At 41.4% G+C, this 129,119-nt stretch overlaps 4 protein-coding genes across 5 annotated transcripts; 1 reads left to right on the top strand and 3 right to left on the bottom strand.

The window, feature by feature from the left end:
- Nucleotides 1-12,561: 12,561 nt before the first annotated feature.
- Nucleotides 12,562-15,873, bottom strand: dusp1 (dual specificity phosphatase 1). The gene is made up of 4 exons (XM_033633565.2): nt 15,238-15,873; nt 14,858-14,997; nt 14,524-14,743; nt 12,562-13,823 (listed from the first exon to the last, which is right to left on the bottom strand). Exons 1-4 carry the CDS (start codon nt 15,644-15,646, stop codon nt 13,468-13,470), a joined length of 1,125 nt encoding a protein of 374 aa, XP_033489456.1. The 5' UTR covers nt 15,647-15,873; the 3' UTR covers nt 12,562-13,467.
- Nucleotides 15,874-20,182: 4,309 nt separating this feature from the next.
- ergic1 (endoplasmic reticulum-golgi intermediate compartment 1) lies at nt 20,183-46,234 on the top strand. The gene is made up of 10 exons (XM_033632419.2): nt 20,183-20,326; nt 31,065-31,126; nt 35,360-35,432; nt 35,936-36,030; nt 37,838-37,962; nt 40,990-41,094; nt 41,197-41,257; nt 41,494-41,594; nt 42,344-42,466; nt 45,734-46,234. The coding sequence occupies exons 1-10, from the start codon at nt 20,307-20,309 to the stop codon at nt 45,839-45,841; spliced, it is 873 nt and encodes a 290-aa protein (XP_033488310.1). The 5' UTR covers nt 20,183-20,306; the 3' UTR covers nt 45,842-46,234.
- Nucleotides 46,235-49,204: 2,970 nt separating this feature from the next.
- flt4 (fms related receptor tyrosine kinase 4) lies at nt 49,205-112,713 on the bottom strand. Its single transcript, XM_033633458.2, has 30 exons — nt 112,520-112,713; nt 89,921-90,017; nt 84,670-84,944; nt 80,974-81,101; nt 80,696-80,861; nt 79,512-79,651; nt 79,262-79,433; nt 77,996-78,113; nt 76,821-77,005; nt 75,819-75,984; nt 71,546-71,681; nt 70,806-70,914; nt 69,181-69,540; nt 68,530-68,676; nt 65,267-65,398; nt 64,577-64,683; nt 61,086-61,221; nt 60,455-60,559; nt 60,159-60,272; nt 58,351-58,439; nt 57,991-58,150; nt 57,788-57,882; nt 56,187-56,309; nt 55,902-56,013; nt 55,552-55,651; nt 55,214-55,319; nt 55,011-55,135; nt 52,662-52,782; nt 52,405-52,490; nt 49,205-49,803 (listed from the first exon to the last, which is right to left on the bottom strand). The coding sequence occupies exons 1-30, from the start codon at nt 112,575-112,577 to the stop codon at nt 49,584-49,586; spliced, it is 4,188 nt and encodes a 1,395-aa protein (XP_033489349.2). The 5' UTR covers nt 112,578-112,713; the 3' UTR covers nt 49,205-49,583.
- Nucleotides 112,714-120,611: 7,898 nt separating this feature from the next.
- On the bottom strand, nt 120,612-126,951 carry trim105 (tripartite motif containing 105). Of its 2 annotated transcripts, none has more exons than XM_078169262.1 (7): nt 126,797-126,951; nt 125,928-126,270; nt 124,505-124,600; nt 123,589-123,822; nt 123,371-123,384; nt 123,105-123,220; nt 120,612-122,130 (listed from the first exon to the last, which is right to left on the bottom strand). In XM_078169262.1, exons 1-7 carry the CDS (start codon nt 126,904-126,906, stop codon nt 121,571-121,573), a joined length of 1,473 nt encoding a protein of 490 aa, XP_078025388.1. In that variant the 5' UTR covers nt 126,907-126,951; the 3' UTR covers nt 120,612-121,570. The 2 variants fall into 2 exon arrangements, with proteins under 2 accessions (XP_078025388.1, XP_033488288.1); XM_033632397.2 differs by lacking the exon at nt 126,797-126,951 and adding an exon at nt 126,437-126,760.
- Between the last annotated feature and the right edge of the window lie 2,168 nt (nt 126,952-129,119).

Genomic DNA, 129,119 nt, shown 5'->3' with positions numbered 1-129,119 from the left:
TGAACAATTATTTGGATGTAACCTCTTTGTAATCACTAACAATTTGTTAAGTAACTGCAATTTAATCACATTTTTTTCTCAGTAACTGTTCTCAATAGTGATATAACTCTGTTACATGTAGATAGTCACCAACATTTTCTTTTTCTTTCTTTTTTTTTATTAAGACAAATGGCATACAAAACATATAGCAACACAGCACGGTACATGTATACATATCTGGGGGTCAGGTAGTCATGGCTAAGCCTCCCTCCCTCTATAGCTCTCTGTTAGATACAGAACACCTTTCCCCCTAAAACAGAGTTGGGCAGAAGTTTAAAGTAGCAGAAAATAGAAATGCTCATCTGAAAGTAAAGCAGGATACTTGAGCAAATATACCTAGTTACATTCCCCCCAATGTTGTGCGTGCTTTCTTTTTAAATAATTCTTTATCACTTAAGCCTCATGTGCTTTCCCTTTATATAGGCAAAGTGTGAGCATGAGTGTGAACGGAAATTCCCACATGGACTACAATGTTTTAATCACACCTGCTTGTCTGCTCTAACATGTCAACATGTCCTCGATAAAAATGGCCCCATAACTTCCTTACGCTGTCATTATCAGCATTTGAAGCTGAATTATTTTCAACCTATTATCTCTTATTTCAAACTTAATACATCAGTGTTGCGGTTAAAATGCAGTTAATGATCAGTAAAGATCACTCATGTAATGACATTTCTTCAAATGGTCCCGATGGCAGCAGTGTTACTGATTAACAACACTGGTTAAAAGTCAACAGTTTGAATCAGAATCACTCAAATGTGACCAATAACATCGCAGCCTGTCTGTGTGCTTATCCCACTCAGCTCAGCATTTTTCAACTATTGGATTCTGGGTATTTGTTGGACTTTAGTTTAAATTTGAATAGCTGATGTGAAAACACACTATTCGCAGAGGGAGCACAAGGTCAGGTTAATCTAACATCCTCCGGTCCCGCTCATGAAAACTTGCTTGTCTGCGTTTGTCTGCAGGCTGTTGATTTTCCTACACCCACACTGATCGTTTCACAACCTCCTAACTGTCAGCAGAGACTTTGAAAATTTGACTACCTCAGCTCTCTGATCACATGGGGCGATGAAGTCAATTTGAAAAACTGATTGGGTAATCAAGCTGCATTACCTTGTGAAACAGCCTGAATGCTACAAAAATATTTGTGTCTACAGGCTGTGCAGTCTATTCATTAACATTATAGATTCTATTTCTTTATTTGTAGCACACATTATCTTCCATAAGATGGCGCTCACACTCAATGGTCATTGAAGAACACATTGCTCAGCTCTCTGGTGATGCATCCATATGTACAATCCTCTACTGAATGTGTGCCACACACATTTGATCCATTCATCTGAGAGTGATGTCACAACTGTAGCAGCCTCCCTGAACACCACTACGAAATTCCAGAATCAGCTCAGTGCATAAAACAACACAGAATTACATTTCATTCAAAAATACATACTTATTTTTTGTGTTTTTTGCACACACCACTACAGCAATTAACAAGTTATTTAAAATCATCTAAGACAAACAGGTTAGTGAATGATTTAGTTTATTTCTCAGAGTCTGTTGTCAGCTATTGTGTGGAGAAAAGATCACTTGTGGAACAGTATGTAGCAGTCCAGAGACTTCAGACTTCAGAGCTGATGTGTGACTTGTTGTACGACTAACCAAAAATCCAAGTCTCCAGTTTTACATCATACCAGTTAAGGAATCACACATACAAAAGTGTCTGGCAGCCTTCAAGAGGGCTCAAGTAAACACAGACCAAGAGTGTCAACCAAAGCACACCCTGGTCCCCTGAGTCACATCTCACTTATGTCTGTTTAACCCAGGACAGCCATTAGGAACAATGAATGGAGGAAAAGAAAATTAAGATAGAGCTTTGCATGCGTCTCCTCCCCACCCAGGCCTCAGGCCGGAGTCATTTGTACCATTTGACCCCTACAGACTGCAGGCCTGGCTCTTCCTATGTCATAACAGTTGAGAATAATAAACAAATCTCATACTAATGTGTCAAAAAACAATGTTATAATTGTGATACTCCCAGCCCGTGTGTTTGGTCTTGCATTTTGGCTGTCATTATCAGCCAGGTTAATGTACTTTAATAATTACTTAAGCACCAAATTAGTGGTACTAGACATGGGTACAGGTTTTGTTTCAACGTTGGGAGACACATAAATGAAACAGGGTGTTTAGGAGTCCTTCACCAGAAAATTTTGAGCATCAAACCCTCAATTTCCTGCACTCTGGTGAGCTTTTATGCACCAATTTTTGTCTTTTCTGCATCAGTGTATGGTGTAAATGCCTAATTTTGTCACAATTAAAGTCCAACAAATGCAAAAACGCACATACTTTAAATATTAAACATAGAATACCCCGTAATCTATGCCTATGGTATTATGTAAAGCAGGAGAACTAGTGCCACTTGTCTGCAGGTGTCTTGTCTGGGCATGATTCAAGGCCGATCAAAGCAAGTTTTCTCTTATACCTTGCCTAGAATCACCAGAAACTGTTTCAAAATAGCTGAATGACATGTTGGCGTCAATATTCTTCAATCAAAATGTAACTCAGGATTGCAAAAGCCCCCCAAAAATATCTCTTTAATAGCTCTATGGTGAAGATTGGTACATTTCACTGTAATAGCATACAAAGGTTAAAAAATTGAACATCAACAGTAAAATTAATCTTCTACATTTTCAAATGTGTCAAATGCTTTAAAGTAAAAGTACAAGATGAAGTCACAAAACACAACTTACAGGTATGATTTAAAGGCGCTGTATGTAAGAATGTGGCCAAAACGGTTACTGCACTCAAATTCAAATTACTGCCGCGAGTCGTGTCCGCCCCCCCCCCCCCCCCTCCCCTACAGATTCGAGGTTGCTGGACAGCGGCACGCTGGAGACTGATTTGTTTGCCCATGGGCAGCTGCCGTGGCAGGGCCGTGTCGCTGCGTCCTTGATCTTCGGTTTTCCAGCGGACCGTTCGAGCAAGTCTGGCTTCTCTGCTGCTAACACTGCTGCCGGGATACAGCTGAGGAGACTGCTAATGTTATGTACCGGGACACTGCTAACGCTGCTGCCGGGATACAACTGAGGAAAAGTCGGCTTCTAATGCTATGTACCGGGACACTGCTAACGCTGCTGCCGGGATACAGCGGAGGAGGAGCCGGCTGCTAATGTTATGTACCGGGACACTGCTAATGCTGCTTGCCGTGCTGCTGTAGCTCAGTCGTAACTGTAACTGATGCTGAGACTCTACTGACTGTGTGACTGGTAGACGGCGGTGGGTGGCACAACAGGCCAAAACACAAATTCAAAACATAAACATGATTTGCGGACTGTAAAATATTTTTTTAAATGCGAATATTCTGGCCGTACTATTGTTGTCAGTGAGGTCAGTATGTTATATGAACATTATTCCTTAGTCTCTGTGACATATTAGGAGGATTTTACGACTATTTGCTTTAGATTTCTTACATATAGCTCCTTTAAAACCCTATAGACATAAATGCAAGCCATCAATGTGCGAGAATGTGTGAAATATATATAGATGTGTAAATGTACAGGAAATATGCAGAACTAATAATACCCACATGTTTTCTGTTGAAGTTTGATCATCACTGCAGTAAGAGAAAGATCATGTTCTATGGCCAAGATGGACAGTTTACTGGACAGCTTATCAGCAAACATCCTTCCTCTTACTTAATCAATCATATAAACCCCCTTCAGTCAAAATGGATCTACAAATACTCCTATGAAAATTAAAATATATCTAATCAATGATAAGCTTTTGGTAGCTTCTCTCGTCTGAGGAAAACACAATGTTCCTCTAGTAAGACCATATGAGTGCTGATCATTTCTCAGTCATGTGGGATCTGCTGCGGCTTATAAGTAAGTCTTTGTATCCATGTGGACTGGAAAAGGGTCAGGATTTGCAGTTAGGGTGTCCCATGCTTGTTTTTTTCCCGGGGCCTCAAATCTGTGATGCAGGGTTTTTGTTTCTAGTATTACTGCATTACTTAAGCACTGAAGAGGACAAGATTACTGATCCTGGACTCAACTTGTTTCCACGTTAGCTTTGACTACTGTGGTATTTTGTGAGAGCAGTTGATGATGCGTATCAGTCCTCTGATAAAAGCCAGACATATAATTACGGTGCATTATATGGATCGGGAAAGACGTCATAAGTGTGATCACAGCCAAACTATTTGGCCATTTGAACCCTTTTTCTTTAATTAACCAAAAATATTCTAATAAATATTAATGGATTTAGCTGCGGAGCACAGCTGTGGCGCCCTAATGGGATTTATGTCTGCTCATCTGTATGTTCTTTGGCTGTGACATCATCTACCCAGAGTGCAGTCAGTGTAGAAGACAGGATGCCAGACATTCCTTGAATACTCCACACAGGATCTCACTGCTGCTTGTGAACACAACCCCGTACCTCCAGTGAGTGGAAAAGTACAGGCTCTCCTCAGACTCGGCGTGGTGAATGAGGCTCTGCAGGGATTGAAGGGTGTCTTACTTCTGGCTATAATTCAAATATCTCGATTATGAGCAAGTTAAAGCTGTTATATCTGCATGTCAGCTTGATTTTTTTTAACTTTACTTTGTTTTATAGTTAGAGAATTAATGCTGCCCTTTCTGCCAGGGTGTAACAGAACTCTTATCTGAACAGGTGGAACAACCACAAACACAATGGAAGATTAATATTGTTCAGCTTCTGTAGAGATGCTCTGAATGATAAACCAGAGCACACCTTTAGGCCCGACATAGTTCCTCTTTCACCGTCGTCTGACATTCCAGATAGGGTTGTTAAAGGAAGGGGAGCCCTGCTGGCAAGGAAAGGCCACTTCACTGCAGCCATACGTAATGTCCTGACAATCCCTGAGCTATGCAAGTCTTTGGTTATCATGTCACAGATCTGGCCTTATCTGGGCTCCTGTCACGCAACAGCAGTGTGTCTGGCTTCTTTTGCAGGGATTCTGGTGGAGCTTTGCTCTGGAATGTCATGAATACAGAAGATTTGATGGAAGTGGGGGTTTTTATCAGCAGTAATGGAAAAGGGTTGAAATGTGAAACACATTTCTCTCTCTCTCTCTTTATTGCTTTTTATATATTTTACCTGCTACATTGCTGGTTTAATTTATCCATTAAAAGTGTCTGAATCAGGTTTTGGTTTTCACCAAAATGTATAACCTCAGTAAACATTTTAGTAATCTCACTAAGCTTTCTTTAATACAGCATGATGCTCATTTGGTAAAGTATGGTCCCATTTAGAGTAAAATGTATGCTTTAGGTCAGGCTGACTGGCCATCAGAAAGGTCGAGAATTTTCCCTTTGGGCTAGCCTTGTGATGGCTAGCCTTTTTTCTCGAACCTACCGTTTGTTAACACCCTCATTTTAGAAACAGGACATAGCCACATACTTACCTTGCTGCTAACTTTGCCAAATCTGTCGCCAGCTCTTCTCTTCAGCTCGATCTGGGCTGTCAAAATGCATATGGGTGCACTACAGTTAGCGTTGGCCGATTTGACCACAGAGATGCGAGTTACGGTTGGCTTGACCCCAGTTATTTTTAGAACGTGCCCTGCAGGCGACTCATTGGCTCCCTGCAGGTGACCAAGCGCTCGCAGCCACTGTGTTGGGTACCCTTGATAAGGCATATAATATTTGATCAAGTTAGCCAGCTCAGCAATAAAAATCATTTGTTAAATACATATATTTACTCAGTCTTAATCTAGTGTACTTCAACTAAATATGTATTGTGAATATAGCGTGCACCTTTAGATAGAGTCTGGTCGTCCTAATCAAGTTTTTGTGTTTTCAGCACTGTTGACTGCGTCGTAATTTTTAAATCATTCTTTAAATATGGCTATTAAGCTAAGTTAAGCTAAATTTAATTAGGTGCTTATAAGGAATAAGCAGAGACGTACCTGAAAAGGATGGATGGCAGCATATGGATGTTCTTGTTGATCCATGTTGTGCCTTAAACTTTGCATGGTAGAGTCTTACTTGCGTTTGAAGATGCAGCGATGAACTGTGTATAACAACACTGGTTTTCCAAAGTGTTCCTGAGTCCAGTTGGTAATATCCTTTTTATAATCATTGTTGGTTTTTAATGCAGCGCCATCTAAGGGGTCGGAGGTCAGGGGGCAGTCAATGTTGGTTTTTAGCTTTGCCCCTTACATACAGAGATTCTCTGGATTCTCTGAATGTTTTGATGGTATGATGGATTACAGATGGATTACATTATTGCAGCTGAGCGTTGAGAAATGTTCTTGGACTACCCTACTTAGTGGTGAACATTGCACCGTCCGCTTGTGAACAGCTTAGCCTCATGTGGATGCCCCTTTAATGCCCAGTCATGTCACACTTGATTAGGCAATGTAAGCATATGTTTACCATGCCAATAAAGCCCCTTTAAACTGAACTGAATGGAATTAAACCCTTCCTTATTAAAATGTTGTGGCCCTATGTAACATAATTGTGTTCGACGCACCACCGTTTTTGTTTAAATAGACTTTTTGCTACGTTTTGTTGGGGCTGGACGCAGAAGCTGAATGTTTCCAACAGATGTTTTTTAAGCATTCCACACATTTCCTGGTCTTTTGTGGCCTCTGCCCCAACTTTTTTGAAATGTGTTGCAGCCAGTAAATTGTTTACATTTACATTTACTTTAAATAAGAATAAACTCAGTTTGAACAATAAATATCTTGTCTTTTTACTGTATTCAGTTAAATATAGGTCAGAAGGATTTGCAGTTCATTGCATTCTGTTTCTGTTTTCATTTAACACAATGTCCAAACTTTTTCGGAACTGTTGTTCTAATTTGGTGTAACAAATAATTCTCGCTTGACAGCAAATTCAAGAGCTGCTTTTTGTTGCCAGTCCGCCCCTGCTCTAGGGTGTGACTTCCTTGTGATTGATGTGTTGCTACCACAGCAACTGGTCTATCAAGATAGTTGTAGAAATACATATCCTCCCCAACTCGTCCAACTATGGTCGCTTTTTGCTGAAAAAAACAAGATGGCAAGGACCATAAACTGTAGTTCGACAAACCAATGGGTTACGTCACAGTGGCTATACAGCTCCACTTCTTTTGTACAGTCTGTGGTTTTGACACATTGACCTCCTTTAGAGGAAACTGTCATGCTGACTCTGTTTACGACAGTGCCACGAGATTTGGCATCTGGCAGGACGTGCCTTCCCTCTGTGTTGGAGTAAAGGTTGGAACAAGCCAGCACAATAGTACAGCCACAGGACGTCACAGAGGCCTCCCCGTCCCAATCTTAATCCTTTTACAGATTTACTCCAGGTGAGTATTCTGCCATGACATCAGTGTGTGGACTAAATCTTCTCACTCAGCGTGCTGTGTGTGTCTGTGAGAGTGCATGTGTGAGTGTGAGAGACTTAATCCAGTTTCAAGGTATGATGAAGTGTGAGAGGTGTAATTACCCAGGATCCTCCAGTAAGCATGCTGGCAATCACATTCACACTTAAGGCCATCTCACACAGGAAGTCGGGTAAGATTTAGGGCGTAAGGTTGTTGTCTTTGTTATTTAGTCTTGTATACTGTGTGTGTGTGAATATTTCAGGCGAGACCATAAAAATGATAAAGCTGCTTTATCTTTATGTGGTAGCGCAGCTGAAAGTGAGTTGAAACAACAGCTGCTGCGTTGCCTTCCTGAACTATGTCGATTGAAGAAAAACAATCCCCTATTCAGACATTTGAGACATTTTCATTGCAAGTTAAATGCAGAAGCTCTCTACAGGACAGACAGTAGACTCCATAAAAACTCACTGCAATGAGTCTTGATGTACTGCAACATTGGATTCTGTGAATAGGAACTGTCCTGCACTGTATCTGGGAATAGAGAGGCAAAGTCCATCTCCTTCCGCTGTCCCCAAAGGGACCTTTGGTGTCTCTCAAAGTCAAGGATCCTTCCTTGGTAGGACTGATCTGTCCAAGGAAGGATCCAACAGAGACTAGGCAAGAGTCCTTCCTAGCATTCGGTGAGCACACATTGGAACAGGCTAGCGAGTGCCCCCAGGTGTACGTCATTAACCCTTAGCAGACTGAGGGGTTTTCAGATCACTGTGATAATTTTGGCATTCTCTAATGCTGTTATACAATTTGAACAAATGTAGCAGTATTTTCAGAGTCACGTGACTTTAAGGGAAAACTTATTTCTGGATTATACTTGAAATGAAGGAGGCTCCGCCTTTAATTCCAGCAAATCGTGTGCAAAGAGTAATGGGTATTTTAAACCAACTGAGGATACGTACAGGCATCCTTGAAGATTCTGTGAAGGAAGGATTCTGTCCTTAGGCCGGATTTGATGATGTAGCCTCCTTGAAATTCAGCCATTTAAGGATCATTCCTTGACTTTGAGAAGCACCTCTTGTCTTGATAAAAAATAAGTTCGGTGGTCAACAGCAAGGGGCAGATCATTTTTTGATCCTGTCTGAATTGTGCCATGCTTTACACGTACCATGTTTGTCCATTTTTCAGATCATTTCTCAAGTCTAAAGAGTCTCAGTTTGTCGTTGGTTTGTCATAGAACTTTTTAGTTTTGTGTGAAACCACTCAGTGAACCATGTGTCTCATCTTAGAGACGTGGTTCAGTGGTGCGTCTCCTCACCCAGTGTGTTTTACCCAGTGACTCCTGATCTCACTATCAGCTATAAAGCGAAAGTAAAAGCATGACCTGTTGCTCGGGTGAGTATGTAACAAAACACACCAGCGTCATAGCCTCAGCGAGAGAGAAACCTATGACATCACCTACACTACTGGTGTAGTCTGTTAAATCAGGTACTTTCACAGTTCTATGCTTCAGCAGTTTTATGACAAACTGTGACTGTCTTGACTTGCAAAATGATGTTCCAAATTGACAAACATCACACGTGTAATTCATGATATGATTCAATTGGAATGAAAAAAATTGTTCCACCCAAGTGACTAACATACATGTTTTTCCAACATAGGATCCCATGGTATTCCACTGGAAGCAGAGAGACTTTGCCTCTTTATGCAGTTTGATTAGACCACTTTGGATCCAGGTATTAGCACTTTTTAAGAAGTTCATTTGGCTCAAAGTTATGTTGGGGACCGGTCTCAAATACCAAACATATTTAAGTGTGTATTTACTGTTATTATTGTGTGAATAGTTACAGTCTGTTCGGTTATTGAAAGACACTTGAATGGGTTAGTGCAGTCAGTGGTGGAAACAGCATCTTACAAATGTATGGTTAGTAGAATTAGTGGCGATCAGGAGGAACGGGTGTCACCCTGGGACCTGTTCTGGGCTCACATTAAAATGGAAGACAGGTCTCAGTAGATATAAGTGTCCCCTGTGATTATGTGATCCTGTAGTGGCCCATGAGATATGTGTATGACATCATTTTCCTTTGGTGTTGTTTTATTTTTTCATTTCCTTCTGGACTTATTCATTTGTTCGATTATGTATTTATTTTTACTGGATGTTTTAATACCGGAGGCTGTCTCCATAATATAAGAAATGTACCATATGTTCCAACACCCTGGAAGGAGTAATATATGTATGTCATGTACACACCTTTAAAAAACTAAATAGAATCAAATTCAAGAAAAAATGCATCGAAAAAGACCCAAATTAGCCAAAATGTTCCCTCTCCCTCTTCAAAATATGGCATAATCACAGCCTAATTTTTGGAATGAATTCACCTCATAACTGGGCTACATGCAAACCACAGGATCTGTGGTTATCCTGTGTTTTTATTATTACATGCTGCAACATGGAGCAGGGTTAAAATAAAAGCCTATTGTTTTCAGTAATGCAACACAACTGTGTGCTTTGTGCTCAAGTGCAGCCATCTGTAGTTCAAACTGTAAACCTGCTGGCCACAATTAATCCCAGTTTCTATTAAAAAAAACTGAATAAGACACAATAACAAATCATTTCTATGCAAATGAATGCACATTATACTGTACATATGAAGACAATGATAAAGTGTGTGACACTGCTTTGCAGTTAACATCTAATATTCTACTATATCTAATATAAATCAAATTTTATAGGCATTTACGATGTAATCATTTTATCACCTCAAACTGGGCAACAGAGCTGAATCTTGAAAGCTGAACTAGAGATAGGGTGTCATATTGTTTTAATATAATGGTGATCTCATGTGTTTTTTTATAGCGACATTGTGAGCAGGCTTGTAGCAAGGCTCTCAAATGGCAGAGACATTTGATTCCACATTACAGTCCAAGTTTGAATCGAACTTTTTGGGCTTGTGAGACAGAATTCAGTTCTCGTCCTTTAAAGACGTGTGTAGGTATGACATATCTGATGTGGAAAAAGTCATGAAATTTAGATCACCTCCCACACATTTTATCCAAACTGGATTATGTAATAAGGGAGTGGTGGGGTTATGTCCCTTCCTGCCATGGCAGCGGTGTCTGACACATTATATAACCATTGTTTTCTCTGGATTGTGTTAATTAAAATGACTTTGAAGTTGAGTCAGAGCTCAGTTGCTAAATGGGACGGCCAAGTGACAACAAGGTGAAACTGGCAAATGACGTTATAGTCAGTTCTGTCTGACTGATACCAAATAAAGATTTGGGGATATGATAAAAGAATATATGACTCAGCATGTCAGAGGCAAACTTTTACTTTCAATTTTAATTTAAACCAGTAAAAATGAAGTCGCTGTCTCAGGATTACTTTGAGGATAGCACCTTGACATTGTCTCACACCACATTCAGACTGTCTCACACACACACACACACACACACACACACACACTTTAAATCCCAGTGCTTTAATGTCCCTGACCTGTCAATTGACTGAGGGCTTTTTCCCCTCCTAAGCTCCTTCATCAGATCATAAAAGATTCCTAACGACTTTCACACACACACACACACACACAAACACACACTCCTGCCAACGTCCCTCCTGACAACAGGAAATCTAAGGACACAAAGGCGGGTGGGCTGGTTGGGGGAGGGGTGTCGCACATATGTCACCAAAACCACAGCTTGTCTTGGGGAGCTGGTGAGGTCATGAATGAGCCTTTCATCCCAGAGGCAGTGACACTCACTGGTGATGTTTTCTCTCAGAGGCAAACATTTGCGTTGCTGTCAGATAAGAAGTGCATGTCAGTTTAGAGGATACATTTTGGGATTTGTTGGACTTTGCGTAAAATTAAAGGGTTATCAAAATGTAAAGTTTTCTCTCCTTAAACCTTAGTTTTAATAAACACATAACTTATTCTGTAGTGGAGGTGTTGGGGTATCATCATCATCACCTCTGGAGGAAGTTTGCTCTCCTTTTTCTCACACCCCCATCAAGGGTCAAAGCCAATGTTTTGGCTAATTTGCAACCCAAACATATTCCTTTCCCTTTCACGGCCATCTTCGTCTCCACCTCCCCATTGGTGCGGGAGGCAGGGGACACAAGGCCAGTGCTTGACTGAGCCCTGAATGCTCTTTAGTTGTCACACTTTTCCCAAACGCCTTGCAGCTGCTCCTATTGTGGCCGCAGAGGGGGGGCTCCTTCGCTGATTCTCTAGGCCTCCTGCTGCTGCCCTGCTCTCAGATGGGTTCATACAGAGGGAGTGTGGCCTGAACAATGGCCGACGCCATGACATCATGCTTCTTATGTGGGCAGAGTCCTTATGCAGATATATGATAGGATTCCATCGCATGGAACAAAACAGGGAAGGATGTGCACAAAGATATTTCTGACATGCCAGAGGGTCAGATTCGCCTAAGCTTTGTTTAGGTGCGGCGCCATTTTTTTGTTGTTGTTGTTTTTCTGGTGCTCCTTTTGGTCTTTGTAAGCATTAAAATAAAACTGAAAAAACTTCATCAATTGTTTCGGTTTCTGCTAATAGAATTATTCAATCAACAAAAAAATTCAAAATTTCTACAATGGATGAATTTTGGTAACACCTTCGATTAAAATGTGAATATTTACTGTTTTTATTAGTCATCTATAATATTAAATTAAATATTTCAGTTTTGATCAGTCAGTCAGACAGCTCCAACTTTGGGAAATTACAATTTTTATTAATTTCTTTGTTTTTATAGTTTCTGATACCCTAGTGACCAAACTATTTATAGGGAAAATATTCAACAAATAAATCAATAATGAAATAATGGCTGGTTGCAGCCCTACAATTTGTGCTACTGGCCATATGTCAAACATTTTATTTCTGAAGACAGAATTCTATTTCATTTTGGGAGACGGTTGGATTATGAACTTAGTTTGTGTTTTGCACCAACTTTTTTATGTTTATCACCTGATAATGCCACTAGGGGAAGATAAATCTGTCCCATCTATCAGTAACCTCAAATTACTTGGCATATGGGCAGATAACTAGATGCTGAAATAGATCCACACTTTAATTTCAGCTCTGCCAGATTATTAATCTGTGTTGCCTAAATTATTTGCAAGTCATTGTCCATTATTAGACACTAGTAAATAAATGTCTTCTGACATAAAGGGAAGGAAAAAAAAGGACAAAATGTTCAACCAAGTACAAAAGTCAGATGAGATTTATTAAACGGTATAAAAACAACATTTAAACAAACATATGCAAAAATAGATATGATAAAGAAATATATTACTTTAGTTCAATAAATATGTCAGAATGCAGCCACTGAGGACAACGTGTCCCCGTTTTTAGTAGTTGTAGGGGTTCTGTCATCACAGCGCTGCAGTACACAGTACACAAACATGAGGTATTTAATGGTCCATTTCCCCAAATGTGTCAGGATCGTCAAGGTTTCATGATGTCTTGAAAGGCAGGTATTTGCATTTTGATTGGCAACCCATTCAACTCTCAAACTAAACATGAAGATTTTCTGTCACATCTACACTGCAAAGAGGGGGATACATTCATTGTTCGTCAAATGAAGGAGTAGCTTCCATTGCCACGCCGGGCAACGTGTTAACGTTGCTTTCCTTAAGAAGTATGGAAAGCAACACGTGAGAGGATAAGTCAACATTCCTGAGACAACTGTTAGCCCTCTCCATTTTGTTTGCTTAAAAATGATTACGATTATCAAAAGCAGTTGCCTTCATGGAAAAAAATCAGTCCTTTGAATAAAGAATATTCAGATACTTCTATACTTCCTCTACAGGAATAATCTCAACTACCTTTTCAGCCATTTCCCAAGCCATCTAGGATGACTTTCACATTTAGGAGGTACAACATGAATACTGGTAGTTATCTAATCTCCCTTTAAAATGAGCAGGCCATCGGAGATATGGCCAGCAGATTAGTCAAAATAAACTGACCCCAAACAAGAGTTCCCATTCTGTCCAGTGATACCAGTATCACCACAAATGGGATACAACCAGACGTGATTTTTGTGCAGTGCTCTTTGCAGAGTCACCTGTGAGTTTAAGTCCAAGCAAAGTCTGTGCTCCCCACACCTTCCTCAGCAGCTGGGAGAGGTGGTGATGGGACTGTGGAGGAATGACAGCTGACCAGCCGATGTGTGTACAGGGATTGAGACTGGGAAATTGAAGACTGTGCTGCTGTTGCCGATGGCTGGACTTCCCGCCTCTGAGGAGCAAGTAGACGATGCCAGGACCTGGGACTCAAACTGAAGGAGCTGACCCATGAAGCTGAAGTTGGGGGAGATGATGCTGCGGCGCTGCTTGACAAACTCAAAGGCCTCGTCCAGCTTCACACGGTTGGTCCGCATGAGGTAGGCAAGGCATATGGTGGCGGAGCGGGAGATGCCTGCTTGACAGTGCACAAAAACACGACCTCCTTTATTCCTAACCGAATCTGTGGGGGAGGAGAGAGGAGAGAGCAACATTAGTTTACAGTAAACACTTATCAGGTGATGACATGCATTTGCAAAGACAGGAGGTTCAAACTCTCTGTCACAGGAAGGCAAAAACACAAAAGTCTTCCCAACACTTGGAGTTGCTATTTAAATTCAACAGCGCTCATTAAGACACAGGAACACAGTTAATAGGGGTGCAGGGTGTGAGCTTGTGGGGGTTATTCCCAAAGGAGGCAGTCTGAATGGACAAAAGAGGGGAACAGACCCCTGCTAGGGGTATTGATCTGGGAGGAAGGCCGACAGTGAGTGAGGAGAAATTGCCTTTTGTTCAGCCAGAACAAAGAGTGGCGCGGAGGGAGCCATTCAAGCCCAGCCAGCCTACCCTCCACACAACTAGTTTGGGGCCGTTGCCTCACAATTCATTAAAAGGGGGCATCCCTTTTTCTACGCCTGAGATGTGGCGATGATGTAACTGCCATTGTGGTGGAGTGGGGAGCCTGTGCCGAGCCAGCTGGTCCGTTTTGGAGGGAACTTTTTAAAATTTAAATCCGGGAGTCAAAGAGTGTTGTGAAGGAAGAAGGGGGTTGGGTGTTTGTATATGCCTGCCACCAATGAGCTCAGGCGGTAACAGCTGTGATAGGCCCTCACATTTCGCAGTTGAGGGGGTCTGAAGGGGATAAACATGGTGGATGTACTCACCGATAAATTCGATTGCCTCGTTGAACCAGGAGCTGATATCGGCCTTGTGGTTGTCCTCGACCGGGATGCTTTTATACTGGAAGGAGTCAACAAAGTGGTTGGGGCAGTTGGCAGAGACGTTGATTAAAGCAGTGATCCCCAGCATGTCTAACATGTCTTTTCTTGAAGCGTGGTAAGCGCTGCCAAGGTACAGGAAAGGCAAGATTTCCACGGGACCACCCTACACAGAAAAATAAACATTCAGTCAACACCAAAATAGTACATCAGGAAGTAAGAAACAAACAAGAGCATGTTTAGACTCATTATCTGTATATTAATAAACAAAAATACTGACCTGATCATATAAAGGAGTGTTGCATGGGCTACAGCTTGGGTCTGCACTCTGGCTGGAGCTCAGGGGCAAACTGAGTCCTTGTGGAGGGGAGGGTTTGGTACACATATCTGGATACTCTGTGGTAAATGTGTCAAAACCACCTGAAAAGGGGAGAAAAAGATGTCTAGGTTAGATCACAGAACAGCTGACAGACATCCACATTTCAATATGGGTCTCAAAAAAGGTAACAACTGCTCTTGGGGCTATTTTAGAACAGTGTTTACTCCAACACCAGCTGGTGTGGTGACAGCTGTAATCCGCATTTGTTGCCCCGTTGTTAGGATACAGTCAAACAATTGTGTGAGGCTCTTTTAAACAGTTAAATAACTTTTTATTCTTACCTTTCAGGATGAAAACCCTGGCTCCACAGGGGTCGCGACACAGGGCCGTAACAGCAAGCATCAACGTCCCGTCTTTCTTCGCCTGGCTCAAGTCAAAGCTCCGGTCGTCGAGAAGTACCACAGACTGGTACTCCCCGGACAGGAGCCGAGTCCTGGTGTCCTCGTTGGGGACAATGTGCTCAAGTCCTAGACCCCCCCTGGCTCTCCTGCGCACTATGGTGCTGAAGCGGACGTTGGTGGAGCCCGATATGTGGGACGAGTTGAAGGAGAGGAAAGAGCGGCAGTCCAGCACCAGGCAGCCCGGGACGTCGCCCTCCAACAAGCCACGGAGGGACGCGCAGTCGATGGTGGGGACCTCCATTATGACCATAGTAGGACAGCGGGATATAAATTTAAAATCCAAATACATAAAGCTTGAACGGCAGGAAAACAGAAGTTTAGGCCGTTGAGACGACGGTTAAGTGATCTTTAAAGCGGCGAGTCCTTTGTTCCGGTTCGTTTAAACAGAAACACAAAAGTCAAAAAAAAGTTTTATGACTGTCAAAGCCGGTCCTCTTCTCGAGTGTATCCGGTAGTTAAAGTTCTTTTTAAAAAAAAGTTCCGTAAATTCAACTTTACAGTGAGTTGGTTCTGCCTGTGGGCGCTTTGAAAGCGTTTATATACGGCTCGTGCTTGTGAATGAGAGGCCACTGACGTCAGGCGGCCGCCCCTCTTGGCTTCCTGCCAGCGCTGCGGACGTCATTGCCCGCTGCCCCCCTCCCCCCTCGCCCTCTGCGGGTGCACTAGGGCAGAACAGCGCTCGCGCACATGAGGGACATTTCTGTACATGCGTGATGCACGTACGCGGGCACATAGTGTCAAGGAAGTTTTCACTGAGGGGGGGAGACCTGCTCATGTTTTCATCTTTTATGACACTTGTATAAATAAGCTGATGTTTCCAAATTATCACTGTTTGCTCAAATTGTGTGTCAGCAAATTAGGAATTTGCCAAATTTTCCATGATGTTTAATTAGATTTCTATTTTGCCTCTTCACCTGAGAGTTGACAAATAACAAGATAATAAGTAAATATCTGGCGTGGGGGGCCATAAAGGTTTATTCTTTGTTTTTATTAGTCAGAGGTACATAGTGTTCAATGCCCCGAGAGCAAAGGCCAACCATAAAAGTTAATCACTGTATAGAAATCTGAAGTCCAGTAAATTTCCACACGCTGAGAAAACAACACGGGTCTACCAGGAAGACAACAGCAGATGGTGATCTCCTAACCTGTCAGTTTTGTTTCATTTGTGACCTAATTAAAACAGATGGATGAGGTGTTTTTTTTTGTTCCCAACCCCCACCAAATATTAAAGTGTGTTTTAAAAAGCAAACATGATTACAATCACTACGGGAAACCCTTTCCATTTGTTGCTGTGGTTTGCTGACTCAGAGTGGGCAACACTGCTGTCTCATAATAAGGAAGCTGGAGGATCATTATTGGTGGACAATAGGCGTCTACTGACAAGAGGGTGTGTTGAAACTGAGACGTGCCGGGGTTGTTTTGTTGTGAAACAAGTGTTTACTAAGCAAACTTGAAAACAGGTAGTGTTGCGACACACCATTTCAAATCCTATATGAGTTTCAGCCCATATCCCATTACTCTAAACATCTAATTTAATTGTAATTAAGCTTGTACTATAACTCAATTTCATGCTGCATGTGCTAATTTTTTAATTATGTATATTGCTTGAAATGATCAGGCTGTCATATGTCATGACATCATTCTCACTTTGATGTAACCTTCAGCCAGGTGAATCCGCATCCGTGATGTTTTGCCTCTCAAGTAAAGGGTAAATAGATGTGTTATGTGAGAAAGGAAGAGGGGGAAGGGAGGGGAAGCTTTAAGGACAGAGGCTTAACCAATCACAACAAAGTGCAAAAACTCTCCAGCCGGTTTAACCTCACACTCCTGTGAGATGAGTCAACTGTGAGGCACATGCCACAAAGCAGGAAAGTTACACTATACAGGGGAGGAGGGTCCAACAGGGCTCTGAAAACAGTCTGTTCTCAGACATTTTGTCCTCAAATGCAACCTCCTCTCAGTCACGAAGTGATGAGCTCCGGAGGGTTAGGAGCTGAGGATTAGGAAAGACCCCAGACACATGATGAAGGGGTGAATGAAGACAACAGTGGGGGGCTCGATGATGCAACTGTGTATTTCCACAAAGTAGACAATGTTCACTTGTTTTCCTCCCTTAGTTAATCTTTTTAATTTATTCCAAGCACATACCAGTGTTATCTGTGACGTTGGTGTTTTCCAAAATGTTCTAAAACCATATTACAAAAAGTTAAACATGTGTCATAATTTTTCTCTAGTTGCTTGATGATAATATCCAGCAAAAAGGCCGAGCATGAAACCAAAACTTGCATTTCATCAACAGAAAAACTCCTCTTCTCTCAGCGACCATTCATCAGTGCAAATGTCCTCCCAGAGTAAAAATACAAACCTGTACGTGTGTTTCTGTACAGTGTGGGAGAGAATATTTAAATTTAGGTCTGAAAATAGAGCCTGAATTATTGCCCTGTTTTGGATTCCCATAATTATGGCCCATAACCAACTGTGGCTCTCATCCAGAAAGGGAAGTGAAACAGAGGACGACAGAAAGGCATTTTCTGTGGTCCGACCTCGCTGTCACTTGCTGTCATCTCTGCCTGTTTACTGTCACCGTCACTATAGGCAACAGCTGAGCCATCAGTGGGAAAACACACGGCCTATCCCGTCTTCTAGTGTCTCAATAACAGCATGGTATTTGAGCTGGGCATTTCATTTCATGTATATATGAAAAAAAAGGGAAAAACCATAACCAGTGGATTTTGTGGATTTTCTTATTTCACAGATGACATGATGTATAGCTCTGTGTTTCTGTGTTGTTACTGTAATATAGCCCAAAATAAGCATTTCTGTCTCATACATGTGATCACAGTGGATTACTGCAATGTGAAAAATGTATTTTTATTTCTGAATGTTGAGTTCATAAAATACTGCAAGTTCTTCCCTGCTTACCTTTTTGTACATAACAAGTATTTATGTTGATGAATCATTTGCAGGTTGTATTTTTGTAAGACTTTTTGTACGTCAGCCAAAAAGTGTAGTTCATGCGTTTGCCCCAAACGGGGTCATCAGACGTCACCACTGGAATTTTAATTAAAAATAATGTCTTTAAGGCAATTTTCTCACAGAGGCAACATAATTTATGGCCTGCTGTCTGAGGTCACATAGTTGCCAGATAAACATGCAGCTATACTGGTTAAAGGTTGAAATATGGGCTGCTTAAAAATAACACGTGTGTATGTGTGTGTGTATATGTATATAATAATACCAAAAAATCATTAAAACTATCTCCTAACTAAGGTAATTTTCTATTTATCCTGTCGTTATTCCACAAATGTAACTAATCTGTTCATTCAGGCTCATCACAAACTTAGAAATGGTCCAGAATACACTGCAGTTACTTAAACTTCAGATCAGTAGGTGACACTTTAAACAGTATATCAAATATTAAAATATTATATATATAATACCACAAAACTTCAATTAAAAGCCTAGTCCCAATTGAACGTCCAGTCTCTTTTACTAGCCAAGTGTGGCTACACATTTTGACAAATAAATGGCTGTCTCAATTAGAGGCCCGGTCTGGTTACCAAGCAGTTCTTTGCATGTATAAAAGTGGGCTCGTGACTACCTCAAATTATGTGTCCATTCCTTGATTACCTGGTAAATTATATGTATTCCTTTAGTCTGTAAGGGTTTTTCATAAAAATTAATCCAAGTTGTGAGTATAACAGGATAAAGTGGTGTTGTGTCCGTATGCCGGGTGCCATAATCCTTGAGGACCGTAACTCGGAGCTAGATCAAATGAATGATTCATAATTGATATATTATGTGAAGCCTAATTTGTATACAAGTAATATTCATGCTGGTTTATATAAACAACTTGATTGTATATTTCCCGATCTTCGCTGAGCAAAAGTCTTGTGAAAGGAATTAAAGGCCTGTCCCAAATATACACCTGTTGATTTCAGTCATTTAGGCAAATAATAGCCTGGGCTATTATTTGAAGTTTTATGGTAATATATATAATATATTTACATAGTATACTGTAGATGTAAGCAGTAAAACTAACAACATTTCATATGATTATAACTATATTATAATGTTAGTCACAAATACACAAAAATGCCTCAGTAGGTGTTTTCAACCAGTGTTATAATCAGTTTTTTAGTATTTATATATAGGAGGGTTAAAATAAAGTTTTACTAATAAGTTTATGAGAATAACGGTCCACCAAATGGGTACACAATCTTAAGAGAAAGACAGTACTTTTCAATTTAATGGATGATTTAAATGTCATGTGTTACACTACTGCTTTAATTATTGGAGGATATGTGCTCTAGGCTACTAGTTTGTGCATACATACATATTATATTTTACATCAGATTTTACAAGATATGTCATTTTCTACTATCTCTAGGATGTCATTTTAACATCTGGTTGGGGAAAACAGATGGATTGTACATGTGTTCTTATGTAGGTTAAGAAATAAGTGGATTTAAAAGTTTATTAGAAGGTTACCCTGAGGCTATATTATTTATCCAGAGACTTGAAAACATTTGTGTGCGTGGTCCCTGACAAATTAATGTATTATAACTGGGGGGAAATCTATTGTTTATGTAAAATAATAATAATAAAAAAATAAATAAATAAAAAAGGATTTTTTTTTAACAAGGCGGGTTATTTAGTAATTAAACCATAGACGAAAGACTAAGTATTCCTGTGCTGTGTGATTATTTTATTTTAATATATATAAAAATTTTCAGCGAACGTAAATTAACATAAAGGATGCAGCGCTCTCGCCGGAAGTAGAATCAGAGCGAACAGGAAGTAGCTCTCAGCCAATCAGCTTTTGCAAAGCGTCCTAAGCTGACGTCAGCCCGGTACCGATGAACAACCGGTAGCGTTGAAGGGAGCTGTATGTTAGCCCGTTGTTTGTAGCTTTGTCCGTTTATCCCCCTGTCAAACGTGCAAACATCATGCCTTTCGATGTTAGGAGGTGAGTACGGAGCTTCCGGTTATTTTGGGTGAGCTGTGGAGGGACGGTGGCGGTGTTTGACAGTCTGTGAGCTGTGGATGAATTAACGGTGGGCAAAGCATCGCCTACTAATGAGCGAGTCAAAGTTGAAACAGTGGTGTTTCACATTGGGAATGAATGGGCTGCATTGTCGCAGGGGTGTAGAGTTTGTGTTGAGTCGGTGGAGTGATGCTCAGGTATGCTCACAGAGTTTTTGTGAGGGCTCCTGCCTGCGCATGTGCAGATTTCCACATCCATCCTGATATTTGCAGTACGTGACACTGATTACAGTGACCCCAGGGCATAGTAAAACTCAACAGTCAATACTGTTTTGTCATAGCTGCATTTTACTAAACAAACGTGATGGCCTGATCTAATCTTATTCACACATCAAAAGTCTATAATTCTTCAAACTCACTAACAGAGGCAGTTTTCAGAATCATTGGGTGCCAATAAACAGTCAGAAACAGGTAAGGAACAGTCGGAAATACACCTGACTAACAGAGCTGTTCAGCTAATCTATAGATGGTCTGGCAACAGGCACGGAGCTGACAGTCACACCCACATGGCAGTTGAAACTGTCAATAGAGCGCACCCTAATCAAAATAGAGGACAGGATGTTTGCACTATGTGGTCACTTCATATGTGACGGATACTGTCAGGCTGTCATGGTCACAGGTAGCCCACTTATTCAGTCCGAAAATATGAGTGGAAAGTATTAACTTTATACAATTTAAATAAAAAAGGAAGTTGTAGAGCTGCAACTAACAATTATATTTCCGATTTAATAATATACAGTTTATATCATTAAATCCCTTGGTCTGTAGAGTGCTGCAGGGATGATTTTTTTGTAGGGCAATGCAGAACTTATGTCACCCTGGTTCCCTTGACAAAAAGCAAATTAAATTTTCCACTGGATTTTGGTTTATTGCAAAAAATAATCTCTATGGCAAACACAGTTTTATGATGCTTACACATGTTGTTCAGCAAGATAATCTTCACAAATAAATATTACTTCTATAATTTTTAAAGCGTAAATGCAATCCCCAGAGGTAAAAAGCTAACGTTAGGCTATAAATGAACTACACTACGGTCGCATGACTTAAACGTTGCCATCACAACAAGGCCGTAAAGCCGTGTTTGGTGTAATGACGACCTGTATTCTTAGGGCGCATTCACACCAGGATAGTCCGGGGGACTCGGTTCGATTGGGCGGGGAATGCCAAAAAATTTCACACCTTCACTTGGTTCGGTTCACTTTCACACTGCATTTTGCTTAGAACGTCACGCAGTTACAACAGCTGCTCGTTTGGGGGCGGTATTGCCCGAAATGACCACTGACCAGGAAGAAAAAAAGCATGAGGAAGAAGAAAAAACGGTTCATCAATTGGCCAGGACCAAAGACGGGAAACCATTGTGGGTAGCCACAACCAATTGCGATATATAGTCCTCTGACCATATATCAATTAGCACCTGCACCTCCTCGCTACTCCACATCTGCCCAGGAGACATTTTCCAACTTTTTCTTTTTTTTCTTCTCCCAGTTTGCGCTGTTGGCTTTGTTTTTTCCACCCAAAATGCACTGTGCTCTACGTCACTTCCTCTATTTGGTTTGCTGGATAGTCCGTTTGCATTTCCCACTGTAAGCGAACCGCACCAGGATTCACTTGCAAGTGAACCGAGACCCCCAGTTTTCAAACGGACCAGGGTTCGCTCATTTGGTCCACACCAGTATTCGAATAAGCGTTCACACCACTCCAAACGAACCGAACTATCCGTGGAAGCAGACCAGGGTTCGTTTAAAGCGGACCAAATAGAGCCAGTGTGAATGCGTCCTTATTTAGCCCCTTAGCAACCGTCTTTTTCAAGACACACAAAGGCTTCAAATGTTAAGAGTGGCCTATTTACTGACATATTTTATGTCATAGAATAAAACATGAACATTTCTCAGCTTGTGTTAACCACAGACCTTATTTCAGGCACCTATCTGAAAACTGATTTTTAAAAAAAAAACAAAAAACAAAAAAACACTGACAAGGGAAGTAGGAATGCTAAAATGCAAAATAATTTCTGGGTTTCAGGACTCATTTCCTGGAGCACTCTGTATGTCAAGATGTAGTTAAAAATGCCCGTCACTTCCCACTTCTCAGAACATAAGGGAACATATTCAAGTGTCTTTTTTTGTTTGACCAAAGCTCAGAGATACTCAGTTTACAATAATATGAAAAAGAAAAGCCCCAAATCCTCTCATCTGAGAAGCTTGATCAAGAGAATGTTTGTTTTACTAGTTTGTTGGAAAAAAATGACAGATAATTGATTGATAATCAAAATGGTTGCTGATTATTTGTTTGTTGAGCGACTGTTTAATTAATTGACTTTTAGCTCTATATGATAGATGTCTCCTTAAACAAGGAGCATGTCACATTATTTTCACTGGTAATATCTAGTACCAGTTAATTTGGACCACAATCAGGTAAAAATATTCACTTTACAAGGTGAGACACACTTGTGCCAAAAAAATGTTCTGATAATCAATATTTGATCATTTAAAACATTTTCTCATTCCAACTTCTCCAGAGTGAGGATTCACTGCTTTTCTGTGTTTTATGTAACTGTAAATTTTTGGGGGGGTTTTGGACTGTTTGTCTGATAAAACAAGCTATTTGTAGTAGTTACCTTGGTAACGGCTGATGAAAGTGATCGTCACTTGCAGCCCTGGATAACACATGAGCTGTCTGTCAGAGTAATCACAGTTGCGCTCGTCCGCCTCACAGACCACAGCTGTGTTGTACAGATAATTTACCAACACACAGGATCTGACGTAACTCTCGTTTGCACTACAACACTATGACCCATGCATGAGGGTTGTGTGAGAGCAGGTGTGTCATAGGGTCATCACATGGTCATGTCCTGTTTGGATGGGTCATTGACTCGATGCCTTGATCACACAACAACTACATTACAACAGGTGGAAGTTGCTCACTTGACCAACTAACTACACGTTTCCAGGTTTCACCCTTTTAGAAATACTGTGGGGTTAGTCACCAGGGTGAGAGTGTGTAACGTCATCGATTACCGTAGGTTTCACCATACGCTAGGGTAGCATGTATTCCCAGAATGCTGGGTTGCTTAAGTACATCAAAATTAAATTTATTGAATGTCAGAGGATTACAGCTGGTCTTCTATTTCGGGTTGTCAACAAGTCCTGGTGAAAGATCGAAACCAGCACTGTGTAACTTTCATAACTGCCTGACCTCTGTCAGTGTCACCCCGAGGTCATTGGTGTACACTAGGGTTGTAATTCTTGAAGAAATAGCTCTCAATTATAGTTTCATTGTTAAAGAAGACATAGTCATTTCCTTGGGGTTGATATTGAGACACAAATCCAATCTTTGCCCGCCGAATTCTGACGACAACTCTGGAGATATAAGAAAAAGTTGTAATCTTAAATTAATATTGTCGATCACATTGCAAGCAAAAAAACAGACATTTTGCTCTGTTGATAACGCATTTGTTCTGGACTATTTTCAGCTGCGGATTAATACACATTTGGTGTTTTAGGACATCTTTACAGCAGCAGAGTTGTTGTGAACATATTTCAGGCTTTAGGTACTTGTCGCAATATTTGTTAGTTTGATTAGTTTGATTCTTAGTTTTTGAGTGTTAATGGGATTTGTTGCCCAAAAAAGGAAATATAGAACATCGCTGACCTTATCCTTTAAAATGTACTTAAAATATTTGAAGTCGTACTGCTACTCAAATGTCTGTCTGTCAAAACAACGTAAAACCTAGGCTATAGGAGGCCCACTTAAATGAACTTTGTATCGGTTTTCTGCCCCCTGTCCTTGTACTATCACAATATATGAGTTTTAAATTGAGAGCCAAGACGTTTATTTAAAATAAAAAAAAAGGTCAGATCATATCCAAGTCAGCACTCTGTCTCAATTTGATTATGAAATATAATCTTTTTTCTTTGTTGATATCTTTAATTTATGTATTATTATTACTATTCTGACACAGTTACTGATTTAAACTGCTCAAATTATCCCCCACTCAGAAAGAGTTTTCTTCACATCCCGTCTTTAAATGCTCATTTATTTTTACTTGTACTAATGTACTAACTCGTATACTAATACAAAACATGTAGGCCTGTTAGACATAGGCTAATTGTTTTGAAAGGCTCCAAATGGTGTTTCAGCAGTAATATAGATCAGCTCCTAAAGATAAGGATAACCTGATTCAGAATGACTCAACAGCAGCCTCTCTGAATGAATGAGTGAATAACTGAAAGGCTTTTATCCTCAAGTTTAATGACCTTAACATTATGTCATATATTGACACAGGCAGGTTCGGTTTGGGCTAACCTGGTGATGTCGTGTGTTTGCTTCTTGGTTGATTAAATCATGGTGACTTAAGCAAGGATGCTCAGTGTCAATAGATGTCATATCTCTTTATCTTGACAGTGATGGGTGACTATGTGCTGTTTGATACTTGACGTACACTTGAGGCAGATGAATGAATAGCGACCTACGTAGAGAAAGGCGTAGGTGCATTTGCTGCTCGCGGCTTGTGATGTGAGATGATCATATGCGAGGAGAGAAATTAATCATAAACATCCGTTGTGCAGGTTTACTTAGCAAAAAGGATGAACCACTAGCTTACCATGACTCATTGCGAGATATGGTTTATTTAGTGAGGGCCCTTCCTTGAAAAGAGGCCCTGTGGTGTCAACAGAGAGATGCTGCTGGTACACCATGTTCTCACTAATAACAAAACATCTGCGCCCCTTTTTTACAGAAGAATGAGCAGTAGGAAGTGACAGAGGGAGATGTGTTGACTGTAATTCAGGAAATTACAAACGTCAGTGGTAGCCCGAGAGGTGAACTCTCAAGAGTCAACATTAGTATTCATGAATACAAAGTGTTCTGAGCAGAGGTAATTAAGTGAAGCTGAGTTCTCATCAAGCTCAAGTGAGTGTATCAGATGTGTAGTTCAAGTATTTAAGTATATTACATTTAAATCAGCACATTTAAAATGATGTACGACAATGCTTTAAAGACAAACACTACTTTGCTTTATGATATATTTTGAATGCTGCCTTATTATCACATGTAAGTTTAATTAAACAAAAGTATATAGATGTTATAAAAAGTATTTTCACCTGCAGCAATATCTTTACTGTACTTTTAGAAATTCAGTCATATGTTATTTTAAATGAGACCGAAGCACAGCGTCTCTGGGTAGTGACCGAAAGAATGAGATCTCCGATACTAGTGGTGGAAATGAGTTTCCTTCATGGGATGGCTGGGCTCAGCCTTAGAGATAGGGTAAGGAGCTCAGACGTCTGGAGGGAGCTCAGAGTGGGGCCGCTGCTCCTTTCCGTCGAAAGAGTTCAGTTGAGGTGGTTCGGCATCAGATCAGGATGCCTCCTGGGTGCCTCCTGTTAGAGGTGTTTGGGCATGTCCCACTGGTACGAGGCCCTGGGGTAGACCAAGAACACACTGGAAGGATTACATATCTTGGGAACGCCTGGGAACACCTTGGGGACCCCCAGGAGCAGCTGGAAAGCGTTGCTGAGGAGAGAGATGTCTGGGGTGCTTTGCTTGGCCTGCTGCCCCAGCAACCCGGCCTCGGATAAGCGGATCAAAATGGTTGGATGGATGAAGTGTAGTGTGTTAAAGCTAAATAAAAAACGAATCATTACATTTTTAAAGTACTTCATATTCTGTCATTTAAATGTTATTTCCAAACAAACAAATAATAATATATGCTTAGAAGTAGTGCAGGTGATTCACATTTTCCCAGATTTGCATAATGTAGGCTATTTGTAATACGGGATGAGAATCACCAGAGGCCCCACTATGCAATATTATCATGATACTTATATATACATATTTATATAGTTATATATACATAAGTATTATTGTGATTTAAAATGTTTTTATGATATGCTGAAATAAGAGTATTGTGATTTATTACTGTTTTTTAATCACAAATTATGTCCTCAAAAGAAAACTTTGTCAACATCCATTTTATCTAATAATTAAACATTCAGTCATTTTTATTGCAGGAAAATCTGTCTAGTGGACTGAAAAAGCATTAATTTTTATCATTCTAGTAGGCTACCAAAAGTTGAATTTGTATACTGATCCCTAACTAACTGATACTTAGCGTCCTTGATGATACAATATTGTCATGCAAAATATGATGTATGGAATTTTTTCCTCCACCCTTATTTGTAATACAACACACAGTTAGCTTTGTCAGATTTCTTACTTATAAACATTGGACCTCATGCAGCAAAATTCTATTAAATTTCTCTTAACTTTTCTCTAAATTTTCTGTTAAGAGAAAAATAAGAGATGTCAACTTTAGACGCAATGGACATTCTTAACCACCCAAATCCACTCTTCCCCTGGTGTGTTCAAGGATGGCTGATTGTTTGTTAGCGCAGGTTACATCCCCTTAACACTCTATAAGGGCAGGTGTTCTGCCGTGTGCGAATACTCAGGCACATGCACCAAGAACTGGAGACGTGCCACCAAAAAAAGGCTGGAGGAAGAAGGACTTCAGCGGCTGTAAAATCGTCGTAACAGTAAATAAACTTAGACAAAGTAAATGTTATTTTCCAGAGCGTCATTAATAGTCTTACAGGAAATTCAAAAACCCTGCGATGACAAAACATCTGTGATGCTGTAAACACTGTGTCGACAGAGGAACAAAGCAGCTAAGAGCAGTATGTCAGCCAGTCAGAAGCTGAATGTACGCAATAACATCCAAGGGTTTTATAGTCTTAATTGGGATCAAGGGACCAATTGTATATCTGTAGCCCATAAATGTAATAAGCCAATCATCATAATTACTCTAAAACATATAATTATCTAAATTTGATCATATGATATTCCTGCAATTTTTGATGTTCGTCAAATTTAAAACATGTTTCCTTGTGTTTGACAAACTATTATTGGACTGTGAAAACAAGATGTTTTTTTTTCTTATCTTGATAAGAGTGCTCTCGCCCACTTATGAAAATTTTATGTTACGTCAGAGGACAGCAAATACAAGAAAACACTGGTGAAATTTGTTTGTATATCACTTCCTGAGGCCCAGTGTATCATATCAATATCAAGATAGCGCTGTGATGTCATTCTGTTATTTTTGTCCTTATCTCCGACCCCCCAACATCGAGCGTAACTCAGACCTTGTGTCCTGTGTCCAGATATGTCCACACTGTCGGTGGACAGATGTAGCCTACAGTAACATCCATTGGAGACTATTTAAAGTAGCATCAGTTTCCATCTCTCGTCTCGAGTGACCAGACAACTGAGATTTTGTTTCCTCGTTCATGTTCAAGTTTAGCGGTGGGAAACTGTGACTGCTAAAAATAAGTGGTTGTGGTCCCACAGCAAGAGGTGAGGATCTCTCTAACTATTAATAACCTGGTCTCGGGTGTAGACTTCGAAACTCTGTTTCAAAGGCAAATCAACTGCCCTCAGCTGTTGGGTAAAAACATTTACGATTTTAAATGTACAAACAACTATTTTAAGATGGCTTGTTTTTGTGTGATATAATATAACCAAGATGTATTTATGTGCTATGAAAACAATATAAAGTCTATTTTAATTTCAGTAGAATTTAAAAAGAGCTCACGTGTACCAGTAACCCAAAATGAATATGCATGTGTAGGCTATCCGTTACATATTTAAAATGTATTAAACACTGTGTCATTAGTAATAATTTGTGACAATATAAAGTATTCTAGCTTGATATCATATATATAATTATTTGTACATATTGTGTATGTAGTCAATTTTGGTGGTCTCTCTAAGATCTGTCTACACACGGTTCTCTATATGGAGGTAGCTAAGCTGGTGGCTAGCAGCTAACGGTGCTAGCAGCTAACGGTGCTAACAGCGTGAACAGTGCTAATAACAGCAACAGTTGACCACGCTAACAGTGTTAACCTCTGGGGAACTGGAGGGTGTTACACTTCCACGACCATGCTGCCCCGATATCAGCAGTAACAAATGTATGAGCACAGTGACAAGCGGCGGTGATTAGCTAGCTAGTGGGATACACTCACAGGGAATCAAATGCATTAATATGCACACACGGCTGGACCATGTACCACAACAAACCACAGAGGACCTTACATTACAAGACACACAGATGTCGCGTGACTTTATTCTCTGCTCATTACGCCATTAATCCACTTTATCTTTACATAGCACATAGTTGTTTGATACTATATCAAAAGCTCATTTAAAGCTTTTTAAACTAACTGAACTGAAAAGGTTTCCTTAATGGAAATCCACCACAATTGAGTATTTTAATGTTATTTCCATGGGCTAGGAAAGTTTAATCAACATTTGTGAACATGAGGTACTCTCTCAAAGCCAGAGACCAGAGAAGTAAAGCCTCTTTCACACTGCACAAAAACCCACTAAACGCGCTAACATCCGGATTTTTAATGCAATGGTAAAGGTTTTAATCGGCATTTACACTCAGCATTGCTGGGAACACAACATCCAGGTGAACATGCTAATTTTAGCTTCTTTACCCGCAAGATGTAATGACAAGTCATCACAAAATACCTCCCGTCTCCACCTAGACAGTGCTCAAACATTGATCCAAATTAGTTTGCACTAAGTTTAAAAGAAAGAAAGAAAGACTGAATAAGTAAGAGATAAATGAAAACAATTAACCACAGTAAAGTTTTCACTGGCCTTCATGCTCCTTTCTGCTGTCTACCTGTTCTCCTGCCTGTCTGTAACATTGAACGTGACTCTCCAAAACACCCCCCCACACACACAGAAAAGCATACTCGTCTACTGCAGAGCCATGAAAGGAGTCTAAAGCCTATTTCTAGCAGGTTTACTGGTGTTTAAAAAAAAACTCACCACACACACTAACTGGTGGAAAAGGGGTATAAGTCTCTAACTTGTGATGTCATCAAGTAAAGTCTGGAGCTGCTCCATAGACGATGAGTGGACCCACAGAATGAGCTTTATTCTGTTGTAGTGTTCTCAGCTCTGAAACAGAAAATGTACCCATATACTCAGAAGGTTCCCCTGGGTGCTCTCAGTGTCATCTGTAACATATTTCCCAAGTCATTGTCTGTGGAGTAGCTCCAGACTTTGTACTTGATGACATCACAAATCTGAGTTTTAGCACTCTAGCTTTTGGATTTGGGTTGTTCATGTTGACCGATTTCTTCGGACTGTCTTAGATCATGGGAATAATATGTACGAATTTTAGAAATGGGTGTAGTTCCCCTTTAACAACACAGGTCATGTACTTTCATCACAGGTGAACCCACAGAGGAGCATGTAATCCTCTGAAAGACGGAATTCCTCAAAACTAGACTTTCAAGGTTTTCACATGACAGTGGCGTATTATATCGCAGAGCTCCACCTGTCTGGTGGCCTCAGAAGGTCAGCGCTGTGGCTGGGTGGAGAGGAACGTGAGGACAGAATCTCTCTGCGCACTAAAGCTTAACATTCAGGAAGTGTGTTACACTAGAAGTTATTCTGATCCTGATACAGAGCGACCCCTCCCTGCCCAGCCCCTCTCTGTGCTGCCTGTCCTATATATCCTGCCAGGCCTGCTATAAACACACAGTGATCTAATACTAATGGGACATGGGCGCAGGAAGTTATAGATGGATGTGGATCAGAGGAAGAGATGGAGGGAAGCTGGCTGAGGCGTTTAGGATCCAGTTTTTTTTTTTTGTTTTTTTTTTTGTGCGGCAGATAAAAACAAAGCTGAGCCAAAACAAGAGAAGCAGCAGGGTCGGGGCTGGACAGGACAGGAAGCCCTCCCTCCTACTTCCTCCTCCGCCCTGCATTGCATCAGCTGTGGTTATTTCACCGACAGCTCTCGGTGCAAGAGATGTGAACAGATGTGTTTTGGAAGGAGATGAGGAAGGGGGAGTAAGTGTGAGAGTGGGGATGAGAAGAGGGAGTGGGTGGGGTTTGTCAGCGATGGAGTTTGGGGTCGAAAATGTTTCACTGCCCAAAAAGGACATGCGCAAGAACTCATGAACCTAAATAGTTTTGGTGTTGAGTAGCAGATTTTTTTTTCCTCACCTTCTCAGCTCCCCAAATAGGCAACAAGAGTATTTCGTAAGAGAGTTGATTGTGTCAGGGTGCGATGGTCCTCCTCCGCCTCTGATTCACTGATTGAAGCATAATCTGAAAATATCTAAGTCGATACGAAAATGTCAAGTTAAAGATTCAGATGAGAATAAATTTACTGCGTGTTTCTGTCAGACTGAATCCTTCACTGCGAGTGGTACTGTATGTAATTGTATGGTAACTTACACTCTCTGCCAAAAGGATCAAACCGTATAATTTGAAGTTATGTTTATGATCCCAGTGTGTGTCTTTTCACTGGTGTGTGTGTTTGTTTGCGTTGGCTTTGTGTTTTCCTGTGTACATGCTGAGTGTCAGAGACCTTTGTTGGGGTCAGGTCAAAATTACAGAGCACACATTCAGAGGAAGAGGTGTAACCCTGTAAAAAGTGTGTGTGTGTGTGTGTGTGTTGCAGCCGGCTGTCTGGACCTGTTGTGTGTAATGGCGTTGGTCCAGAGCTAACATTCCACCTCTCTTCTGTAATATCGCAAAGCCTTATGGGTACAGAATGTGCTTCTTTTCTCAGCAGTGTTTACATTTTCTTTTTTCTCACTCCCCCTTTCCCTTTTCTTCCTCTCTCTCCTCAGATTCGATATTTACAGGAAAGTGCCAAAAGATCTCACCCAGCCCACATACACAGGAGCTTTCAGTGAGTCGTCCTTCACACACACACACAACGGGCCAAAATTTATGAGCTTCTATTTTTGGTTGTTTTTTATTTGGATATTTTGGTCAGTCGAGTTTTAGCTGACTCTTTGTCCTCATATGTATGTGTGTAAAGATGAATATAATTGAGTTTGTTGCAGTAACTTTCCATTTCCCATTCAGTCACAAACTTAAAATATCCTTATTTGCTTTCTTGATGAAAGTTGATAAGATTGATGTCTGTACGTAAAATATGACTGCTGGTTTAGCTTAGCACAAAGACTGAAAACAGCTAGCAGAGTTCTGTTTGAAGGTACCAGAATTCACGTACAGCAATTTATAACAAATTTAAACCAAATCAAATGACAAATTGCACTTGAGTTTATGTGCGTATTAAACAACCAAGATGTAATTTGTTAAATAGGGCATTAGAGGTGCTGGTGGTTGGTTTTTGTTTGGACTGTGCTACGCTTAGCGAAGTGGCTGTTAGCTCTAGCTTCATATTAAAACCACAACTTTTTACACTTCTGTTTTTGTATGGTGAAAACTAACTAACTAACTAACTAACTAAGATAAATATGAGCTTTAGAGGTATTGGTATGCTGATTTTATTACTTTTGGACAGAGCTTTGCCAGCTGTTTCCCTCCTGTTTCTAGTTTTTATGCTAACTGGCTTTAGCTTCATATTTAGCATACAGACATCAGAGTGGGGTCGTCTGGGTCGTCCTGCACTAAAATGATCAACATTACCTCCTTAGTTACCGTATACTGAAATTTACGGAAGAAATAGAAGATGTCTGGTGGCTGTGATTGATTGTTCCTCATCATATCATATGGTCAGGTTACAGCTGTCATGCTTGTGCACCATGATGGCATTGCTCTCCCTTTTTAGTGCGCCTTCTGCTGTTTGAAAAATCTGACATATGTACCGGGCTTTAGTCTTAAATGGTACTCATAGCAACATCCCCCTTAGTATCATGAAGGTAAGGTGATTTATTTTTCTTAAAGTGAAAAATACAGCCAGTAACTTTCATCCAAATAATAGGATTTATTTATGATGTCATATATCACACGTCATGCTGTCTAAACTGCCAGCTCTTAAATAGCAATAACTAATGACATTGTAATCCAAGCTGGGATGAAGAGGTGCTATTAGCATACCTATGGAGTTTAAGGGAGGTGATGTATTGGGGAACAGTTTAGGCAGGGAGAGATGACAGCTGTAAGTCAAGTACCTACCTGCCCGAGCGCAGTACTACGTCCTGATGGAGTCATCCGGCATGGGGGCAGTACTTGTTTTAGCACAAACTACTATGGTAAGAATGTTAATGATCATACTCTGCCATCACCTGAGGCACCTGAGAAGTCATCAGTGGAAATCTGGATGCTTTTCCTGTCAGGTCATGTGCTTTCCTACTTGTCATCAATAAGTCATTGTGTAACCAGGGAAGTGTATTGATTATTCACCACTTGATTAAACGCAAAAGACCTGATGACACATTTTTGGCTCCACTGTCATTTACTAGTATTGGTTATTCATTGGTCAGCTGATGACATAGTAGAACAAAATGTTAAACCAAAACCAAAGTGATGACAGAATGGCTAAGCAGCGCTGTCATCGAGTAGTGAGCCGTTTTTAACAGATTATAAACAACCTTCCTGGATGACAGGGAAGAGAATGGATTTGCTAAACATATACGCACAGTTTCCACCCATGAGGAAGTGGATGGAAGTTCTTCCTGTGCGCAGTGAACACCCTTTCCTGTCTCCATCCACTGTCTAGGGGTGAGGGCATTGGGTTGATTTTTAAATGACTGTTATTGCTTCACCCGCAGCGGGTCAGCTCACATTCTGTATGTGTTGTTCAGAGGCACCCAGAAACAGACTCCCCCTCTTCACAAAAGGCCAAATATTTGACCCCGTCTGCTTTTGTTGTTCTGTTTTAGGGCCACATTCCTTTGAGTTCAATTTTTACGGTATTTACTGTGGAAAATAACTCTGTTTTGGCCTCAGTGGTTTCCGGAGATGTACTAGCTTTAAACATAATATATCAATCTGCTGTTTGACTTATTTTCTGTCATCATATGTCACATGTGTCCCGATATGTTTGTCTTGCCTGTGCTGATAGAAAATTCTCATTTTTATGTGCCGTGTGGGAGAAAACAAGCCTTGGGCAGGACAAAAATACTTGGCACATCTGATTACGGAAATGCAGCGCTAGTTTCAGATGTCACCGACTGATTCATGGTGTTATTGTATCCGATTCTTTGTGTCACAGCTCTGAGAAAAAGAGCTTCCTCTCTGAAAGAATGAACCAACTTTTGAACCCATTTCAAATCATGTGTGAGCACTGGAAAAGGATGAGCTTGAGTTTAAGTGAAAGAGCACTCATATGAGGTCTTTGTAAATCACTTGGTTTGTCAGTATTTCCATTGCGGGGCTGTTAAAATTTAAAACAGTAGCATCCCATTACGCTGATCTTTAGTAATCCACTTCCAGTATTGTGGCCTTTGATGCCTGGCAAGAATTACTGTACAAGCCTTTTAATGAACCTGAATTGATGACCTATGTGTCATAGCGACACTCCCTTTTGTTTGTTGGTTAAACATTACCTTATGTAAAGCCTCCACCAACCACAAGTTCGGCCCTGCTAACCACAAGGTCATGTGACTGTGACATCCTTGGATACTGTTGCCACGTAAACACACCTCACCTGCTGAGTGAGAGCTTTCTGACGAGGATCTCACCATACCAGATAGACCGCAGTTGCGCAGACACAGATCAGTTCCTTCCATATTTATCTTAGTAAACACATGACGACGTTTTATGTGACCCTTTGACTGATTAGTTTGACACATGAAATGAAAGAGAAACCCTGGGTGCTTCACCTTTTTAAGCTCACACTTTATTTAGGCTCAGACTGAACAAAAATACATATTATTAAAGGTTAATATTCCTAATTTGGTTTCTGTCTCGCTTTTAGCGGGACTCTTAAAGGGACAGTTCACCCTAAAATCAAAGATACATATATTTCCTCTTACCTGTAGAGCTGTTTATCAACCTAGATTCTTTGGGTGTAAGTTGTCGAGAATTGGAGATACCGGCTGTAGAGATGTCTGCCTTTTCTTTAATATAATGGAACTAGATGGCACTCAACTTGTGGTGTTTAAAGTGCCAAAAACATACATTTGAAAAATTCAACATGAATGTCTCTTTCCAGAAATCATGACCTGGTTACTCAAGATAATCCACAGACCTCGTTGTGAGCAGTTTCATGTAGGAACTACTTTCTCTCTACTGAACTACACCCACCAACTGTATCACTGCACACCAAAGAAGCGTGCATCTACTGCTAGCTCACCTGGCAGCACTGAGCTAGCTAACGTTACAGCTCAGCTGAGGAGGACGCCATTGATGTTTACATCTCATGCTGTCACAAGATGTCTGATCCATAAATAGGTGCACTTTTTCATCTACATGGTGATTCAGATGGTGGGTGTAGTTAGCTAAACAGAAAATAGTTCCTACATGAAACTGCCCACAACAAGATCTGTGGATTATCTTGAGTAACCTAGTCATGATTTCTGTAAAGAGACATTACTGTTGAGTTTTTTAAATGTATGTTTTTGGCACTTTGAGCACCACAAGCCGGGGGCCAACTAGTCCCATTATATTTGAGAGAAGGCAGACATGTCTTCGTCCAATATCTCCAACACTCTGCAACTCACACTAAAACACTATAGCCTGATAAATAGCACTACAGGTAAGAGGTAAAATATGAATTTTGATTTTGGGGTGAACCGTCCCTTTAAAGCTCCTTTGTAGGAGCCATTTTTGGTCTTAGTGATTTGTGAGTTTGTCTTAAAAAAAAAAACTATAAAGAGCTGTTTGTATGACTTGCATAGCATGAGCTCACCTCTCAAAGCAGATATGCTGTAATCATGGCTGCCTGTTGTGCTGGTATTTAATGTGTAATTAGTGTAGGAGGGTCTTTAAAAACCTGCGTAATGGCAGGCTTAACACCGCCAGTAAAACAGCTATTTAGGGAAAAAAATTTTATGGCTGCTGTGATTTCGTTAATGCCAATACCTTAGGTCAGCTGTCCCTAATGGCTGGAACAGCCCGGCTCATTTGGTTTGCATCATCCCTTGAAATGCCGGCGTAATTTGAGATTAATGTGAAGTAAATGCCATACGTAAAATCAACGGGAACTAACTTTCTTTCTCTCTGCCCACAGTTTCCATTCTCTGCTGTGTCTTCATACTCTTCTTGTTCCTGTCTGAGCTGACGGGATTCATAGCCACAGAAATGTAGGTATCACAGCATCAGATCTCAGAATGAGGGTGTAATATCCTGCGGCGGAGAACACACTAATCCCGAGGACAGCTCCTTTGTTGCCACACGGGCACAGAACCTGCTGTCTGAAATATCAAAGACGGGGAGTTAATCATGAATGTCAGTGCCCTCATTATGATGTTTTCAGCTTGGCCCGTGTTGCAACCAATGAATGGAGTCAGTTTTCTCACAGGAAATTGGCTTTGTGCATGCGTCAGCCGCTTGGTGATGTGATGTGTAATAAGGGAGGGCTCGGCGAGGGGAGGGGGTGTAAAAGGAAGGAAATTACACTAACAGAGATACACAAATGCCTTTTCCTTGCAAATTGGCAGAAGATGAATCCTTGACTGTTAAAGTGGTGTGTGTGTTGGAGGAGAAAGGAGTGTTTTTTAATACTCAAATTGACTTTTTCTTTCCTCTCATTAAAAGTTTGGTTCGAGCTTATATAACCGTTTTTTCTCTTCTCTGTCCATCGCAGTGTAAATGAACTGTATGTGGATGATCCTGATAAAGACAGTGGTGGGAAGATAGAAGTGAGTTTAAACATCAGTTTGCCACACTTACACTGTGATTGTGAGTATTTACATCATATATACACATATGCAACTCTACGCTATTTCTTTGCATTACCCTTGTGTGTTTTCCTTTTCTCTATGGCCTCCTTTTTTACAGTTGTGTTTTTCTTCTTTATCAGACACTATCACACCTACCACACCCTATCATTTAACACAGCACACAGGCGAAAGATAAATGATGCCCTAGATAAAGACGCAGACACATAATGGTTTGTTTATGCGACTGTGTTGTGCTATGCTCCTACATAACACTAGCTTTTAGGCCCGTGTCACCTCTGTTTGATCTCGTGCTGCCACAAAACCGTAATCTGAGTCTGAGTTGCCTCTCTTGGCTCGTCTGCAGTGCTTCGATGTCGGAGCAGTGGGCAGGATGGAGAGCAGTCACTGGTTATTTGCTCCCCATGACTCCCCTCAGAAACTATGCCCAATGACACACACACACACTGGCGAGGCCGGGGCAGCGCAGAAAGCCCACATTCGTTCGATTCAAGCGATATCCAAAAATGGCAACGCTAATAAATGCTTGTGTGAAAAATGAAGTCCAGATTTCTGCGAGAGAGGCTTTGGCATGCAGACACACAGCTGTCGGCCATGTGTTTAGAGGAGCGCACTCATGGCGTGCCTAAACAAAGGCCGTCTCGTGCCATTTCCAATTAAAGCCCTCTGTGATTGTATGTATGGTGGTTCTGTTTATTTGCAGATTTTTTTTCATGCAGAAATGTGGGGCCCTCTTAAATACCAGCTCAAACACGTTGGTGTGACCACACTGCAGCTGCATGTAATGAGTAGAAATGTTCCTCAGCCGTCCTCTCAGTGAGTTAATGTTGTACATCAGTTTATTTTCCAGGCCTCCAAACAGGTTGTCATCCATTACAAACTTACTGTGAGGGATAAATCATTTTCATGGAAAGCTTGCATTTCCATCCTTTTCACTGTTTATCTGCTGTGCTGCGCTGTTCCACATTTAAACACCGTCTGACTCCGCTGACCTTTACAGGTTGCCAGGTCTTGATTTGTGACCTCACGGAAAAGCAGAACCGCGTGTAATGACCTTATAATAATCCCTCCCCATCCACCCCTCGATCCACTTCACATGAACACACTTTCCTAAATGTCTTAAAAAGGAGAAACGACCGGCTCGGACAGACTCACAGCGGCAGACCTAAATTGTGTTTATGCACTGTATTTTGAGATCTGGACGGACGAAGATGTCTTGAATGTCAAAGGTCAGACAGACGGCTTGTGGAGGTTTTTAGCACATGTCCAGCAGACGTCCCTCTCTGCGCTGCTAGCCAACACACGGTGCAGGCAGGCTCTGAAAATAGGCCACTGCCAGTGTGCCAACACACAGCGGCCTGCAGGAGGGGGGTCAGTGAAGTCTAGATGGAAAATCACAGACAGGCAGGAGGATTGGTGGTCTGTTTGGACTTTGTGTGTTTACTCTGTGGGTCACTCTGCAGAATTTCTCTCTTTCTCCTTCTCTTCCACTGTCAATGAAAAAGTGCATGTTGGGTTATTTGACTGTGAAAATGAGTTGTTTATTATCATTATCAACCATTTCTTTGATTAACCATGAAACATTTAGTCTATAAGGAGTCTGAAAAATCTGGAAAAGTGCCTGTGATGTCTTCACATAACTCATTTTGTCTAAAACTAAACTATTTTTTAATTTGTAATGATGTTTATTTTGTCATTAATTTATAATTTGTGTAGTCAGAGTTTGGAACCAGCAGAGAAAACTGTATAATATTCTGTCCTGTTCATTATATATTTTAATTCTCTCCCATGTCTTTTTGTCTCTTCAGTGGTGGGTTTGGACATCCAGGATGAGATGGGCCGCCACGAGGTCGGTCACATAGACAACTCCATGAAGGTTCCTCTCAACCAGGGCGATGGTTGTCGCTTTGAGGGAGAGTTCACCATCAACAAAGTAAGACCTCACCACGGAGTAGAGTTGGGGAAAAGAATAACTCACACACACACTAGCCGCGTTTCCTTAAACTGATTTATGTGCACATTTTGAAATCAGTTAGAAAAGCTGTATTGGAACAGCAAAATTTGTTAGCTCTTCTTCACTTGAGGTAGTTTTTGCATTTGTCAAAAAAGAGTTGATGTAATTAATGGAATATGGAAACGCCTTTGTTGAGGAAGTTATTATGTAGCAAACATTAAACCTGCCTATACAGTACAGGCCAAAAGTTTGGACACACCTTCTCATTCAATGCGTTTTCTTTATTTTCATGACTATTTACATTGTAGATTCTCACTGAAGGCATCAAAACTATGAATGAACACATGTGAAGCTATGTACTTAACAAAAAAAGGTCAAATAACTGAAAACATGTTTTATATTCTAGTTTCTTCAAAATAGCCACCCTTTGCTCTGATTACTGCTTTGCACACTCTTGGCATTCTCTCCATGAGCTTCAAGAGGTAGTCACCTGAAATGGTTTCCACTTCACAGGTGTGCCTTATCAGGGTTAATTAGTGGAATTTCTTGCTTTATCAATGGGGTTGGGACCATCAGTTGTGTTGTGCAGAAGTCAGGTTAATACACAGCCGACAGCCCTAGAACAACTGTTAAGAGGAGACTGCGCCAATCAGGCCTTCATGGTCAAATAGCTGCTAGGAAACCACTGCTAAGGAGAGGCAACAAGCAGAAGAGATTTGTTTGGGCCAAGAAACACAAGGAATGGACATTAGACCAGTGGAAATCTGTGCTTTGGTCTGATGAGTCCAAATTTGAGATCTTTGGTTCCAACCGCTGTGTCTTTGTGAGACGCAGAAAAGGTGAACGGATGGATTCCACATGCCTGGTTCCCACTCTGAAGCATGGAGGAGGAGGTGTGATGGTGTGGGGGTGTTTTGCTGGTGACACTGTTGGGGATTTATTCAAAATTGAAGGCACACTGAACCAGCATGGCTACCACAGCATCCTGCAGCGACATGCCATCCCATCCGGTTTGCGTTTAGTTGGACGATCATTTATTTTTCAACAGGACAATGACCCCAAACACACCTCCAGGCTGTGTAAGGGCTATTTGACCAAGAAGGAGAGTGATGGAGTGCTGCGGCAGATGACCTGGCCTCCACAGTCACCGGACCTGAACCCAATCCAGATGGTTTGGGGTGAGCTGGACCGCAGAGTGAAGGCAAAGGGGCCAGCAAGTGCTAAACACCTCTGGGAACTCCTTCAAGACTGTTGGAAAACCATTTCAGGTGACTACCTCTTGAAGCTCATGGAGAGAATGCCAAGAGTGTGCAAAGCAGTAATCAGAGCAAAGGGTGGCTATTTTGAAGAAACTAGAACATAAAACATGTTTTCAGTTATTTCACCTTTTTTGTTAAGTACATAACTCCACATGTGTTCATTCATAGTTTTGATGCCTTCAGTGAGAATCTACAATGTAAATAGTCATGAAAATAAAGAAAACGCATTGAATGAGAAGGTGTGTCCAAACTTTTGGCCTGTACTGTATATGGGATCAGACAGACGGTAGAGTGGACGCAAGCTGGGTGGTAAAATTAGGTGAGGCCGGCAGAGAGTACTGGCAACAGTAACGGTAGATGGCATTGCTGTTAAAGTTGAAATATTTTAACTCTGTGCCGTCCTCTGCGACAGAATTTACCACCAGATGTTATGTAGCTTCTTCACATAAAGCAAAAACACAGACGAACTAGACAGTTACTGGACATTACAAGAAATATTACATAAAATGATAAACAAAAAATTATTTTATTTAACAGATTTTATTTCCTTCTCCTCATGCATGTTTTGTTTTACCGTCCTGCCATTCTGTTGGAGTTGTTAAAGGTGTTGTCTGTCTGCCGTCTACCGTCTGCTGTTTGCGCGATTCCATGTGAATGTAGCATAAGCATATCTTTCTCCTAGGAGCGTTTCTACTAGTCCCCCCCTCCTGGGCAGAGATTGGGTGGTAGTAATCCTTACTATGACCTCTTTGCCCTAATCACATCCGACCTTGACGCATCAACTTAATGAGTACAAGCCAATCCCAGCACAGTGGGGCAGGACTAGGCGAAACACTTTTTGGGAAAAAGTTGTGCAACACTTCACTCACATCCTGGATATTCCCATAACGGCAAATTTAATCTTCTTCTCCAGACAGCATGAAACATGGCTAATACTAGCTGACATGAAAGCACAATTTTAACTTTTCTCTCGTAGATCTGTTAGATGGCCAAGGAGGTTTGTTTTGATTCCAACTGGCAACCTCTACTTCTGCTCTTTTTACAGGCAGATTGCAGCCATGCATAAAGCATAGCCTACACCACCAACTGTGCAAAGCTAAGCCTAGACTGATAGCAAAAAACTAGTTTATGGAAACCCATCTAATTTGCATTTCTCTTTTGTGACATTTGCTTAAAATTAGTTTGTAATAATTGAATGGAAACACGACTACTATATGAGTTTTATATAGCTGGCCCCCCTCAGAGAAAAGCACAGGTCTGCGTTTTCTGTGCCCAGTAATTAAATTATGATGGATTGGGTAAGAGGCCTGATATTCTTGCGGGTCTATATGTTGTTTATTTGTCTTGGACACGAGGCCCCTGTCTGAGACGGAGGAGGCCGACGTGCTTCCTCCTCCAGTCTAAATTGAGTTATGTTAAATGGAAGAGCTCTGGGACCAGCTTCAGTTACATCTGCAGCCGGGGCCCTGGGAAGCCCCGTTTGTCCCACCACCATCTTGTGCGTCAGTCTTTCCAGTCCATTTAAAAATGATTAACCCAGCAGTTGTACATTTAACACTCTTGCTCGTGGAATATTTGGAAATATGTGAAACGTGTTAAAGTGGATTTTTCTTCCGGAGGCAAGGACCATTTAGTTTCCAACCAAGTGTGGGTGTATTGAGACTTGGTCATTAGTTAACTAAATGTGTTGCAGGTGCTCACACAAACTAATCTAGCTCTTTGTGTGTGTGTGTGTGTGTGTCTTTAGGTACCAGGAAACTTCCACGTGTCCACGCACAGCGCTACAGCGCAGCCCCAAAACCCCGACATGACCCACACCATCCACAAGCTGGCCTTCGGAGAAAAGCTCCAGGTGAGGACACGCACTTAAACACACCCAGCAAAAAATAGATGCAGATGAGATGTACAGTATCAAGGCTGAACACAGATCTCTTTTCTCTCCTTTGTCACGCAGGTACAGAAAGTACAAGGAGCCTTCAATGCGTTAGGAGGGGCTGACAGGCTGTCATCTAATCGTACGTATCCACGCTGCACATGTACTCATCATAGCCACTGTGTGACATTTATGTAAGGTATGGGATGATGCAATGAAATGAGACACCTAGCGGACGTCTATTAAATCCGAAGTGGAAACACAGCTGACACTGCATCTCACGTGGAAAGGCTCCAGCCACTTGCGTCATGATCAAAACTATATCCATTTTTGGACACTTTTTTTTTTTCATTTGAAATAACTTTGTTCCTCTTGCAGCTCTGGCCTCGCACGACTACATACTGAAGATTGTTCCGACAGTGTACGAAGACCTCTCAGGCAGACAGAGGTTCTCCTACCAGTACACAGTAGCAAACAAGGTGCTGACTTCCTCCTGTTGTCCCTCTTTTTTCCCTTTCCCCTCTCACCTGTTAGACCCCCTGTGTCATATGTTTTTTTTGCACATGTCAAGGCAGCAGCGTGACCATCCCAACATATGGTCAGAGCATGTATCGCCGCGTTAACTTGTGCACTCACCCGGAAGTGAAAGCTCACCCCTAGTGACTAGAAACGCTCCCCAGATGTCAACAAACCATAAGCACACTTCCAAGAAGCGTGTTGACTGACAGCTGGGTTTTGGAGTTTGGGGTCATAACAGTGCAGCTCAGCTGTGAATGGAGGAGGATGAGGGCCTGAGCAGAATATTCCGAAATCTCACTGCCAGAGCATAAATAAGTGTCCAGCTGAGGCATGCATCAGCCCTCTGAGTGTGTTGTGGTGAATGAGGATGCTTTTTTGCAGTAAACTCACTGATCGCAAAAACCCACAAAACTTTGTAGCCTCCTCCCGCTTACTTAACCAGTTGTATTCAGCGAAGATTCATTTTCAGTGAATCATTCATGACTTTTGAGTGACTTTATCCGAAACCAATTGTGTAGTGACTCACAGGCACCACTGCCACCACGAGAGATAAGAATGAAAAAACAGATTGCTCTACATTCATCTCTAAACATAATGAGATTAACAGCCTTGGTGTTTATTAAATCGATTTCTCTCGCCAGACACAGCTCCAAAACTCATTAAAGTTTGTTACACATTTCCTTTCTTTCTTCTTTCTTAACCCACACAGGAGTATGTCGCTTACAGCCACACCGGCAGGATCATCCCGGCCATCTGGTTCCGATACGACCTCAGTCCAATCACAGTGAAGTACACAGAGAGGAGACAGCCCTTCTACCGCTTCATCACAACAGTGAGTGAATTTCCCTCGGGGCCTTGCCGGAACAGAAAAATCTCTGGACTAAAGCTCTCGAATAAAATCAATTTAGTTTGATTCAAGGTCTTGTAGAGGTCTGAAATATAGTGAAAACTTTAAACAAGTTACAATAACTGATTTTTTGTCACTTGGGGGCACATTAACAAGCTGTGAACATGACACTGACATTATTTTCACCCTTTAAGTCGATACGGTGAACAGATTCCGTGCAAAGTCGGTGCGCTTGCCGTGTTTACAGTCCATGCAGTCACAAATTTATGGGCTCCACTTAGATGTCCACATAGGGCTCGATGTGGACTGTCACAGACATGGGCAGATGATGCCATTTACGTCACAAGGACCAAAGTGGACCGTCAAGGCCACATGGATGCGAAAGTATAAATTGGCCTTTACATTAGCATTCATTTCAAATTTGCTGTTTCAGTCCACTTGCAGAATCTAAGTCCAATATTTATCCTCTATTAGTTCTGGTTTGGTCTCTTTTAACACTTGAGGGGACATATAGTCACATTAAAGCAGGAGTATCAAACATACGGTCAGGGGCCACAACCGGCCCACTAGATGACTTTTCACACCTTATGTTGGTGCACATGTAAAGGCTTAGAGGTTTCAGGAGCAATTTAAACAGTGAGTAGGTACTTAGGGCGCATTCATACCAGGATAGTCCAGGGGACTTGGTTCAATTGGTCGGGGAATGCTGAAGAAATTTCACACCTTCATTTGGTTTGGTTCACTTTCACACTGCACTTTTTAAAGAGGACCAAACCGCCTGGACAACGTCACGCAGTTACAACAGCTGCTCGTTTGGGGGCGGTATTACCTGAAATGACCACTGACCAGGAAGAAAAAAAGCATGAGGCATGAAGCATTTCGGCCCGGACCGAAAACGGAAATCCATCCCCTTCAGCCAGCTTGGTCACCACAAAAACACCAAACACCAAAGTGCACTGAGCTCTACGTCACTTCCTCTCTTTGGTTCACTTCTCTCTTTGGTTCGCCGGATAGTCCGTTTGCCTTTCCCACTGTAAGCAGAACCGCACCAGGGTTCATTTGCAAGTGAACCGAGACCCCCAGTTTTCAAGCGGACCAGGGTTCGTGTGTTTGGTCCCACCAGTGTTGGAATGAGTGTTCACACCACTCCAAGTGAACTGAACTATCTGTGGAAGTGGACCACGGTTCGTGTAAAGCGGACCAAATAGCACCAGTGTGAATGCGTCCTTAATGTAAAATGCTGCCTCAGAGGCTCTTCCACCCTAACCAGAATACAGCTCTCTGACATAACAATAAATACCTAAAGTGGTCATATTTAAAGATATTAAACATTGCTAAACATATTGTCAACCAGCAGCTTCAGTACAAAAGAACCTGTATCAGAATTCTGTCTTAAAAGTATATGGGTGGAGCCCTGCTGCTGAGGCACTGACAAAACATCAGACTGTAAATGGTTTGTAAGGCAGGGGATGATCTCACCTGCTTCTTCAACACCTTCCACTTGAGTGGAAAATTATGAAGAACATGCACATGTAATGAAAGTGAGTAGTAGACTGACTGAATGTGGAAAAATTGAGACATATTAATGGTAATAAAATAATGAGCATTACATGAAAATCATTACTGATGAACCCAAGGGGAATTATCATCTGACTCTGATGTTCCCCTCAGTTCTAATTAGCTTTTTAGCTGCTGTCAGCTAATTGTTAGCACTAGCTGGTGAACATAGTGCAACATTTAGCAGGGAAAAACAGTTATTTTGCCCTCAGGAGTTGGTGGAGATCAAAATCAAGATAAAAGGAGAGTGACTTGTGTGACCAGAAACACCACTGTAGGTAAATGCTAATTCTTTGACGTGTTTGCTGGATGTGTTAAAAGCAATTGTTACCTAATACATTCGATTTGAAATCTTTGTAAGCTAATGACATGTCAGTGTTGTGTTTACAGTTTGTTGCAGTGTTTCTGAAAAATCTGTTAATACAGGTTAAATGTAAAACCAAACATTTCATAATAAGAAATTAAAATGGACACACAAAATATAAATGCAAGACTTTTGTTTTTGGTCCCTTTTGTCACAAGTTGACATTAAATATCCAAGACTTTTTTATGCACTCAATAGAAACCTTTCTCTCAAATCACAAAATTTGTTTAAATCTGTGTCAGTGAGCATTTTGCCAATGTAATCCATCCTCCTGACAGGTGTCATATCAACATGCTGGTTAAACAGCATGATTGAAACACAGGCCTGCCTTGGGATGGTCAAAATAGAAGGCCACTCTAAAACGTGCAGTTTTCAGCACAATGCCACAGATGTCGCAAGTTCGGAGGCAACGTGCTGTTGACATGCTGACTGCAGGAATTTGCCGCTGCCTGTGAACTAAATGTTCTATTCACAACAGTGAGCCGTGTCCAATGTTGTTTCTGAGAATTTGGCTGTTTAATATTATGTATTTATATTTCTGCTCAGTGTGTGGGACTATGACTGTAGGTTTGCACTTTTTGCGTTTGCTTTCATGATTTTAGGTTTCTTTTTTGTCTCATAAGAAGTCTGAACTTTACAGAAAATGATTGGCATTTTGGAAAATATGCTCCCTTTTTTCTGAGAGTTGGATGAGAATATTAATACTGATATTGATATGGTGAATATGAACAGTCTGCAACCTGCCATCTTAGCTTAGCATACTGGAAACGGGGAAACTATTAGCGTAGCTCTGTACAAAGATAACAAAGTACACCTATGAGCTTTTTAAAAATATATATATTTTTATTTCTTTTTCCTCCTGAATTCCTCATCCTTTTCCCTGCCTCCTCTCCCCACCTGACCTTGTCAGCTGAGGAATTTTGGCTAAGCCCATACCTTCTCATCAGGAAGTTTTCCTCCTGACTGATAATGCAGTCAGGATTAAATTGGCTGCCAGGCTGATGAGTTACACCCTTATTTGTCTTTCAAGTTGTTTAGGTTTATCATGACTTAAGGCATGGGGGTAGGATATGACTGTGTTCATCATGTGATTATGAGTCATGGCTCAAGATTGTGAGTCAAGCTGCAGCACAGCTCTTTGCTCTTTGCTCTTTGCAGCTCTTTTCACACTGACTCTCCAGAATGTGCTGGAATCCAGCAAAGAGCTGGATTCCAGCACATTCTGGAGAGTCAGTGTGATGTATTGTTTTGATAGATTGTGATTAGAAGCAGCTGACATTGGATCATTAATATATAACCATAGAAGACTGACAATGACTTGTTCTCTGCAGATCTGTGCCATCGTCGGCGGGACGTTCACAGTCGCAGGAATCATTGACTCCTGTATATTCACCGCTTCAGAGGCCTGGAAGAAGATCCAGATAGGGAAGATGTCATGAGGACTGCTCCCCGCTCCTCCCTACATCTTATTTATAAGTGCAAAGTTGCTAGCCTGTTAGCTAAATCCAATCCTGCTCGAACCCACTTCCTTTTGTATCAGCGCGACCAATGAAGTGGCTCCAGCACTCGATTTAACTACCAGGCTACATGGCTGCGTCTCAGTTACTTAAGTTCCTCTCAGGCCCCATCTGCTCTGGTGACGTGTGGACGCCGACTATCACATGTCGGCTTTCTCCGTCTTCAGTGTCAGGGGAGGAGAGGAAAGGAGAGGAGAGGGAAGCTCTTTTGTTACTGCGGAGATGAAGTACTGTGTGTCAGGGTTCAACCAGTATGGGTACTTGAAGGCTGCGTCTGATTGTGTTAGAATGAAGTAAAAAAACAAACAAAACAAAGCTGATATTTGTGATGAAAGTCAAATATTTTAAATTTGGTGTAAACACTTTGTGACACTAATCTCCACAAATATTCAATCATAGGGAAGTTTTCAAGTTACGAGACATGATTGTTTAAATGAATTAAAAAAAGGATCATTTTAACCAGTCCAACCAGTATATCGGTCTAACCGTACTGTTTACTCAGTTCCGCAAAATGAAAATGATCATTTGAAGGAAGTGTTTATAAGCCTGTGCTGTTTAAAAGGCTGGACTGATATTTGTAGACGTAATTCACTCTGTCCATAAAACTACAATTTGCATCATGTGATGTTATTTTTACAGCCTGTCTCATTTTATCTTCAGTATTCAAACTGTGTGCCTTTAGTTTGACTCGTCCACCATAACAGGGTTATCATCAGATGTTCCAGTGGCTGCCACTAAAACCAGTTCATTGCAAATTATGACTCAGTGCAGATTCACCTTTTAGAGTTTTCTTTTTCCAACACATTCATCATTGTTTCCCTTGAAATCAGTGTATACCAAATACTTCATCAATGCTGTTAAAGATTCTACTTTTGACTTTTTCCATCCCATTTGATTTGTTGAGAAAAACTATAATGAATGTCTTGTTTTTTTTTCTAAGAGATCAGTTGATTACGGTAGTTTGTTTGTTTTTTACACGGTAAGTGAACATGTTTACTTTTTTAATTTCTATGAAGTTTTAAAATTGTAAAGATTTGCTTTTATAAGGAGAGAACTTGTAGACCAACATGTTTTTCCCTCTTTGGTCATTTCTTTTCTTTCTTTTATACTGTTATCTGACAGACCTCTCTGATCCAGGACGGTGATAATCACAAGCCTTCAGAAACTGGTCTTTCTACTGTTGAGGTCATTCACTTCCTGTTCCGTCTCAAATTACTCTGTAATGCTATGTGTTCCTCCAGTAAAGGTACCATAGAAATCATGTCTTCTGGTCTCTGTACACTCTTGACAAAAACGGTGCTTAACAGTGTTCAAAAACAGTTCTTTGGCTCATAGACATGGGGGAACCTGTCTTTTAAAGGTGCTGTACAGTGCCTTTGTCTAATAGGCTATATAGAACCATTAAAGGTGCCATATAGCTCTGTTGTTTTTAAATTTCTGACCCCAGGGGCCCTTGAATGATGTCAGAAAATGCCATGGACGAGTCAATATGTGTCTAAATTACACTGTTACTTAAAATATGAATGATTTTAAATGATTTCTTTTTAAATGTTGGCTTAAATATATAGAATCCTGTACGAAATGCTCACTGACTTCCGTGCACATGGGAACAAAAAGGCTGAGAGCCACTGATTTAATGTGTTATCCTCTGGAAATACACCTTTCTTAGGCTGTTGTAATGTAGTGTTTTTATTCTGTCCCCAGTAAATAGAATTAAACTAAACTGAAGAGCCAATAGAGAACCTCTAAAGAACCACAAATGGTTCTCTACTGGTTCTTCAGTTTAGTTTACTGGGGACAGAACCAGTAGAGAACCTCCTAAGAACCATACAGGGGCTTAAAAAGTTCTTTGCATGGCAATGGTGTAGTGCTGTGACGTTTGCAAACGAGGCGAGTCTCTGAACCGGCTCTTTAGAGTGAACGAGCCACTTCCTAATTCACGTCGTGTTGATGACCCCCCTCGGTTAGAAACGAACGGTAGCAAGCTAACCCACTATCCGCTAGCACTTGCTTCTGTTGACAGGCTTGTTGTTTATAAAGGGTGTTGCTATGGCTACGCCAAATTTTATATCTGCGTGGTCTATTCTTGGTCCACGTTACAATCTCCAGATCACGTGATGCGATAAATGAGCAATGCGATTCATCGTTGAACCCACTAACACCCCCCCCACACACACACACACACACACACACACACACAGCAACAAAAAAAGAAAAGAAAACAAACGAACGAACCGCATCTTTGAACCGACTATTCAAAGTGAACGAGAGCCAAAGAACCGGCTCTCACAAGTGAACGAGAAATCCCATCACTACAATGGTGCTATAAAGCACCTCAGCTCATGCCAAAGAGCCGCTGAGGAATGACAATTTTCTGTGTGTAAGCCAGCTGCCCTTCATTCTATATGTTATATTTACTTTTATTTTGGTTTCCATTCCTCATTTTTAAACCATTTTGACAGTTAATTTTAGGTTTACAGATCCTAAAAGGATTGCCCAATAAATTAAGGTTAAACAAGGACAGATTTTGGTTTTCTGGCCAAAAATGTGCAAGAGATCAGTTGATTTCATAATAAAACCTAAAGTAGTCAAGTCATGGAGTCTAGGTTGTGTGGGGAAATAGGACAGAAGTGAGCTGCTGGGTTACAAAACAAATATTTCACGTCAGATGTTTCTCCTTGAACCCCTTTTCACCTGAAACTGACAGTGTACCCGAATTCATCTTATCAACAGTTATTCATAGAAACTGGATACAGAACCTTTGCTCCTCTGGTTTTAAAACATTAACTGTGCTCTGCTGGCTGTAATTGTGTCTGTGTGTGTATGAAGTGGACTTTGCACCCAGACACTGCTCATTTCCCTCAGCTGGCAGCCAGAGTCAACACCCTGCAGGTTGTCATTTGTGATGTGAGCATATAAGAGGGTGTTAAGCTGTCACAGCTGTCATCATGCTTACGTCCAGCTCTGATAAGAGGTGCTTAGCATGACTCACTCCTTTTATTCACCCTACATCCCTCTGTTTACCTCCGTCACTTATTCCTTGTTCATGGTGTCGCGTATCCAAGCGCCGCCACCTCCACTAAGTGGCACAGATCCACAAATATCCCCTCATTTTGTTGATTGGTCTGTTATGTGGATCATCACAGAGCTTGTGGCTCTGGCTTGCTTGTGGACCTGTAATTAGCATCAGAGCATGACAAATGCAAATTTGCCCCTAAAAGATGGTACTTCAGCGGAATAATGACAGCTTTAACTTTGGATTAATCACAGAGAGGAGAGCAAGAAGAAGATAAAATTCTTTATTTCTTCCCATATGAGGCATAATTTGTACAAATGAAGGAAGAATACTCTGTATATAAAAGATAAAAAATATAAATGTGTGAATAGAAAATACTTAGGGTTTGTTTTTGTCATAATGCTGCCACCCAGTGGCTGGTTAGAGGAACTTCAGGCACATATAGCTCAGTCTGTTGAGGCAGCAGCCGCAGAGAAGAGGAGATGAGTAGAGGCAAGCTCTGGTCATTAGGATCTATAAATTTATCTTCATTAATAAATGACCAATATATGTTATATGTCACTGCTGAGATGTTATTAAAGCCTCCATTGACCTGAGCCAAGCTGCTCCTTTAACTCTCTGTTCTCTCGAGCTGCATCTTTGGTAAGATTACACATTGGAGGAGGCGAGGCAGGGGGCGTCAGGTGAGGAGAAGAAGTCGCAGAAGCCCTCCTCAGACAGGTGTCCATACTCGTTGTTGTAGAAGGTCTGACCTGAAAGCTGGCTGAAGAAGTTTGGACGGTGCATGGAGGTGCCGACGCCGCTGCTTCGACTCAGGGAACCATGGGAGGCCGTCAGAGGCTCTGTGCTGCTGCTGCTGCCCATACGACTGGGGACAGAACCAAAAAACAATATTACTGTCAAGTACTGACAACTGAGGCACACTGAGGCACAGTTGGCTGTTCAGAAATAAGCAATCAGGATAGAAACTCTACAGATGTGTGCAGATATTCTGGTTGCCAGAGTAAATATTGGCATTGTATGTTTCTACAAACCGTGAATATGTAGCAAATATGTTGAAACTACTTTTCTTTATGTTTCAATTCTCAATCTTATGTTGTGACAACGCTGTGGTTGACATGTGGTTAGGTTTAGGCACAAAACACACTTGTTTATGGTTTGTATGTTGGGGCTTAAAATACCCTGATGTTGTTTCAACAAACACTGCTAGAACTATGTCAGTTTACAAATGCTGATCTATGTAAGAAACGTACAAATGTAACATCTTACTATATAATGACGGAAACTGTGTGTGTGTGTCTGTGTCTCTGTTCCACGTTTTTCTCCTCACTGACTTGGTCAATCCATGTGAAATTTGGCACAGCGGTAGAGGATCATGGGAGGATGCGAATGAAGCAATATTACATCAATTGGCCAAAGGAAAGCGCTATAGCAACCGACTGAAATGGCAAATTTTGAATGGGCATATCTCGTGCCCCGTATGTCGCAGAGACATGAAACTTTGCACAGACATATCTCTCCTCATGAGGAACAAATTTGCCTCAAATCAATCTCTTCCTAGGAAGTTTGACCAATCTGCATGAAACTCTGTGAACATAATCTAGGGACCAATATCTAAAGTTCCCTCTTGGCAAAAGTTGGAAAACTTACTAAAACTGAGCTTCTATAAGGCAATAAATATTGTGGAGGGTGTGGCTCATCACATAAAGGTGTGTAACATCTCAAGGGTTTCACCGATCACCACACAACTTTGTAAGCATATGACCACACATAATCTGAGGGGACCACTCCATTACTGACCCGATCAAACAAAATGGGGGCGCTAGAGAGCTAATTTCTTATCTAGGCCTAACTGCCATATTGATTTTTACTAAACTTGGTAGATATGTAGAACAGACGCCTCAAGGTGACTGGAGAAATTTAACTCTAATTGGCAACTGGGTGGCGCTATAACAACAGAAAAATGCTTAAAAATGACTAAAATGCGACCGATCGCTGTGGCTCCCCCTGTGGCTGAATGTTTGGGGGGTTTTTTTCTAATTTTTGGTATGACTAAGTCATGGTATGGTATGCTGTAGATAATCACGGAAACTGTCAGTGTGTCATTCTGTCAGTCAGTCATTCTGTCTGTTCCACGTTTTTCTACTCACTGACGTGGTCAATCTATGTGAAACTGCACATAGGCATTGAGGATTGGCATAGGTAGAAGGTGACAAAGCTACCAATGGGTATGGACTAGTATCTGTGGTTTTCAGAAATGCACAATGCCAACAATTTCTTCTAGCGACTTTCTCAGGTTAAGGGAAGTTAGCTGAAAACCAAAACCTTTAACTGCTAAAAGTGGAAATTTGGACTTTTGTGTGTTTCTTATGAGTCAACAGACCTCATGAAAAGACCAAAACCAGCAATGAACTCATCCTACTAACAACTTCTCTCTGTGTCAGCTTATTTCTCTGTTACATAAAGTTCCATTGTTGTCCAGAGACTATTAAAAACACAGCAGAGAGCCTCACTGTTGCACTGTGTGACATGTTCCTTCACCTCTATGAACATGTGTATTATAGTTTACATACACTGGTCTGGTACCATAATACCCACTCCTGATTTAGCAATGTTTGACATCAAACTACAGTGCCCAGATACAGGAAGTCATTGAGGCTTTTAAAAAATAAACTTGACTGTCTTTATGTGTCTATGTGTAACATCGCAACTGAGCATACACTTCCATCATCATGTTCTAAGCCTCTATGCACTATAGACTATAGAAGTTCAAATAGGCACCCAAACAAAACACAGTTTTTATCACAGATTTATGACTCGAAGAAGTTGACACACAGAGCCGAACTCATCTTCAGGTTCCGAGCTTTAAATTAATGTATAAACTTTCCTTGTGGCATATCCAGCTGACCTGCTACCGCCCTCTAGAGATCCCCTGTCCCTCCTATACAAAAACACAAATGGGCCTATGGAGTGGAAGAGGTTAATGTGTTGCTATATTTCCCCTGTGGTATTTTGAACAATGGGGGCAGAGGTTGGTAAAATCCTTCCGTCTTTTCCTGCTTTGAGTATACATGTGATTAATCATGTAATCACTTCAGAGCAGCTCTTAAAGGTTCCTCCTCCATCTTTGCTGTACGTGGGCGTGATTTGCTGAGTGTCTCATTCTTTAATTTTAGCAAAAGAACTTTTTGCCGCTCTCTCGAACACTGTTGAGCACTAATTCGCAAAACTTTGATGAAAATGCGGCCTGGGTTCAAATGAGTCAGACTGTTGCTTACACCTACTGCTGATGCTTAGCTCCTTCGCAAGTCTACTGTAGTTTCGCTTTATATAAAGCTGTGAGTGGATTTTGCTGCCATGCAGGAGAGAATGGCTGTTTTCTCATATTGACTCTGTGGTGTGACTACTGCACATCCGTTGTGCGTCACTTTCAGACAGTTATATGGATCCAAGCTTTTGTATGATTAACCTTTTTGAGACGGTGCCCCTGTGCTTGTGTTCAATCCGCTCTAATTCCTCGGAGGCTAGGACCATCCCGCTGTCTGTCTGGTTATCCTGGGGAGAGACACAGTTGGACATCATGTGAATCAAATGTCTTCGGTTGCTTTGTCTGCAACTATTTTTGGTCATTACCTGAGGAAAAGGTTCCCGAAATCAAAACTCGTGCACCAAATGTCACCAGTCTGTTCACGTTGTCAACAGTTGATAAGAAGATAAAGAGCTTACTTGAGGAGCTTTCTGTGGGTGCATCTCCAGGGGCAGTTCTTCAAATGTCTTCACTCTGGGCTGGCATACTTTGGAGGGTCCCACAAACACACAGCCGGCAAAGGGCACGCAGTTATAATACCTGGTCAAGAGGTGTCGACAGGATAATCACATCAAAACATGATAAGACAAACAAGAAACAGTAAAATATGTTGCATTCCCTTGAGTTTCAGATGTTTTTGTTATAAATAGGTTGTCAGCTGCGTGACTTTCTCAGTCAGCGCTCTGATTTGATTATCTGTGAGACTCTTTAGGACTCAAGACAAGGCGAACATCATCTGAAAACACAGACGTGATGATGCATCTCCGTAATAATACTGTTTTTCCCACCACATAAAACATCTTGTCTGAATGTGTGTGAACTCTCGTTTAATAAGAACAGTCAGTTAATTTAAATTTCAAATTACCCGTCTCTTTCCCGCAAGCTAAACGTCCTGACAGATGTACAATGTCTTTTACATCATTAACACAATGTGAGAAAAAAGCTTTACACGCCTATATGTTTCTATAATGGCTTGTAAAATCAGATGGTTACTTTTCAAATCATGTTTTCCATAAATTCTAAACTGTGAAGCAATGGGAGGGAAAACAATGGGAGTAAGACTGCGAGACATGAGTTATGAGAAGACAGTCTTATAAGGTGCATTTGGACTTAATGGTGAGATGCTGTTTCCAGGGTCAAGAACCTGAATTAAAGAGGAAATAGACTGTAAGTGTTTTTGCTTTAAATTATCATTGGGAAGTAAATGTCGATTGCACAATATAATGGCTATAGAATCATGACGCCATCAGCGTTTAGATTGGTTCCCTTTATGCCTCGCTTTCACTATGCAATTCTGTCTGCCACAGGGTAGGATCCTCCATGAAAATGAAGGCTTGTTTTATGGTACAGAGGGATGCGTGTCAACCATTGTGCAACCAAGACAGGGAGAGAACAGTGCTTTTTGTTTCATCACTAGCTATTGGTACCAAAGAGTATGAGTGTAAGTGCAGTTACTATCCCCTAGTGACAGAAATGGTGGACAGTGGAACAACTGAAGTAAGTGTGGAAACTGTGGTCGATGCTAGTGTAAGCTATTTGCCTCTCAGCGAAATGCTCCAGGTTAATTCAAGTTCCCTCTGGTAAGCAGTGATGCACAGTGTACTTCTAAGGCTTTTATTATGAAAGGTACGAATGGAAGGAATGGTGTTGTAATGGGCAGGTGTTGACCATGTGGGAGGTAATAAAGAGTTTGCCTTCTTGGTTCAGAGAGCACGGTCTCACTCCGAAGACGTCGAAATCTGGCGCTTGGGCAGTGACTTGCGATGTCAGAAACCAACGAAAAAAGGCGGCATGATAGACGCAGCGGGACAAGGAAGAAAGTTAAGGTGGTGAAAGTCCGACTGGGGCGGATGGGTCAAACAAACACGGACTTTCACCCGAGAGAGCAGAGTTTGTATTCTGTAAGTTTCTAAAGCCAAATCTGTTCTTTTGTTGTCTAAACCTAACCACATATATTAGTTGTTGAAGGGAAAAAAAACGTCGATTTGCGGTGTTAAACTGACGTAGTGCGTGTATTTTGAAAGAGACTGTATGTAACCGTTAATTTCCTGTGAAAACGGGAGTGTATTTTGAAAGAAGACAATGCATGTAACGGGCAGAACTTGACACGTTGTCCCAGAACGTCAGCAACCAACGCACCCAGGGTACCTGGCACGTCGTATGTGGACGTGGAAAGTCCATGACCAAATGGCGATATGTGACGAGGTCGGAGTGAGAATGTAGTGGTTCAAAATACAGAGCCTTTTGGCTACACTAGGCATGGTTTGGGAAAACTAGAGGAAAAAAGTTGAACACTTGATTAATGTTTATGCCTGCATGTCCAGGTTTTTGTCACCATTAAAGATTCACTGTGTTTTTAATAAAGTAAACAGGTCCAGCTTTCCTGTGGCTGTTGCAGCCCCCGAAAACTTGCTGTCAAATATTTAACAGCACTCTGTAAAATGAATTATTTATGACTAAATAAGCATGCATAATAACTCTGAGCTGATCTTCTTCATCAGGACTGTGTGGGTGCGATTTGATCTGATGTGATGTGATTGACAGTAACCTGGCAACATGAGCAATGTTGCCGAACCCTGATTGGTGCATAGAAGCACATGACATCATGTTCACCATCCAACCAGTGAGAGGAGCTCAGACAACAACACAAAATCTCTCATGTAAAATAACCATAACTGTTTTAACTGGCAGAAAAGGGTGTGTTCCATTAGAGGCACATTGCTCATGGTAAGACTTGTTTTTAAGGATGACAGGGTATATATTAGGACCTGGTGGGTAGAGTGTTGCAGGCCAATCTCAGTTCCTCCTCAGATGGGGGGCGTGATGAGGCCTGCGAGAAGCCATCATCCTCTGAGCTCTGTGAGTGGTTCAGAGGAATGTAGTCCTTCCCGTCCTGAAGGGGTGAAAAAAATCAGTAAACTCTTTACAAAACTAAAAAAAATAACTACGAGTAAGGTTTCATTGAACTTACAGGCAGGCTGTTGTCCTGCAGCAGGTCTCCCAGGATCTGCACCAGGGCAGGGAAGGTTGGTCTCTCTTTAGGTTCACCCTGCCAGCAGGCCAGCATGATGCCGTATCTACCAGCAGAGGGCGGCGCCATCACAACACTGACAACACTGAGGTCTCCAACCCTGACTCACAGCTGCGTATACTACTATATCCTCTCTTTAATATACAGGCCAGTCAAAGGTACGACATTTATCAGCAGAATCTTGTTCGTCCTTAAGATTGGCTCAAGCAATTAAAGGACTACAAATCTAATTTGACAGCCAGCGATGAGAGAAACAATAAATCACAGCCCACGCTTACATTTCAGGGGAGGCAGTCTCAGGTGCCCTCATCCTCACGCCACCTTTCAACCGCTTGCAAAAGTCTTCGTCAATCTGCACTCCTGGGTATGGAGACGCACCTGAGGGCGGACAAGAGGAGGATGAAACATTAATTAACATGTCAGAGACAGAAAAAAACAGCTTATTGTGTGTCTGGATAACAGTGATTAAGATTTATTCTGCCTCTAAAAGTTAATGAAGAATAAATTCCTGATTGCTCCTGGCAGGAGCTGAGATTGATAGGCTCTTGTAAGCACCACACACTTGTGGAGGAGACTGTATTGAAACCATCTGATTTTTCTATACAAATGATGAAATGGGTGTTTTTACCCAGTGAGAAGATTTCCCAGAGGAGAACTCCAAAGGACCACACGTCACTCTGGCTGGTGTACACTTTGTCAAAGATGCTCTCTGGAGCCATCCACTTTAAAGGCAGACGAGCCTGATGAAGCATTGAAACACCAGACAAGCGTTACCCGACAGTCACATAAACACAAATCACACCCACCTTTAAATGTAACCATTACGTGGGTGATTAAAAAACAGAGAAAGAAGGAGTTAAGTGTTCCCTCAAGGTGAATGGAGATGGATAATGAGCCTGTGAGGATGCCGTACATTGCCTTTCCTGACATAGTCGGGGTCTTTGTATATGTCTCTGGCCAGGCCGAAGTCACAGATCTTCACAATGTTGTTTTCTGACAGGAGAATGTTGCGGGCTGCCAGGTCTCTGTGGATACACTGTGGATACACACACGACAGCACATACATCATAACTCTGCAGGGCAGGGGTGTGTGCATGTCTGTGTGTCTGTATGTTCACGGGAAGTTTTGCATCTATTGATTCCAACCTGTTTTCTCTGATGAGTGTATTACAGATACGATTTGGAATAAGCAAACATTCATTTGTTTATTTTAATAATCTGTTGCCTTAAAATCTGTGAGTGTGTGTGTGTGTGCCTGTGTGTATCTCTGTGCCAGTTTGTCAGCAGGACTGGAATATGTCTCAGCCAGGCTGAGCTCTGTGGAATCACTACAGGAGACCCAACATCATTCACACAGCTGTCAAGTAAACGTGCCTACCAGGTCACAACTGTGAGTCCGCTTAGTCTGGTCACATTGTTTATATTCATTATAAATTACATCCGCTTTTCTTGTCCCCATTTAAACTTCATTATTCACCCGATTACCAGTGGATTCACACATGAGATGGGCTGTGGCTGTTAATGTGAATTAAATCAGCTCATCAACAAATCCAGTAACAGCACAGATGACAGTTTGCACATCTCGTCAATACTTGGATCGGTGCTGGTGTACATAAAAAAAAAATCTCAGCTGTCTGTGTGAAAGAAAAATCAAACCAAAATGCACTGTTAAGATTGACATTTGTTTGACAGTTCATTAATTGTACATTAAATAATCACCACATTAAATGAATAATGCAGATTGGCATCAACAGATTACCCAGAGTCTGTGCTAAATGTCAGATTTAATAGAATCAAATTAAAAATGTAATGTTTGTTTAATTTTTTTTTAATTTGATGAATCATTTTTAAATTCTGAATTTTATGTATAACTGTATTTATTTAATTTTTATTTTTTATTATTTTTAATTTTTAAATCAATTAATTTTTTATTCAAATAAATGAAATAAATAAATTATTTAAATTATAAATTCTGAATATAATTTGCTTTTTTTTTTTTAAATTTTGAACTAATAATTTTTGTATAATGTAACTTTTAATTTAATTACATTTTTAGTACAATTAAATTTAAAATTCAAATTGACCTGAATTTATTATTTGGTCAGATTTTATTTGATTTAATATCATTGGCAATTACATGTTAAAGAGGAATCAACATGTTTTTCCAAAGGTGCATAATTCCTTTTTTTTTTCTTTTTTCTTTTTTTTTTGCAGCTGCAAGTATTTCTCAGTTTCCTTTGTGCACTGCATTGTGGAAGAATAGTGTTCATTAACAGCACATGCAAACAAAGTAATTGGATCTATTATGCAACCTGACATTTTGGAATATATTTAATGTTGTCTCTTTTCCTGTGTAAACACGCTACATATTCAAATCCTGCTTAGCAGTAATAAGCAGTATGGGATCATGGCACAGCTCTAGTTCATGGTCACATGGTTAATTAACAAGCACAAAGGACTGGAAAGCTGAATGATCCAGGCGACAACCTCTGATGACAAGTCATGATAATTAACCTTTCTGGAGGCCAGGAACTCCATCCCACGAGCCACCTGGAAACTGTAGCAAATGAGGTCTTCTATCGTCAGGGGAGTTTTCCACAAGTCCTCCACTGGAGAGAGAAGATGAAAAGAAGGTCAGCCACAGACAGAAAAAAGAAGAAGAACTGTAAAGATACAATGAGTTATGTAACATGCTCTTGTGCATTAAACAGACTCACATTTCTCCACAGCAGGATTCACATTGGGTGCGTTGGTTGATGGACTCTGAGGACCGGTGAGAGTGGAGGAGGGAGGAGAAGGTGGGTGGCGAGCTCTTTGGTCCATTTGACCCGCCTCAATCATCCGTCTCACCTGGCTCTGAGTTTTAGGAGAGCGATCCTGAGTGCAGGAACAAGTCAGTGCGTCATCACCAAAATCAATACATAGTTTTGTGGGAAGAAAAAACTAGTGTTGAATAAAGACAACAGAGCAAAGAAAGAAATATTGGCTCGACTGAAGCAAAGACGATTCTCTCTGCAGCAGGACAAACAAACATAAAACAGTAAACAGTGCTTCAGTGTCTGCAGTGTTTTGGGTACCCTGTACGGGAGGAAAAACTCTCTCTTGGCTCGTAGGAAGTTGGACAGATTCCCATACTTGCAGTATTCCACTATCACCATCAATGGACCTGATGACAAAGACAATACAACACTCAGCTTCACAGTGACTGTAAGAATAAAGCTACAAATATTTCAACACACCCTGAAATGTTTCTTCACTTGATAAAACCCATTAAAATGACCTCTGCCTCTTGTTAAGGAGCTCGTTTTTTCACATCTTCAAAATAGTGAGAGGTGGCCTTCTGTAAGCATTTCCTTTGTTAGGGTAAACAGGGTTAAACATTTTCAGATGTGCGCCCCTCAAAAACGGGCTCACGGGTCAAATTGATGTATGGACATAAAATCAGGGTGTCAAAGAAAAAGAGAGGCAGCTGTTTGACTGTTCTAAAAAATGTTGTGTGGAAGCTGCAGGGGAGAGACAACATTATGTAAACACCCACAAAAAAGAGTTTTGAGGGCTTTCATGTGGTGTTGGAATGATTGGGAAAATGAGGCCCTGACTGGGGAGATTCACAAGAACGCAGCCTCAAGTTGGAAAGTCTGTGAAAACTTCCTGTCTTTGACATCATGTTTGCAGAAATATGGTGGACAAAAGTAGATGTTTGGTTGATGGTAAGAAACTTTTCATTAATTCACATAATGCATGTCAGTTTCACCTTGCATGTAATTTGTTATATGGTATTAGGTTGTAACCACATTACAACTTAAAGCTCATGAACACACAAGTTTGGTATATTTCAACCTGAATCCTATTCACCATGTTTTGTGTCTAAGTGACTAGTGGGAACAACAGTTTTTGAAGTTGGCCAAGTACTGAGCAAAGCACTGCAGCTGACAGCAGCTAAACAGGCTGTAATGTAACCACTAGGGCAGGCGCAGGCGACCTGCGGCTCTATAGTGGCTCTCTGTGGCTTCGACAGAAAAAATTATTAAAAAAATTAGGCATGTTCTCACTGTCCTATTTACGTCCATTAGAAGTGCTTGTTTTTGCCACTGACAGGTTCAGATTGTTATTTTAAGTGTCTACCAACTTACTGACTGTATCCATACAGAGATAGACCTTTACTGTTAAAGCGTAAGATACTTTTTGTTGAACCAGAACCAGCCCTGAAATCACCATCGCCAAACCCACCAGACTCCATGTAAAAAAAAACAGTAATTTTAGTGTGTACAGAGCCAGAATATTTTCACATCTAACTGGGTGGATTATGGGTTTATTTCAACCAAACAAGACTTGGTGATTGTTGGAACAGTGAAAAGACGAGCCAAGACAGATTTTGTGAGTTGTATTTTGTTTCTATCAACATTGAATGAAGTGTGTTTTACGATGATAAAATTGCTGTTCATTTACATGGAGTCTGGTTGGTTTGGCGATAGCGATTTCAGGGCTGGCCTTGGCTAATCAAAAAGGATCTTACTCTCCAGCAAAAATGTCTGTGTCTAGGGATCCTTTCTATAATGTTGTCAGACACCTAAAATAATAATCTGAGCCTGTTAGTGGCAAAAACAAGCACTTTTAGTCAATGAACATTGACGGTGCAAACATGCCCAGTGTGGTCACATTGCAGCCTGATTCACTGCTGGCAGCTGCAGCAGTCGTGCACAATATTGGACCAATTTTAAAAAGATGTTATTCCCATTCATCACTTTGACACAAAAGCATGGAAAAATGGGACCAGGTTGAAAAATACAGACGGTACCCTTTAATCTCTACAACCACTAATTATGACATGAATATTTGATATTTTTAACACACACATATGAGATGTAACACATGTAAATCTCACCATTTGGTTTGGTGCAGGCTCCTAACAGGTTCACCACATTCAGATGGTTACCAATGTGGATCAGTATCTTTAACTCCGACATCAAGGCCTTGTGCTCACTGGCTGTGGCTCCGTCTGAAAGACACACACACACACACACACACACACACACACACACACAAAGTGGAACATTATTTAACAATCTTATTGTTTGTTTATGTGTTGTTAAATTACTAGGTCATATGTTACATACATCATTCATCACTTGGCTTCTTAGAAAACTTCCTACAACACTGAAACACAAAGACAAATCTCACCCTTCAACATCTTAACAGCCACTGTGTCCAAACTGTTGCTCTTGTTGATGCCATAGATTGATGCCTCAATTACTTTTCCAAAGGCACCATGGCCTAAAACCTTTCCTATGTCAGGAGAAAGAACAGAAAAACACAAAATATTCATGCTCATTGATCTATGCAGGCTTGGTTTTGAGTCTCATTGGGATACACAAACAGTCACGGTCGGGAGCAGTTGCAAAATGTAAATGCATCTGGCATCCATATAGACAAGAGGGGGGGGGCGGAGGAATTAGAATCTCAATTGCAGCATTTGGAAACAACATGTTCCCATAAGTTGGGATCTGTCGTGGAACAGATGCTTTTCCTCAGGGCGTTTTTAAGAAGCTGTGCTGGGAATGAGCACATATTTAACATTAGCACTTTACTTGGCAGCTCTTTGCCCAGCTGGCTGCGATCCAAACTCATGCCATTAAGGATTCTGGAAATGGAAAACTAATTCAGTTTCATCCATCTATTCGCTTCCATCTCTGCCTGCATATTTCCTTCCTCACAACCCCCGCCCCCCCCCCACCCCCATCCCCTCGCTCCCATTCACTTGTTTGTACCAACATACATACATCCTTTTCTCCCACCCTTCCCGACTGCTCACCAAGTCGGAGTCTGTCTCTGGAGATCTCCCACTGCGAGGAGTCGTAGGGCAGGTATTCACACTGCTCATCCAGAGGCACCTCCCCCGGGTCCATGATGATTGACAGATAGCCCGTCTTTATGTCTGCCGGGTTAACCTGAGGTTCAGAGAGACAAAGAGCTCACGTCAAACATCGACTATAGTGTGTATTAAACATGTGATCCTGTTGGCTGTGATGTTTTCTCCTCAGCTAAAGAGACAGGCTTCTATCACGCTCAGGATGATAAAAGCTGCTATCACATTAGATGAGTCAAAATCTGAATTTGATCAAGCTGGAGCGAAGGCTGACTTTCTGTACAAAATTTTGACAATCAGAAAGCATCTTACAGTAAAAGCAACCATTTTCCTATTGGATAACTTTCAGGGCCAACTGCTGGTACAGGCAGTATAGGTCTAATGATGTGTAGTTAGACACCTGTAGCCATTAGCAGCAGGAATATGTGCATTAAAGCTACAGCCTCCAGTTTTTGATGGCAGCCATTTTATCCACAGCAGATGCATTCATTAACTATATTAATCTTCATACACAACTTGCTCTAATGGTACTGTAAATGACTATGTGGCTTTTCGGAACAATTAAAACTGAAGTAGGCAGTTTGATTTTGGCAAAAATCCAATAATAAACTTCAAGCATATTCAAATTCAAGTGGTCTGAGAGAACACCAGACTTCTGCACCTCCTCTTGGCTCTGTTTTCTGGCTTTAGAAAATCTAGGGTCGATGGGAGACTCTGGCCAACACAGTTCATTTCAGAGACAGGGAGTGCCTGTTAGCTGTTTGGGAACACGTCCCTTCGTGAAAGCCTGATTCCAAAGCGGAGAATCCTGTAGGGAAAGTTGCTATTTCAGCATTGGCAACAACTGCCTATCCTGCAACCCAAACAAGGGAGATGGACTTATCAAGAAGAAAGTCAAAAAAAAGTGTCTGATAATAAACAAAACACACGTGTCAATATTGGCAAAGAGTTTCAGAGATGGACAGAAAATGTTGCTAATAGTTTAGCCTTCTACTAACCGGAGCTAAAGGCTCACGGCTGTGGCTTTAAGTTCTAATGTAACGTAGGTAGAGACTTGATTGCTGCTGCAGACCACCTCACCAGCAGGAGAGTGGGGAGTAGATCCAGAGATGAACCTCAAGTTAGCATGTAGCAACACAAATCAAAGCCAGTGCAAACAAGAAAGCCCCAATTTGCTGCCAGATCAGTAAACTTTCTGTTGCTGCTGTTACACAGGTTAAACCTGGACTGCACTGGCTGAATTCGGGCTGCTACAGCTATGGAATGAAGGTCTGTCTCCTGTGCTGCTGCTGGCTCTCCTCCAGAGGAAGCAGCACACAGTGGCGGGGAGTGAGGCGGTAGGACCGTGGGAAGAGAAAACGGGGTTAAGGGACGGCTAAGCGAATGAGCTATGGGCAACTACACAATGAAATAGGATTAAATAAATCAATGTATGGGAAACACTGGCTTATGGTATGAAATGTGTGCATATGCTGTGTATATTATGTTATATATTTACAGATTCTTGCCTACTTCACCTATTTCACTTCATACAGTGAGATTATTAATAAAACAGTAGCCATTTTTATTCAAAGCAAACTTCCAAGCACCATTTGAAGGACTCATTTGAAAAAAACATATATTTCCATTCTCATTTATTTTCCTAAGTCATATTTTTGTGTTTGTGCGTGCAAGTCAGGGAACATCTGTCAAACTGGTATCAAAGTCTTTAAATTTTCATACACCATGTTTTTTTTATTGTGCACTCAAAGGAATATCAATCACACTGCCGGTTTATTCATTTTAAGAACAGCTCTTATCTGTTTCGCAAATGAACTCTTCATTTCCTCTTTACAATCTGTCATCTCAGCAGGATTATTAAAGGGAGCCCTTGGTTTATGGAAGTGACTGGTTGCTATTCTCATAGTATTTACATTAGTGGCATTGTGGCGCACACGTTTGCACCTCATATGACGAATGCAACCTTTTAACTTAAGCAATTAAAAAACATTCAGTTGAGAGGCACTTACAGTGTACATAGGTCTTTAGATGTGGCACTAATTATTTTCTAAAATAGCTTCAGTTTCAGTCTCTCCTACACTGTAAATTCAATCCAGTATATCTATATTAATATTATAGATGTTAACACACTGCTAATACTTCCTGCATATTAATCTCTAGGGTACTGTATATTTTTGCATCTCAGAGAAAATGGGTTTTCTATTAGACAGCCAGCTTGGACTCTTCTCTCAGCTCATTAACCTGTCTGCTGCTTGTAAAGCATTGAAGATGATGAGGAGCTGGTGTGATGTGATCATCTATTAGGATAATATTAGAGGGTTACACCAGTTCTCAGTGTTTTCAATATTTTCTTTCTTTTTTTTTTTTGGTAGGAGGGGGGTCGCATTTTAAAATCTTGCCTCGAGCCAGGCATGAGGAAAAACAAGAGGAACAAGATTCTTTTGTTTTGTTTTGTTTTGACAATAAAGTCAATATGTTGAGAAAAAAAGTGACCTTTCGGTAATAGGACCAGGCATGAGGAAAAGTCAATCATAGGAGGACTTTTTTTTGTATTTCAGGAATAAAGTCGAAATGTAGAAAATAAAGTCAACTCCTGTGGTCCATCAAATTGTCTTGTATTACAACATATCCTCTCTATTGCACACAGATGTAACCATCACTACCCTTGAATCTGTCTATTACCAGCCAACTTGCAAGTCTGTGCAGTATCTCCTTCTGAACAGACACTTCAATTTTGGCACAGTCTCTTCAAAGTCCTAATTCTTATCACCAAACCTTGTTTAAAAATAAATTACCTGTTACTGGAACGAATTCTGAAGTACAGTTTCACTAGTTCATCTACACAAGGCATTTTTAGAGGTAGCCATATGCGCTAACGCTAGTAGTTTGGTTTGCTCTAAAAGTTCAAATTTAAACTTAATTTACAACATTCTGACTTTATTCTCGAAATGCACAAAAAAATCCTTCTCTGATTTACTTTTTCTTATACCTGGCACTAATGATTTTCTGCACACAACTGAGCAAGGCAAAAGACAAAAAGAGCTACTGAGCCACTGTAAGACAGAGGAGAGAAAAAGGAGCCATCTCTGCATAACAAGCTGTCTCTTAATTAATTTGTTAATGACAGCACCACACTGTGAAGTCACTGCCAAGCGACAGTGTGAGGCGATCTAATAAGTGACCAAGTGAGGAAAAATAAAAAGCAATTTGAGCCTCATTATAGACGCACGACGACTAATTAGACTCCTTCCCAGCAGATATTGTCTGATTCTGTCTGCGGTGTAAACTGCAGACTGTCCTCCAAGATCAAACTGGTTGCGCTCTAACGCCAACAGACATGTTGTGAGTCAGAGGTTAAAGTTTCACCGTCACAGTCTGTCAGTTTCTCTCACAAACACACAGACAGACACAAAAAAGAAAACATGGCGCCCTCTGACCCGCTTCACATTGCAGAAGATAAGGATGAGCAAGGCCCAGAAGAAAACAGCGATGACTCCGGTCCCGATGAGGATTACAATCTCCACATTGGCCTTATCGCTTGAACCTTGACAGACACAAAGAAAGAAAGAGATGTTAAGATGGAAATGTTTTGTCTGAAACCACTCTGTTCTCTCACAGGCCTTCATCTTTCTTTGGTAACACTACTCTTCACCAACTGTAGGGGGTGCTATATTACAGACTATTGATCCTTCTCGCAAACTCCTTACATTGAAAATCTTCAGGTTACATCAATGTGCTGTGCAGTCACTTAATCATTTCAGCCATTCATCATGAGCACACTTCCAGCAAACCCATTAAATTAGTCACTCTGAATATGAAATGTCCCAGCAGTCAATGCTCCTTGATTTTTTTGCTGTCGAGAGCTATACTCAACAAAAGCACATAAAAACCAACAGCTGCAGTGAAAAGTGTGAGGTGAATGTGTAAAATCCAGACATGTACATTTTGTGTGTGGAGATGGGAGCTCAAGGGCAACTGTGATTTCAGGCCTGAGTGCACTCAGAGAAGCATGTCAGCAGCGAGCATGTGAGCGAGTGGATTCAGGTGTCTTTGTGGTTGTATGCAGCCATCTGTTTCTGTACCTGTGAGTGTGTGTGTGTGTGTGTGTTTGTGTGTGGCTGTCTCACCGATGACCCGTACAGCGGCTGAGGAGTGGACACAACCACGCTGGTTGCAGGCGGTGCAGGTGTACAGCCCAGCGTCCTCCTCTGTAACCCTTTGGATACTCAGTGTGCGGTTTGAGTCCTGCAGCTGGATCCCTGAATAATGACACACACACACACAACGCCACACTTCAATACTCCTGCACCTCTCACATCGTAAATCCAGCAACTTTTTCAACAACATTTCCTGAATTCCTGTCACACCTCTGGACTTCAATCCATAGCGTTCATTTATAATCCCATCCCCCTGCGAGGTGTCCCAGCAGCCCCTCTGAGTGAACCCCGATCATCAGCTGTCACTCAGATCCGTATTGACCACCCCGCCTCCTCCCTCCCACCCCCACATATCCTTCAGATGTTAAGAAAAGATGCACGCTGAGAAAGCTAATGAGCCATGTCTATCGGTCTGCAGGCTTTTATATGCGCGTGTGGGTGTGCATATGAGCAGCAAGCACATCCGTACAAGTATTTTTGTCGTCGTTTCTGTTTGACATATTTGCTCAACAGTATGAGTGTGTAGGTGGGCTGGTGGGTGGTTGTGTATCTGTGTGTGTGCGCCCATGTCGGCTTTTAATAGCTGGATTGCCATTTGTCAAAGTGCAACAAAAAAACAGCAACATCTGCCAAATGTTGTTGCTCGCTGAGTAAATATCAACAAAGCTTATTGTTTCTGCTTTTTTTAATACTTTTTTAAAAGTTTTCCATTACAGATAGATTACATACACCCAAACAAATAAAAATGAAAATATTAAAACATCTAGATTGCCCTGCCCCCATAAAACCTATTTATTCCTGTGACATTTTCAGCGATTCGTTCTCTCATTCTCTTGAATGTGTAAACATCCATTTCTCTTGACGTCACTCCTGTTGAGCTCTCATCCTATGAGTATATACTCATTTTAGGGCTGCAACTAACAACTGTTTTTATTGTTGATCAATCCGTCAGTTATTTTCTCCATTAGCTGATTAGTTGTGTGGTCTCTAAAGTGTCAGGAAAAAGGTGAAAAATGTCAATGTTTCCCAAAGCCCAAGATGACGTCCTCAAAAGAGTCAGTTTACTGTCATAAAGAAGTAACAAACCAAAAATATTAACATTTAAGAAGCCAGAATCAGAGAACTTTGACTCTTTTTCTTTAAGAAATTGCTCAAATGGATTAATCGATTATCAAATTAGTTTGTGATGAATTTAAAAATTGACAAGACATCTATCTTGTGTTGTTAGTTCTGCCTATAGACTAGTATATACGTATAAAGATGGACGACGTGACAGCTCTGAGGATGTATAAAGAGACCTGGATACAGCATTGGAGGCGGGGCCCTGTTCATTTCTATGAAAGGTGCTAAGTGGCGCATGAAGCCAAAAACATTCAATTGCCACATTTAAAATTACCCGGATGATCAGCGCTGCTTAGCCATTATTGGGCCCAGAGCCCTTGAATAGTGGGCCCATAGCGACAGAGCATTAATGCATCATACCCACCGGGGGTAAGAACTTACAGCTCTACAAAAGGCAACTAAGGGCTGAAACGCTAACATAATAGTTGTAGCTCGCTAAAAGCGTTAGATGTCAGCCTGTCTAAGGATTATTTTAGTGCCTTATGACTACCAGAGAGGAAAAGTTACATCTTAATCTTGGTGATCTATCTCAGTGTCCCCTCTCCTTACCTATCTTGGACAAAATGAATGGCTAGCAGCCATTGAAGTAAAGCTTCAATCTCTACTGTTTTTCTGTCCACAATTAGGCATATTAGCATACTGAGTGTTAGGATCCCAAAGTTTTCCTCTATATTCCTGCTGGTGCCTCACATCTTATTGCTTTAAAGCTCAGTTTTTCAGTTTGGCAGCTTGTAAAACCTTAGTTATAGATTCTTTAGCATGTTGGCAGTGCATCCTCCTAATACAAAGCAGCTTTTAGGTGTTTTTGTGTAGTTTGCTTGTTTGCTCGCATAATACAAAGCCAATGGATGATGATGATGAATTGTTTTCCCCTTTGTTTGGGACCGGACATTAATGCGCTCTGTCTCTCAGGTGCACTTGAGACTTCCGTTGGCCAAGCCATCTGCTTCCATTTCAGTGCTCCGCTAACTTGAATATGATTTAATTGTGCGGCTCTTTTGTGTAGCTCTTTATCGGACCAAATGGATATTGAAAAGTTGTTTCGAGGGGTTTGTGATGCTCAGAAAAAATGTATCCACTGATTTACAGACATCTCTTTCCCAATGTGAGTCAATGGGAAAAGTCTTTTTGGGGCCAGTGGCATCACGTGATGGACTCAGGAGTTGCAGTTCTACACATCTCAAACGTCCTCTGGCGGCAGCAGTAAAGGTCATAACCCCCGCCCCCTCTTTGTTAGCGGATGGGACATAGGCCCATCTATACCAAAGATGGTTTCTGTCATTTTAGGCAGCTCTTATAACACTAATGTTTGTTCAAGTGTTCATTCGTCTGATAGATTTGGTTTTAATTAGTTATTTGATGTTATAGTGTGCTCGGGATCAATGTGTCAGGCGGATGTATGGGCAGGCCAGGAACTCAATATCTTGACTCCGGTTTCTGAAGACTCTGGCTCCAAATTATGTCGGCCGTATCCGGGATGTTTTGGGTTAAATTTTGGACAGCGAGAAGAAGTGGAGACACGCTGTCCATCTTTATATACAGTCATTGGTTCTGTACCAATGTAATGATCTTCTCCATGTAATGGCCTTTTTACAAACAACCATCAAGACTTCCAACAGCCAACCAATATCTGTCTTCTCTTAATGTATTTCCTGTCATATAACCAAAGTCCAGTACTTCACATGACCGAATTTTGACAATAGTCATGAACATTTCCAAACAACTGTACAAGTTTAGGACAAAGCCGAAATACAAGGGAACGGTCTACATTTGTTCCTCCACATTTTCTCCGACATGGATGTGCCGTAGGCAGGTATATGCCCCTAATTTTGGGTGTAATAAAGAATCTAATTACATTTTTCCAACAGAGTTCTGTGCAAGTAGGTGTCTCTGCTCTGTTATCTAATGTGAAGCCAGAAAGAAGCCAATTTTATCGAGCATTCACCTGAACAGAATAATGAGATATGAGTCCTGCTAAATTAAGATCCAGAGGGGAAAAATTTATGAGTAAGTGTTAGTGTGTGAGAGTGTGTGTATGCCCAGGGTAGGCGGGTTAGCAGCTGCACTGTTGTGTAAACGCGTGCATCACCTGTGTAGGTGTACTCACACACCTGACATTTGGTGGAGAGGCTGGTTGTCTTTGAACCAGGAAAGGCGGGGCAGAGGTCTGCCCTCCACGTCGCACTCCATCCGCAGGGACTCAGTCACATTCACTGTCTGGTTGGTGAGGCTGAGCTTGTAGCGGGGCGCCTCTGGGGCTATGGAAAGGGAGCAGGATAGGGAAAGGGAAATCAACACTAGCACTTGTCGGCACTGATGTGAACACAACTGTCAATGTTCATGCAATTTTACCTTAGGGTCTCACAAGATTGAAAAAGGGCAAAAGTCAGAAAATTCTATTAAAATATACATCTGTCCTCCAGGCATTGATGCAGGGATACAGCACACAGCATGAATGAAGCAGGAATTTGTTTGTGTATTTTTGCCTTGCAGTGCCTCAGCACTGTTTTCTGTCACTACTGATGCTCTGCAAACACCAGGTACTCTCTCCATTACGTGTGGATGTGGGTATCAGGCTACGTGGGCTTTGTGAGAGTATGTATTTTTAAGCCTCCAGCGTCTCAGCAACAGCTGCTAGTGTGTTTCTGCTGCTAAAGGTTGAGCCTTTCTCTATAATTAGCCATGGTTGAGAGTGACTACTCTTTATGCCGGGCAATGTGTGTATGTCTGTATCTGGGGCTTTCATCTCTTTTATCTCTCACCTTTTACAGAGATGTATCTGAACAGGCACTGTTTCTCCCCATTCCGCCTGCTCTGAGCCTCACACACATAATGACCCTCATCCTCCAGCTGTACCAAGGAGATGGTGAAGTCCAGGACCCAGCTGTTGGAAGGCCCCTGAAAGGAAAGCTCGCCGTCAAGGCTGTCAGCGTAGAGGTGCACGCTCCTGCAGTCCAGCTCCTGGGGCTTGCCCTGCTTGCCCTGCAGGGCCTGGGGGTTGAGGCGATACCACTGCAGATGCTCATAGGTGTAATTGTCAGCGCTGCAGCTGAGGGAAACTTTGTCCAGCTTTAGAAGATTCTCCGACGGCTCAACATCCACACTGAACCCCTCAGGGATGGCTTTGAAGATAAAGAGAAGGGCAGGTTGGGAGGTTAGGCAAGATTGAACTTGTGCACTGAATATTAATGAAAATTATTCCTTTAGAGAATACTTTACCCCCAAAACAATCATTTGTATATCATTTACTCACCCCATATTACATTGTATTTGCCTCCATTGAACAAAGAATCCAAAAACTGGAGAAAATTCTTGATGAATTGAAGTCATAGGTGCCCATGTTTTACAACAGCAAAGCTACAGTATATCAGAACACACAATGTTCACAAAGTCTCACACAACTTGTGCAGTATAATCTTAGTCTCTTTTATCCAGTCATATGCTCAGTATTTCTCAAACAGGCAGCCCTTTCCAATAGGGAACCAAACTAAAAGTGAAACTTAACTATGCTCTCTTCAAAGCCAGACTCCATTGACAAAAATAGTAATTTTACCTCGCTAAACACAGCAGCTACAGATCTACCGCTGCCTCAGTCATTATGTTCATCTGTGTTATTGCATGACTTTGGTGTTTTAAAGGGTTAGTGTGGATTCACCAAAGTCGCAAAATAACACAAACAAAGAAACAGACTGAGGCAGCGGTACACCAGCAGCTCCTGTGTTCAGTGAAGTAAAATTACTGTTTTTGTCAATGGACTCTGGCTATGAAGAGTGCATAGCTAAGTTTCACTTTTAGTTCAGTTTCTTGTTGGAAAGAACTGTCTGTTTGGGAAGCACTGAGATTAATGAGACCTGGACTATACTGCACAAGTTGTGTGAGAGTTTGTAATCAGTTTGTTTGGATATAGCTTTGCTGTTGTTAAATGTGGACCCCTATGACCTTAGCTCATCAAGAATTTTCTTCACTTTTGGATTTTTCATTTCCGGTGGAGGCATGTGAGAAAAACAACACAGGGTGAGAAATTGATACATAAATGAGAGGTGAAGTATTCCTTTAAAGCGTTGGTTTACCCAAATTACAAGAAAACAAATCAGCATTTTTTAACTTAAATCCCATGGTGCTTCCTGGGCTTGTGCAAGAGGGGCATTTTTAATAAGCCATCCATGTAGAGAGTAATGTGGCTCTTGAATTTTCTAAATGTAATTTTCCAATGCTGGGAGGAACACTAATTCTCTGTCACCTCCACTGTAATAGGGTGAACCTCAGAGATGTAATCTCAGCAAATAAAACCACAATTATCTGCATGGCTACATAACACTAGAGACGATTTAAGGGGGAACAGACCCTTTAATTATTCTGTGTTCTGTGTTCTTCATAGTCAACTTACTGGTTACATAGAAGTAGATCAGCCGCTCATCTTTGCCGACTTTGTTTTCAGCCGAGCACTTGTACATGACGGAAACACTGGCGTTGCCAATCTGAAGCCTGCTCACTGTCTGTGAGGTGAGAAAAGGTGGATGAGACCTTATTTCATCTGGAGGAAACACGCATGTTCTGAAAGGAAGTGCAGTCTGCTGTCATGTAATTGATTGTGAGCTGACAAGAACCAGACTTTGTGCTGACAGGCCAACAAGAAACAAACTTCCTCAGGTGTGACTGGATAACCATCAGGACTTTGTGTGTGTGTGTGTGTGTCTGTGAGTGCTTATCGTGTGATAATTTCCTCTTATGTTTGTGGTGTATAAATGTACAGACATGTGTATGGGCACATGCACCCTTTGCATGCGAGCCTGGATGTGTTTATAACCGGTCGTTACAGGAAGTCTGCAGAGGAAGGCTGTTCTAAATATTTCTGCTGTGGAAATGGCTCGTGATTGACAAATTTTGTTATGGAGCTCAGAATTTGGGACGCTTACATAAAAACATCACAGTTCACAGATAAGTCCACTTACATAAATGTCTTCTTTTCTGGGCTACATCCTAATCATATTCGGTTGCTCTGTTATGGAAATTTCAATCCTATCATTAATCATTTAATTACTGAATTACATTGTGGTTTGATTTAAATTAAGGAATAGGTGGGCTTTTACACAGAACGGCAGTGACAATCAAACAGCAGTGATGAACCTTTTGTCGGCCATCCACCACTTCAACCGACGTTTCGATGGCCTCAATTTCATTCATGGCATTTTCCGAGTTAATGTCCTGCCAGTTCTGACAGTCTGCGATCCTGTCACTCCGGCCCTTCCTGTCTCGTCGGACCCTGGAGAGAAGCACAGACGCATTCATGACATCTCCCCCTCATTGACATGCATAGCAGAGAGTGGGCAGTGGGGAGAATATAGAAGCACATCAAACCAGACATCCCGAGGTTTTATGAGATTTTTTTTTTCTCATGCATTGGGTTGCATTTCAGATCTGAACATTACCTTGGCATTCCAAAGCCAACGCAATTATGCTAAGTGTCCTGGCAACTAATGGAATAAGTATTTCATCATAATTTTTATTATGAAGATCCATAGTGTGAACATCATAGCAGAACTAATGAAACATGAAATGGAATTCCGTATTGCATTTTACCCTAAAGGCAGCACACAAATATTCAACATTAACAGAAGGTAATCAGGGTCAGTTTCATTTTACCGTCTTCAAACAGTATACATGCTTAAATAAATTAAATCATTATACATATGCATAAACCTTTTATTTGAGAGATTATCTTACGTGGATGAAAGAGCCTGTTTTTATTCCCTCAGAATATTATATTGTCAACAAAACTGCTGGTCATGACTGTTATATAAGATGCTACTGCTAATATTAGCTTACATACACACACACATTCTTGTACTTCTAATTTTGTGAGGACCCTCACTGACAATGCCTTCCTAACCCCTAACCCCTAACCCTAACCCCTAACCCTGACCCTAACCCTAAAACAGGCCTCTGAAAAAGTTAGGACCAGCCCAAATGTCCTCACCATGCAAAAATGTCCTCGCTGTGTTGCCAAAATATGTTCTTTGGTCCTCACTGTGTAGCTTATACAAGTACATGCACACACAGACACACTTGTCTGTTTTCATCACTTTAGAGAACATTGTGTTGTTTTACATTCATTTTCTAAAGACTTTTCCTGACAGGGCCATGGCTACGTCTGAGGGCTCCAAAGACATGGGAATTTGGGGGTTTGGTGAAATTCTTCAACTGCACATGTATTATCCACGTTGGTTTTTAGCCAAAACAGTGTGGCTGTAAAAATGGCAATGTTGATCAGAAGTTGCCAAGAAATAGGCTAATAAATAGTCCAGCACATGACCACAACTTGTGTTTTTTCAACTTTTTTGTACGTAAAATACGAACAAGGTATGATGTGTTCATGTAGAGGTGCTGGAAGGCTAGGCTAGTTGTTTCCCCCGTTTCAAGTCTTTATGCTAAGCTAACCAAATTGTGTCCTGGCAGTAGCTTCATACTTAGTGTACAGACATGACAGTGATTTCGATCTACTCTCCTTGTTCATGAAAGTAAATAAGTGTAATCCAAGGATGATATGGGAGAACGACCTGTGTTGTAAATTAGATGAAAAAACATGGGAGAGGATTATTTTCAGCACCAGGGAATATATCAGAGACGCCAAAGGTAAATTTATTCAATATAAAATTCACATATATTATCACACTCCAACAAGACTTCATATTATGGGCCTATTTGAAGGTGATCTATGTTGGGAATGCAGAAAAGAATGTGGCACATATATGCATGCATTATGGGAATGTTCTGGGGTTTCTCCCCTGTGGAGGAACATTGTTTTATTATACTGGTAAATGGTCAGAATGTGAAATGCCCAGCAAGCCAAGACTATGTCTCCTTGGTGACAAAACTGTAGTGCTAAAATTAAATAAATTTGTATTTAGAATATTAAAAATTGGCCTTATAAGCTGTGCTCATTTGATTCTAAGGTGTTGGAAGAAGCCTCAAACTCCTACACTCAAAATGTGGATGGTTCAAATGATGGAAAGTACTGCTTGTGAAGTGATGTTGGGAAGATTAAATTGGAAAAATGATATGGTTAATGAACAATGGGCCAGTTGCAGCGGATACATATCTGGAGGGAACAATTTGATCATGCAAAGACACTGATGATGTGGTATAGTACACATGTAAGTGACACGTTGCACTAATGACTGGCTCACCACTGCAACTGAATAGCTTCCTCTCCTCTATTAGTGTCTGTCTGTATTTGCTAGACCTCCTGCCTGTTTGTTTGTTTTTGTTTTTGATTGTCGTCTCATTTGTTAATGACTTTGTTAATTGGAATTACAAAAAAGAAAGTAAATAAGTGTATTTCTCATTATATATCAAACTATTCCACAAACTAAAGACAAGTCTTGACACCTTGTGAGGACCTGCTTATTGTACCCACATGGGAGTCCCTACAATTTGTAAGTGTGAGCATATATTTCAAATATAGTCCATGCAATATGGCTAATAAAGACACCGCCCTCATCATATGAGACTATCCACTCTGAAGGGTGAACACCACCTTAAGTCTAGGAAAGTTCAATTGATATTCAAAGCTGGACACCAGAGAAGTAAATCGAAAACTTGCGATGTCATAAGTAAAGAGTCTGGAGCTACTCCATAGACAATGAATGGCAGCCTGATTTTTGGACCCACAGAATGTTTGTTCTCTTCTTGACATCCAAATGAGCTTTATTCACAAGTGAATAGCGCTAAATACATGTGTAAACAACAAGACACATTGTGATCCAATCACTCAAACCACTTGCAGAGGTGCTCTGAGACAGATTTGATTTGAGATATCTTTTGTATCATAAAGGCAAATGCATCCTAATGCAACCCCGACAAGGACTATGCCATCAGTGCAGGACGTGATGGTTGTTTTAAGTGTTGTGTGACCGAACATTGATTTGGGCTACGGAAGGAGAAGTGTTGGATGTGTTGACAACAATATCAGCTGTACTGACACATCCACTATCAAGCATGTTAGCAAGTAACAGTGGACGATGTGTCACAGCTGTCAACTTGTGATGGGATTAGCAAAACACTGTCAATACCATATATAAACAGGCTCTTTAACATCTTTACCAATTCACTGTCAATGGAGCAGTTCCAGACTTCATACTTAAAATCACAATTTAGAGCTTTAGCTTTTGATTTTGGATTTGGAGAGAGTTGCTCATGTTTACTAATATTTTTGGACTGCCTGAGGTCATAGGTATATTATGTATGATTTCTGAAAATGGGCGTAGTTCCCATTAAAGTTTTGCAGAGGATGGTGCTCAAAACAACTACGATGAATTCAGTATCCTGTTCATGGACACTATATACTTCGACATCAAGTTAAAAAAAAATAAAATTCAATTCTGACTGCACACACCAGATAAGGTCAACACAGCCATGCCTCAGACGGCGCCCATGAAATGTCACATGTACATGAGACAGAGCATGAACTAAAACATCTGGGGCCAAAGTTGAGGCAAAGCTGCCACTGTTGTGCATGTCTGAGTGTGCAGTCTAGGCGCCTCGTGTTGCATGCCCACATGGAAAGGTCAAGAGAACAGCAATAACTTCAAAAATTAAGCCTTGGAGGAAAATGGAGGCAGGTGAATATTAGAGTGATATTCAGGAGAAGCGGCAACAACACCGGGGCTTATAGGGATAGAATATAATCCATTATTTCGTGTTGTGGGATTTAGCGCAGATGGAGAAGGGGAGGATATGCCGAGGGCGATGCCAGATAATAATTTTGCATGTTTGTGTGTCTTTGCGTGTGTTTGTTGGTATTTATGTGCACTGAAGTGTGTGTTTGTTATAACAGATGAACTCAAACGCAGCGTGGTCGTTTATGTGTATCTCTGACATGTAAATGAGCAGGAGAGTCTGTGTGCGCATGTGTGTGTGTTTGCCTATGTATGTCAGAAAGTAAGACAGCTGTGTGAGAGCTGTGCTACGGCAGATCAGCTGCAGAGTTGCAGGCACATTATTACTCTGTGTGTGTGTGTGTGTGTGGGGGGGGGGGGGGTTGGATTTTGAACAGACACACTGTCCTTTCGTCTTCTCTTTCCTCTATTTACCTCTCCTCCACCTTCCTCTTTATTGCTGCTCTTTTCATCCACCTCCACATCCCTTTTCCCACCACCTCCTTCTTCATCATCCCCTCCCTCTCTTCTTCACTCCAGAGCCAGTGGATAATTTCACACTGACCTCTTCCTCTTATTTGGTCCCCACGTAACGCTTCATGCACTGCATCCCACACCTCTCTTCTTTTCTGTCCCATTCCATCAAACCTTATCTGCTCCCACACTGGTTACACAGACATTGTAAAAAAAATAAATAAATAAATAAAAAATTATCAGTGCTGTGTGCAACTATGTGCTCTTACAGTCTGCTTGCAGTGTTGTTGAAGACACACGGGCCCCAGGCCCTCCACTGCCAGCTGACTTTGGGAGCGGGGAGACCATAGGCGGTGCATGTTAGAGTCTGGCTGCTACCACTGGGGTAAGGACTGGATGGGTCCGCCACTTCTTTCTCATGGATCTGTGGGGGAACTGGGGAAAAGGAGAGGCAATGAAGCCATCCAGCCGGCCAGACATAATATTTAGGGTCATAGACCTACTCCAGGATATATAAATTGGGCAGAACAGGGACACACCCAGGCCAGGACTATTTGCTAGTAACACAGCTAAAACAAATAAAGAGAAAATCACCCAAATACTCTTCATACACGGCTATGAGATGTATGAGACCACTACAAAACAGAGAGGAAACACTGGTTGGGATAAAATGAAGAGAAACTCAACACGGAAATGCATTAAGGTTGCATTTTAGACTACATCTCCGCTTCAGCCGCTTTAATTACATCAAAATGTGGTGCAAGCAGACATAAGACTGCACAAGTAATTATGTTGACATAGACTACTTGTGGTAAATATTCTTAGGAAGGTACAAGAGAGTAAAAGTAACTAATCCTCAAGCGTAGGCACATCCTGACATTTCACTGTAGCTCCCCACCTTATTTATCATTAATGATGCCTTCATGTACTTTGCATTTCCAGGCCCCACTGCTCTGTCATTCAATCTATCACCATCACCCCTTTGCACATTGTTTGTTTACTGATGCAACATTTAGGCTTCTGCAGTATTTCAGCTAATATTTTTTTCATTTCCACAAATCCAATCCACACTTTGACTGATATTATGAATAATATACTCATCAAAATACTTCCATAGTTGTGCAAACACTCCACGTTCCTTGCTTAGACAAACAGTAAACCTCTAGAGTTTTGTAGCAGGAATGTTAACTGTTGTGCATTCTTTTATGTTTTAGACACAAAACATCTGTTGTGATTTTCCCTGAGGCCACACAGAGCGACAGACTAGTTACCATTGACAACAAGCGTGATGTTGAGCCTCTTCTCTAGCGCGGCTGCGCTGTTCTTCAGCACCACCGCGTAGAGCCCAGAATCCCCCTGACAAACATCCTTAATCTCCAAAGCGTGGTTTAGGTGCATCCTCATCCTTTTCATCTTGAACTCTGGGCGCTGGTTTATCAGCTTGCCATCTTTATACCTGGACATAGAAAACACAGCTGCTACAGCACAGGAAACACTCCAGGGGCCTCATTACAGAACATCTCTAAGTCTTAACTCATGTCTTATCTCACTTTGGTGCTACAGAAATATGTTTCCTAACTGCATTTTGGAAAAAACAATCCTATATATCTTCGGATAGGAATCCAACCTTGACAGAAGCACAAGTGAGGAAGTGAGACCCTGTCCTACTACTCAGAATAACTGCCAAAAATTGCAGCAGCATTGTTGATAAGTCTGTATGGCAATGACAATGAAGACAGGTAACAACATGAATGTATAATGATTTTAAAGCCACTCAAACAGTTTGATGATGCTTTGAATTTTGGATCATGCATTAATGGGTATAACGTGTATCGACTGCCAAGACAATTAATTTTGGATTTGATCCATGTGCTAAGTCTAGCTCTGGAGAGGCCCACAAGGAGGCATGGCACTCTGCCAGTGGTCATACAGATCACAATTGCACAGCTTTTCGTTTCATGCACCCTCACAGAGGTCACCCAAGCTATCTGTTCTCTTGCGCCGCAATGTATACGCTACCCACAAGAAGAAGAGGTACTATAAATCAAGGCCAGTGAGACTTGAGAGCTGTTGATACTATAGCTTGTCCATACTGAGTAACCCACAGGTTCTTTCTAATCAAATATTCAGACAGGACGAGTGCTAACTGAAGAATCAAATGAACAGTTATAGCGAGGATTTGTTAAGGTAAGATGGGATGTCAGAGATAGGATAAGACACAGGCATGAGTATAGGAATTGATTTTGTAATAGGAAGATGGATTTTCTTTCCTATGTTTGAAACTTCAGTTAAGACAGGATAAGCAGTTAGGATAATTTCCTACAATGAGCCCCCAGCTGAGTTGCTGTGCCCTAAATTAATCTGTAAACCTAAGCAGTATGAAGCGTAATTATGCTTTTGAAAATTGCCCATTACATTTAATGAAGATGCCAGAGTCTCATCTTACCATTGTGTTTCAGGTGCGGGGAAGGCAGACACATTCACTTGTAATTTGAAGGACTTCTGGCCAGCTGTTACCTCCACCACAGGTCCATGTCTGTAGTTGAGGCTGATGAATGGCTTTTCTGGAAGAAGAGACAGAGAAATCTTCTGAGCATCAAACACTCGGCCACTAAGGGATCAAAACTTGAGCTGAAACATCTCAAATCACATCACTGTTTACTCACACAGTATCTTCACCTAATTGTGTTGCTAGTTAAATGATGATTACACACGAGGTGGTTAGAGAAGTTTTATGGATATTTAAACACATTATCTTGCTGTGATTCTTGGGGTGACCATTGCAATCAGAGCCACCATTCAAGCCTAAAGCACTAAATATGTGGTAGATTTTTGGTGGATTATTCCTTTACAGCAAGACCACATGATTTTTAAATGAAATAAATTCTTCATTCTATTTAAATGTAAATTATAAGCAATGAAATAATCTTGTTCAGTTAAGTATCCTCTGGATTTTTTTCCCAGTTGAGCCGTCCTTGTAGCTTATGGTGACTAATGTAAGGTAATGGTAGCAATGTAAAGCTACACTTTTACTGCTCTATTATAGAGAATACATAGTCATCTGCATACCATTATGTAATACATTTTGGCATTTACCAGTATTCCATAATTGCAAGTAACATAGGCCTGCTATGTTTTTAAAATTCAGTACAGACCTTCATGGACTTTTCATGTGGTGCTACAAGGTTCTTTTTCTTGGTTTTGAGTGAAATGTCTCGACAGTTACTGAATAGCTTGCCATAAAATGTGGTTCAGATTTTCACATTTAGTCTTGTTAATATGTGCACATGCTCATGATTAAAGGAATACTTTTTGAATTGGGGTTGTATGAGGTACTTATCCAGTCAGTGTTTTATAACCTATAGATGGCGGAAACAGTCAGGAGCACCTCCATGGAAGCTCAGGAATGTACTGCTGTGGACGGGAGCAGCAGCAAAATATATTTTAAGTTTTTAAGGTGGCCTTTTTTAGGCGGCTAAAATATGTTTTTGCTGCTGCCTCCGTCCATGGCACCACATTGCTTAGCTTCTGTGGTAATGTTCTTACCTGTTTCTCCAAAGTGGGGCCATGTTGAATTCCTTCTGTTGTAGGCAATACACTGACTATAGATAAGTGCCCACTTCAACAGATCTGAACTTTCCCTTTACTGTGATATTTAGGATTTATTGAACAAAAGGATGGCCAATTAGTACTGCTCTGAACTACTGCTTACCATAAACTATGACCTCAGTTTGTTGGGTTTGTGTTGTGTCCATGCTGGTGACGTTGCAGCTGTACAGGCCAGTGTCCGTGACATTGACACTATGGATGGTCAGGATGCTGACAGCCTCTGTGGCGTGAGACAGGGCTTCCCTGTGGGGCTTAGTGTCCTCCCAACTGTTCGGCTGGTGAGATTAAATGAAATTCAGGTGTTTAATTTACTGATGCCGTTGAATGTGTGACCAACTGTTGCTGCTACGTACCTGTTTGCGAGGGTAAGACCATCGAATGTCCACTCCAGCGTTGAACTCCACCAACGCTGTGCAGTTCAGGGTGAGGGCCTCCCCCACGATCAGCTCGACTGGGTCTTCAGGAAACAGCTTGACATCGTAAACCTGACTTCCTGTCCGGGAAAGAGAAAAAGGGGAGGGGGTGGCAGAAACGGAGGGAGGGGGAGACAGTGAGAGAGGTCACGGTGACATCGTCAGCAGATTTTCCTTCCTTGCAGGACCAGAGGAAATGACTTTCCTTTGGACCAGAGGAGCCGTCCTACCATAAAGAAGCTGTCCCTCACAAGCTCGCACTATTTCCATTCATGTGTCAAAGTATATATCAGTGAAGGAAATTAAAGTGGAATATAGAGAAGCCTCAATTCAAGATAAGACAGAAGAAGCACGAAAGCTCTGGACACTGGCCAATGTCTCTGATATTCAAGCCACCTCTCTCTGCAGTCTCTGGAAATGACACAGGGTGTAAGAACAACATGACTGCTGGTGATGTCTGTGCAGCAGACTGTGATTGCCTGATTGTTTAAACGCTCCATTAGCGTTCAGAGTGAAGACTCGCTCTCAGTTTCTCCTCTGACTGATGCTGCTGTTACTTTTGGCCCGGCAGCAGTGGGTATAGTTTCCTTTCACCCTCTGAAGTGAGAGGTGAATGATCTCGCACAACACAGCAAAGAGCCTCCGGGTCCCTCAGAGTTCACTCCCAACAAAAGTGAGCCTCGACATGAAATCTCAGCATCTTAGTTCTTTTCAATTTAATTATGCCCTCCCTTCTCTTCCCTTTCTTCCTTTTCTTTTAATTCTGCTGGCATAATGGCACACGTCCCCCACATTAAAAGGGGAGTTGTATTTTTCTGAGGAAATGATATAATGAAATAAAATCCTTCAAATTGTCAGCATTAAGGTGTAATTGGTTCCCTGGCTGCCACGCAGAATTATGGTGGCGGCGCAGTCCTTCTAGCACCACCTTTGATTTTCTCACTAATTTCTCTTTCAACAAGAGCAGAGCTTCAAATCTAATTTCAATATTTGCACTGGGTCCGTTCTGTTTTTGTAGCTGCTGAAAAAAAGGTTTGTATGTTTTTGTTCATGTTTTTGCTGGAACACAGGAGGAGACTGAACCCTTTAAACCTCTGTGGTTACACACAGATATGTTTTTTTACCTGTCGGGTGGATCAGGTAGCTGGGAGACTGATACTCTCTGCCTCCCAGCGTGGCGACGCAGGTGATTCCGATGAGCATCGGCATACTGTCCACAATGTGTCTGGGAATGGACCAGCCTCGCTTGTTGTCCCATGTCATCCCGCTCTTCTCCAGAGGCGTGGGATACTGAAAAGACATGCATATTAGAAAAGAAAATTGCTCAAATGATCAAATCAAGCGTTGCCTGACAGCTTCAATTGGAGGAATAGAGTGTAAGAAATCTGTGGTGAGTACAAACCGCGTAGAGGGTGACGTTCAGATCAGGCACCGTGACCAGGCACGGCACTGTGACGTGGGTGGTGAAGCGGGTGACTAAAATGGTCTTCAGGTCATTTTCATCTCTTCTGAGGAAGGGCCTCTCGGGGTCTGGGTGCAGAATTAAACAGGGAGCTGTTAAAGGGTAACCCTGATAGCAGCCGGGGATAACGGCAGCTATTACAGAGGTAACTTCATCAGCGGACAGTCACGAATCTCGCAGCTTGATAATGACCCCCACAGACAGGCTATGTGGCATTTATCATGATCACCGTGTGATGCAACAGCTCAGTCTGTCTCCACACAGTAAATAGCATTAAGAAGTGCTATTACATGTCAGCTGAGAGCCCGACAGCCAAGGGCTTTGTTCCTCCTCTGAACAGTGCTGCAAGCTCTCTGTTAGTCGAAAATATCTCTCCTGTGTTTCTTCCTGAGCACCTTGATGTTTCCCTTTTTATTGTCTCTGACTCAAAGCTATAGCAGGAGGGCTTCGGGAGACATCACAGCAATTGTGCCACCAATTTACATTGCAGCTGTTATCACTACAAAACCTCATATTCCCACAGCATGAGCCCACACTATTAGACAAATGCTTATCTCTCAGGCTTTCCTGTCAACACCAGCGACTTTTGTACAGCAGCCACAGATGTTGCGTGACTACCACTCGCTTCTTTTCTTATTTCTTTCTCCTCACGATAAGCCTTCCTATTATTTTCGTACTTTTTTTCCAAAGCTTATATATCTGCCCCAGGGTGGTCTGAATTCACACAGGTACCAGAAATAATACACAACTCCTCGCAGTTTAAGTTCTTCACAATAACTCACTGCAGGTGTTAGAGTGTAATCGGTATTGTAAGAGGAGATGTCGTGCCTGGGGTGTGAGGAGTTTGCAAACCACCGGGGATATGAGCCTGGGTATGAGTGTGAAAAAGTGTGTGTCAGGGGAAGTGTTTGTGTATTTTACATAAGCCTATGTGCAGGGCCGGTCCTAGACTTTTGGGGGCCTTAAGCAGGGTTTTGTTCGGGGGACCCTGTCATTGTAGCGTGTTGCCACTTCAACTAGCACTGAACCAACTTGTGCATCTAAAATATTAGTTTAAGCACACATTACATACAGTTAACACAGTATTTGTCTATTACGCCCAACACTATTAATGGTCCTTCTCTGGGCCTTTTGCTCTGGTAAAAGAATCTCAATTGTCGTCATGTGCAAGATGTTCAAAGGTTGTAAGGATATCATACAACCAAAAAGATATGATGCACGAGGCAACAATATGGTGAAGAATAGGCTTGGGCGGTATTTGTTTTTTCATACCTTTCTACCTGCTGAAATGTCGACAGGGTATATGGTATATGATGGTATTTGTGTGCACCGCTACCTAGTTTGTCATTTAGTTAGTTAGTTCACTATTTCAACAATCACCAGCTCTGGTTGGCAGAAATAAACCCCTTAATTCACCAAGTTAGACTTGAAAATATGCTGTCTTCCCTGCTATATCGCTCTGCTGTCATTAGCTGGCTGTTCACAGTCCTGTAACGTTATCCTCAACACTTGCAGTCCTTTCCTAGTTCAGTTGCCTGTTCCACCAGACTGACCTTTGGTGGCGAGTGCTGAGCACGACATGCAATACATCCTCAATACAGCCTCACCATGTGAGTTTAATAGACAGATTAGCATCTGTATTTTTGACAGTACTGAAAATGATACCATCAGGATTTCTAAATACTGTGAAACAGCCCAAGCCTATTGAAAAACATATATTTATCACAAATAAGGAATAATATTGTGAGAAGTCTGGTACAGTGATTAAATGATGAATAAAGACAATAGGAGCTCTATTTAAATAAGACGTTGACATTAAATTGCATGAGAAAAGGAACTAATACAGTAAATCAGCAGGTAGTTTGGAGTGCTGGTTTAGTCTTATTTTAATCAAATATATTCTTTTGCTAATCAGTTATTAATCCATTGACCTTTAATTTGCTATTCCTTATGATTTCTTTTGAGAACTTTCTAAATATAATTATTTGTAGTGACAGTACATTTCAAACTGGTTGACATCTCCACCATGTAGGCAGGTAAGGACATAACATGTGGCTGTCACAATATGAAAATAATTGTACCACTTTCTTAAAGCGACATCCAAATGTATCAGTTTAAGTCACGAGCTGCAGTTCTGGCAAACGGCTGAAGAATAGCTAGGGAACATGCTTATCTCCATTTCTGTTAACTTTCATTTTTGTCTTTCTTTAACTTTTCACATCTAATACAACCTCAAAATGTGCTTTATAATTTTACCACAGAATCCTGGGAGTGCTTGTTTGGTCAGGGACAGCAAATTACTCACTTAGTCTACCTAAATTGTTCATTTTGCCCATCTCAAGCTTGTTTTGTCAGTAATTGTTTCCAAAATGGCACAAAACATTATCATTTTTTTAGGAAGTTTCATTTCTATTTTGTTACTGTCTTGTGTTCAGTAAAAGAAATTCTAGGGGGCCCTCAGGAACTGCTTTTATCACTTAATGGTGCTTGTGTGCGTGCGTGTATACACACACACACACACACATACAGTACATCCGTGCACAGTACAGTAATGTATGTTTTATTGTTTGGATGGTGCAGCAGAGACGGGGTAGAGTAACGGGGGGGGGGGGTCTAACTCAATCCACATGTGTCTCTTCTCGTCCCGTCACACGTTGGGTCTAATTTATGGCTGCGATGTCATCTGTTCCTGATCAGCCCCCTGGTTAGATCTGTGGAAACTGTTTTGGCACCTTGTCAGTGGGGATAAACAGGCGTTTCACATGAGTGGACTGGTCAGCAGGATTCCCTTACATGACAATCATCTGTCTCCTCCACTCTCCCTGTCCACCCCTCTTTCTACTTTACTCCCACAGCGCATAAAGTGAGGTAAGGAAAAATAAAGAGGCTACTCTTCAGGCCAGGCTCCAGGGTCCTAAGGTTGGTATAAAATAAAGAAAGTAGGAGTGATGGCTCTGAATCCTAATATCATATGAGTCACAGTGTAACAGCAAGGAAAAACAGTGGTAGCAAAACCAATTTCACTGTGTAGGTCTTATCAGATTTGACTCCAAAAAATGCATGAAATGTCTCTTGAGAAGGTGAATTAAAGGATGGAGGCTGCTATATTTCAGTATTAATAAATTAACAACATATCCTTTTTCTAATTACAAAATGCAATGAGCTGCTTATTCCTACCTTTATTAAACACTTTGGATCTCTAATTTCCCTAAACATTAATCCTGCCAGCTTCCAGGATGTTACTGAGGCAAAGTCAACAACTTCAAGTTCTAATAATGCAGGAGTTGCTTTGATACTGAAGTCACATTCAAACAGGAGATCTGTTTCAGTAGGATGACCATGTTGTTTGTGACCCTCCCAAGAAAAAGAGAAACTGAAGATGAAAGAGTCCACACAGCCAAGATAAGGGGCTACAGAGTTCAGAAAAGAAACATGTTCTCTTTGAACAGAGAGCAGGTACAGGCACCAAAATGGCCCCATAAACTGCATACTCACTACTCTATGAAATTAATTTCTAAATAGAAAAGAAAACTCATGGCTGGAAATGAGATATTTTGTTGGAAATTACATGGTTTTTCATTTCCTTGCGTCAGCACAGGGTATGTGTGTGTGTGTGTGTGTGGAAGTGTGACTCACCCCTGATGAAGACATAAATGCTGACGGCAGTGGTGCCGACAATGATGGCCTTGACATCTTTGTAATAGCAGCGATAGTAGCCCGTGTCCGTGGCCTGTGCCCTGTGGAGGACCAGCCTCTTGCAGTACGGCCTCCCAGGCTGCCCTGGACACTCGCTGATCAAGGCGACCCTCTGCCCGGGGGCCCGGGTGGTCGGCAACTGGGCCTGACGGTCGGTTAAATCCTGTCTCACCAGAGTCTGATCAGGCCAGGCCCAGGCCAGAGTATGCTGTCCCCTGAGGAGACATCAGGTCAAAGGACATGGGACATATCTGAGGTTGGTATGAGCTTTAGGGTGATAAATATCATCCACAGGTCAAATATGAAATTTAATGTACATATGAGCAGCTGACTGTTGTTTTAAAAGGGATCTATTGTGCTTTTCCATATAATGTGTTTTATATTTAGTGTTACAATAACAGTTATTTATATAAAAGTTATTTATATATATTTATATACATGGCCAAAGTTTCAAATAATGAGGTAAACAACTGTTGAAGTAATCCCTGTAATCCTACGATTCTGAACGCTCCATTTCCAATGCTTCTTCAACTTTGGCTACAGTATGACATATTTCTTTATATGGTCATCTGCTCCAGGCACACCACCACAAACGTTGCTGAAGCTACATGCTAACATCAGGCAAATGTGTAAACTAGGTTGCCAATGTTGTAAATTTCTCCCTGATCTTGGATCATATTCCGTCAGGACCATATCCAGTTGAGTAGACTCTTTTTTTGGTGATTTTTTTCAGGTAAAAAGTGTTGCTATACTCTGCTCCACTCATTTCCCAGTTGCAAATACACTGCTAATGTACATGTAGCTACATGCTAACATCAGGGAACGTGTAATCTTGGTTGTTGATGTTGTTAATTTCTCCTCAATTTCAGATCATAGTCCACCTGGAACGTGCCCAGTTGTGTTTAGAAGCTTCAATTGGTGTTTCTTCCAGCCGCCTTAGGAAGAGTGTTTTTCCCATTGACTTACATTGGGAAAGAGACGTACATAAATCAGTGGATATGGGTTTTTTTTAGCATTACAACCTGCAAAATGACTTGTTTTACTGTCAGGATTTAATTCATTTGGTCTGATTTTTAAAGTCTGGAAGAGCTCACAATGAAATCATTCTATCTGCATTCAAGTTAGCAGAGCACTAAACCGGAAGCAGCCAGCTCAGCTGGTGGAAGTCTCTAGTGCGCTTTCTCTATGGACCCAATGATGTGGAAGATGCAGGTAATTTTATACCCAGGAAGTTGAACTTTTTTGGCTTCATGTGCCAATCGGCAACGTTCATAGGAATGAACGGGGCCCCACCTCCAATGCTGGTTTCAGTTCTCTTTATACAACCGTGTTTTTTTTCATGGTTAAAAAGCTGCTATTCCCCTTTGAAGTCATCCCCCGGCAGCAATGACAAGAGAAGCAGAGATAACGCCGGATAACCCCAACCAACACCGTTAGCGCTTATCAATACTACGGTCTTTGATAATTTAGCCCCGGTGCTAATTTAATACCAGGTTTCATCTCCAAACCCTAATCAAAACACAAACAAAGTGAAGCTTGTAGAAATTAAATAAAGATTGCAGCCACGCTGGCATGGAAGTGCAGAACGCTGCAAGTGTGTGTTCCACCAATCAGCGTTCTTCAGCACACAGCCTCTTTTTTCAGGGAAAGTTTGGGGTTGAGGGAAAGTTTTTTCCCTGGGTAATTTTGGTGGAAACATGCCGAGGTTTTTCAAAATCCCAGGTAAATGATAAAAGTTCCTGCGGTGGAAAATTGGCTATGGACAACCAGAAAAGCTGATTGAGGGGATGACCAGGGGGCGGGCATAAAGAGACAGGACTAAAAATGGAGCTTTTCAGACAGAGGGTGAATCCAGTTAGGGATGCACGATATTGGATTTTCGCCAATATTCAATATGCCGATAATATAACAATTTATTTGATCGAAAACCGATACTGATATCGATATATCCACTGTTTTCCCCATTTTAAGTGATCATCAAGTCTCTTCTGTAGTGGAATTAGCATCATATTATATAGGCATACTTTTATTATGATGGCCCACCAGCAGATGGAGACATGAAATACAATGCTTTCCTATGTAATATTCATTCATTGTCCAAAATAAGAAAACACATGTTGGCCAACTCTGGTCGGTTCACTTTGAAGCCAATATCAGCCAATATCGATAATGTACTGATATCATTGTGCATCCCTAGTTCCAGCACAGACAGTATGAGAAAAAAGAACCTGAACATGAGCATAATAGGTCCTCTTTAAGGCATACTTAAAAATATGAACAGAATCATTTAAATGATTTTAAGTATTTTCAAAATTAAACATTTTTAGGTATCTGTATTATTCACATTCTATCAGTCGTGTAAATAACTGTTATATCTGAGAAGTGCTTGTGTGCAAGTGAGCGAATACTATGTTTGTGTGTGTGTGTATGTGTGTGTGTGTGTGTGTGTGTGTTGTACTCTGTGCATCCACACATCCCTGTTTGCTTTGTAATTTGTCACATAAACTCAGTTATGGTTGGACATGTTAACCCGGAGGCTTTATGAGTGAGATTGAGTGGAGTCATAATGGCTGTCTGAAAGCTGATAGCTATGCTCTCACCACCTGCCTCCACCAACTACAAAATGTCCACATTTGCAGACAGTGCCAAAATGTGATGACTGGAAATAACGGCCCCAAAAAATCACAGAAGGCAGTAAAAACGTTCTGCAGGTTATTTTCCGACCCTTGTGAACAGCGTCAACCTATCTCAATTTTAGAAAATTGCACATTGTAAAGACTAAATTGACCCAAATGAAACTGACTTCCTCTCCCCGGAGACTGTCAGTGGTGCTGGCCATGTGAGGTTTACATGCAAACAAGTATTTAAGACCTGCACTGGAAGAAATCCAAAGGTATCATCAGCCTTCCAAAGACAGCTGTTTTTTTTGTACCGCAGAAACAAAACGGTTAATGGAGTGACAGCTTGGCAGCAGGCAGAGCTGCAGAGATCTCATAAGGATAAAGGACGGTTATTGTGGGTGAATTCATATCTCACATGGACTCAGTTTAAATCAGTGTTGGCTGTGCTTTAAGAATAAAAACATCTCTGTGTGTCTTATAGGACACGGCCTATTTTTCCTATGGATTTAGATGTATTAGAAAATGTGGTCTCATTTTTTGTGTATTTTTTTTAGCTGAGATGTTTCACATGCGAAATAAAGGTCTAAGGATATTGGATGTTGGCTGTCTTACAGATTTTAAAGCCCTCTGAGAAATTTTGGGTCTTCAAAAATAAAATATAATGGTTTCCATCAAAAACACAAAGCATACAAAAAGCTATGGAAGCTCAAATTGTTTTATAGTAACAATGTATGAGTGGTGGAGGAACTATTTAGATCCTTTACTTAAGTGAAATAGCAACAACACCCTGGGAAATACTCTCACAAGTACAAGTCCTGCATTAAAAATGTTATTTAAGCAAAAGAACCGTGTCAGCATGGGTTTTCTCCGGGTACTCCGGCTTCCTCCCACAGTCCAAAGACATGCAGAATAGGTTAATTGGTGACTCTAAATTGGTCATAGGTGTGAATGTGAGCGTGAATGGTTGTCTGTCTCCATGTGTCAGCCCTGTGATAGTCTGGCGACCTGTCCAGGGTGTACCCTGCCTCTCGCCCAATGACAACCAGGATAGGCTCCAGCCCCCCCGCGCAACCCCCAACAAGATAAGTGGTTATGAAAAATGAATGAATGAGATTTTATTAGTAAAACATAAAGCAACATTTTATTGTTATAGTCTGCAAAGTTTCATATCGGGGTGCAACTAAGGATTAATTTAATTATTGATTAATCTGCTGATTATTTTCTTGATTAACTGTCTGGTCTGCAATACATCCTTGTTCTATTTTATACTGTAATTTAAGTCAAAGTGAAATTATTGTTGCTCTTCTTAAAGCCAGACGCCATTGACAAAAACAATAATTTACCTTGACGATTACTGGAGCAGCTGGTCTACCACTGCCACAGTCGGTTAGCTTGTTTGTGTCTGAACTTTACCTTTAAAACACTAAAGTCACACAATAATACAAACAAACTAACTAATCGAGGCAGTGGTAGACCAGCTGCTCCAGTAATCAGCAAGGTAAAATCATTGTTTTTGTCATTGGACTCTGGCTTTGAAGAGAACATTGGTAAGTTTAACTTTGAGTCCAATTCCTTATTGTAATTGGCTGTCTGTTTGTTAAGTACTGAGCATACGACTGGATAAAACCTATGATTTTCACCACGATTCTGACATCACAGAGGATCTTGAGAGCCACCTTGGGTCGGAGGTGAGTCGGCAGGTAGTCTGCCACGACAAGTCCTCATGTGTAAACAAGCCTATAGGCAAGTCACCCCCTCGTCTGTGACTGGGACTGGATATCTGGCATGCTAGAAAACTGGAGAAGTCTGACACGACTGACAAAGAGCATCACCCTGGTTGCTTGTTTCTCTCCCAAGATCTGACAACACTGACAAGCTGGCAAGCAACAACAACAATGGCGGCGTCCACAGGATCATGAGGAGCACGCTGTGTTTGGACCCAGGCCCTGGAGGCAAAGCTGATTCAACAACACTGGAAAGAATATCCATGCCTTTACGATGTGTCGTCTCCAAGTTAAAAAACGTAGTTTGGTGACGTCACCGCGTTATCTGGGGCTCTGTCAGCAAGGGCTCGGTGGAGAAATCTTGTGGTGTGCCCACACAGGTCGTAACGCAGTTGGCGAGACTCCCTCTGACAGAAACTGAAAATCGTGTAATGTAAACTAGCCTAAAATGAGACTCGGATTATACTGCACAAGTTGTGTGAGAGTTTGTAAACTGATGTTAAGACATAGTCTTCCTGCTTTAAATGTGGACCCCAATGACTTCAACTCATCAAGAAATTTCTCATTTTTGGATTCTTTCTTCACTGTGGAGGCATGTGAGAAAAACAAAGATTTCTTCAAGAATTCATTGTAACACGGGGGAGTTATTGATACACATGTGATAACTAGGCACAATTCTTGAGTGAATGTAGTTACACTCCACCACAGCAGTATATTGCACTCTATGAATCTCTTCTGGCATTCATGGGTCATTATTATGAAATAAGAAGCCTGAAACAATAAACAGCAAGTCATGCACAAGTGCACGTACACACTCCCAAACTACATAGGAGCACAAACACATACCTGCATGTAATAGTGAGTGTTTCGTGGACTGGGATCACTAGGTCGTCTTTGGCACTGTCAAGGATGGGTGGAGTCATAGAAAAGCCAATCACCAGACCTGAGGGAGCGAACACAGCAACTGCATTAGATTCATGTTACACAGGTCAGTCAGGACCTAGTGGTTTTGACAGAGCTGCTGGTAGGCTGTCAAATCTCCCAAACACATCTGGAATCTGAAATCTGACACGACAGCAGCTCAGACAGCACGTTGTTCATTACATTTACAAGCTGTAAGGCAATCTGCAGGCAAAGCACTCGGTCCCTAATGCTGAGAAACACCCAGACAGAGAAATCACGGTCATTGCTGCTCGGAGCTCTCTGCTTCCATCTCTGAAATAGCCACAAAGACCATTCACCCTTGATTCATTACCAATGCATTTACTTCAGCTACTTGGTTAATATGGCCGTCCTAGAATGTCATTACCATCCCAGAGTCCCCTCTGGGTGCTATTAGCGCTTAGTCAGACTCCACACCTACAGTCTATCATGTGTAAAAGTGTCACCGTGACTTATGCCCCACCTGGATATCATTAGAGATGAAAACACACACAGAGTGATAGCACAGAGCGCGCATGAGGGTTGAGAGACTTTCTTTGCATTTATGAAAGCAAATGACAACCATTTCTCACATCAGACTCAGTGTCTGTTTAAAAATGATGTGATATGAGTGCAGTATTTAATGCACTGTATGGTGGCCCTTTCCCAGCAGAGCAAAAGGACAAATTAACTTAAACACCTGAACGTCTATATTGCATATTTTCATATTTTAAATGTAATACGCTCTTACACAGACACTTTTATGTCACTGACTCACACATCTCCTAGCATGTTTAATAAACAAAAAAGAAGGCTAGACACAGATTTCAGCAACAGTGACAGCAAAAGTGATTTGACGATACTTTTATTGATTGCCAAGGAAATGATAACTGTGAACAGGAAGGATACAAAACCACCAACTATAACTCTGTGGTTGCAGAGACTGAAACGGGTTCCCACAATGGAACAAATTACTGCAAATCTGCAACAGAAAATTAACACTACGGTGTCCACTAAGGTGGACATATGTTATACTGTGCCTAGGAGAGATGAGTTTCTAACAAAAGTGTGATATTTTAATGGGAAACCACCGAAAGTGCTATTGTTACGGTCATCTATAACTGACCCTGCTCTGCTGCAAATGCCCCCTTTGTAAGTATCTGTTTCTTTCTTTCTTTCTTTCTTTCTTTCTATCTATTTTTTTTCATTTATTTATCATCCGTATATTTCATTTTATTTTATTTTATTTTTTATTATCTTTATCTTTATTTTTGTTTTTTTGTTTTTTTAATTTTTCAATTTTTTTATTTTTTATTTTATTTATTTTATATATATATATATATATTTATATTTTTTACATTTTTTTAATTAATTTATTTTTTTTTTAGGGAATGTTTGATTTTGTTAAAAGTTAAAAAAAATGCATTAAAAGTTCCCAAAAGAAAGATAGAAAGAAAAAAAAGCTTTCACAACGGTCAGTCGAGACCTGCTGCCAATCAAAACCCAGCGCTCGGGACAGCTGCGATTCTTGTACACAGACCTCATTCCTCCAACACATCCTGCTGCCCAAGGAGCACAATAGCGCAAGGTTGTTCTCATGTAAATATTTTGTTAATCGTGTTTACAGTGAAGGCTGATCCCAGTGGAAGAAGACTGATCAGGCTGGGCTCTTTACAGTGCTGCAAACAGACAGAGACTCAACGACACTCTTAACTTTGAGAGGTCGGTCTTGAATACAGCAAAGTGAAAGTTATTAGATACTTTTAAGAGATCAAGAATGGCTGTTTTATTTGACCTTCCCCTTAACCTGTCTTGTGTATGTCTACTTCAGTTAGATATGTCCATGACTGACTTTACTTAAGCACTCTCCAAAATAAAAGAAGAAATTTTGCTTTCAGTGAATTCAATAAAAATTGTGTAGCCAACCATTTATTACACTGTAGCATGGCAGTAATCAAGGCTGCATTGTATTCTGTTATAATGATTTTTCTTTTTAATAACATCTACTCTAAAGGAGAAAGAATTAATTTAAATGAAGAAAGGGAATGCAAGAAGAAGTTTTTTATGTTAAATTTCCCTTTTTATACGAGGACTCTAAGAGCTCGACGCACTCCAAATATATGCACAACACAATCGAAAAACATCTTCACCAACTTCACCAACAGCATTTAGAAAACCTTTAACAAACCTGAAGACACATGAAACCAACAATTTCACGACTCACAGAAACATCAACCTAACGACACCTTTGCAGCATTTTGAAAAAGCGCCTCAAGAAGCTCACAACACAATGAAAACAGACTCCAGGGGAAAAAGTTTTCTGTTGGAAAATAACCTAAAAAGTATAACAGTGTGATCCCATGATTCAGAGGTTACTGCAGATTGCAGATATATGCTGTTAACCTACCGTTATAGTGTTGCTTATTTTACAGGAGGATACTGTATGTGCTGCGCTATTCCTTGGCCTTAAGCAGTCACTTCCTGTCGTATCTGCTGGTTGCTTGGCAACCTCACACTGACCACATTTTGTTTTTTCTTAGGCATTAAACAAACACGATGTACAACATGTTAATGAGTGACCATTGGGAGTGCTTTTAGGCAGATTCACAGATTTTACATAACTAAAGCCTGTTTACATGCGTCAGGGAATAATACTGCATATGTGCAGAAAAGTTGTGTAAAGCCTTTTGTGGCCGCAGCTGTGAGACGTCTGATAAATCCATATCTCTGCTTGAAGCTAGCGGCTCAAGGCTACAATATCAATATATTAATGATAAAAAAATGTATTTGTATAGCACTGTGAAAGGTACTAAAAGGCACTTTACATGGTAATAAAGACGGTAACAGAAACGGTTAAAGCAATGTAGAAACAACGATCACAGATTTAATTAGGTGGATTTTGAGCCCAGTTTCGAAAGAGGTGAGTGAGGGGGAATGTGTGAGGTTTTGGGGGAGAGAGTTCCAGAGGGAGGAGGAGACATGGAGGAATGGTAAAGGCTCTGTGCACCCAGGTCTGGTGGTTGGACCTGGGGTGACAGGGTGAGACAACACTTTGTTGAATCAGCCAAAAAAATAGCCAACAAGGGCCAACAAAGGGCCATCCATCCATCCATTTTCAAAACCACTTATCCTCTTGGGGGTCGCGGGGAGGCTGGAGTTTATCCCAGCTGACACTGGGCGAGAGGCAGGGTACACCTTGGACAGGTCAGACTATCACAGGGCTGACACATAGAGACAAACAACCATTCATGCTCACATTCATACCTCTGGACAATTTTAGAGTCACCAATTAACCTGCATGTCTTTGGACTGTGGGAGGAAGCCGGAGTTGTGCTAACAAAGGGCCAACTAAACCAAAGAAAGGGCAACAGATTCTCATCGAAAGCCCACTATCAGCTTGGTGAGTCAGGACCCTAACGTTCTTTCATTCTAAGAGCATATCGATTCACATTTCAATCTTTGTTCGTCTCTGCCAGGGATCACAACCAACATAACCATCAACCATCTGTTTCTCACTGCGCTCAGGTATTAAAAGTGATACCATGCTAATTTCAAACCACAAAATCACCCTTGTATGGATGTGAACTAGGGCGGCTAACATCGCCATGCTGACACAAAACAAATATGTCACAGGGCTGAGGTGGGAAGTGGCGGCAGTCCATGAATCATTCCCAGCTTGGCTCCCAGCAGGGTATTCCTTCCTTACTCTTTCAGAGATCTTTAACTCTCGCCCCAGAGGAGAAGCAAAGTTTTCCAAACATATTGTCTCAGCTCAGATGTGAACCCACCGCAAACGTCGGTCCCATCACCACCCATCTGCAACACAACACAGCTTTGTCTACTCTTCCTCAAACCCGAAATGCTGTGAAGCCAAACAGTGGGCCGTGTTGGAGAAACATACAGAGGCCAACACGGGGGTCCTTGCAAAGAGCTACAGACAAGGGCGAAGTGTGAAAGAAAATTCCTGTCAGAACAGCTTTTCACTAAAAACAGCATATTTCTTTCAGAGAAGGGAGGTGAAGGAGAGAGATCATCCTTCTAAGTCGGAGCTCAATCACGAGGCATAACAGACAGATGAGCACTCATTCTCCCACACCTTCCTGTTAAGATTTCAGTCCTTCCTGTGCCCACTGTGGACAGCAGACCTGAATGTTCCCTTCTGGCTATAAATGGAGACCATGTTGTAAAGCCTGGGAGCTTGTATCTTATTGTGTGACATTCAAATAGCTCACAGACTTCATGTGAGAGGCAGAATCAGAATAGTAATTCACTTTGAATGAAAACAGCTTCAAAGCTTTGATAGGGGTTACTCATTTGAATTATCACTTGACTTTACAGTTTCCCTTCAGCTCCGTGGAGCTTTTTAACTTCTTTCAGCTCATTGCAGTGGTTTTCTGTTTTGATTCGCTCTCAAGGCTCTCATCTCTTTTTACTGATAAAAGCTCTGGTAAACTCACTGTATGCCACCTGCCCAGTGCCAAACAACAGACAGGCAAAGTTAGTGACTATCTGGTGAACACAGTGCAGCATTTAGCAGCTGAAGCAAAAGATATTTCCCTCAGGAATTGAAGCAGAGTAAATATTAAATTTACATTTGTCGAGTGGACAGGTACACAAATCCAAAAACTAAATGCTAATGTTGCTCTGTATCTTGTGGATGTGTAACTTTAACAGTTTGCTAACAACTTTATAAGGTCATAGTGTGTTAATGTTGTGTTAACAGCTTGTTGTGCAGCCAAGAAATAAACTAGTGCCACTTTAAAGAAGGCTGTCCTCAACAGAAAAGTTTTTTCTGACGTCGGCCTCTTGAGACTGTTTGGACCTTAACACACAGGGTCCGTCCCCAAGTCTCTTCCGGTTCAAGCTCCTTGCTTGAACCGGAAGTCGTTCAAGGTCCGCCATCTTCTAGGCCGTCCCAAGTCTCTTATTTGTGCAGCGAGGAGCTAGCGCTAGGAGCTAGCAGCAAGCTTTAAGCAGCTACGAGCTAGGATGGTCAAGAGCTTCCTATCCGGAAGAGTTTTTCAGCTGAACGCCATGACGTATAAATACCCGCCCTCTACATCTGGCTCATTTGAACGAGATGGCGGAGAAACAGTACAAGAGTAAGTACCCGTTACATGCATTCTTTGCAATGAATCGCTGACTATGTTGAATGATGGTGAGTTAATTGAATGATAGTGCTCATCACAGTGACAGTGGAATAGCAGGGCTACAAACCGTTCTGTAATTGCACAAACTTCGACAAATGACTCAATAACAATGGTAATACATGCAAAAGTATGTGACCAGACATAACGGCGGGGGGTGGGGGCTTGGGATGTACCCATAGTAACGCCAGACGCTGGCTGCTTTACGGAGCAGATCCAGCGGCGCCACTGTCATCAGGAATGGACGTCGCTTCACGTGACACTTCAGTGGAAAGGACGTCTCATGTCTCTTAAACTGACAATGCTCACTCATCGCTCCTAGCGCTAGCTCCTCGCATTTTTTCCTAGGTGGGAGGGGCTAAACAGCTAGCAAAGTCGGCTAGGTAAGATAACTAGCAGTAATTTAAGAGACTTGGGACGGACCCATAGTCAGCTGTTGGTCAATGTCGAACCATCAGAGAGTGTCTTTTGCCCTAGGTTTTGAGGTGTGTCCCGCACTGTTGACACTAGATGGCCCTTGACAGCTTTTTTCAGCCAATTCAGTATGTTGAATGGGCATCAAAGATGGTGGAGCACGTTGTGAGTTATATCATTCTGACTGGCAGTTTAGCTTAGTGCACAAGGAGAGAAACAGAAGTGAGGAAAGCTGACCAACCACTAAAGTCAAGAGGGTGTGCGATTAAAACAAACTTGTTATATCAGGTAAGATTATTCTTTTTCATCTAATTCTTTATTAAATGTTAATTTTTTAATTGTGTCATTGTTCACTGGCGCACAGTAAATATCCTTTCCTCTTTCAACATCGGATTGCGTTGTTAATGTGCTAACTGGCTAACTAGCGTCTTGAATCTGTCCTGTTGATTTCCCTGTTCTCCTTTTTCAAATGACAATTACAGACTACTGCCATCTGCTGGTATGGAGAGTTATTGCCTTTCACTCAGGTGCAGAACGTACGTGCTAGTTGGATGCTAGCTGTAGTCTTTGTGGTGTGTTCAAGTGCAACTTTTTGGCAAGTCACAGGCAACATGATGTAGTGCAACAGTAGTCGCCACTAGTTCTTTGATGTCAGTTTGGTGTGTCTGGGCCTTTACTCTGAACGGCAAAGGTGAAAGTAGTGTAATGTTATTATGGCACCACAAAACTTCTTTCAAAGGAGATCAGGGTGGATGGTTGGTCGGACAAGGTGTGCCTAGAACTGCTGTTTTCATCCTGTTCCCGACCAGTTATAATTATGTTTTCCTTTAGCCATGATTACAATCTTTACATAACTATTACTAAGTAGTCTTAGTTGCTTATACTTAACCAAACCTCAACCGTAGAGGTGGCAGGTCACGTAACCTCTGCATGAATCTCATATGGACAAATTTGGATGGCAATGGATTGTGATTTTAACATAATAGTCTTTACATTATACTTTCTGCTTTGCCTTAAGAAACATGCAATGTCCAAAAAAATTTGGTTTATTTCTATTGAACTTGCACAGAGAGTATCCCTGTTGGTAGCATACTGGTGTATTTTGGCAACCTGACTGAACAGGACCACAAACAGCTGAGGAGGAGAGTAAAAAAGACGGCTGCAAAAATAATAAGAACAACACTGCCAGAGATTCAGGGCACTTACACCTCCCGCTGCAGAAGAAGGCCCTAGGTACTATAGAGGACACCAGGTACCCACCAAATGGTCTGTTCTCACTCCTTCCCCCAGGTAAACGCCTACAGAGCATCAGAGCTCGGACCTGCCGCTTCAAAGACAGTTTTTATAACCAGGCGGTGAGATTACTAAACAGCAAGCTCTCTAAATAACTCACAGGGTTGCAGGACACACAACAAGCACTTATTCTAAAACAATGTAGGATTTATTTATACTGGAAATAGTTTTAAGGGCTGAGATGTATCATTGCATCTGAATGTACAGTTTGACTTGTTTATGTAAATGCAAGGGCGTGGGTCAAAAACAATGTGGGGCTGTAAAATGGTGGGTTGGGGGTCCTTTTGGGTGTCAAACACTTCCTGCACTCTGGTGAATTTTTATGCACCAGTTTATGGTGTACATGTCTTTAATTTTGCCATAATGAAAGTCCTCTGCTACTTTCATGTTTTTATTGGTGATGATAAATGCACCCGACCTCCACGCGACACTGAGGGGTGGCTGGGCTCCGCCTTAGAGATAGGGTAAGGAGTTTGGACATCCGCAGGGAGCTTGGAGCAGAGCCACTGCTCCTTTGCCTTGGAAGGGGTCAGTTGAGGTGGTTCGGGCATCCGATCAAGAGGCCTCCTGGACGCCTCCCCTTAGAGGTGTTCGGGGCACAACCAACTTGTGGGAGGCCTTGGGGCTGACCTAGAACACGCTGGGGGATTATATATCTCGTCTGGCCTGGGAACGCTTCAGGATCCCCCAGGAGGAGCAGGAAAGGGACGTCTGGAATACTTTGCTCAGCCTGCTGCCCCCACAGTAGGCAGTTGAAAATGGATGGATGGATGATAAATGCACATGTTCTAAATATTGAGGGTATTTAGGATCATCGGGGTTTCTCATCCTACCATCCAAGACAGATTCGAGATGTGGTGCACATGCAGAGCCTCTGCAATTGTTAAAGCCCCCTCTCACGCCTCACATAGTCTGTTCTCCCCCCTGCCATCAGGTAAAAGGTTTAAAAGCATCACAACTCGTTCCACAAGGTTCTGCAACAGCTTTTCACCCAAGCTGTCAGATTTCTAAACACTCTGCTCCCATCCCCATACATACACAGCATGCACATTTACTGTGTGACCGCTCACTGACACTGCATAGACTGAAAAACCCATCCACTGCTTTTCACTATTTATTATCCTGTACATATGTTTTTAATAAACTCTGAAACTATTGTTATCCAGGTATCATTTTGCTGTTTTATCAGTTCAGTACTGTGCAATATTTATTCCTCTGCACTGAAATATTTTTATTCACTATGGACTTTATTGCACTTGGATTCGTGAAAATAATGCATAAAGCTGAACTGAATTGAAATGAACTGAACTGACATGCCATCTGCGCCCCCCCTCCATTATCTACATGTCGATACACTTCAATTTGAACTAGTCCATGGACAAACAGTAAACACAATATGGAGTGAAAATGTCTCAGAGGAACATCATAGGGAAATATAAAAGAACCCAGCGTGCAGTTTGATGTGTGATGACATGATGTTTCTTTCTGAGAGATGTGCACAGTGAGCTGAGACAAATTGCTACTGTAGCTGAGTCTCAATGATGGATGCTTCCCTCACAATCAGGTGAGAGATCGCACACTGACAGACAGGATGCAAATTGTAAAATCTTTTTCAAATGTCAGTGCTGACTGGCATGCCCTGAGAGACAAGACATCAAAATGTTAGAGGTGTAATATGGGAGGAAAGATGTATTTACTAAAAAGGGAAGATTTTGGCTATTTTAAATGCTCCTGTATAATAGGACGGGCTGATGTGTCTATCACACAGAGTGGCAAGAGCGTCTCACACCCGGAGGGCAGAGAGGGACATCACACCCACACGGAGTCGAGCTAAAAGCTCTTTGAAGTCAAGCAAAACAATTCACAGATCATTCAAAATGATACCATTCAAGTACGCTGGTGAGCTCTGAGCTCAGCAGTCCTGACACGGTCTATTTCCAGGGTGAGTTTGAGGCTAATGTGCGCCACATTACTTGGCAAGACTTTGGATCTCTTACATATCACTTGTCATCCTAAGTGGCTCTCTCATAACTGCCTAAGGAGGTGCCGCGGAGTCATAACTTAATGTGTGCGGGGTTACACGTGGCTGCTGGCCAAAACAGCCACCGACTTCTCTGCTGTTTGGACACTTCAGATTGATGAGAGGTAGGAAGGGGGCTATACTGTGGGTGACTCTCACCCATGATGCTCCGGGAGCTGCTCGATGTTTCCCAGTGATGAAAATGTTGTGTGCCAGGTGTCAATGTGTTCCATATGGATATGCTGAGACACCATATACGGTGGGCCTGTCATCCTGTCAGCAACATTAATAGTTTGAAGAAATATATAATCCCATTAGCAATTGTTTGCCGTCTGTCAAATATAATTAAAAGCACACGTTGCTCCAATGTACAGCTATGTGAAGCAACTGCCAAAGTAAACCAAACACATCAATTTATACAAGTTCATGGCTGATAGCATATCTTGTCATGATAATAAACACATTTTCCTGCTGCGACCTTTCACGCTGCGTTTCTTGACAGATTGTTTTGACTGTTCATCACTCAGTCAGGTCATTTATCTTAATATGCATTATACAGTGAAGTGCGAGGAGGGAGGGCGCTCCATACGTCGTGAGAGCGTTGTTCCTAAACAGCAGTTTGAGCTGGAGGACAGTCAGCAGAACCAGTTGTGTAGGTGGACAGTGAGTAAGCTGAGCTGCAGCTGTGAACTCTGGTTTAAGGAGACTGTGTTACCTTTCTGTACCCAAGGCTGCTTAAAAAACGACTGGCTAAACAGTGTCTGAGTACACTGCAAGGCAAAGGTACTCAGACAAAATGTTCACTCTTGAATTTAAACTTTGCTTTCATCTGTAAAAGAAGTGACTGGGTTTTAGTTCCTTAGCCACAGTTTATATTGATTTTACATTACCTTTAAAGGGTCTGTTAAGCCAAAGATCAAAGATAAATATTTTTCCTCTTACCTGAAGTGCTGTTTATTAGTCCAGATTGTTTTGGTGTGAGTTGCCAGGTGTTGGAAATATCGATTGTAAAGATGCCCTCTCTTGAATGTAATGGAATAGACGGCACTCAGCTTGTTGTGCTCAAAAAAACAATAAAATATATTTGAAAAACTCAGCAGCAATGTCTCTTTCCAGAAATCATGGCCTGGTTACTCAAGATAATCAACAGACCTTGTTGTGAGCAGTTTCACACTGCATTTCACAAACCATATCACCACGCAGAAGGAATAGTGCATCTACTGCTAGCTCACCTAGCACCACTGAACTAGCTAATGTTACAGCTCAGCCGAGGAGGACACCAGTAATGTTTACATCTCACACTATCACAAGCCTCTTGTCCACGAGCATATGCACACTTTCTTGTTGCGCTGTGATAAGGTTGGGGGGTGCAGTTCAGTAGAAAGTAAATAGTTCCTACATGAAACTACTTACAACAAGGTCTGTGGATTATCTTCAGTAAGTGGATCATGATTTCTAGAAAGAGACATTACTGTTGAGTTTTTCAAACGTGTCTTTTTTTGGTGCGACACAGTGGTACAGTGTTAAGCATTCTCACCTCACAGCAAGGAGGTTCCCGGTTCGAACCGGGTTCGGATTAGGGATGCACCGATCCGATATCTGGATCGAATATTGGCCCCGATATCATTAAAATAGATGGATCGGGTATCGGAAAATGCAACCTATACCTGAAGCGATCCTTTCCCTTTAAATCTATTGCGACGCTAGCTACGTATAAACATATGTTATGGAGTGAAGGAGAGAATCTGCTGTTGCACAATTGTTTATTTTTGTTAAAAATAAGTAGTTCATCATTGCATTCATCTGTTTCATCTTGTTTCATTTTATCTTAGGAAAGAACTGTATAGTCATCAATGCCTGGTGCCTCTAGTCTTTTCTGTTCTACATGTAAAGGTATATAGCTTTTTAGGTCAACCATGGTATTGGATCGGTATAGGGTATCGGCTGATACTCAAAGCCACAGCATCGGGATCGGTATCGAAACTGAAAAAGCTGGATCGGTGCATCTCTAGTCCGGGTGTGGAGTTTGCATGTTCTCCTTGTGTTAGCGTGGGCTTTCTCTGGGTACTCCAGCTTCCTCCCACAGTACAAAGACGTGCAGGTGAATTGGTGACTCTAAATTGACGTGTGCGTGAATGTCTGTCTGTCTCTATGTGTCAGCCCTGTGATGGTCTCGCGACCTGTCCAGGGTGTACCCCGCCTCTTGCCCAATATCAGCTGGGATAGGCTCCAGCAACCCCGTGACCCCCAACAGGATAAGCAGTTATGGAAAATGGCTAAATTAATGAATATTTTTAAGAGGGCAGACATCTCTATGGCCGGTATCTCCAACATTCGACAACTCACACCAAAACAACCCGGACTGATAAACAGCACTACAGGAAAGAGGAAAAATATGTTTTTTTATCTGGAGGTGAACTTTCCCTTTAAGCTACTTTCTTTGAGACATGAAAATCAATCAGTTAATGACCTGTTGAATCCTGCTGGAGTTGTGTAATCCATCACCTTGAACATGTCGCCTGCATTCATTTTTGTCAGTGTTTTATCATTGCACAGTGAGGATTGATTTGAAAAGTGCGTGATGCGCTAATTCATAATGAGAGTGTAACAGAAAAACACAGATTATATATCACTGACAGGTTTAAATCTATTGTTTTGTTTTGTTTTTTTAACAGGACAGGCATTAATGGAAGCCAATGGTTGCCTGGAAGGTCAGAAAAATAAATCTGAAATAAAAAAAAGAAAGCACAGCAGCATGGATGGTTAACAGTAATGTAAATTATATTTGTTGAAAATGAGATAAAACATGCCAAATTGCTGGTATGGTATTAAAATCCTTCTTCTGCAGCTAACTACATCTAACAGATAAACATCGATCTATTCAGAATGATTGCTTGGCCTGCAAACTCAAATGGACGGTGAATGGCTTGCTGGCAAACCCCTCACTAATGTGAACTGGGGGCAGAGAGCCAAAATAATATTTGAGCTCGGTTCGCCTCTTTTCCCATGCATTCCAGCTGGTGGTGCAGAGATAAGCAGCAGCTTTTGGGTGATTAGTTTCAACCAACAAAAAGCAACACCACATTTTAACCTACAAAGATAAAACACAACATTTCCAAAGTTGACTAACTCTGTTCTGTTATCATATGATTACACAGAGCATAAACACACATTTAGATGTGTAAAATCCTTCAGACAGATAAACGCTGCACTAACAGGCTCTGCTCTGACAGAGAATTGTTAATCTTGTCGCCAATTTTCTTTGTTTCAAGCACTTGAAATGGCTGTAATGACTTTATAAACCTTGCGATTCAGCTCACTGAGCTCACAATATCTGACAGATCACTGGGGATTGTCAAAACTAAATCAACAATTACTGAGGATTTAAGAAAAAACTTTTTACTGGCATTCATTTGACATGGTTTTGTCTCGGAGAAACAGCTCACTGAATGTGTCCTTGTAAAAACTTGACATTGCTCTTGCGGAATTCGATTTCCCTGTTGTTGTGAAAAGCCATTCTCGCTGTGGGAGTAATGTGTGTATAGCCTGCACCAGCTCCAGCTAGCTCTGCCAGGCAAACATGAAGGCTTGAGTGGCCTAAAAAAAGCTTCTCAGGCTGATATTTGTTTAAAATGTAAATAAAAGAGAAGGAACAAAGTGCTTTGGTAAGTAAAATGTAGCTCGTATACAGATGAGGCAGTGAGTTTTCAGCCACATGACAGTATTCATATAGAGATAGCCACATTAGACACATGGGCTCACACAGCTGGTCTTCCTGCCTTCTGTGTGCTGCATGCCTGTGTCATGATGGAAGTGCCAGATGTACGTATATGTGAGCTAAGTGCCAGAAGTCAGAATTTTTCAAGGACAATTGTGCCCGTTTGCTCAGCATGAGCATCAGGCTGTACTTTGATGTGTCAGCTTCACGTACCTGGTTGACAGTCAATTGAAATGTTCAAACAGCATGCCAGAGGAACATCAGCAGCGGCTCTTTATTTAGGTCGGAAAGGCCAGAATAGCAAGAGGTGCAGAATACTGCTGCATTTAGGAGCTTTGCAACAATTCAGTGCTGTGAATTACTCCAAAAATTTGGAGAAGCTGAAAAAAAAATATTGTGGACATTTGCAACCTCCTGCAAAATACATGCAATGCATAGTGGAAAAGCTATACTTAAATTATTTAAAGTTGAATCAGATTTGGCTGTTTAATATTTGACCAATTTGTTCCTTTTTTCAGTATAGAGTTTGAGAGTTTTAATGGGGTTTGGCAGGACACTCAGGGTGACAGCAACCTTCAAATAATATGGCAAACAAGCCAAATTAGCCCTCTGAGCTAATGCATGCTAACTACGCCACTGATCAGAAATGTGCAGCATCATTTTTTGCAAGAACCACACAGCAAACAAAAGCCACAGTATCATAACAAATTGCTGTAAGCTGCAAATTCACCACTTCTAAGCAGAAGGCAGAAGATAACGTTACCTCAGATTCTGACTTACAAAGCCTCTCCTCCTCCAGGCATGTAAAGGAATGCAGCGTGAAGGCGGGGAGCACTCACTCTGCAGCTACATCTGGGGGCGGAAACATCCCTACACTGCACGCTGCACCAAAAAAACAACTGTTCAACTTGACGACTTTTGACGTTTCAAATCTTCAACTTTTAGAGGGTAGCCCTAATATAACTGCAAAATTAGTGAAGGCCAGGTGGTTGGGGATAAATACGAGTGCAATGTCTCCTTTTTGTCCCAGCCAGGTTATAAAGATGTCCCAAAATTAGAGGAATAATTAGACATTTTGGGAAACATTTATTTATTTGCTTTGTCACTGAGATGTGAGAATTGATACCACACAGCTAGAATCAGATTTTCTTACTTTCATACAGAGCCAGGCTAGCTGTTTGCCCCTGCTTCCTGTCTTTATGCTAAGCTAAGCTAACTACATGCAGTCTGTAGCTACATATTATATTGTACAGACATGAGAGTGGCATCAATCTTCCAATCTAACTCTCTGAAAGAGAGAAGTGTATTTCCCAAAATATTGATTCATTCGTTTAAGAACTAGAAACCATAAAATACTGCAGCCTGTCCTTTCGAAAATGCAGTAGTCACACAAATCAAAGTTTCCTATTAAATCACTTGTTCCCTTGCTTTTCCGGCCCAACTGATGGCTAGAAGTGAGTGTGTGGACACACTGTGTATGAATTTTAAAAATAACAGCACTCCAGCATGGCTTCAAACAAGAATCAGGAAATAATGAAAATTTCCAGCTAAACATAAATCTGCAGAGTCACGGAGGCACTGTTATTTTCTATTCGAGTGTATTATGCGCTTGTTTTGTGAGGAGTTATGGCACAATCAACTGTGGAATTGCTCAAGCCTGTGAGAGTACAGCAGTATATACTGTAGATCTTTCACCCATTTAAATGTCTCTGCATATTTGCGTTCATTTTATGCTTTGCTGAGCTCTGTTCATGGCTCATACTGGTGTTTTTGTCACAGTCGAGGAGTAGTGAAACTGGACTTCCCAGCCTATAGGATACCTGCTGAGTGAAGATAAACCATATGTACACAGAGAAGAAGACGCCAAGCTGCCATAAGGCACTCTAAGCCAGTTAAAAATGTAAAGCTTCTCCGACAAGCAGACAGATACAATGCAGGCAGGAGTCAAGAGCATCAAAGGTACGTATGAAGACGAGGGCTCCTCTCTCCGCGGGCGCGACACAGGGCACATTAAAGCTCGTGTGAAAGGCAGCGCAGTGTTTTTCATTGGGAGCAAATTTCCTGTTTTCTTTATCATGTTCACGCTTCTCCCACTTCCCTTTTTCATGGACGGTGAAGGAGATGTTGCCGTTAGCGCTTCCTCGCCCCTCTGTAGTTTTGTCTCTTATCAGTCACATGACAGGAACAGGAAAAGAGGAACACTGTGTAAACAAATAAAGCTTTTCTCAGAGTCACAGTCTGGCAAAAAGGATGCGTCACGGGAGTCCTTAAGAAAATACAGACACAGGGTTTCACAGATATACTTATTGTAATTAGGCCTCGGTGCTGTTGAAAAGCCATTTGAATTTTTCTATATATACAGCTGTGACTTCCCTCCAGTGGATACTTAAATAAAATAACACATGAATGAGACAGCAAATGTATTAACTGGAACTGAAAGGCACTTTTTCTCTACAGGTTTGGAGGTCTAAAGAGCAGCATAGGTGACGGTGCAGCGAGAGTTATTACAGTGACACAGTATCTGGCGAAGGGCCAAGGCTGGGGAACTCTGAAATAGCTCTGTATGTCCGGCGACAGACGGGAGGCCATGCAGGCCATGGAGCAGACCTGAACTCTGGATGTGGAGTCAGCCGGCCTCAGGCTATAACACACTGCCTCTGACTCTCTCCCTGAAAGAAATAAAGTCCACTTCCTCTGTCATCTGGACACAAGGCCGGGCCAAAGCCAGGAGACGGATTGACTGGCAGCCCAGCTTTGATTTCATTGTTACTACGAAGGAGGATGACATCCACTACGTCCCTGTCCTCTCCACTATTAGGGGAGTTAGGCCTTTCCAACATCCTGCCAGAGGAGGGGTGTGAAATTAAGGATGCGGCGACACGCCATCTGGTCCAGTTTCCTATGTTTAAAACCTCTGTCCCTGACTAAATCTTCCTGTACCTGCCTCACAGGCACACCGGACAACTCAAGCTCTTCCTCTGTGGCCATCCATTTTTTTGCGCGTCATCATTTTTATCTATGAGAAATGGTTTCCCCTGCTGAAACCGGAACCAAGCATGTTCTAGCGTTCTGGTAAATGCTTTGTCCTAGCTCCTGGCAATGACATTTCTATTGAGAAACATCGAAAACATCTATTTGAGTACAAGCAAATACCAAAGATCAGCACAGTCCACGCCTGCTGTGATGGCTCGCACGCTCCTAAAACTCATGCTGCGACTGTTCAGGTCGAGGCCAAACTTTGAGGAGCCCCATTATTGCGCTTGTTACCTAATTCCTGCAGATTTGGGCCATAAACAAGTCTCTGCTGCCGTGTCAGATGTCCCAGTGAACTAAATCACAGCGGCAGCTTAAGCCGCCGTAGAAAACAAGGGCAAAGTAGGGAGTGCAGGGTCAACAAGCTGAATGCCTAAAGGGAGGGAAGCTGGCAATTTCCTCAGGCTTTGCCAACGAACTCTTTCCCATGAACCTCAAGCGACCTTCAATGACAAGGCAAGAGGTATGAGTGACCATTGAAATGCTACACGGACGTCCAAGTCACAACCCTGTAAACACACATATCTGCTAGAGCCTGAGTAGCAATTTGACCGTTATAGCGATGGTGGATCTCGTTAAACTGATAAGTGCTCAAAATGATGCTTGTTTCTAAGCAACGCAAGCACTTTGGAGTGTTGTAATCTCCAAGTGACAGTGACCGTGTCCCAGGATCCAGTTTCTGCCATGAGAAAGTGTAGAGTAATCAGCCACTAAAGGTAACAGATGCCACAAGGCATTTTCCCTCCTGAGTCTGTCGGCACCACTTACAACAAATATATTTTTACTGGCTGTTACAGGTGCTGAATCTCATTTAATTGGCCTTGCATTAGCAAGTCAAGATAATTTCTCAAGTCAACATCTAGGTAAGTATTTTTAGCTGTAAATGCAAAATCCCTAATTACCCTGGTCTGTCTCATTTGTTGATAAACCCGCCTCCGTCGAATGAGATATAACTCGTGCTGGCTCACCAAGATAAGATGAGCAGAAAAATGTGCAGTCGTCGCAATCATTTTTTTTCATCACAATCAAGAGCAGCAGTGACATTTATGATTTATTTCATCCTCTAGGTAAAGGCACTTATACGTTTAATTGTGCACTCTCTTACCCCTTAATGGGTGTATTAATTCACTCATTGAGTTATAGCTAAAGTGCTCACTAAAAATCATTTCTGCCTGTCTTTGTGCTGTGTGAAACTCAGTCATGTGTGAATATGATGGAGAGCAGAGACAATCGATAGGTGAGACCTCCTCTGCATGGTTAATTATTCCAAGTGTGGGAGAGAGTTTTAAAAGTGTTAAGAAAACTGCACATTTCTGAAGCAGAACGGGAGCCATCTGTCTTAAAATGTACACCTTTATCCTGTTTGTAAATGACATTGCATCTCCTCCATCTCTGTGATAGCCAGCTTTTCTGCCCAACGTGGTCAGACACATCAGACAAACTTAGCAAAACTGCACCAATGCACAGCAGTGGATTTAGCTACATTAGCATGCTAAAATGCTTACAATGACAATGCTAACACAGTGGTGTTACACAGGCAAAATGTTTACCATGTTAAATGTCTTAATTTTGCATTTTAGCATGCTATCATTTCCTTATTAGGAGTGAACACAAAGTCCAGCTGTGGCTGACAGGAATGTAATTAAAGAGCGGCAATGATTCACCGATTCGTATTAAATTCTTTGCCAACAAATTTGATAATCCATTAATTTTTTTTAAGGAAAAAATTTCAAATTCTCTGATTCAAGCTTCTTAAATGTAAAAGTTTCTGGTTTCTTTACTCCTCTGTGACAGTAACCTGGATAACTTTGGGTTGTGGACATCATCTTGGGCTTTGGGAAACACTGATCGACATCTTTCGGCATTTTCTGACATTTTATAGACTGATCAACTAATCAGTTAATCAGGAAAATAGTCACTAGATTAACCTTGACAATGAAAATAATTGTAAGCTGCAGCTCTATTAAAGTATTGCAGGAGTTTAATCATAGATCTAAATATTGGAACACCTTTTAACCTGATTGTAGCACTAGACAAGTTTACAGATCGCCGAAGTTATTTCAATTCATACTGGGAGGAACATGCATGTATCAGTTTCATGGCAATCAGTCAAATAGTTGATGGGATATTGAACTAAAAAACACAAAGTCAATATCATGCTGGCTCTAGATGGAAAATCAGGAGATCATCAAAGTCCTTAGGTTTCATCCTCTGGGCATCATAGATATCTGTACCAAATTTTATGGCAATCAACCCAGTAGCTGTCAAAACATTTAACTAAAAGCCCAAAGTGTAAATCTCAAGGCAGCCAAGGATCAACAAAAGTAGGACCGTGAAATTCTGTATAAAATTTCATGGCAATCCACCCAATAGCTGAAATACTTTAGCCTGGACCCGCGTGGTGGAGTGACCGACAGATACACACTGCCACACCTTGAACCACGCAGCTAGCATGAAGCTAACATAACTAAAAACTGGGCACAGAAAACATGGAGGGGTGCAGAAATATGAAAACAAAAATACCACAGATGGTTTTCATCAACTATCCAACACCAACTAAGACACATATTTGGCTTTTGCTGCAGATTCCTGGTGTTGAAAGAGCTTATCTCTCAGCTCTAGTGATATTTGGAGTGTTGGTGCTTTAGCATGATGAGAAAGTGAGTGACCAGACATCCAAATGCCCAAGGGGCCTCGCTACTTCATGCCAGTGATGAGTGAAGCACTGGACTCCCTATTTATTTGGACTTTACTGCAGAGAGCTTCCCACACGGAGCAGTGGCAGCAGCATTCCTTCCTCAACCGAGCTGCTCTCCAGCTGATAGAAGCAGATATGCAAGGACAGACACCGAGGGTCCGCTCCTCGGAGTCCTGAGGTTGAATCCTGAGATCAGCGCCGAGGATAGGGGGCTATTGTTGGCTTAAACAACTCGACCTCTATAAGTGGACGACTAGAATAATACCCAGAGTTGAGAGTCAGATTTCTGGGATGATCTGATCAAGCGAAGGTATGCGTACAGAAAACACTCTGCTAAAAGCAATATCAACACTATGCACCCATGACACAGAGTAAGCCAAAGATCATTCGGCTCTAAGGCTCAGCTTCAGGGGGAAAAAATTATTCACTGCTTTTATATGTGACTGGGAACCTTTTCAATAGCCAATTATGCTACAACAAAAACAAGGAAATTAAGAGGAGATGAATTAATCAGTGATCCACAATTCATCTCAATAGTATCCTATATCGAAGTGATTGAGTGAAGCAAAGTTGCACCAAGATGTCTTTTTTAAATAAGACAGAATTTCTGTAGCTGTGTAATAAATGTTTTGGAACCATCATAATTCAAACCAGAGACAGAGCGTGACAGGAAGATGGTAGAAAATGGCTCAGGGTGAAATCTTCAAGCTCCGCAAATGCAGCTGCTGCGTAAATTATACCCCCCCTCCTCGTCCTCCTCCCTAAAATGACAATGACTTCTGGGCTGGCAGGTCTGCAATCCACTCTCCCTCAATCTCCCCCTCTAAACATAATAATGGGACAGCGTTTTCATCATGGTTGCATAAGACTCTGACTCAGTAGTGTCTTTTTAATGTCACACATTTGGATATTGCTTAAAGATTTTGGGGGGTTACGAGGGTTAAGAAAAACCCTTCAGACTATAGACCAATCTGAGAATTTAAATATTCAAAATATATGGTGCAACTAAATTATTTAAAGGGACAGTTCATCCTAAAATCAAAAATACATAATTTTCTTTTACCTGCAGTGCTATCTGTCAACTTAAGATTGTTTTGGTGCGAGTGGCCGAGAGATGGAGATATGGCTGCAATCAACTGCACAGAAGGAAGAGTGCATCTACTGCTAGCTCACCTAGCACCGCTCAGCTAGCTAACGTTACAGCTCAGCTGAGGAGGACGACAGAAAGCAGTTTTATGTCAACACATTCTCACTCCGATCTTGTCACATATCGACGTTAGGTCATGGACCTTCCAAATCCAGATACTGCATGAAAGGTACCTTGGATACGTTGGATGTTGACGTTCCGGGACGCCATGTCAAGCTTTGCCTGTTGCATACATCATCTTCTGTCAAAATACACTTCCATTTTCACAGTTTTTATGCACTACGTAGATACAACAATGCAAATTGACATTTTTCCTCCAACAACTAATGTACTTGGTTGGTTTTAGGCAACAAAAACATGTGGTTAGGTTTGGGAAAAAAGAACAGGGTTTGGCTTTATGATTTTGCGGAACTAAAGCACCGCTATCTTGGGTGAGGGTCAGTGTTTGTTGGACCCATCCACCACCCCTTCCACCCGCACAACTCAAACTTTCGATGACTTAACTTTTGTTCTTGTCGTGCCGAATTTCCCCCTGACCACTATGACGACTGGCTGCGTATCATGCTGACGTAAAACGACGGCTTTTTTCATCAGTGCCTGATGCCGCAAGTCACTGCCCAAGCGCCAGATTTCGATGACTTCGGAGAGAGACCAGGTTGTTTTTGTATGAAATATTTTCTTTCTACCAAACTACAACCGCTAACCATATCAGCGTGCAGAAGAAAGTGTGCATCTACTCATAGATGAGAGGCTCGTGCTCATGACAGCACAAGATGTAAACATTAATGGTGTCCTCCTCGACCGAGCTGTAACATTAGCTAGCTTAGGTGAGCTAGGTAAGCTAGCCGTAGGTGCACGTTTCCTGTCATGCGGTGATAAAGTTGCCAAGTGTAGTTTGGTAGAGAGAAAAAAGTTCCTTCAAGAAACTGCACACAACAAGGTCTGTGGATTATCTTCTTTAACTGGGCTATGATTTCAGGAAAGAAACACTGCTGCTGAGTTTTTCAAATGTGAAAGCTGAGTTTCATCTCATTCCATTATATTCGAGAGAAGGCAGACATCTCCAACCCTCAGCAACTCAGACCAAAACAAACCTAGAATGATAAATAGCACCACAGGTTATAGGAAAAATATGTAGTTTTGATTTGAGGGTGAACTGTCCTTTTAAGGAGCGGTTTTGAAGGGAAAACAGACAAAAGGTAAACTGCTGTGTTTAAGGTCCGTCTTCTCTACCTTGGAATTGCATCACGCTCTGCAGACAACTGTAAAGAAATATTTTGCATTAATTATACATTTCCATTTTGTCAGACTATGTTCAACCCTCACATAAAGCTATATTATTAGAAAAAAAATCATTTCATTTTCATTTCAATCTAAAGAGATGGCGGTAAAAAGAAAATGGCCTTTTCTCTCACCTCTCCACCTTAATGTGGCAATCCATCTCATAGTTACATACTGTGAGGCTGTAATTGAAAGATGTGCCTCTCTGATATGTAGCTGGTGGTTATTTCTGCCTCAAGCATAGTTCTGAGATAGTGTGATTCTCCTTTATGTGTTCGGCATCGACTGAGAAAGATGGGGGGTCCGGTGCGGTTGAACTAACAGGGCTGCCAATAAGTCTTTTAACAGATAACGCCCACATGTACACTAATGGGCATATCGGGTTTGTGTGATCACAGTAGTGTGAGACAAGATACACATCGTGGATTTATGGGGAAATTCTTGTGTGTATTTTTTACTGTAAAAAAAGATTGGACACAGCCTCAAATTGACATGGCCAGGTAAAAAGACAAGAGAGACTGAACTTGTCACACATTATAAAATCTACCATTACAGTGACAGAGAGCAGTGATTCCCCTGAAATGGATTTTGTGATGCCATTAGTCCTCATTCCTCTGTGGAAAAAACAGAGCCACTGTTTATCTGTTCCTACAAATGCACATGACCCACCCAGCACAGCTTAGCAATATTTATGAAAGGAGCGAGAGAGCCGTCCCTCCACCCCAGAATCATGATTCAGATAACCATATGGCGACTGCCCCTCACAAAAGTATTCCCTGTTCTTCATGAACAGCTGTTCAGCAGCAATCAGTGATGAACAACTCGAACATACACATTCAGTCACCAGGCAAAACTGCAAACAATCTCAGCCATACTCCCACATAACGCAATCAGTCAGAGGGCCCTGCTTCAAGAATCTGATATGAAAATAGTGCAGTGAAAACGTGCTTTGGATTATTGAGTCTTGCTTTTACATGGTTTGGGAATTTTCTAGACACAGGAGTGAAGATCAGGCTGAGATGAACCCAGAAATTCTTGAAACAAGCTGATTTGTACTGGATGCAAGTCACATTCTCTCACCTTGTTTTAAAAAAAATAAGATTACATGCAAAGACCACTCTGAGAAAGGGATCTGAAACCCCTTTTCCTCCACCTCAGTCTAGTCAGCTTCACCATCACTCTGCAACCCTGCCTCTAAAATGTGCATGAAAAGTCACTCAAATGCAACACAACACATAGGGATCTGTTTTTCCTCCCTTTAGCACCATCAATTAGCAGCTGCATCTTTATCAAACACAACAATAGCATGCCTCCCCCTAGTGCCTATCTGCATGTAAACTTGAAGACTCCCACTGGGCTCCTTATTTATTCAGCTCCATATTGAGAGGCAAACTTTCAATCGTGTATGAGTGATAAATGAATATGGAGGAAAAATGTGTGCAGTGCGCAAACAGAGGGGGTTCAAAGTAAAGGAAGGATTTCATATCTTTGATTGAATATGATCTATTAGTTAGCCTATAAATTGTAGTCATACCCCCACTTCATTTTCTTTTAATAAAAGCGCAAAGAGATGATACACGGAAAAGCTTCAGCTCAGGATCTACCTGCAGTTTACCACATGAACAAAACTTTTGCGCCTCTAGAAATAAAACGTCAATCAACCTCGGATCAATTATTTACCGAAAAGTCAGTGTCAACAGTCAGCTCGACCTTTCCTCTCATTAAAAGTTACGCGCTCCAAAACTTTCACACTCACTGTAGAAGTCTCCTCACCTGAGGCATATGCTATTCCAATCAAAGTCCGACAGAAAAGCGTAAAGTCTGTCTTCATCTCCAGATCTCCGGTCCAGAAGCGCAGGAGCTTGCGCGGTTGTTTTCTTATAAAAACTCGTTTAGTTTGAATGCAGCTGGAGACAGTGGAGAGGTGGTTTGAATGAATGTCCGTGGATGAAGGGGGGCAAAAAACACTCAGGTGAACCTCGGCCAATCGATGCCAGTCTGTACTCTGCACAGAGAGGACAGAGCCGAAATGAGGAGGGAAAGAAAAAAGAGACACGTCTGTTTCCCCCCGTTTTGTCAAAAGGATGCACAAGGCACTGAATGGGATTTACAATGATTTCCCTTTCCTTTGCTCGTGACTGGAGCGCATGCACTCCCACCCACCCATCCAGTTCATAAAACAAGCTGAATTGGAGGGGTGTGTGTGTGTGTGTGTGTGTGTGTTGGTGGGTGTAGAGTGGGTGTAAGGGGGGGGGGGGGTCTGTCCAACATCCATGACACATTTCCCTCCCTGCAAGATCCCATTCATTTCAACCTCTGTGTTAAAGTCATATAGTAATCACTTAATACATTAAATAGACACTGGTGGAATGTAAGTAAATTTACTCAAGTACTTTAGTTCTGTACTTTACAAATTTGAGGTATAGTATAGTGACTATTTCCATTTGACGCAACTTTATACTTCTACTCCACTAAATCTACGAGGTAGGCCTGAATAATGTACCCTCTACTCCTCTACATTTATCTGATAACTTAAGTTAGGCCTACTTTATGGTCACAATTTTCATCCCCTACTGTCCAGAAAAAACATGTATCGCTACATTTGGTGATATTTTTGTGTGAAATTTTCTGACAAACTGAAGGATGAAGTGTTCCTTTGTGTCTTTAGAAAAACCTCCCGCTTCTTAAGACAAATAAACTATTTTAAACCCCCTTGGATTAGTAAAAGAATGCTTCGTGACAAAGCTAAAAACAGGGCTGCTGTTTGACCTCATGGAAAGTTGAACTTTAGATATCACAGGACGGAAATGCTCATAGGATATGACACATTGCTGTAAATACACTGCACAACATGCCCATTATTGCACCTGCGATATTAATCCAAAAACATCAGTAAACACGGACAGGGACCACTTTTTTGTACTTTTAGATTTGATACATGAAAGGAGCAGTGGGTAGGATTCAGGGGCATCTAGCAGTTAGGACTGAAACTTTTCCTGCGTGTCAAGCTTGATCTCCTGGTTAGAATTCCTTTAGTTTTCATTGTTCAGGAGGTTTTTACTGGGAGCCAAATTATCTGCAGTTGTCTCTTCCTCTCCGAAACAAGCAGACCCAGTGATTTAAACTGGAAAAGACAAAGAATAAACCAGTTTCGTGTTACAAATCAATGTTTCTCCCACGTTGTTTGCTGTGTCACAGATGGGCCACTAACTCGGCACCTGCTAATGTGGGCTCACCTCTTTTCTTCGATAACATAACTCCAGATGTTTAGGAGACGGGAGCCAAATTATCCACAGAGGTCTAAAACAAAAGGTTAAAACACTGAATAAAGCAGTTCATTTAGGAGAGAGAGACTGAAGTAAAGATAATGTGATAATACTCATGAATATGAGCGTAAAGATTAACAGATGATTTGTGCTGATCAAGATTTAACACAAGTCTTTGGTGCTTGGACACCAGAGGGAGATATTTTGTGATCGAGGGACATCTGAGCAGCAGGATAAATCTTCCCATGGAGTCCATGGAGACACTGATGGTGGTGGTGGTGGTGGCTGATGACTCTGGGGCTACTGGCTGCTGAGGCAGATGAGGCTGATGAATCCATAAAGACTGGTTGGTGAAGCAAGAAAGAACTACAGCAGAGAAAGAACCATATTTAAAATGAGGAGCAGTAAGATGATAGGCTGACAGAGAAGGTGTGTCGCTGTGCTATTGGTTGATTGTGAATCGGCTGATGACTCAACTGACAGACCCAGACGATGACACCTAGAGATAGTGAGTGAGCATGCATGCAAGGAGTGAATGGCAGGGTTGCTAACTATACTGGTTGACACGAAAACAACATGGCCCTATCTAGAGCCAGTGTTTGGTTTGTGCATTCTAGACTTCTGTACAGACAGTGGTGCAACATGGCGGACTCTGTGGACGAGGACTTGCTCCCTTTGTAGATATAAAAGACTCATTCTAAGGTAACAAAAACACGACGATTCTTATTTTCAGGTGATTATACACTAAAGAAAACATACTTATTATATTTTTTTTCATATCTGCTAACATATATTCCCCTAAATCCTACACACTGAACCTTTAAATACAGTTTGCTGACAATACTTTTACTTATATAAGGATTTGAATGCAGGACTTTTCACAGCATGGTTTTGCTGCTAGTGTCTACTTGAGTAAAGGATCTGGATACTTCACAATGTATAGGAACATAAAGGATGTATTACAAAGTTCAATGAGAACAATAAACCCAGTGATCAGAGACTGTGTGTTGCTGTGCAGGCGAAGTGGATTTCCATTTGTTGCTTTAATGCAACACTGTTTGACGTTGATTTTCATTTCAGGGTTTTTTTTTCAAGTCATTTAAATACCTGCTGACATCCATCCAATAGCTCAGCGGGTAATCCTAATACCATCAGAAATTCTTATAAAGCCGCCACAGGTGTACAGCAGTGTCACCAAGGAAGTGCACGAAATACCTCCGTAAGACGCACACAGCCTCTGGAGGAATATTAGAAGGCTATAACGTGATATTTTCTCCTTTGCTCGGCTGTCTTTAATCCACAAAATAATATGTCTAGTCTCATAATGTCAATGCAATTTTATCTGTTTGGGTCAAATGTCTGCTATTAATTTAAAAGTTATCTTTTTCTTTTCTTCCAGACGTTCAACAAACTGCAGCTGAGCAGAGGTGCCTTGGGAGTAGCTCAGCATTAAGAGTCTGTAATTATTCTTCCAAAGGGTGAGATGTAATGATGCCTCCAATGAAACTAAACTGCGTAGAGTTCCTCCAGCCTCATCCAAGTCCCGTTAACCCCTTCCGCCCCCACACATCCATCCTCCTCAGGGAGTCCTCAGAGTGTGATTGAAAAGCATGTAAGAGCACAACATGCCCATAGCGAGCTGCTATGAGCCCTGTTTTATTTTACACAGCGGGATTTTGAAAATTGAAAACCAATGTACCATGTTCTCTTGGAAATAAAAAAGTCAAAGGGAGCATAAGAGGTGTGCACTTGGGTGATCGAGGACACACGCATAGTGTCGGATGCAGCTGTGGGTTTCATTCATTTATCATCTGATGTAGCAGTGGCTTCAAGGTCCAGTCAAACCTCTTCTGGAGTCACAGAAGAACCAGAATGCACACCGAAGCCAACGCAATAAATCAGCTCTGCTTTTCAGCACCATTTGCTGTAAAATCAATAGTATGCTGTATCTCCTCTTGGAAATCTATTACAACAATAATGACACTAGCTGACTCCAGACTCCTTCATAACTGTGCCTTCAGAACTGTTGAACACCAGTCCACCCATCACACAGCAGCTGTCAATAAGAAAAAATGATGTTGTTATTCTCAGTGATTTTGGAGCCGTGCAGAGCCGGACATCAGGAGTGTGTGGAATAACACGGAGTCAAAGGATCATTGCGTGTTATTGTGGGCATGCGTTTCCCTCCAGATCCCTTACAGCAAACCACCTCTCTGACCTTAAAACACAATGTTGTGATTGAATGGTTGTAATTAAAATGTTCTCCCGGTTTCAGCCCCGCAGCGACCTCGGCTTCAGAGGAACATAAACACTCTAAATCGTGTTGATAGCCTAACAAAGCTACGTCCGGGGAGTTACCAAATCTCATTATGAATATGAAACAGATAATGTCAGAAACACATGAAAACACATGAGTGGCCAATATAACAATAATCTGCACACACAGGCATCCAGACAAGCCAACAACAGTGATAACAAACAACAGCCCTCATGCTGAACAGTATGATCACCCCTGCTGTGTGGGATAAAAAGGTTGCAGTCTATAGTCCTGCTGGCTCCTGGGAGACAACTGCGGACTCAAGGACCCGTCCTTGAAGTGTCAGCACGCCATCCGGCCCATCCTCAGGTCAGGAAACACATTACAGATCCACTGCTACTATCATAGGAAGGATGTGGAGTGCGCGTGCAGCCTGCTCGCTCCCTCACTGAAGTCTGTGCCCAGTGGCCTGTGCACGACACTGCGCTCTGCCAAGCTACTTTGAAGTAGCTGTCACTGTTCAAGTGGGGGTTTTGTTTTGTTTTAATTGAGGCAGCCAGAATTTTTTATCAGCTGTAGGTCACGCTCACCGTCGGTCAGCGGTTATGGCAAGCTTCCTGACTAGATGAGGGAGAAGTGCTTGAATGTAAATTATTTACAAACTAACTGGCTGTGAGGTGAATGCATTGAGGGGAATTCCTCTCTATTATGATACTGAACTCTTGTATGTCGAAACAAATGGTAGCTGGAGTTGAGTCATTTCTATAACTAGAACTTTACACGATCCTAAATTAATGAATTCCCCTTTTATTGATTTTCTGGCCACTTGAGGGCAGCACTGATGATGGTCAAGGACTGGAACATTTGCTGCTGTTTTCAATCACTTTTCATTGTTGTTTTTGCACTTTGAGCACCCTTTTTTGTGCACAGGTGTTATGAATGAATGAATGAATTTTTTGGCATTGATCTCAGCCTGTGAACCTTTTTCGTGGCTGTCCAGCCCAGTTGAATTGGTGTGCAGCTATCTCTTCTGCTGTCCTTTCTTGGTTGTCCATTGTACCTACACACCCAAGATAAACTTTTTTGTTGCCCTAAGTAGGCGCACTTTCACAGCAGCCCTTAGACTTTGGTAAAAATGTTAGCAAACAACTGACTATTTGAACATCCAGCAGACAACGAGAAACATTAGCAATCATTTAAAGTCTTGTTTTTTATTATTCACTCCCCTTGTAACTCCATTTTGGTCTCCACCAATTCATTAATGGATATAAGTGTTTCTAATTTTAGTTTTCAACAGATCTGAGCTTTTTAGCTGGAAACAACTGCCTGCTGTTGAACATGTTGATAAGAGCTGTGTGAGTGAACCAATACATTATACTATAGGAAGGATTTTCCTTAAAAAAAAACAATATATAGATTTATACAAAAGTAATATCAATAATCGCGCATGATCCACTTTAAGTGTGTAGTGGTGAATTTCTCTGCAGAGACTCTGCCCTCTGCCTGTATTTTCTTATTTTATTCTTATTTTGCTGTGTTTGGGATGTCTCTGGGTGTGCAGCACCCAGCCAATAACAGTGTGCAAGTGAGGTCAGGACTGTAGCAACAGGTAGAAGCAGCACTCATCCAAGAGGAAGCTAAAAAAAAAAATCGCAGACAAGCAAAACACCAAATGGACAAGGCTTGTTCTAAAATGAGAGTGAATGTGGAATTGACTTTAACTCTCAGTCTGGATGAGAGTCAGCACCTCCACGTCTGAGGCCATGGTTCTCTGCCAGAAAACAGTGGATTGCCCCCTCCGGGTTGAGAGTGAGTTACTGCCCCAAGCGAGGGAGTTCAAGTATCTTGCCGTCTTGTTCAGGAGTGAGGGTATCATGGAGCGTGAGATGGATCTGCGGTTTGGCGCAGCTTCTGCAGTGATGCAGGCACTGTGCCGGACTGTTGTGGTGAAGAGAGAGCTGAGCCAGAAGGCAAAGCTTTCGATTTACTGGTCCATCTACGTCCCAGCCCTCACCTGTGGTTGTGAGCTCTGGGTAATGACCAAAAGAATGAGATTGCGGATACAAGCGGTCAAAATGAGTTTCCTCAGAAGACTGGCTGGGCTCAGGTTAAAGAGCTCGGACATTCAAAAGGAAGCTTGGAGTAGAGCCGATGCTCCTTCAAGTCGAAAGGGGTCAGTTGAGGTGGTTTGGGCATCTGATCAGGATGCCTCCTTGGCGCCTCCTATTAGAGGTGTTCCAGGCACGTCCAAGTGGTGGGAGGCCCCGAGGCAGACCTAGAACACACTGGAGAGATTACATATCTTGTCTGGCCTTGGAACGCCTCGGGGTCCCCCAGGAGGAGCTGGAGAGCGTTGCAAGGGAGAGGGACGTCTGGAATACTTTGCTCAGACTGCTGCCCCTGCAACCTGGCTTCAGATAAGCAGTTGAAAATGGATGGCTGGATGGATGGATGGTTACCACTAGAGGATGAGGTTTGAAAAACTGGGCCGTGCAGGACTCTGGTTGGTGGTTAGCTTAGTGAGCTTACTAAAGTAGGCCTATCAGCTCTTCCATTACAGCAAATGTACCATTCCTACAACAATAGCTTGCAGTGTTCATACAAGCAGTGAAGGAGGGTGTGGCCAAGTTTGATAGTTGCGTTTACAAAGAGTTACCTACAGTTCTTGGATAGTATGCCTATAAAGTTGTCGGATAGAAAACTAAAACAATTTGCAACAAGATTCTAAAGCGCTCTGTAGAGCTGAGGAGAGCTGGGTGATAATTCTGTGTGAATTCGCTGAGTGGTGCCTTTCACATTATACCCTGTGTTTTTTCCTACTGTTAATACAAATATATTGAGAAGTGCAGCTTTATTGTTTGATGCCTCTAATGAGGCTACTGACCACAATTCAATAACAGTAACAAAATAATATAAATATAATAATATAAAGTTGAATATCAGTTCCCTATGGGGGACAAAAAATGACATGAGCTTAGATAAGAAAAATTAAAGAATAAATAAATGCTGAAATTAATACAAAAATAAATTAATAGAATAAATAAATTAAAAATTCAAAGGTTATGATCGCCTACCTTACTATCATATAGACACAGAAATACAGAAATAAATTGAGTTGTACAAAAAATATAGAAATAAATTCAAGATATTTATTAAGTCCTGTTTATTGACTTTTGTTTATGCATGTATTTACTTCCATATTTATTTCAACATTTATTTATTCATTTTTATTTATCTCAGAATTTATTTATTTATTTTTATTTATTTATTTCAGCATTTATTTATGTGCTTATTTCAGCATTAATTCGTTCTTTTTCTCTATTTATTTCAATATTTATTTATTAATTGTTATTTATTTATCTCAGCATTTGTTTATTTATTTTTATTTATTTATCTCAGCATTTATTTATGTGCTTATTTCAGTATTAATTTGTTCTTTATCTCTATTTATTTCAACATTTACTTATAAATTTTTATTTATAAATTTTTATTTATTTATCTCAGCATTTATTTATTTATTTATTTATTTTTATTCATCTCAGCATTTATTTATGTGCTTATTTCAGCATTAATTCGATCTTTTTCTCTATTTATTTCAATATTAATTTATTTATTCCTGTATATATTCATATTTATTTATTTCCATATTACTTCATTTATTCAAAATCGTGTTTATACATTTATTATTATTATACTACTATATTTATTTCTACATTCATTTATTCATTGATAAAGTTATTTTTTGTCCTCCATATCCTTTAAACCAAGAGGCACAAAAGGATTTCCAGAGAGGACACGGGGTCCAAAAGAGTCATGTAAACACAGTCTGTCCTCATAATCTCCTCAGCTTTAATATAAAGTAAAAGCTCTCTTCAATTCGGTAGATGGAGCTGACTTGAATCTGTATTTTTAGGTCAGAGTGAATGACTGGCGTGTTGTGTGTTGTAAGCGCACCCACTCCATGTAGCCACCATGCAGGAAGAGCATGTGTTCCCCTGTGGTGCAGCTCGTTGTGCCACTTTTCCAATCTGCAGAGGACGCAGCAGCATCCTGCTTCGGCGTGCCCCCAGAGGCCCGTCAAGCTGCTCAGAGGCATCCCCACTGTCACTCTGTTTACGTGACCTTTCACCTGGCAGGAGGAAACAGGACGTCAGTGCTCTTGTGTTTGTAAAGATAACCGACCCAGAGCCCGCCTCCTCTGGCTGCTGAAGTGTCAGAGGCGGCTCATGTATTCATAGTCGCGCGCGCTGCTTTGATGATGCTTAATAACATCCTTGATTATTTCAAGTGAGGTCGTGGAGGAGTACGGAGTCACAGCTGCAGACGAAAATCAAAGACAGTGTTTATTTAAGAAGGAAAAAGTGATTTGCTTTATTGTTTGCATCAGCAGGTTTTACAGCGATTGTTTGGCTCTGTCAGTTCAACATGTAACTGACATAAACAAAGTAAATACACTGCATAGACTGAATCAGCATTTGAGTAACTTCCTTGAACAGTAAAAAATAAAGTGTGCATTATATCACATGTTTCAATTTAGGCACAATGTACATAAATGTGACACAAAATGACAATTTAACAGCAGCTGCTAGAAGTCATAAGGTCATGAGAAGCAGTGAGGTTACATCTAGGAGTTCAGCTTCATCAGACAACGTGAAATAAAGAGGCAGAACAGTATCTTTTCAGACTAATGTATAAAACATAAAGAACCATTTAATCAAATGTAAAATCTCACAGTTAAGTGCATAATTCCTTCATACTGATTGCACCCACTTGTGATTAAAAAACCCCTTTACAAATGAGCCTAAAGATATTCTGATTCTATAAAAGCTTAATTAATCACATTATTTAAAAGGTCGACCATCTCCATCTATTTAAGATATGTGATTGAAATATATACAGTGAAGAGCCGGTCTTAAAATGTAATTTGCTGCGTCTAAGCTCCATAATATTTGCCCAAAATGGGTTGAATCTAGTGTTGTTATGTTTCTGCTGATTGCTCCTACAAATCCAATGAGCCTCTTCAGAGCAATTACAGCACAATGAAATTTTATTACACGGTGGATACGGAAAATTTCATAACATTTCAAGGATTTTAAGGCTCATTTCAGATAGAAAACAGATGCATGCGATGATGAGAGCATGGAAAAGAAGAGATCAATCTGAAATTTTAAACGCTGGGATATAGGACAATAATGGTTTAATGGCAGTGCTGTCCTTAAGAGCTGAGTGATAACAGTCATTGGTCAATAAGTGAATGGACAGCACTTGCATACTGAAGAGCTTTTATTGATTGCACCCATTTTAGCCAGACAGAGCGACAGGCGGGTAGTGGAGGAGTCTGATAGGCGGAGGTTTCTGACTGCTGTCACTGATGCACGGGCTGAAAAAGGGGAATGCCTTGCCCCTTGGCCCATTGGTGAACGTGTACAGCAGGCTCATATCGTCGGCGTTGTAGAAGGACACCCTCCTCTCCTCGCAGTCTAAGAAAACCCCGAGCCTCTGAAGGGAAGAGTTGAGCTGCAGCCTCGTCCATGGCTGCGTGCCGGCCGAGTACTCGCTCCCGTTGCGCAGCCGCAGCGTCCAGTAGCCGCTGTCGGGGCTCAGCTTGATCCGAGCGTGCCTGTCGACGGCCTCAGAAGCCACGCCCAGGTCCCACTTGGGTTTGGTGCCCACCTCTACCTCCCAGTAGTGTCGGCCTGACTGGAAGCCCTGAGCAGCCAGAATGTTGACGCACTGGAGATAACGCTTGGTGTGATCCGTGTGTGGGATCATGACGCTGCATTCGACTGCCGCGGTCTTGTCCCTGGAGACGTGAATGCTCGGGTGCGCTGTGTCGACATCAAACGTTAATGGCGAAGGACCTTTGGGGCAAAACAATCCATTAAATGGTGATAAAATTCAACAGAGCATCATATGTTAAATTGAAAATCTATGCTATCAGTGCAACAATGGTGTCATTACTGTCATTCTGTTACTACTTCAACATAATGGAAGGGGGGCAAATTAAAGGAAAAACCATTATAAAGTATCTCATGGAGTCGGGCCACCACGAGTCTCCAGAGCAGCTCCAGTGCTCCCTGCCAAGTCTGTTCGGATATTCCAAATTAGGCCTCATTCTGAATGAGGCATTTTTTCGCCTGGGACATGTGGGACGTGCTGATGTTATTTGGGTTTTAGAAGCAAAATGCATTAGGAATATGCATCTCAAGTGGGGGTTTTATCACAGTTTGTTGTACACAGACCCACTTGCCAACAGCTTGCAAGGCTGTGGGGTAGAGAGACATGCCCAAAAGTAAGGCCCACATGTCTGCTAGGAAGAGGAAACACTGCTTTTATTGGCCATGTAAAGAGCTCAGTAGGAATATTGTCTTTTTCGGAATAAGGGCAAAAAACTGATTATTTTGTGCATGCAAAATAGTCACTGAGATCAAGATGTACTGAGTACAGCACACGCATAGAAAAGCAAACACAGCATCAGAGACACAGAAATCACTATATAGATTTAAAGATAAAAGTTTATATCATTTGGTCTTATGGAGGAGGTAATGGAGAACATTGCCTTATACGATGGTCCAAAACCTTCCATTGATGTTGAACTGTGTCGAGATCTGGTGAATGGTGAAATTTCCAAACTTGCCAAACCATTCAGTGAGCCCTGGTGCACGTAAACGTCTGCTTCTCCACTTTTATTCAGAGTTTGTCACCTGTCTGGATATATGCAGTGTATATATGCTATATAATGCTAGTAATTTTCCCATAATTACTGACATGGTCGAGGCCGAGACAGTTTTCAGCTCTTTTTGTGTCTAATGAAGCATGTCAAAGAGGAAATTACCTGGCTTCAAAGACTTGAACATCTTCCTCCATGTGATGTACTGTAATGGGCCCATGTATTTGTTGCTGAAAGCGTTAACATCAAACTCCGGGGCAATATCCACCTGCACATAAGGCCTATCCGAGAAAAGCAAACATACATGTAGTGAGAGGCGTTTATGCTCAGCAAAGATGACACTTAATTGAGGTAGAAATCAAATAAACATATGACTGGTGCAAAAATGCCAAAGGTAATCAATCAGTCAAACTGCTAATATGGACACTCACCTAAGCTGGGGGAGCTAGAGGGAAGGAAATGAAAGAAAAATCACATTAACAACTGTTTTTTTTCTCAAACTGATGCAAAACTCACATGTCAGATTACATGACACTCTGGGTTTTATTAAAAATTCAGATGTGATCAACATTTTTGCAGCTTGACAGCTACCCTGAGGCATTAAAACACTTCAGAGTATTCAAACTTTTTGTCCAAGCCGAGACCTCACCTCAGTGAGCACAATGTTCTCAGTGGCAGCACTGGCCTGCTGTAGCGCTCTCATATTGTCCTCCAGCGCCCTCACAGCCAGCTCTACGGCCTCCAGGTGATGCTGGACTTTCTCCAGCTCCTCCTCCTGCTCTCTCCTCAGCTGCTCCAGCACGCAGTTCTCCTCATCGTGCAGGATCTGATGGAGGACTCTGAATTCCCCTTTGACACGAGCCTGCAGATCTGCCCCGACTCTCTGTGACAGGGAAAAACCATAATGTCACATATCGAGGTGCCATCTTGCTTTCTTTGGATTGCCACATTTTTTATTGACCAGTTGGAAACACTAAGAGTTAGCTATGTTGCTGCCAAGTGGCTTGTTTGTTCAGCTTTTCGCAAAAGCACACATCTTTAGAGAGAGACAAACAAGGGGTAACAAAGCTACACTTGACATCAAAGATGTATGCGTCACACAAATACAGACTGTCTAAGTGGGAAAGGATTTCCTATTCACCTCTGCACAACATGCACAACTAAAATCAAGCTCTTATCTTACATCTGCCTCATACGCATTAAATGTGTTTCTGTTGCCTCTGCATGTGCACAGTTTCTTGTCAAGTCTTGTCATTTGTTTAAGCAACTTGGTTTGATGCCATTCTGCTGAAGCAAATTTGACATCGTCTCCGTCATGTAAGACTGTATGGTAAGGATGTTCTACGCATAGCTGACACACAATGAAGTCAGAGGTTAGAAAGACATTTACATCCAAGCGCAGGACCATTATGTTTTACATATCAAAGCACAAGCTGTCACTTACCGCCATCTGCAAACACCACTGAATATGCACAGCGACATATTGCAAACAGCCATTAGGGAGCTTCATGTGCATTCTTATCTGTTAAGTGCTGCAACCCCTCGAGTTCCCCGAGGGAGTGTACCTTTATGGTATCCATCTTGTCTCTGTCTCTGCGAATACTGTTGATGAAATCCTCCTTCCTCAGGCGATGGCTCTCCAAAGTCTCTTTCAGTTGTTTCTGTGCAGCAATAGGAAATCAAACGAGTGTGGAAACAGAAACAGTAGGCACATAATGAGAGACTGAGCAGAGCATCGAGCACAATACTGAATGACCAAAAAAAAGAACACAGCTACTATAAAATGTTCAGTTCCTGTTGACTCTTTTTAATCGAGTCCATGGTATGGTCTGAAGATGTACTGCTGTTATATTAAACTGCCGTTTTATTGAAAGATGTAGACCAAATTATTTTACCCACCTTATCTGCATACTGTATGGTTGAGCATAAACATCAGAAACACCTTGTAATTTGATGCAATCTAGTACAACAACTGCACAAATAGTATGTTTTAATATGTAGAATGTTTTTTCTATTCTATGTATGTTTTCCGTCTGTGCACCAAAACATCAAAACAAATTCCTTGTATGTTAAAGCCTATTTGGCAATAAGCCTGAATCTGTTTCTGAACTACAGCCTATAACAAACAGTTTAACATTGCCTATGATGCTGTTTCACTTTCAATGAAGTCTTCACGAGGTTGCAAGGAATCCAGCATAGACAACAGGAAGTGACTGCACGCTGACAAGAAACAGTGCCACAGGAAAGGCCCTTAAAACTGCTTGTGTTTTGTGTGTAATAGACAAACCAAGAAAGAAATGTGTTAATAAGTAAGCTTAAGAAGTGTTGGAAGGTGGATTTTATTACCTTTGGACAGACCCAGGTGAGCTGTTCCCCGCTCACAGTCTATATACTAACCTAAGCTTAGGTTGTTTAGCCTCATGTTTACTAGAGACTGGTATCGACTTTCACATCTAACTCTCAGGAGGGAACTAAATAAGCATATTTCCCAAAATCTGTTTCTTCAGAAACAACCATAAAGTTGAATACATACCTTTCTGGTACAGTTTTAAAAAAGATTTAACAACAGTGACAAAGGTAGGATTTATTATGCAAATCTTGTAAAGGTGTTTTATTATTCTGGCAGTGTATATTAGTTTGCCTGTTGTGATTAAGTCATATATCCTGTCACGCAAGGTAATATAAAAGGGAGTGGAGGGTGACCTTTGCCCAAAGCAATTCAAGCAAGATGTGTCCAAGGTGGAACGACAGAGAAATAAACACAGATGTGGACTGAAATGCAGAGCCCAATCGCATTCAACTTACATAACTAAGGTGAACTAAGGTTATAGACCGGTCATTTTAAATCGATTGGTTTACTTAAGAACATAATGTTATTTGTTTAAGATTGCCAAACACTTAATAACACTTTCCAGATGACCAGGAATAAAGGCATGGAAGGCAGCCAGCAGGATCACGGTGAAGCATGTAGTAGAAGTGTCAACTCACCTCTAGGTTCTTGATGTAAGTGTCTGAGGTGGTGGCCCGGACTTTTTCCACCATGGCTGTCACAAGGTAGTTGGTCTGAAACTGCTTGGAGCTGAACTCTTTGCGGCACTGCGGGCAGGTCACAGGCCCCTGAGTTCCTCTCCAGTATCTAGAAATGCAGGGTTTGCAGAAGTGGTGCATACAGGCCAACATGACCGGCTCCCGAAACAGGTCACAGCATATGGCACATGTCAGGTCCTCTCTCAGGCTGCCTTTGGTGGATGTGGCGACGGCAGCAGCAGCCATGGTGACGGCTGCTTTGCTCTCCCAAAGCTGTCCACACTGAAGAAGTGAAAGCAAAAGACTGGAGGGAGAGAGACACAGAGAGGATGAACACTCCTTTCCTGAGGGCAGTTTACAGGGTGTTTGTTCAGTCAGCTGAAATAAAATAAGACATTTATACTTAGAAAGGGCCACATTTTACAGCAACAACTCCCTGTTGTTCTTTATATAACATTATGTTTGCTCACTGTCTAAATCAGGATCCAGCACAGTGGACTGTGGGCACCTCCCCTCTTAAGTCCAACACTGCAAATAACTCTACACTTGCTCCCCACACAAAGCCCCCACAAGTGTACACACCAGTCAGTTCAAGTGTAAATATTAATCAGGATGACCATGAGTAGAAATCATGTGATATATCACGTGACTCTATAAGCTAGCTTGTTATTTGTGTTGTCATTTGAACGTTTGGTCAGATGTTTGGTGTGGTTTTTGCTAGCGTTTAGCCTCGTGTAGCAGCCGGTAAAAAAGCAGCACAAAACAAAAAAAAAGTAAAACTTAAACACGGTGACTTAATAAATGTTTAGGTAACAGTTTCATGAACTTACGTTGTCTGGTTTTCGGAGAAAAGCGTGGCCAAATAGTTCACTGTCCCTCCATCTGCTCTCTGATCCCTCGGCTGCTGTTTGGGTACAGGACGTACACGCGTACTGCGCATGTGCGAGGTAGAAGCGCGCTGTGATTGGTCCGTCACAGCAAAGAGCAGGATGTGAATTGATCTTTGTGCAGTCAGCTACTTTTTCTGCACTTCACTTGTTTTCTGTTTCACTTTGCACTGTCACACTGCTATGAACTAAAGCTGTATGTCCTAATTATATGTAATCACATCTTTTCACAGTTATTTAATATGGAACAACGGGTTCATTACCATTGAGACAAAAATCTAAATTTAAAGCTGAACTTTGTGTATAACTTAATGAGTCCTGATGGAAACTTGCTATCCTTTGAAGATTTTTCCAGAAAGTTTAACATTACTGTTTCAGAAAATAGCATGACCAAATAGGGCTGCATCTGCTTATTAACGATACTGTAAAAAAAAAAATGCAACTGGATGTTGAATCCCCTCTTTATGTGAGTTATTTTCTAATACTTCTAATACCTCCATTAATAATATGGTTTCAAGTTTTTAAAGATAGTAATAAAACATTTGTTCAACCAACAATAACCCTTCTATTTTCACTCCTTTAAGGGCCATTCTGACTGATCATAAGATAAAATCTTTAAACTGTGAAACCACAATCGCACTGTGAAAATCCCATACATTGCAACCCTGTGACCAAATCTACACAGCAATTCCCATCCGTTTACTTGGTACGATATGAAGCAGCTTGCAGTTTTCTCTGATTGCACCTTGCTTGCTCTCTGTAAAAGTCGGTGACGTTAACTTGATGGATAAAAAAATGTGATAACAGAGTGATAAGTATGGTTTTTAAACAAAAAACTTTGGGTAACTTTAACATATGCTCTGTATGGGATAATATAGAGGTTCCTTTAAGGGAAAACTACTTTTCATTTTACTTATCATGTCCTGTTGCTCCTAAAGCCAAAGAAAAATGTTTGAGCAATATACCCTGTTAACGACTTTCTGCACAAAAGATTAAAATTTGAGGTAGACCCTTTCACCTTTTGTTCCTCAGAAGATGAAATCAATGACCATCAATTTTTAATGTCCGTGAGTAAATTTGTTTTGGTCTGATACCCACAACTGGCTGTCATTAAAAATGGATAACGTACCATAATTTAGTCACACAGATATAATTCATTTTACAACTTGGATGCAAACATTTCAGATGCTGTTAATCTGGTTATCATTTTGGGTAAATATCACATTCATATCATAAGTGTAAAAGATGTGCTCCCTCTTTCACTGCGTTGATATATAACTTTGCCAACTACTCAAAGAAACAGTCTCTTGCCTTGCTCCTTTGTGGTGATATTTTGTTTACCTGATTGTTTCTCCTTATTTTTTTTGTCTTTTTTGTTTATGATTATGCTGTAGCATATTTTTTACCATTGCTGCTAATTTATTTTATCCTTGAACTTGTGTTCCCTGACTTGTTCTATATTTTCTTTGTATTAAATAAGAATTACAAAAAACAAACAGATTTTAGAAATTCCAAAAACAACCCCTATAAAAAAGATTGTGATGCCACAAAAACTCCATTGTATTTTTTGATTATTTTCTAATGTTATCAGTTAATCTAACTGATCAACTCTGCCCTTATTTGTGAATTTTATCCCTCTGCATGATTGTATAAGTGTTTTAAAGCCACAATCATATGTTATAAATACTTTAAGTCCCTTCATTAGGCTAGGATGTGATTTAAAGGACCACTCCAGCAATTTAGTATTGCACTTCCAGACACTTCCAGCACAGGTTGAGGTATACTGACCGTCAGGGGGCTTTCACATCAAGGACCTGGGCCCAGATCCCAGTACGCCAATCCGTGCCTGAGTCCACATGAAAAGGTGATCTCGAGTGTGATTCATGTCAGTTCAATTCAATCAGTTTTATTTATAGAGCCCAGTATCACAAATCACAATTTGCCTCACAGGGCTTTACAGCATACGACATCCCTCTGTCCTTTGGACCCTTGCAGCGGATAAGGAAAAACTCCCCCAAAAAAGCCCTTTAACGGGGGAAAAAAACTCATGTGAATTCTCTTACGAATCTGAGGTGAGCATCAACTCTAGCAAATCGCTACAAGGAGTCATAAAGCAGTCTCAATTTTAAAATTTTGCTCTTAGACAAAGCCAGATCCAGCTTTGCTGCCGCCTTCAACCTGCAGTCAGAGCTCCAGTGGGAGGAACAGGAGCTCTGCACCTGACAGCAGCATCTCTTGCTCCAGCCAGGAGTCGAGCCTTGCCTCG

The sequence above is a fragment of the Epinephelus lanceolatus genome, chromosome 7, assembly GCF_041903045.1.
Source record: "Epinephelus lanceolatus isolate andai-2023 chromosome 7, ASM4190304v1, whole genome shotgun sequence".
Classification (NCBI taxonomy): Eukaryota; Metazoa; Chordata; class Actinopteri; order Perciformes; family Serranidae; genus Epinephelus; species Epinephelus lanceolatus.
This window is presented reverse-complemented; position numbering and strand designations above follow the sequence as displayed.

What these genes read in the sequence shown, in the direction of transcription:
- dusp1 (XM_033633565.2), bottom strand. Translation starts at nt 15,646, where the DNA reads ATGTATTTGGATTTTAAATTTATATCCCGCTGTCCTACTATGGTCATA. An exon ending in CAGGGTTTTCATCCTGAAAG is followed by an intron (nt 14,998 to 15,237) that starts GTAAGAATAAAA and finishes TCCCCTTTTCAG; the next exon opens with GTGGTTTTGACACATTTACC. An exon ending in CGAGGCAATCGAATTTATCG is followed by an intron (nt 13,824 to 14,523) that starts GTGAGTACATCC and finishes CCTCCCCCACAG; the next exon opens with ATTCGGTTAGGAATAAAGGA.
- ergic1 (XM_033632419.2), top strand. Translation starts at nt 20,307, where the DNA reads ATGCCTTTCGATGTTAGGAG. An exon ending in GCCACACTTACACTGTGATT is followed by an intron (nt 36,031 to 37,837) that starts GTGAGTATTTAC and finishes TTGTCTCTTCAG; the next exon opens with TGGTGGGTTTGGACATCCAG. An exon ending in AGTACACAGTAGCAAACAAG is followed by an intron (nt 41,595 to 42,343) that starts GTGCTGACTTCC and finishes TAACCCACACAG; the next exon opens with GAGTATGTCGCTTACAGCCA.
- flt4 (XM_033633458.2), bottom strand. Translation starts at nt 112,577, where the DNA reads ATGAAGACAGACTTTACGCTTTTCTGTCGGACTTTGATTGGAATAGCA. An exon ending in TCTTCTGCAATGTGAAGCGG is followed by an intron (nt 61,222 to 64,576) that starts GTCAGAGGGCGC and finishes TCTGAACCTCAG; the next exon opens with GTTAACCCGGCAGACATAAA. An exon ending in TGCAGGACAACAGCCTGCCT is followed by an intron (nt 55,136 to 55,213) that starts GTAAGTTCAATG and finishes TCACCCCTTCAG; the next exon opens with GACGGGAAGGACTACATTCC.
- trim105 (XM_078169262.1), bottom strand. Translation starts at nt 126,906, where the DNA reads ATGCGCAGTACGCGTGTACGTCCTGTACCCAAACAGCAGCCGAGGGAT. An exon ending in CTTACATCAAGAACCTAGAG is followed by an intron (nt 124,601 to 125,927) that starts GTGAGTTGACAC and finishes ATTGCTGCACAG; the next exon opens with AAACAACTGAAAGAGACTTT. An exon ending in ACAAGATGGATACCATAAAG is followed by an intron (nt 123,823 to 124,504) that starts GTACACTCCCTC and finishes TCCCTGTCACAG; the next exon opens with AGAGTCGGGGCAGATCTGCA.